Here is a 144,179-nt window from a genome sequence, read left to right on the forward strand (position 1 = left end):
AAAATAGATACTGGATTATGTTTGTAATCTGGTCTGTACCTGGGTATGATTCAGTTATGATTAGGACTTTGATTGGGCCACGTCATTAGAGCATTGAGCCCCCAACCCTTGGTGGGTGGGGACTCACAGATAAAAAGCATGGCAAAAGACAGAGTTGAGGGTCCTTGTTGTTGGAGTTTTGATGTTGGAGTTTGATGCTGAAGTCTTAAGCTGGAGCCCTGGGGAAAGAGACAGAGCCATTTCCCTGATAGTCTACAGCTGAACTTGTAGTGAGAGGTAAAGCCGAGAGAGCCTCATAGTCTACAGCTGACCTTGTAGCGAAAACAGAGGAGCTGAGCCCAGAGGAACCTTGCAGATGTTTGCAGTCATGTTGCTTCAACACATGAAAACAGACTTTGGTGAGGAAAGTAATTTATGCTTTACGGTCTGGTATCTGTAAGCTCCTACCACAAATAAATACCCTTTATTAAAACCATTTTCTAGTATTTTGCATCAGCACCCCTTTGGCTGACTAATACACCACCAAATAAATAAAATTGTATATGATACTCACTGATAAAAAGAGAAAAAAAACAAGTGAAGTTAAAAAACTTTTTTTTTAAACATCAAAATATATCCAACCTCAGTTATCCAACACTTTTTAGTGAAGGGAAAAACATGATTTGAAATTTACAGCAAATGTACAGCAAAGAAATTTTAAGTACACCAAATATACAGATTGAAAAAGTGAATTTCCTAGAAGATAAGCAAACTAGGAGAGAGAGAATTTTTGGCAACTGAATTTTATGTATGAGTTTTGTTCCAAAATATACGTTTTGCCCAAATTCAAAAATATTTTGCAAATGTATGTATGCCCATTTCTGACTTATAAAGATCACTGAGTAAATGTTTGGGGATTTTGTAGAGCCTTCAGTTTTAATATTTCACAACATCAAATCTCATAGTTCAGCATGAGTAAAACACCATATATCTCTTTTAAAATTGCTTTATTCTTTTAAAAGTTTCTTTTTCAGGTATTAAAAAAAAACAAGCAAACAAAAACATCTAAAAGACTGCTTGAAGTATATCCTATTGTTCATAAGAATATAAATTAGGAGAATTTGGAAAAAATCAATAAAACTGCATAAATATTCATATTTTGACCCAGCAATTTCACTTCTTGGAATTTATCTCTAACTATATATATATATACACACACACACACACAAGTTTGTTAATTGCAGATTTTTATATATGCTAAATATGAGGAACAACCTGAACATTCATTATAGTTGAATAAATTATGGTGCATTCTTCCAAAGGTATACTATGCAGCTGTATGAACAGAATGAGAGCTTTACAGTACACTGCTACATAAACAAAGAAAGTGTGAAAGAAAATCTATAATTTGCTACTTTTTATTTAAACAAGAAGGGGAAATAAGAAGATATACACATATTGTCTCATTTATGCAAAAATAAACACAGGCAGGATTGATGGAGTTTTACTGAGATTGGCTACTTTTAGGAGTTGTGTAGGATCAAGGGTAGGAAGAATAGAAGAGAGGGAGGATACTGGTACTTTTATGAGTATGCATTTTTGTATATACCTTGCTTTTAGGTCCATGATAATGTTTCACATCTATAATACTATAATAAAACAGACAAATGAGTAAATAGAATCAATGAAATAGGTAGGGAGGACACAAAATGGACATTCACTTTTAATCTCAAAACAGAATGTGTGAAGGCAGAAGTAGCTGAAAGCCTGGTAAATTCCTTGGCAGATTGGTGGAAGGACAAGCCTAATTGCAGAGGAAGGCAGAGCCCGTGTCATGCATGAATTAGAGTGTCATGTGCTAGTTGTGGAAGGCAAGGGTAAAGTAAGGAGCTAAAAGTAAGGGGATTATTTTAAATTTTTATTTAGAGCCATTAGGTATTTGTTGCATTATCTACCTATCATGATCAGAAAGTATAATTTCTAGAGAAATTAAATAAGGCATTCTTTGGACTCAGCCATCAGGTAGAGGAGAGGGTGTGGTGGAGGTCTTGTACTGCAATGGGGTGATCAACAGAAATTTGCAACCTTTCTTGGCTTCTCTCTCAGAAAGCTAGTAGACAGGCTGACAATCCATTCCACAGTTCCAAATCATTTATTGGAGGAACCTAGGGTATTTGTTTGGAACACCTTGCCTTTGCATATCATCTATCCCATGGAAAGCAAGAGGTCTCCAAAACTGAAACAGAATGAATCTAAGAATAAAGGATCAGAACACAGCAATGGTTTTACTATAGTAAAGCAAAAGGGGGGAAAAGAACAAGAAAACTCTAAAAGTGGTATCCCTGTATTTTTGTTCTAAATTCTGGCACTGTTTGTATTTTAATGATATTCCAGACATATATAATAATGATATAACAACTTGAATACTGGGTAGTTTTATGAAGATGTGATTTCTAAAAAAAAAATCATCCCTTTCCTAAAGATTTGTAGATATAGAAGATTCAGAACTTTAACAACAACAACACATGTGCTATTGATCCAGGAAATATTGCCCTTGAAAAAGCCATGGTTCCTAATTAGCACCTATAACAGAATGGTGAGAATGGGAAGCTCTGTGTCAATTCTTTAAAAAGACAAGGATTTTCTCTAATTTAATGGCAGGATATAGGGACTTTAAGAATTGGGGAAATGAAGAGAGAGAGAGAACAGTATAACATTTTTAAAAAGCAGTGTATTCTGAAAAAAGGAAAGTGATGTAGGATATATGCATACTGAGATACAAGAGGGGGTTGAATGCCCAGAACTAAGACATGACATTTATGTAACACTTTACCATTGGCAAAGTTCCTTTACATCCTTTTATATTCACAAAGGAATGAGGTTGATATTAATACACTGAATTAACAAAATAGGGATTACAGAAGCTGAATGGCTTATTCAAGGTCACAGAATGTGTAAATTGCAGGACTAGGCATTGTGCCATGCTCATGATTCAAAGCCTTATATGTTTTTGACAATAATTATAATTATGCTAGATAATTGTGCTGTAGATTATGATTTGGAAGTATTAACAGACAGTATCTTACTTGACCTTCACTTACACTAACACAGAGAATTCACTGTAGAGGGAAGTTAACAACAGTTGGATTCACAGGTCAAAAATCTCCAATAAATTTCTACCTAAGCTAATAAAATGGAGTCTGGATCTATAAGGAAAGACATGATCTAAGATTAAAGGACTGAAAAAAATTGCTCTGGACCGTAGTAGAACACATATATTTTGGAGACCCTAGAAATGGCCCTAGAAATGGTCTTGTACCTAGAAATGGCTGTTTTTGCCACAGGATAACATTCTTAATTTCCTTTCTTTAAAAAAAAAAAAAAACTTGATCAGAATATTGTTGTTTTAAGTACAAAAACTGATGAGATGGAATCACTGTATAAGTTTCGCTTTATATATATATAAAGCAGTGGCAAATATTTTGCCACCATATCTTCCTTCAATTGCTATCTATTGTCAGAACCTTAAGATTTTAGTCTTTCTAGGATTGCTTCACTAGCAAAGAACGAGTATGGACTGTGCATGAATTCAAACTTATCTAATTCTTTATCTAAGTTTGCCTAGTTTCTGGAAAGCCAATTAAGTGATATAGGCTCTACAGGCTTTGAATATTCAGGAAAGATGCAGACTGAATGTGTATTCAAAATTACATCCAGACAGAAGGTGGACAATATGTTAATTCAAGCTTACCTGGAATGTGGGCAATATGCTAATAACTCAAACCTACCTGGTATCCAAAAAACCCCTAATACTCTAAGAAACTAACAAAGAAAGTCATTTTTGTATAAAAGCCCACTTGGAACCCTGTTCCTACATTCTCTGTATAAAAGAAATCTAGAAATCCTACTTAGGACTCGTTTTTTTTGGACAGAAGTCTGCTGGGCCTGGCCAGCTGTTAATAAATCTTCCTTCTCAGAGATGTCTCATATCCTGGCCTTCAATACTGCAATCACCCAACTTCTTTCTGCTACAACATCTCTGGGGGCTCATCCAGGATCACTGCAAAGGTCTGAGATGGCAACTGTGGATCGAACCTCTCAGTTGCCTATGAGAAGGCCAGAAGGGCCCAGGTGATCCACAGCCCAGGGCAGTCCTGGGCTCCTTTAGTCCAGAAAGAGGTTGTGGACTCCACCAGAGCACTCCCAGAAGAAACCAGAGGCACTGGAGGGTTTGAAAGATACTCTGAGAATGAAGCAAGGAGCTCCACACACCAGATGGGTAAGACCCTGGGGGCATAGTGCAGGAAAAACATAATTCTGAAAAATTAGGGGGGAGCCTGATCAGCTCTCGAGAAGACCTTAGTACTCCTGAGGAGAAAGGAAGAAGGCATCTGCTCTAGGTCCAAGAAAGAAAAGGAAGGAGGGTGGTTGTGTGAGTGTGATTATGGGGACTGAGTGATATGCAGAGATACACTTCTGCAGAACGAGTGCAGAGTCCTGATCCACCATTCCATGGTGACCTCATATGGTCAAGGATGGTCTGGGGGGAGTCCCTGCAAAGGGACCCTCTTCCAAGTCGGGGGTTTATACTAACCCACTAAGACTAAGAGGCACCATAAGTCCCCACCAGGGGCGCAGCCAGAGATGAAGTGAAAGGCTGAGTGAGTGTGGTGCCACACCAACACAGGGTGGAAACATAGGGAGCACACAAAGTAGGACCCAATTAGGTTGTATGCTGATAAACCTTCCTTAAGCATTCCATGGAGATGTATATGGTAGAAAGTTCCAGCCAGGAAAGCTTAGAATGCTTTGTGAATTAGAATGGCTGACTTTTGGTGTGGGCTGGCCCCAGGAGGGCATCTTTGACCACTGGATCATCCATAAAGTCCATGATGCGGTAACCAGAAAACCACGGCACCCTGACCAGTTCCCATACATTGATGCCTGGCAAGACACTGTGAACCAAAGTCCACCCTGGTTAAGGAAATGTTTGACTAAAGAAGCCAAGATTTGCCTGATACAAAAGCCCAGAGGTACTATCCAAGGAACCAGGTCAAACAAGTGCCTTGCAAAGGGTCAAGAGATAGTGAGCCCCAAATCTAGTTCCAACCCACCCATTGTAGAAGGGTGAGATGAAAATGACCTCATGCTGCCTCATGCAGTTGTTCCTACCACACCAGTACTGAGGAATGGGGATGAGCAGCCTTCCCCAAGTAGCATAGCCTTGCCATTTCCAGAACCCCACCTGCTGGTGCTCCCCCCAAGCAAGCAGTGTGACCTCACCGTTCCCATAGCCGCACCCACCAGCGTTCTCCCCAAGCAGCGTGACCTCATGGTTCCTAGAGCTGCACCTACTGGTGCGTCCTGAGCCATGCATCCTCACTGTTCCCACAGTCACACCTGCTGCTGCCTTCTCCAAGCAACACAGTTCTGTCTTTCCCACAGTCATTTTCTCCAAGCAATGCAGCCTCTTCAACCCCTCAACCAGCCTCTTCAACCCCTCAACTGCTGTCTCCATCAATCTTGGCCCCCAGCAGCATACTGCTGTACTCCCAGGCACAAGTGCTGACCATCCGTCAGGAAGGAGCCCCCGAAAAATGGCTACTCAGACCACAGGGAGTCCCAGGAACAAGTGCAGCAGGGAGAAGGGCCACCCTACAGCTACCTCTTCATGAAGTCTGAGCTCCAAATTATTATGATACTGATGGCCAGATCCAAGGAGGAAACCAAACGTTCATGTACCAACCCTTCACTACCACTGACCTCTTTAACTGGAAAAGTCACACCACACCATACTCTTTAACTGGAAAAGTCACACCCCACCATGCTGTCCACGACGGACCTCTTCCAGTCCATCATACAAACCCACAAACTCATTTGGGCTGACTACAAACAATTCCTCATGACCTTACTTAACTTCGAGGAGAGAACACAAGTCACACAAGGGACTCTAGCCTGGCTTAAAGAGCACCCACCAGAGGGAACCCTGGACAGAGACCAATATGCCCACACACAGTTCCCAGATGAGGACCCCCAGTGGGATCCCAATGACATGACCAGGCTGAACCAGCTAAAAACTTTCCATAGGGTTTTAGTCAAAGGATTCAGAACTGGGAGTCAAAAGACAGTAAGCATGGCAAAGACCACCCAAGTCCTACAGACTCTCAATGAAAGTCCTGCTCAGTTCTATGAGTGACTGTGCAAGATGTTTCATGTATACACGCCCTTTAACCTGGACACTCCCAAAAGCCAAACAATGGTCAGTGCAGCATCCATTGCCCAATCACAGGCTGATATCTGAAGAAAGCCAGAGAAGTTAGACAGGTTCACTGGTATGAACACTTCCCAGCTCATGGAGGTAGCCACCAAGGTTTACGGCAACTGTGATATAGCAAACAGGAGAGAGGAAAACCAGAAAATAAAAAAAGAAAGCAGACCTCACAGCAGCAATAGTGAAAAGAAGCAACCCTGTGTTAATAAACTGAGATGCCCCTGCCCCAAGGAGGGGGTCCTACCCCTAGGGTGAAGCCAGTGTGTGTAATGCAAGGAGGAAGGGCCCTAGAAGCAGGAGTGCCCCAACAGGCCACTTGACCCCATCACCTCCAAGAAGGCAGCCAAAACATTAGCCAGGAGAGCAAATGGGGCATTGCAAACTAAACCCTGGTTTCACAAAAATTCAGAAGGAAAACCTGCAAATCAGCTCACTGGACTTGAGGGAATAGAGGGCTCTGATGAGGACTATTAAGACAGATCAGGCTCCTATTCTGTTGGCCCCATGGACCCTATGGTTGGAGTCCAAATTGGGGGCCACACCATACATATGATGGTCAACATGGGGCTCAACACTCTGTAATGATCAGGCCAGTCAGGCCATTAGCAAAAAGACCAGTCACTATCATAGGGGCAATTGGTAAAAGCACCCAGTGGTCCTTTCTCCAAGCCAGGACCTGTAGCATTGGGGTGGAGAATTCCTGTATCTCCTGGAAAGCCCAGTCCCCCTCCTAGCTTGGTGCCTGCTCTTTAAACTACAAACTCAGATTACCTTTGATGCAATGCAATCTACGTTAACACTGGGACCACCAAAGCCTCCAAGAGTAGCAATTATCCTCTCTCTGCAGGAAGAATGGAGCCTGTTCTGCCTCAGCAAAGCCAGCCAGTCTATGGCTGCACAGTTCCCCTTTGAAGATGTGCCTGGAGTATGGGCAGAGGGCAACCCAAAAGGAATGGCACATGACGTCCCTCCAATTATTGTTGAAATAAAGCCAATAGTCAGCCCAGTGAGCATAAAGCAATATCCACTTCCACATGAAGTACAAGAAAGAATCTGGTTACATATTCAGAGATTGCTTAATGAAGGCATACAGAGCCATGTCAGTCTCCATGGACTACCCCACTCTTCCCAGTTAAAAAGGCCAATGGGGATTATCACCCAGTCCAGGACTTGTGAGCAGTTAACTCAGCAGTAGTGACCCTACACCCACAGTCCCCAAGCCTTACACTCTCCTCAGCTTGATATCCTCATCAGCAGTCTACTTTTCATGCCTGGATCTCAAAGACACATTCTCCTGCATTTGAATAGCACCCCAGAGTCAAATGATCTTTGCCTTTACATGGGACATTCCAAGCTCCAGTGAAAAGCAACAGCTAAGCTGGACATGGATCCCTCAGAGATTTAAAAATGTGTCCACTGTTTTTGGACAAGTGCTGACCAGTAATTTCAAGTCCTTTAAACAAGAAAGTCATAATTGTTTTCTCTGCCAATATGTAGATGACCTCATCCTTGGAAGTCCCACCTACCAAGACTGTGCCAGTGGAACCCATGCCCTCTTAAAATATCTGCAACAAAAGGATTATTATGTGTCTAAAAATAAAGCCCAAATCTGCCTACCTCAGGTCAAGTATCTAGGTTATAAAATAGCGCAGGGACTCTGTGAATTAGGACCTGAAAGAAAAGAAGCAATCTGTAGCCTCCCTGAGCCCAGCACTCGCCAAAAGTTGTGAGAATTCCTCGGAGTCACTGGATTCTGCTGCATTTAGATCCCCAATTTTGGAGTCCTCATGCGCCCTTTGTATGAAGTTACAAAGTGGGGAGATTGTGAACTCTTGCTCTGGGAAAGCCCACAGAAAGATGCTTCACCACTCTCAAGTGGGCCCTGTTGGAAGCACTGAGACTCGGGCTTCCAGATCTCCGTAAACCATTCTACATTTACATCCATAATCATCAGAGCATCACAGTAGGAGTACTCACTCAGTACTTATTCAAAGAAATGGGCACTGAAGCCCAGGGATGGCCCTCATGCCAGCAAGCTGTAGCCACTGCAGCAGTGCTAACACTAGAAATCATGAAATTACTCTTGGACAACCTAACAGCCACCTGGTTAAATGTCAGACCCTATTCTGTGAAAATCAATCAGTCCAATTGGAACTCATAAAAACCCTGGATCCTGCTTCCATGCTACCTGTTGAGCCAGGGGTTCCAACCGATAACTGCCTGGAAATATTGCAAAAAGTGTATTCCAGCCAGCTGGACCTCCAAGACCAGCCACTGCCAAAATCCAACATGGAGTTCTTTATGGATGGAAGTGGCTTTGTTCAGTGCAGTGACAGTGAGTGGGATACGCTGCAGTAACTTCTGAAACCACAGTGGAGGCCCAGTGCCTCCCAGGTAACACATCAGCACAAAAAGCTGAACTCATTGCCCTCACCTGAGCCCTACTACTTGTGGCTGGAGCCAAGATTAACATATACACAAACTCCAAATATTCTTTCCTTACCTTGCACTTGCATGGAGCCTTATACAAACAAAAAGAACTCATTAACTCAGGAGGAAAGAACATTAAATAGGGCACACAGATTCTGGAACTAATAGAAGCAGTGTGGGAGTCCACCAAAGTGGCCATGGTGTACTGCAAGAGACACCAAACAAGCCACAGCCCCATCGGTCAAGGAAATTGGAGGGCAGACGCTGAAGCAAAAAGAGTTGGACGGGAAGGATCCCTATATGAAAACCTGGCTGCTGTCTTCATTCCCTAACTTCTTATTTATCAGAAACTCTAGTATCCACTGCCTGCTCTCATCCACCAGCCTCTGAATCACTGGGAGCTGCAATATACTCAAGCTGAGAGAGAGTGGATAGTCTCTGAGAACAGGACACAAGGAGCAAACAGGTGGTGGATAATGCCTGATCACAGAATAGTTGTGCCTCAAATATTAGCCACAACCATAGTTCAGGACTACCACGAAAACACACACTTGGGAAAAACCCACCTTAAAAAAGTGTTAGAAAGATTTTTCTATATCCCAAGTCTAGCCACTATCACCCATGCTCTATGCCAGTGGTGTGTGACATGTGCAAAGAATAGCCCTCACCAGGGACCCACAGGAGCCCTAGGAGTCCAATGAATGGACAATATATCTCTTGAAGATCTAGTAGTTGATTTCACCAAAATGCCATGATCCAGACGATAAAAATACCCCCGAGTCCTCGTTTTCACCTTTTCTGGCTGGGTGGAAACCTTCGCCACTTGGACTGAAAAGGCTGAAGAAGTGGCCAAAGTTCTGCTCAGGGAAATAATTCCTCGATATGGGCTACCCCTTTCAATTGGCTCTGACAATAGACCTGCTTTGTTTCCGAAATCACTCAAAAGATTGCCAAAGCACTGCTCATCCGATGGAAACTGTACACCACTTACCACACTCAAAGCTCAGGTAAAGTAGAGTGAATGAACCATACAATAAAGATTTATATTGCCAAGATTTGCTAAGAAACTGGGCTAACATGGGGGCAAGTGCTCTCACATGCCCTCTTCCAAGTTCGAGCAAGCCCAAGCTGAAAGCTAAGCCTAATCCCTTATGAAATGCTCTTTGGGAGGCGCCCCCCCCCAATCCAAAATATAGAAGGGAACCTCAGAGAAAGAGGAAATTTATCAATAACTTAGCAAATGATCAGCTTAGGAAAAATCCTACAAAACCTGCATTACTGGGCCCAAGAAAGGGCCCCCTTTAGCTTAAGCAGCTCCATACACCCATACAAGCCAGGAGATGCAGTCTTAGTCAAAGATTGGAAATCAGCTCCACTAACCCCTCAATGGTGAGGACCCTATATTGTCATTTTATCTACCTCCACTGCACTTAAAGTAGCTGAAATCACCCTGTGGATACACATAGCAGGGTCAAATGAGCTGCCCCAGAGTCCTGGGCCAGTATTCCAGACAGCCACAACTCAAACAAACACCTTGTGAAAGAACAAGATGCTGAGCCCTGCTCCAGTCACACCCTGGAAGCTGACAGGTCCACACACAGCCGAAGGTTGAGGGTGGAATACCGAGTTCTGCTCCAATCACACCCCAGAAGCTTATTGGTCTATGCATAGCCAAGGAGTTGGAATCCAGTTTAATCCCAATTACAATGTCCCTTCGGTTATTTTCCCTACTCCTAGCCCTGACCCTCCCCTGGTCCCAAGTCGGCACCAAAGAATGTGAGCCAAGAAGTGCAAATGGGGGCCCATGTCAATTCTACTTTAATATGTCATAGCCATTGCACCTGCAAGGGTCATATAACCACCTGCCAGTTTCAGGGAATCTCCTGTAGTGTCTGTAGTGTATCTGACCAAAAAACCTGCTTTGACCCCAAGCCCCCAACAGTCTCCTGTCAATGGGAAATAAGATTGTCTAATCAAGACAGGGAACTACTTAACTCCACCCCAGTCACTAGCCAGAACCAACGAGTATCCCTCCTATTTGATGCATGTCAAGTCATAAACTCCGGGACACCATGGAACACTGATTATGGAAGGCTCAGCTAGGAGCAGGAATATACACATAACAATAAGTATTTGTGCAGTCTAGAAATGAAAAATGCAGCCCAAGGTGGGGGGGGGGGGGGTACTGGTGCAAATACCTAAGTGTATACTACTGCCCCTATTGCTCTTGTGTCACCTGGGCCACCTGGGACACTGATACAACTAGACAAACAGCCATCCTCATCAAAGAAACATCCCCAACTAACTTCTCCATGTAGTCAAAGTAACCTTCTAAACCTCACCATCCTAAACCCTTAATCCTGGCAGACCCAGGGAGTCCAAATGGGCCTTCACATTGATGGTAAAGGAATAGACCCAGAGTCTATATCTGGGTTGGGTATCTGGAACACCCACTCACAAGTAAAGCCCACTCTGTGTTCCACTCCTTCTATGAAGAAATGTAGAAACCCTTTTCCATTCCACAAGTAAAAGAAAATCTCTTTATAAACCTAGCTGAGGTAGTAGAGGCAGCCTTAAATGTCTGCTCATGCTATGTATGCAGAGGTTCTAATATGGGATACCAATGGCCCTGGGAAACTAAACAATTCAATTATAGTCAACCATATAATGAAACTGGCCTCCTGGCCATCCCCCAGGATGATATGCAGCCCCTGCAAATTTCTGTCATAGGAAAATATTGCACTTTGAGGGTATTCCTAAACTCCTCTATATCTTTTGGAAACCTAACATGTATAAACAGGGGGAAGATTCCAAAAGCACACCACCAATGCAATGGAGCCTTGGGGAACATGGAATGAATCTAGCCTCATTCTGGCAAATCGTACTTTCCCCAAATTAATCACAGCGTGGAACTCCACCACAAAGGCCCCCTTTACTGCCCCAAATATTCTGTACTGGATTTGTGGGAAAGTCACATTCCAAGGACTTCTCCAAAATTGGTGTGGTACTTGTATGCTCAGTACAATAAAACCCTCCTTTTTCCTCATTTCCTTAGCAGAAGGGAAAGAGCTAAGCCAACCAATGTATCAAAACAGAAGAGAAAAAAGGGTTGTCATTACCTGGGGAGATGAAGAATGGCCCCCTGAGCATGTAATCCAGTACAATGGGCCAGCAACTTGGACGGAAGATGGTATCTGGGGTTATCCAACACCTATCTATATGCTGAACTGAATCATCCACTTATAAGCTGTGGTAGAAATAATAGCTAATGAAACCACTCATGCTCTAACCTTACTTGCCCAACAGCAAACCAAATTCAGAAACACTATCTATCAAAACATCTTGCCCTAGACTATCTCCTGGCAGCTGAAGGGGGAATTTGCAGAAAGTTCCATCTCTCTAATTGCTGCCTTGAACTAGACAGCACTGGAAAGGTTACGAAGCAAATTACAAATGAAATGGTAAAAACTGCTCATGTTCCAGTGCAAACCTGGAATGGTTGGAATTTAAGTAATCCCTTTGGAAATTGGCAGTCAGTAGCAGAAAATTTCAAACTTCTAGTGGGAGTAATTGCCTTCCTTGCAGGAGGAAGCACCAATCTCCCTTACCTCTTCCCTGTCATCATAAGCAGGATACACACCCAAATAAATAGTATAGTAAAAACACAAGCAGCTGCCCATCCTATAGCTCTATATTTTTACCAGTCAGTTCAGAGAGATCTGACAATAGTGACACTAAAGCTTAACTACCTTAAGCAGACATCAAAGGGGGGATATAATATGGCCTGTGCATGAATTCAAACTTATCTAATTCTATATCCAAGTAAGCCTAGTTTCCAGAAAGCCAGTTAAGTGATATAGGCTCTATAGGTCTTGAATATTCAGGAAGGATTCAGACTGAATATGTATTCAACTTATGTCCAGACAGAATGTGGGTGATACGTTAATTCAAAGCTACCTGGAATCCAAACAAACCCCTAAAACTCTAAGAAACTAACAAAGAAAGTCCTTTTTACATAAAAGCACCACTTGACCCCCTGCTCCTACATCCTCTGTATAAAAGGGACCTAGAAATCCTATTCAGGGTTCGGTTATTTTGGACAGAAGTCTGCCGGGCCTGGCTGGTGGTTAATAAATCTTCCTTCTCAGGGATTTCTCACATCCTGGCCTTCAATACCATAATCACCTGACTTTTCTCTGCTACAACAGAACCACTTCATTTAAGAGCATACCCTTCTCTTAGTGGTCCCAATTCAGTGACAGATGAAGGAAGCAATATAAAAGCCCAGCTCTTTTGGCCCAACAAGGGGCAACTCTGAGAATGACAGGGTTCACTGTGACACTCACTCAGCTATTGTCAGGCCTGCACTGCAGCTCACTGTCTCCCTTGGCTCAATCCTAATTCCATCTCCTCCCTTCCATAGGTGTTAATCCCCAGGACACTCCTTAATAAATATCCAGTACTAAACTCTGTCTCAGAGTTTGCCTCCTGTAAAGCCTAACCAGTGATAAGTGGTACCAGGAATGGGATGGGAAACCAAAAGAGGAATGCGTTTTTAGAGCTCAGTGACTATGAGTACCTCATCTCTGTGGTAGAAGGAGCACTGTTAGCCCGGTGGCACCAGGAAGCAGTCTAACTTAAAAACTTTCACTTGGGGTGAATTGTGATGTATTCTGGTGGAAGGAAATGCACTAACTGGTATGAACACATCAGGCACAGAATCCATGAAGACAGAGAATTGCATTTGGCCTTTCCCACCCCAAAGCAGTAAATTCCTTTAGAATCATACAAAAAATGTAAGCTTAAAGAAATCATATCCTGTTTGCTAAGTCAAAATGCACACCCAAAAGTCTCAGGCTTTATAGTCCAGGCAAGCACTTGGCTGAATAGGTTAGGATGCATTGTGCCAGACTCGTTGAAATGGAAACTTATGTATCCATCAGAGGAGTTCTTACCTGTGTTGACAGGTAAATAATTAGAGTTTGTAGTAGGCTTACATATTTTCAGTCATGACACTTTTTTGTTTTCCTCTGGGTGACTTACCAACAGAACTGACTGCAGCTTCTCTTGTATAAGCAGTAGGTTTAAGAAATTAAAGTGTTGTTAAAAGAGTTCATTGTTACATTACACCGATAACAAATGTTTTCAACTCATTGGTCACACACAACTGGAACTGGCTGTCTGAATTGCAGTTCTGAAAAGGAGTGTAAGGTCTCAGAGGAAAAAAGCTCCATGATTGAAGAAAGATGTCTTTCAGAGGCACATGGAACCCACAAATGGGATCATGCAAATAAAGAATCTGTCGTTCTTCACACAGGGTGAATAAATGGAAATTGAAAGCTTTTTGTAAGGCACGGGGGAAGGAATTTCTCATTGTCAACTGCAAAGATGATTCATTGATTACTTCTTTGTTTTCAGCAAATGGATTTAATTTCAAAATATTTATCAACACTCTAATCATTTTCTGAGGAAGAACAGAAAAAATATGGAGGTGTGTTCGCAATTTGACCAGTAGATGCCAGTATTACAAAGCCAATTCATCTGTGGCTCTCACATGAAGTAGTTGTTCAATGATGCTTCTATAATAAATTGAGGCAGGTATCTGACGAAAATCATTGTAGCCATAAAATGAAATATAGCACATGTATGAGGCAATAGTACAATTTTCAGCAATAAAATTTTATGATTTTTCAGGCTTTAGTGTGAATTTTTATAAATCAAAATTTAAGGATGATTTATTTATGTAAGGCAGCTTAAAATCTGAAGGAAATTCATCTAACTGAAACAAAATATGCTATTTCTCTTGACTCTATGGAGGTGTACTGTACAGGCTTTGCTTATGTAACTTAAAACCTAATTCTGTTGAGCAACTATTCAAATGTTTACAAAGTAATGGTAATAATTTTGTGTCATTTTATTAAAAGACTAACTATGAATATAAGGGGTTAGCAAGAGGCTTTCAGGTATTGTAGATACAGAGTGACCCAGGAGAAAACTGCTCCCTGATGCATTCGAGTCCATTTCTAGAACATAAGAAGTCAGGACTCTTATTCCTCTGTCCAGTGGCTTCTATTATTATAAATAAATGATTATGCCTGACTATTCAAGGTCCTTGGAAAGCTTGTTCCTGCTCATGTTTCCTGATTCATCTTCTGCTATTGTCCTGCATGCACTCCATGCCTAAAGATTTAGGGAATTATTTTCTCCGCCATAAACACATTGCCTTCTTTGTGCCTCTGTCTTTATTTATCATATGCCTCTCCTTTGACCGGTAATGCCTTGCTCTCTTCTCTGTGGATTATCCCTACTCATGCATCAAATGTTCCTCCTCAGTCTTCACCCCTCTCTGAAAACTCTCCCTGACACCCCAGGGGATGGTTCAAGTGCCCTTCCGCTGTGTTCCCAGACAATCCTTTACGTGAGTCTATTGAGTGCTCAGTCAACCCAGGTGTCATTGATTGTTCACTTCTCTGGCTGCCCCATGAGACTATGGTCCCTAGAGGCAGTGGTTATTCAATCCGTCATCATTATCAATTAACAAACATTTCACAGTGCGCTCTGTATGCAATATGTGAGGTACCAGGGGTCCATTGGTGACCAAACTTCAGACTGTGTCCATGAGTACCTCACAGTCTAATGGGAAAGATCAAGTAACTAAGACACAATTTCATTATAGAATGAGAAGTGCAGAAAGTGGAAATGGATTGGTCAGATATAATTATGCATTAGCAGTCATACCTGTGAAGAGTTATTGCTGGAATTCCTTGTATAAGGACGGTTTCTAGAAATATTCCTACCTTCCACTGTGTGAATTCATACATCACCATGAAGTGTATGTGCAAGGACAGAGATTGTGATTGTGAAATGAAGGTGTCCTGTGATGCTTCACCCCAGAAGTCTGTGTACAGAAGAGGTGAAATGATGTTTAGAATGTACCAAGCCAGAGACCTGTCTGAAAAATTATTCCAAACCTTATAAAAGACACTTGAGAAGTTTTCCCAAATTTGACAATAATCTCCAAAATTTACATGGCATTGTCAAAAAATGATTGTGTAACTGAAAATAACTTTTTATGAAAACATTGAACTTCAAACAAGCATGAAAGTGGAAAGAATAAATTATCTTAATACTCTCATTATAGAAAATGCTATTGCTAAATCAGTGTCATATGAAGAGGATATCAAAGAGCATGGAGTCAAAAATTATAGAAGAAAAGTATAATAGAGTATTTCAGGCAGTTAATTAATAAAAGTAGCATGCCTTTTTCTGGAGTTTGTGTTTTTTTCTATTGTGTTAGCTTTTTAAAAAATGTGTAATTGCAGTAATTTACTTTTCTCTAAATAAATGTTCCCTTCCATATTTAATATTGTATTTATAATTTTGTATTATTTTTGAAAGGGACCCCACAAATTATATAATCTTCAGGCCCCACAAGTCCTGCATTATTCCTTGTTCATAAATCAGAAATAATCTATTTCATTTGAATTTTCTTTGGGACTCTTTAGATATCCATCTTTTTCTGTCACTTATTTCCTGACTGACTGGAATTATTCTAGTAATGCCTATTATATGCAAAACATTAGGCAGAATTAAGAGGACTTTCTAAGTGGAAAATCTTTTCTTCACATGAAGTCAGTGGTGAGCAATTAATAAATGAGTATTTTAAAAGACTACAAAAAGAACACATATTTTTAAGTTTACAGTAAAATCACAACCAAAGCCAATCCCGTTTAGGGGTTAGGCGCAGAGGCATGAGCCCTCTGGGGTTCCCGCTGGTCTTTGTGACTGGCTCAGTGCTGTCATCTGGGGTGTCATGTATTCACCACAGCTACCAGTGAATGTTTACCATCATTTCTGGAAGAAGGGGTTCATGAAAAAACGGAGAGATCCCAAGGAAAGGAGCTTTGTTTATTTTACTACATGAAAAAACAAGATATGGTTTCCTCTTGCTGATAGTTACTGAAGAATTTTACTCAGAAAACAAACACTAAGGACAAAACAGAATGAGTCAGCAGGCTCAGATAACACAGGGACTTCAGTGTAACTGTTTGAAGTTCTGTCCAAGTTTCTAATTCATATTTATTTTCAAGTCCTCCAATCTTCCCATATCCTTTAACCTTGGGTTTAAACATCTCCTGGAAAAAAAGATTTTTCCATCCTGGGGTAATTTTTCTAGGCCAGTGATAACCACCCTGGGCAATTTTTTCCTCCTCCCCTACTGGCCTTTTGTAAGCTAAAGCCAGGAATGCTGCTAAACTTTCTACAATGCACAGGACAGTCCCCTGCAAGAAAGACTTATCTGGCCAAAAATGTCAATAGCTCCGAGGCTGAGAAATTCTGATCTGGTACATAGCAAACAAACAAGAGTTGAAATTTTTCAGCAGAGATGAGGAAATGAATGTCTAGGTCAATTTAATGTGACAAATTAGAATCAAGTTTTCAAATGATGCTTTAATCATCACTCTGCAAGATGCTGGCTCTTCCCCCTTTCTTTCAATGTTGTGTTCAAGCAAAACATTCATGTGTGTCATATTCTTAAGCTATGGTTTATGCACACACACACAAGTAAACATATAAATTTCTTGTTTAAAAAATACACTATCTTCTTTAATAGCCTGGAGTCTACTTATTTCTCTTTCTCTTAAGAAATTTGCACATTTCTTTATCTTACATAAATAACTGTGATTGACTATTAACTATCACTCTTTGGGAAGTTCATATCAGTACAGCTGTTGGACAAATGCTAATTTGCAGTAAGATGTACACTGATATGAAATTGCCACTTGGGACTTGAGGGTCAATAATTGTGACTGAACACAGATAGCATCTAGGGATAAAGCAACAGAGGAGAAATGAGCTCTGGGAGGATGAGTGTTACAAATTAAATTTAAAAGTTGTTGGCCAAACAAGAATGAGAACAGGCATGGGAAAACCTAGTGAGGAAAAAAAAAAACCCAAGAGATTCTACATTTAAAACAAGAAAATAGAGAGAATGCTGTTGGTCCAGGGCTCTAGATGGCTACAGGAAGAGGCTGTCTTTTTATTACTACTACTATGCTTAGCTACAATATTTTTCCTGTCATTTCTCTCGCCAGGGAAAGCACTCAGAACTGGCCGTAACAGGCAGCTACGGTCTGACATGTGTGGCGTAGAGAAAAGCCATGACCACACTATGTTTTAGATGTAAGTAATGGTTGTAATTGAACTAGCATTATTTTGCCAATTTAGGAGGAGTAGCACACCCTATTGTACTCAAAATTTATTTTTATTTCGTAAGAAAAATACGTGTTTGGAAATTTGTGTGCTGGGACAAAATGAAAGGGTATATACATGCGGATTACCTTTCAAAACTCTGCTTTATTACCAAAATTTCCCTGAAAGTAAAAATTTTAATGTTCAAAATGAATACATACGATTGATTTGATCTTAAAAGCCATATATGAATACATTAAATTACATTTTAGATTCATAAATCTAATTAAAGTTGCAGTAGCCACCCCCCCAAAAAACAAATCAAGGCATATTTAAATGTAATGTAGTGTAGAGAGGAAGACAGATGCAAATTTAGATTAATTAAAATGGGTTCTTTGCAATAGTCCTTTTTACACATTTCAGGTATGCAAACACTTTTATATCACCTTTATTAATTTGGACACCAATCAAACTATATCATTTGGTTATCATTTTAAAATACAAAAAAAAACCTTGAATTCTTTTCTTTTTAAGATTTATTTATTTATTTTTATTTCTCTCCCCTTCCTACCTCCCCCCCACCGCCCCAGTAGTCTGTTCTCTGTGTCTATCTGCTGCATATTCTTCTTTGTCTGCTTCTGTTGTTGTCAGCAGGGATCTGTGTTTCTTTTTGTTGCATCATCTTGTTGTGTCAGCTCTCCATGTGTGAGATGCCATTCTTGGGCAGGCTGCACTTTCTTTTGTGCTGGGTGGATCTCCTTACGGGGCGCACCACGCTCCTTGAGCGTGGGGCTCCCCTACGCGGGGGACACCCCTGTGTGGCAGGGTACTCCTTGCGCGCATCAGCATTGTGCATGGGCCAGCTCCACACGGGTCAAGGAGGCCTGGGGTTTGAACCGTGGACCCCACATGTGGTAGACGGATGCCCTAACCACTGGGCCAAGTCCAATTCCTTGAATTCTTCTTAATTTCACCTTTAGGTGAGCTTTATCATTGAAAGGGAAGATGGCTTCCTTTTACACAGTGGTGCTTGATCTTTGCAGGCTGATATGATCTTTAGTTCTTGCAATCTTATAATTAGAGAGAATCACTTTCCTTATAGCTCCAGAAATATCGAAGAAAAGGATCTCATTTACCCAGCTTGGTCACATGCTCACCTAAGAAAGAATAATTACAGCTAGTTGAATGATATGCTCTGATCAGTCACACCTGAGTCATCCTAAAAGGAGCCTCTCCAAAATAGTACCAGAGAATTGCCTAATACAATCAGTGATCTATTATTTGAGTTACAAGAGGAATTTATTTATTATTTTACAGGGAATATTTTTATTGTTGGAGATAGTCTTGGTTAGGTTTAGTTAGGGCAAACATTTTTTTTCGCACTTTCCCTACTGTCTCATTTAATCTTCCTCCATTTTTCTACTTTTGCAAACATTAACTTTCCTTCAAAATGAAACTTTTCCCTTTCCCCCTCCAATTTCCTCAAACTGTAGAAACACAAGCAAGCTTTTTATCTGAAATATAAATACATATTCTTCACAGTACTTTATATAAAGATGCTCAGAAGATATTTTGAATAAATGGACCAATTAAGGAGGAAAGAAAATGTGCTCTTATAAGAAGTTGAAGAAAGGTGCAACATTAGTTCATGTGACCATATTCGTATAAACAGTGTACCTGAGAAATATCTAATTTGCAGTCATTGAAAATTTGGTTAAATACTCACAAGCTTAGAAACTTGGTTACATAAAAGAAGGAGGTGGCATTGTCCATTTCATATGCCAACCACTAAATTAATGGTGATTAATATAAATGTAAAATTGCTATATATTTCTGATTTTCTCAAAGGTATTTGGTGATAGTTGGATGGAGGTAGATGTGAATCTAAGAAGTATGACATCAAAATAATGGCTTGGGGAAATTTGTATAGCCATCTACTTTGAAGGCTTAACTCAAATTAAGATGGGAATTTTTTTCTAGCATATATATCATAAGAGTAGTATGTGGGGGTATGCCGTACACATAAATGAAAGATTGCATAGGAAAACAAATGAAATAAAGTAGCCAAATTTATGTAAATTAGCTATTAATTTACAATACCCACCAATAATTAAGAGCTAGAATGTAATGTAACACTCATGTCCTTAGTTGCTGCTACTCCTAACAACCAGATTTACAGGTTACCTTTTATTCCTGAATTTTATTCTCCATGAAGCAGACTTCCATGTGATAAGGTAATAAGGTCTGTTACAAAACTTAATCAACTCTCAAACTGCTTAATATGTAGCATAGATATTTTTTCTTGAGAGAAAAATTTATCAAGTGTGAATGAAAGAAGACCAAGAATGTATGCAGTATTAGATTTGGCCAAATCTAATAGCTGGTTTTGTGTTTAAAGAGACTGGAGATTATATATAACGAACCTCAATAACTCACTCTTTCCACTCTTTCCACTTTGCTAAGGGAATGTTTTTTTGAATTAATTCATTCAACTTATTTATTAGTTGTCATCACTTTCACATAAGGTAAATTAGTATATACCACACCAAAATAATTATAGGACTTAATTAGCCTATGTTGATTGAGGGAATAAGGAAGGAGTGATAGACGTATAGCTTTACAGACAGGGTCTTTAAGTCACAATGGCAAAAAGTGGGCAAAAATAAATCTACTTTCCCTAAATAAAACCACTGACAACCAATTGGGACAATTCATTAATTATGCTATGCAATCTTAAAGAGAGGTAGATTCTGAATGTTTTGTATGTTTTGTCCTATGTTGGACACTGAAAAAATAGGGTCATTTTGTACTTAGGATTTAAGAGTCCATTGCTTTCCAGAAGCCAATGGGGCCTCCTCAGAAAAGGCAGACTTCGTTTTTTTTAAATATATATTTTGGTTAAAAAATATATACTTAACCTTATGTATACCATTTAAAATTGGCTCCTGTCACAACTGTCCCTCTCAGAGTTTGTTTCCGAATAGTTCTTGATTACATATGCAGCAGTTTGGTGAGGAGGGCCATGTTTGTTCTCTCTTCCCTAATAGAAAAGTCATTAATGGCTAAGGTGGCCCTTTGGTTAAGAATGTTAAAAGAGTATATCATTGTCCTCAGAAGTTCAATGGTTAGGAGGTATAGACGCAATGGCTGCATTTAATGAGTACTTTATTTTCTGGGATCCATGTTCTTTCTTGACACATGTGAAAGGGTCTGAAAATCACTTTGAGAACTGTCAGATATATTTCAGGTGCCCTTGGTATGGGAAACTCCTGAACTGGTTATGGTAATTAATAAAGGCTTGTTATATTAGGCTGGTGAAGAGTATTTTTGACCCAAATTCACTCTTCCACAGCCTCTTTGAAAATTAATGTGTGTCTGTTTGTAGGGCATGGATATTTTGCACTTGAACTTCAAAGTCAGCTTATAACCTTCTCAGGAATATAATAACTATCTGATAAAATGTGAAAAGAAGCTTTCAATGCACTCAAACTGAGTTTGTTCCCAAGGAATAATGAAGTAATGCCAAAGGTCTTTGTATAATGTAAGATACATCTGGTGTTGTGTGTCAATAAATTTCTATAATTATTATAAGTATTATAATTACTACTACTAAGCCATGCTAATTTATTATATATTTATTAGACATTTATATGTAAGCAGTTTTCTACAGTTTACTGGCATTTTTGCATCAATTAGCTCACTTGATACTCCTAAGAGTCTCATGAGATCAAAGCTATTACAATGGTACGACTAAAGCTACAGAGGATCCAATAGTTAATTATCTTGTCTGGGGTCACAAAGCTATTAAGTTACAGAGTACACACTGGAATCTAGTTTTTACAACTCCAGTTTCAGGATCTTTTCTGCTATAACATGGATAGTTTTCCACCCTAATCACTTATAGGACTGTGAGCTGAGGAAAAATCCTATTGAAAATGAAGAATAAGTTGGAGTCATATCAAGTACAACAACTCCCACCAGCTCCTCCCATTTCCTCACTTTCTCAGTAGAAGCAACAGCCCAAGTAGACCCTCAGTAGTCAGAAGGAATTAGTAAATTGGAAAAGGAGAGCATTTGAAGAGAAGGGCTGAAAACAAACTAAAGTCTTGCATGTTTATTAGATGCTATAAAATGAAAATTTAATGAATAAGAAAACCTAAAATACAAGACAAAAGTATGACCACTTTGGTGTCTCCTTATTCTGGCCACTGTAGTTAAAGACTGCTCTTGCCAAGGCTGCTGCTTCACTCAGACCAAAGGCAAAGGAATACTATTTTTTTTTTTATTTTTAAAAAAGATATTTATTTTTGCAAAATTCAATAAATATTTGTATAAAATTTTAAAAGTATTAATGAAAAAATTCTCTTTTGAAAGGTACTTTGACTACCTTAGGATGCTTAAATTTTTCCTTCAATGAGGGCTAGCAATATTTTAATAATACATGGAAATATTTTGGGTTTTGGTATTTATTTTAATATTTCATAAATCATTCATTTCTCTGTTATTAAATTATCTCTCTGTGAATCTTCCACTCCCAATGCTCAGCAAATAAATCATAAAAGTCTTGTTAATATGTAAAATCTTCTGTATTTTAAAATATATTACAGGAAATAGATCTTCAATCATATGTACAATCTGAAGGCATTTTGATATCATTAGTTCATGGAGGTTTCCATGTTGACCCAACAGGGAGTATATTAACAAAATGAAAAACGTCCACACACTCAGGTCCCTTTTGCCAGTTCTACATTCTGTTTCCCTTAGTTGTACGCTAGTGTGGTTATTAAGAGCAAATTATAGTCTTTATATCTCACTCAACTCTACCACTTACAAACTTGCGTGGTTTTGGGCAACCTACTCTTCTCTGTGCCTCAGTTTTTTTCTCCATAATTATAGGACCTTTTTCATTGGGCCATTATGAGGATTAACTAAAATAAAATTATATAATACATGTAGGACAGTGTCCGGCACTGAGTACATAACAAGTGTCTATTATTATAGTTATTGTTATTGTTATTAAGATGGAGAAAACAAGAAGTATGGAAAAGCTGAAGGTACCTGTTCGTACTAGATGTCTGGCAAAAGTATGTGGATTTAAATCCGTATCATAAAAGTTAATGAAACAATTAGGACATAGAGACAGAAGAGAGGTTTGCTGAACTTTTTCTTTTAAACTTCTTAAGGTTATAGAAAAAAACATCCCTGAACCATGTATCTAAGAGCCTGATTTATTGCAAGCCATTTATACTTTAAAAAAAAAGTTTAAATTTTTTAAGATCCTTAATTTCTGTAAGATGATCTCTCTGGGTATTACATTTCCTATTAAATTGACTTTATTTTGGAAAATTAATTGTAATTAACTGACTGTACCAACACGAAATTAGCAAAGCAAGATTACAGCACTGCACTGAAGTGTTCCTTTCCAGTATGTTCATTCATCTGCTCAATGCCCAGCTTAATGTTTCAGTGCCCACAAAGGCCCAGCATGTAAAAATCTTAGTACAACTATTCCCTAAATGAGAGTAAATTACTTACTAACCTTGAACTAGATTGTTTTAATTGAGAATACACTGATTAATTTATCCTTTTACTTGTTTTTCTCTATGGTTTCTGAAGAAGTTTTTTACCAGGAAAGCAAATAATTTTCATTTGTTAAATAATAGTTATGCTGATGTCCTCTATATACCACTTTATCTTTTCCTTGGAGACACGTTCATGTTAAAATATAATCTAGAGGAGCAGATGTACTTCAGTGGTTGATCACCTGCTTTCTGTGTATGAGGTCCCAGATACAATCCTGGGTACCTCCTTAAAATATAATTTTTCCGATGCTACCAAGGAAAGGAACAATGTTGATATTATTTTTATAAAAGCAGTGGAAAGAGATAAAGAGTTTAGCCAGAAATACAAACCAAGTTCATTAATGAATATCAGATTTCTGTGTATGTGTGTGTTTTAAGAAAAAAAATTCTAACTATGTAGTATTTTTAATCATGTAATATTTACATTTGGAGATGGATGATTTAGGTCATGCTAGGAATCAGGAGAAGGGGAAATTATGGCCACAAGCTGGATGGTCCCCACACATGCAAGATTCAAGTAATATAAACTGTGAGTTAAAATTAGTAATTTAGAGTTTAAAAGACTATTACATCCATATAAACCTATATTTAAAATCACTAAACCACATTTCCAAATATGCGATGAATTATATTTGATAACTTTTCACCTTCATCAGAAATAGCTTAAGATAAAGTTTTTTTTGACATATTCAATAGAAAACTTAAGCACAAAAATTGAATTATAATTGAGAAACCCCAGCAATAAACTATAATTGGCTGCCAATATTTCTTGCTTTCTTTTTGCATATTGAGATGTCCCTCAGTTTTTCTTCAAAGGCTTTAGATTTTCTTTTAATATGTACAAGAACAAAAATTACTGGCAGAGGACACATGTCTTCATTTGCCAGGGCTGCTATAACAAATATTATAGACCAGTTGGTTTAAACAACAAGATTTTATTGGTTCACAGTTTTAGAGACTATAAGTCCAAAATCAAGGTTTTGGTAAGATTATGCTTTCTCAGAAGGTGGTAGTGTCCTGGTGTTGGCTTGCTGGTAATCCATAACCCAATCTCTGCCAAACCCAATCTCTGCCACTGTCATATGGTCATTGGACATCTGTCCCTACTGTGTCCAAATTTACTTAAAAGGACTCTAAATCATATTGGATTAAGGCCTTACCCTGGTTCAGTTTGGCCTCATGTTTACCAATGACATCTTCAAAGATTTTATTTACAAATGAATTCACATCCATAGGACTAGAGGTTAGGACTTTGAGCATGTCTTTGTGGGGGATCATAATTCAGTCCATAACAACACAAACGAAGCTTAAGCTTTAGCTTGTCTCTTAGACAATGGCTTTTGTTGGGCATGGATTAGTAGCTTTGATTCAACTACCCTTTTGCGTGGGAATATGATTATACAGTTTCAGAGATGGGAATAATTGGTTCCTATTCTTAAAGACCAGTATTTAAAACAACTTGGTTATTGTGCAATTAAATTCCCAGATTTTCTGAAGAAACTTCTGGAATGTAAAGTTTTCACTTGAGAGTGACTTCTCTGGCCAGGGCTGATCATTCAATGAAGTATACACTGTTCAAATCATCATACCTTAGTTCCAAATCAGTGCCTATGCTGTCAGGGGTCAGCAGCCTTCTTATTCAAACCCTGTAGAACTGGGCAGGGTCTTGTTGGTGAATTAGTCAAGGTTCCCCAGAGGAAAAGGAATAACAGGAGACAGGAGATAAAGAAGTTTTTTATAGGAATCAACTCATTTGACTGTGGGGATTGGCTAGTCTAAATTCTGGCAGGCAGGTTGAAAACTGGAACTCCAATGAATGTTTTGATGAATTCCATAGAAGATGGCTGGCTCCTGTAGAGATAGGAATCATTCTTTCTGATTGCTGAAATCATCAGCTCTCCCTCTACAGCCTCCAACTAATTGGATGAGTAGACTCTGGATACAATCAGCCATAGATGCATAATAATTAAATCCACGAAGTACTGTTATGGAAACAATCAGGCCAATGCTTGCTTGACCAAACAATTGGACACCATAACCTAGCTAAGTTGACATAAGAAATTCAATTGTCACATATAGGCATTAGAATCAAACACACTAGATGTACATCTATGTTTATTCTCTTGGAAGAAATAACTGTGCTCCCTTGGGTGATTAATTTCCACATCTTGAAAATGATGCTGATAATACTTACCTCCTAGAGTCAATATGAGTTTTGAATGAACTATAGAATATCTATATACTCTATATGCAAAGTGAGGAATTTCCTATTTTATCAAGTTGAAAAGGAGACTCTAGATATGAGGGCAAAAATTATACCCACATTCTGAAGTAAGATACTATGCCCATTCATTGATGATAAAGCACAAAACTGCATCTTTTATTTTATTTATTTTTTTAAAGATTTATTTTATTTATTTCTCCCCACCCCGACCCGCCACCCCAGTTGTCTGTTCTCTGTGTCCATTTGCTGCATGTTCTTCTTTGTCTGCTTCTGTTGTCAGCGGCACAGAATCTGTGTTTCTTTTTGTTGTGTCATCTTGCTGCATCAGCTCTCCGTGTGTGCAGCGCCTTTCTTGGGCAGGCTGCACTTTCTTTTGCACTGGGCGGCTCTCCTTACGGGGCGCACTCCTTGTGCGTGGGGCTCCCCTACAAGGGGGCACCCCTGCATAACACAGCACTCCTTGTGTGCATCAGCACTGCACGTGGCCCAGCTCCACACGGGTCAAGGAGGCCCGGGGTTTGAACCGCAGACCTCCCATGTGGTAGACAGATGCCCTATCCACTGGGCCAAGTCTGCTTTCCACAACTGCATCTTTTAACACATTTATCAACTTGATTCTAAATATAAGAGATTATGGGCAATTAATAAGGGAGAGGAACTGAGGGCTCTGTACACTCTGGAAAAACTACTGGACTGCTGTACACTCCCTACTTCTCCCCCAAAGAACTTTGCCTTCACCTCAAACCAAGTGGTTGGAGCTTCAATGAAACTACTGCAGCTAGGATGTGTAACTACAAGGGTGAGAGTCTGGCATCTTACCAATATCAGCTTCTTCCTCCTCAGACTTGATAAGCTACAAAAATGAAAGGTTCTGTGGGCTGAAGACCAGAGAGAAAAGTGATAGAATCTTCTTAGGGAAAATTGACGAGTGCTCCCTGGGTGTAGGTTGCTTTCTCATGCCTTTCTATGGCTGACCAACCTTCTACCTTTCTGCTTTCACTTTCTGGACAAATTCGTCTCATACTTAGGGGATTAGAATGTCCTCTTCTGCTGTGTACTTTCTCTGCAGCTGCCTTCCCACTCCTCTGGCAGAATTTCTCGTTCCCTTCTTCATGTTCCACAGGTTTTACTCATAAATTCATACTGTAGAACAGCCATGTGACATTTTAATAGCATATTTAAGTAACTATCTCCTCACAAGAACATGCACACTTTATTTCATTGAGCAAGGTTCATCATATAGGATTCTTAAGACATGCTGAAAAATAAATGAATGGAATTCTGGAAATAAATATAATTTAGAAGATTATTTGAGGTCAGTAAGAAATTCTGGATGAGACATGTCCAAGAAAGTTTTGTTGCTTACTGTTGGGGGTTGAAATATGTACCCACAAAAGGCATGCTTATATCTTCATCTGTGTTCCTGAACCCATTTGTAAATAGAATCTTAGAACATGATAATGCAAGTCAGGTTCTGGGCTCATTTGTGAATAAGATCTTCAGATATCCTATTTAGGTGTGACCAAACTGAGTCAGGGTGGGCCTTAACCATGTGACTGGAGTCCTTATAAACAGGGGACTAGATAAAGGATTAGTCAGTAGAAGCCATAAGCCAGAAGCCAGAAATAGCCACTGGAGGATACTGAGGACATCTCTATCTGACAGAGAACTCTCACCACCAGAACAAAATGGACCAGGAGAATGTAAGCCCTGCCAATATCGAGATGTCAGACTTCTAGCCCTCAAAACCGTGACAGCAAATTTTTGTTGTTTAAGCCAACCCATTATTTGGTATCTGTCATAGGAGATCTGGCAAAGTAAGATGTTTCATGTCCTCCTCTAGACGCAACCAGTTGTATGAGTAGGCTAAAAAGAAGTCCTAAGGAAGAGAACATCTTGAACACAATTCCCAGGGAACCAGTGTGTTTTCGTTTAGTTCCAGCATAGTCTGTATCAGCAATCTTCCTTGACCTTTTCACAAATCAATGCAAAGTAACAACATATCTACTGTGCCTCTGTCTTAGTCCCCCAAAGGGGTGTTGATGCAAAGTATTAGAAATCTGTTGACTTTCATAAAGCATATTTAATTGGAGTAGAAGCTTACAGTTACAAGGCAGTAAAGAGTCCAACTCAAAGTTGCTTTCTCACCAAAGTCAGTTGCCACGTATTGTATTGAAGCAAGATGGTTGCTGATCTCTGTTAGGATGCAGCCTTCCTCTCTGGCTTCCTCTCTCCTGGCATAGGGCTCGTTTCTTGCTGGGCTTTCTCTATCAGTCTCTACTCTCTTCCCAAGTTTAGCTGTAAGCTATCAGGTAAACGCCTCATCTCTCCCAGGGTCTTAGCTTTTCGAGCCTTCTCCTTTTGTCACAGGCAGGATAAAAATGACAAAGTTTTTTCCTCTTCCACATATCTTCTTAAGTGACTGTCTGTTTATATTGGGCTACCAAGGGGATGGAGACATATGCTGTGTCTTACGCCCAACTGACATGGTCCAATGAAAGAAAGCCCTCAAAGCAACCTTAACAAGTAATCTAATCAAGGGTCCCTCAACTGAATTCAATATAATCAAAGGGTATTTCACCAAGAGGAATAGATTAGTTTATAAACATAATCTTTCTCATTTTTGGATTCACAAAAATAATCTCAAACTGTTACAAACTCCAGTTTACTAATGATCAGTTATACATCACAAGTGCCAAAATAGGCCTTATGCTTTAGTCCTATTGAAAAAAAAAAGTTTCCTCATACTATAGAATATGAACTACATTGGCCTTTGCCCCAAGTTAATCTAAAAATGTAGAAATATAGAAAGTCAATAATATCAACAACATACATAATCACAGCTTCTTGTGAGTAGAAGAATCCTTGGCCCAATTCCTAACCAGATTTTAAAAGTATGATATCTGTCAGTGGTTCTTCAAGCATGAATTTATACCTATGTCCAATCCCTGCATGAAATGAAAAATAAGAACATGAAAGACCCTCATGGATTCCACCCTGAAATAGAATTGAATCAGGCCAGGAAAATCTGAGACCACTGGAAGAGTTTCAGTAAACAGCCCAAGATTAGCTATCTCCTCCTCTCTATATAAATTAAATGAAAATTTGTCTTTAGTGGGAAGAAGAGAAAAGAGCAATATTACCCTGGGGACAAATTAAACTTCTATATGAGGCTCGGTTTCCATCTATTTTGGTTGCAAATGATATAGAGACAGGAACCTTGAGAGCAGAGGTTAAGGCTACAATTTGTTAGACTTCCGTGACTGAAGAGTGATTGCTGGCTTTGGGCCCAGCTTCATGTTACCAGGACTTGACCTGAAAGAAAGAGGGAAGCTAAAATGGGTCTCCCACAAATAGCAAGGTGTCTATCAGTGGAACTGTTTAATGCTATTAACTTGGCATTGAGGCCTACTATTGCACCCATACTTAACTTGCTTCCTACTACCCTACAACATGGATCTTCCACACACTTCAGAAATGTTTTCTCATGATCCTACCGAAAACTGGAAAGATATTACCACATATACCATTGAGGACTCTTTATGCTACAAGTCACAGAAGAGTCCAACTCAATTTAGCAATAACCAGTGAGCAACTTATTGATTAAATAATTGAAATACTTGAAAAGAATGCTGGCTTCAAGCATTGCTAAAATTACAGTCACAGATTATGTCATCAAATTTTAGTTTATCTTTTGGCTCCCCTTTCACTTTGCTGAATTTACTATCAAGCAGGTTCATGATAACTACCAGCGCTTCTGGGGTTTCATCCTTCCATATTTAAATTCAGCAGAAAGAACAATTCTTTTTCCCAACATTCTAACAAAATTCTGGAAAGAACTAATTAGTCAGGATTAGGACTCTGTGGTACTCCTCTAACCCAATTTTATGCACTACTTCATCTTCCAGTGGGGTTTCTACCAAATCCTTGGCTTGGGGTGGGATAAAAGTCACATAAGACACACTGGCTAAAGGTAGCAAACAGGTTAGTTTCCTAAGAGAGACTAGGGTCTTCATACTGGAAGAAGTCATATATGCAGTGGGGGTAGAAAATAAACAAGCTAACTCAAGCGTTCACAAACAAATACTTTAAGACATCCCATTCTGCATTTAAATCTGTCATTCCATTCTCCAGAATGTCCTCCTCCTTCTTTTTAGAAAAACTGGCCTTGAAATTTTCTTTCCTTTTTAAATACTTTGGGTCATTTTTATTTATTCTTCTGAAAGCCCAGAACATTTATTCTTTATCATTTATTTGTGTTCATCATACACTATAATTGAATGATCTCTTGCCACCCTTCCACCACCCTCTGTGATCAACCCCTAACTATAAACAGCTTGTGTGTGCTGCAAGGTTTTTCTAAAGTCCATTGAGGAAGATGGAAAATCATTCACCTTAGAAACAATATAATGCAGAGTGTGAGTTTTCCAGGGTTGCCTAGCAAAATTTAACGAATGTACCATGTAACTAAGGTACAAAATTAAATTTCCAATTTGAATTTCCAGACCCATCCTAATCCTTTACTCCTCCCTAACTCCTGCTGCCTATACCATGAGAAGGAGCACTGTGCATTGCATATATGCAATCTCAGTAATTATTAGTATGATGAATGCATGTACTCTCTAATACTCCCAAAGAGAGGAGGTCAAGCTTTATTCCTCTTAAATAATTCTTAGACTTATGCAATTTTTTGAATTTTAGTTGATCTCACATTCTTTTGTGAACTTGGAAAGTAAACAATTTATACACTGGAACATGACAAATGCTTATTCTCCTTACCATTTCTCTGATGGTTACTTTCACTTCAAATTTAAAAGCATCTGAATCTGTGTTTTATGAATCTAACACAGCTCTACTTTGTTTTAGTTTGTCTTTAAAGGAATTCCTATAATCAGTCTATAAGTCAAATTGTTGAGAACAGATTCATTTGACTTCCAAGGCAGAAATGAGATAAAAAAATGATCAAATTCTTTATGGTTTCAGAAATGATGAAGTATGTAGTATTTGGACATGGAAATAGGAAGATTTCCAAAACCCACTCTCTTGCTCTATCACAGAATTAACCAGTTATTTAAATACTTTTGCTTTGAAACTTGTCTCTGTGGTATCCTTAGGGATGGAAAGTGAATTCTGAAATTTGACTGGCTTGAATCCAATATTCAGTGGAAAGAAGAGAAGATGAAATATTGAGCTGTGCTTATCTGCTATGGAATCAGATTAGAATTCTGAAGCATCAGGGCATGATGTGAAAACCATTTGCTATGTAATACTAAACCTCTCTAGAAAGTTTTTACCATTGAGATCTATCTTCTGATATAATTATAAATAGGGGTTCTCAATTTTGTTTCTACAGTTAAACATGGATATATTCTCATATATGCAGTATTTGAATAATTCACAGTATAGTGCTGTACACCACGATTTTTCCTCCCACTTTAAAAAAAAAGCACATTTGATTTAAAGTGAGATTGATTAACTATGAAAACAATCATGAATTCATTTTGCTTTTAAAGGGCAAAATACTTGGAAGCTGCAGTGAATTTTTAATAATTGGTCACAATTTATTGGTCATACTTGATTTCTTACTTTTGATGAAAACTGACCTTCTATTTTAGAGAGACTTCCTTGTCAATTATGCCCTAGAAATTATTTGTAAATAAAGATTGTGGTTATATTTCATCATGCTAACCTGAATCTCATCTAAAGTATTTCTCTGTAAACCTTGATTTAACTGTGCAAGCAAGCATAAGCCAAGATCCCATGGCCAATTCTGAAAAGCATAGTGAAAATTTTTACCTGGTATCTGGGAAGTATGATACCAGGTCATCTTTGAGGGGAGATTCTTTCTCTTTCTAAGTGTATGTTTATCTCTATAGAGATGAGTGAACTCCACCCAAGTATTATGCAGTAATGCAACAACTACTTATCAATACTCCATTAGCTTTAACTTGCATATTATCAGAAAGGCCACTTTTAAATTCATCTCTTTGAATTTTAATAGATGTACTCAATTCCTGGTAGCAATGTTCTCTACAGGCATTTAAAGAAATAATGGTTGTTGGGATTATTTCATTTTACAACACCACTTTAACATTAATTTTTCATTTTACCAGGACACCCAAAATATGCATATTATATCAACCTAGATTGCTCTTCCTGAGAGAGAAAGCATTGAAGGGCCCTAGGCAGAACAATTAAGAGAACGAAGTTAGATGAAAAACAAATTCACATGGGAAATGGAAGGTTTTTATCAATTGGCTAATCTTTGAAAAGATATTAGCATATTAACTAGTAGTTCTGCTCCTTCTGTATGTAGGGCTCTCTGCTGTTCCCTCTCTGAGGAATACTAGAGAAATATAACATATCTCTTATCCTTGGGAGTTTATTCTTTATTTTATGAATCAAAACATTTAAAATGTAAAGAAAAATGCAAAAAACACTTTAATGTTAATATCATATGAATCCTAAGTTCAAATGTAGTAAGGGTGAAATGTTGTATAGAAAGAAAAAGAAAGAGGCTTTTTGGAAGAGTTCAATTCTGAAATCATTTAAAGAGGAGTAGCTGTATATGTAAGAAAAAATAAGAAAACATTATGCTAAATATCTAAATAAATAAACCAGCATCATACAAAAGCTTGTGGAACAAAGGGCTATAGTTGTTTAGGAGTTAATATGATCTGAAATTATCTGAAAGAAAAAGTCATGATGTAGATATCAGTGGAGGAATCCCTTACCAATGGATCTGACATGCCCACCCACCAAAGCAGTGGTTCTCAAACTCTAGTGTGTCTGAACATGACCTTAAGCACACTTTTTTTTTTGAGGTATCAGGGACCAGGGATTGCACCTGGCACCTCATCTGTTGGACGCCAATGCTCAGCTACTGAGTTACTTTGGCTCCCCTGCATTGGTTTTTACACTTGTTTTTGTTTTTGTTTTTTCGCTTTTTTTTTTTTTAGGAGGCACCAGGGACCAAACTGAAAACCTCAGGAAAGCGGGTACTCAACTGCTTGAGCCACATTTGCTCCCCTTAGGTGCTTTTAAAATCCAGGTTCCTGGGCTTCATCCATAGAGATTCAGATATAAAGGATCCTGGAATCTCCATGTTTGTAAGTATCCTGTTTATCTTAATGCAAGTGATCCATGGGCTAACGATAGACAAATAGCATGCTAGAAGGAATTCCCTGAGTTGAGATGCTGAAAGTGTTACCTATTTAATCTCATTTATGATTTTTTTCCATAGCTAGATTAAGAACACATTAAGAGCAGGCATTACATGTCCTAAATCCTTTACATTTCTCAGAGAGACTGGCAGAGAGCTGGGTAGAGTAGACTTCTAATCAACATGCACAGTGGATGATGGCGGCATCAGCACTATCATTAGTCATGCGGCAATCAGCCATGTTCTAAATATCTCAAGAGGTCAGGACCCGTAATTCTTTCTAACAGTGCAAAAAAATCTGTTTACACAGTGGCGGGTCTTTTACCCTTTAGTCATAGAATAAGTCTTCTAGGTTGAAAATGCCTAGAAGATCATCCTGTATCCCAGGCTCATGGAGCCCAGAGTCAAAAGGCACCTCATAAAGACCGCAGCCACCCACGACCATGGGAAGATTGCTTTTTCATGCTGACCTTGTAGTAAAATTACAATTTTCAGCAGACTGGTCAGCTACTTCTGGGTTATAACGTGCTGTTCATCTTCCAATCTCTTGGCCCAATTCAGAAAGATATAAATAGTTCAAATTTTCTAGGAAGTGGAGTAACTGAAACTGTGTGTGTATGTGGTCATATGGTTTGTGGTGGCATTATACAGTGTTTATAAAGGGTTGATTTTTGTTTGTGATCATATTAGACCTTAAAATTTGTCATTGAGAAAAAACAAACCGCAGTGAATTGTTTTGTGATTCAGTTATACTCCATCAGAGCAGATCTATGTTAGCTTGAAAGGCAATGGAGAAAGAATCATAGGTCCCTGGTTTTTATTTTTTTAAAGATTTATTTTATTTATTTATTTTATTTATTTATTCCTACCCCCCTCTCCTCCCCCATTGTTTGTGCTCACTGTCTGCTCTCTGTGTGTGCTCATCTTCTTTTTAGGAGACACCAGGGACCAAACCCAGGACATCCCATGTGGGAGGGAGGTGCCCAGTGGCTTGAGCCACCTCTTTTCCCAAGACCCTGGTTTAAATCTTTGTTTTGGTAACTAGTTCTTGTGTGTATATGGGTAAATCATTTTAAGTTATTCTTTTTCAAATATAAATAAAATAGAAAGGATTCTTATTTGCCTTAAAGAGTTGTTATGAAACTGTAATACAGCAACACCTTACTAAAATGTTTGTATTTTTAGAATAGGAATTTAGAGAAGATAATAACTAGAAATAAATCAAAGGTAATTTTAAAGATATAGCAGTCATATCAACTTCTGGTATATAATATTGGCTTGTCAAGAATGTAGGAATAGTTCACTAGACACATGTTGAATTGGGAATGAATGACCTAATGTATGTAGTTAAATGTAATTAAAAATGTTAAGTGATTGTGTAAGTGTCTCAACAAATGGAAAGAACACATTCGAAATAGTCACTATTTCAGATCAGCCAAAGACTAGATCCTAGAGTACCAGGTTTATAATATAGGATATTCAGAGTGAAAAAAATTGTGGACAAATGTAGGAAGGGGTCAGAAAGGTTTGTTTGGCTTTCGGTGGGGAGGAAATTTGTTATAGAAAAGCTAGAGGTGGTGAGATCAGTCAATATAGGTGCCTGAATTACAGGAAATGAAGAGGGTAAGTCTTTAAGACCTCCTGCCAGGCAGTCAGTGAGTCTTGGACCTATTATTGCCAAGCACCCTTTTGGGTGCTAGAGCTATAATGTTAGACAAAGAGGTAGAGAAGACAGATATTTAAGTAATATACATATATACTCATACTTTATATTGTAGTGAGTTCTAAGGAATGACTGGGATAAACCAGGGGTTGCTGACAAAGACAAGGATACCATGAAGAGGAAGCACTTTTAGCGAATTCAGCCTAAAAGTCTTGAATTTGAAGCCCTTTCAGGATATAAAGATGAAAGTGTTTGCTAGGCTGTTGAGTGTGCATGCAGCGTGGAGGAACAATTAATAGGTAAGATAGAGATGCATAGAACAACTGCATAAAGAAACCTGGTGTGGATGTGTGGAGACAGTGATAATTAAAAGATGAGGGGGAAAAAAGGTGAAAATAACATGGATATTTAAACCATGATTGAAGTGGCAAATATTTAGTTTATGAGACTTTCCCATTCCAAGTCTACAGTATAAAGCTTTGTACATTGATGAAAAATGGATTGTGGTGCTTCTATGAAATTGTGGGATTCAATACCCTGTAAAACTTTTTACCTGGAAAAAATAACAGAATGGGCATCTCTATACTTAGAGTTGAGAGAGAATTTACAACAGGATGTCTTATTTAATTGAATTCAGAAGAGTGTTACTGTAAAACAAGTCATATACCAACGCATCTAGAAACAAAAAATCAGCAATTCACAGGGGTCGCATAACTTGTTTGTTTGTTTTTTCAAAACTTCTGATAATAAGAATTTATGACAAAAGTTCTTTTAGGAGAATCATCTGGTTGTCAAAGGGAATTTATTATTTCTACAAGTTATTTTCATTGGACAAAGATCAATCTCCAGTAATATCCAGAGCTATGAAAGCTTTGTTTAACTTTTACATTCATAGTAAACTAAGTTTTTCTCATGAGCACAGGTAAGTGAGTGAATTACAATGCAGTTTTCCTTTACAATGACATTTAAAATATCATGTTTTTGGTATATATTCGCTCTCTACAAAACACAATTAATTCATATCAACATCTCAGAGCCATTCATTTTAAACCAAACCTTCAGAATTTTTTATGAATACAGACTATTAGTGTATAGTCTTGTTCTCTTAAAACATCAGAGCAAGAAGGAATATTGTATATTCTGGATAAGTAACATCTATCAGTACCAAATAACATTCCTCAAATTGAGTTCTATCAACAGTGCCTACTCATAAAGGTCCAAGTCAAGCCATAGAAAACACAGCCAATGAAAATATTCTCTTGTTCTTAATATGAAGGTAAAATATTATTCTTTACAAACTTTCTAAAAAGGAAACAGAAAACAAAACATGAATGAAAGGTGGCAAGACTATTTCTCTCCAGTCTGTAGATAAGATCCCAAACAAAATTAAGCCATGATAGGTTGAGTGTTCAGAGAAACAAGGATTACTTCACATTAACACTTTTCTGAGTTTTTTTAAGTTGTTTTCTGACATTTCACTTTATAAGCAAAATTCTCAGCTCTTTGTTATTTTTTCAGAAGTCTATAAGTTTTGCGGAAAAAGTAATTCAGGAAACTAGAACTGACATTAGCTATACAACCACAAAAGAGGTGATACCAACATTTATTTTCTTCATATATGACACTAAAGAAGTACAGATGTAAGTTAACGTAATCAAAATATCAATCTGAAGGTTAGCTTACCAGCGGGGACCGAATTGGAGTGCTGAGGTTCCAATTGACTGGAATCACCAGAGAATTCAGTCAAACAGGTTAAAGTATAATCTGAGCTGGAAACATGCTTATGTCTGAAGCCTTCAGGAGAAAGATCATCCAGTTCAAATTTTACAGTTGACATTGCAAATATCAAAAAGAACTATATAATCAAATTTCACTCTATTGAAGTTTTATAAAACATAGGAAAATTTTTAAAAAAATCACTGTATTGTAATCAGGAACAACTCCAGACGTTCCGGTAATTACTTTCATTTAAGAAATCCAAACAAAATGAAATATGCAGAGCTGACTCTCCAAGAATTTTCTGTATTCATGCCTTTCCCAGACAATTAACTTCAATAGGGGTATGGATTTTTAGAGTTGTTTGTCTTGAAGATATTTTGCTGCCTTTAAATGATAGCACTAACCTCATCTCGAAGAGGCTGCAGTGGAAATTAAAATGGGCTAAGTGAAGACATAGGCAAGGCTGCAGAGAGATGCTTTCAGTAAGTTGGTAAGTTCTCATTCACATTTCTGTATACACGAGATCAGCAGGGCAGGGCTAAGAACTGTCAGGGAACGCAACTTTATTCCACTGGGCAGCTCATCAGAGGAAAGTTTTACTTTGGAAAGAAGTTAGGTCTCAAATGATATTTCCTGGGTGAGGGTTATCAGATTGCAATCATGTTGCTTTTTAAAAGATGATTGTGATTATGGAGACTAAAAGATGGTTTTAAAAGAAAATTATGATTAAATACAGTGCCCAACCAGAGGAAACACAGACGATTTGATTTCATGATATGCGCAAGTGATCAAACTGAAGGAAAAAATGATAAACAGGTAAGGATTGAGTGGGCTGCAATTGTTATATTTGGGAGGGAAAACATTCTTTCCCTCTGAGTAGCTGGGCAGAGGGCTGCTTTGGTCACCTCAGAAAATTTAATTTAGGATTTTACCCTTATTCATTTTCTGTCCTTTAATCCATGAATCTACTGATGAGTTCTAGGAGGTACCCTTCAATACTTGTCAAATAGTAAGTCAGCAAAAGCCATCTTTCAGTTTAGGTAAACAAAGAAGATGAGATGAGGTTCACAGTAGTTAGTTCTTTGATAATGACCTTTAAAAAAACATCTTTTTTAGAGAAGTTGTGTATTTACAGAACAATCATACATAAAATACAGGATTTCCATGTCATGTACCACTCTATTATTAGCACCTTGCATTGGTGTGGTACATTTCTGACATTTGAAGAAAACACATTTTTATAATTATACTACTAATTGAAGTCCATGGTTTCACTTAGGTCCCACTCTAGTGTATTTCTATGGATATTTAAAATTTTTATTCTATTACCATATATTCAACTTAACATTTCCCCTTTTAACCACATTCAGGTATATATTTCAGTGCTATTAATTACCTACAATCCCCATTACGTCCAAAAAAAAAAAAAATCACCCATCAACACCATCCATTACCAAAACATTTTTATGGTTCCAAGTAGGAATTCTGCATATTTTAAGCCTTAATTCCCAATTCCTATCCCCATCCCATCCCCTGGTAAATTGTATTTTAGATTCTGACTCTATGAATTTGCTTATTGTAATTATTTCTTATTAGAGATCATACTATAGTTGTTCTTTATGTCTGGCTCATTTCACTCAGTATGATATCTTCAAGGTTCATCAATGCTGTTGCATGTATCAGAACTTCATTCTTTTTTATGGCTGCATAATATTCCATTGTATGCATGTATCACATTTTCTTTATCCATTCATCAGTTGACAGACAGTTGGGTTGCTTCCATCCTTTGTTGGTTGTGTGAATAATGCCACTATGTCTATAGCTTCTCTCTCCTCCTCCTTTATTTCCTTGCAATTTATTTATGGAAGAAACTGGAATATTGCTCCATCAAGTTTTCCTCAATCTGGATTTTTCTGATTACATCTTTTGTTCTTTTAATATGACAGCTTTACTATTGTCCACTATATTTTCTATAAACTACCAATCAGATATGAGGAAGGACGGATAATTTGGTAAAATATCCACTTCCTTGGATGTGCAACTTCACCTTTTGTTAAGTTTGGGAAATACTCTGTCACTTTGTCCTTGAATATTCCTTCTTCCCCTTTCTCTCCTTTTTCTCCTTCTGGGATTTCCATAATAAGTACATGGGTCATCAACTCTAGTCATTCTCTTTGGTTCCTTTTTAACATTTCTATCTTTTTACTAAGATTCTCATATAACTCATTCATTGTTTTCCTGAAATCTTTTAATTCTTTCCTGTACTGTCCTCCATCTACTTGAGAATTTTTACGAGAATGTTCTAAAAAGGCTTTGTTTGGTATGTCCATGTTCTGGTCTTTTTCATTGATGTTTTCTGGATTTTCCTCCTCTTCCATTGTATGGGCCATCATTTCCTATTACTTTGTCTTGTGCTCTTTTGTTGCACACTGTATATTTTCATATTTTAAAAAGTAAACTCAGAGATTTATACCCTGAGATGTCTGTTTCATGATTTGTTTTTTTTTTAAGGAGGTACCAGAGATTGAACCCAGGACCGAGTACATGGGAAGCAGGCACTCAAGCACTTGAGTTACATCTACTTCCCACTTTACTTTTTAACAAGCTGGTGATAAGACAGAGATTTTCTTGAGCCACAGTCTTCCTATCAGGAAGGTCCTCCCAAGGGGAATGCAGTGTTTTCTGGGACTGTGTGTTGTCCTGGGCTTATGTTTGCTTGTTGGTTTGGGGTTCTTCTCTTTACAGGAGTTTGAGTACTTTCATCTCCCTGGTATGTATGGCAGGAAGCCTTTGCCTCAGGCTTCCACCTTTATAGTTTTGTTCACTCTTTCCCTTAGTTCAAGTTGCTTTTACTGAAGGGCAAATTTTGGGAGCAGGGTATGCCAAGAAGGAGTTTCTCAAACCAGTTGTTTTTAGCTGAAGGAGGGCTAGGGACCGATGGAGGCGGTGCACTGGTGCTCCACAGTGCCCTGGGAAGGGGAATCAGGATCAGGAAGGGTGCCAGGATCTTCTTCCAAGGGTCTCAAAGCTGAGCTTTCTTGACCTAGCCAGCAATGCAGTCCTTGAACTTGTCCCCTGTAGCCCAGATGCAGCAGAGTTAAATCTCTTCTGCTATGCCTTTGTCTAGGGCAGTTTGGGACAACGGCTGTCCTTAGACAGGCCCTGAGTCATCTGAAGTTGCTAATCAAAAGCTGTGATTAGTGATTGGCTGTGCCCACCCTGGTCTTGGGGAAGAGGATTTTTATGTCCCTTTCTGTCACCACTGAGCTGGGAGATGGACGCTGGAAATGCTGCAGGGAGAGAGCAGTTTATCAGTCTTTACCATAATTTGCCTGCTTTTTCCTCCCACTCTTTCCTGGATGCTGTATAGTGTTCTACTGGCCTCCATAGTTGTTTTAGACAGTTCCTATCTGTTCAATAGTTATTCTGGTGGAAGCACTGAATCTTGGAGTTTCCTACTTTGCCATCTTCCCATAATCCTGATGATTATCTTTTGAAATCAGTTATTCATTCATTAACTTATTTATTCATTCAAATGAACATTTATTGAGACTGTATTGGTTTTTATTTCAAGTTTTATTTTTTATTTATTTCTCTCCCCTCCCTGCCCCCTGTTGTCTCCTCTCTTATGTCCATTTGCTGTGTTCTTCTGTGTCTGCTTGTTTCTTGGTGGCACCAGGAATTTGTGTCTCTTTTTGTTGCATCATCTTGCTGCATCAGCTTCCATGTGTGCGGTGCCACTCCTGGGCAGGCACTTTTTTTTGCATGGGTCAGCTCTCCTTGCAGGGCACACTCCTTGCACATGGGGTTCCCCTATGTTGGGGACACCCCTGTATGGCATGGCACTCCCTGTACATGGAAGCACTGCATGTGGGCCAGCTCACCACATGGGCCAGGAGGCCCTTGGTTCAAACCCTGGACCTCCTGTATTGTAGGTGGATGCTAGATCAGTTGAGTGGCATCTGCTTCCCTGTACTGGGTATTAAGTTAGGTATTGGCATATCTAGGTGGGCTCATGGGAAAGAATATAGCCTGGGTCTGTTCTCACTGGGAAAGACAACTGTGATTGATTAGGGATTTTACCATAAACATGGTATCAATTATGGAGGCAGATATGCTACACATGTGGAATGGCATATTTAAAGCAAATATTATTTTCTCTGCTGAGTATTCTTTTAGAAAGTAAAATATAAGAAGCTTGCAAATCAATTGAACTAATAAATAAACAATGTTTTTGTTTTTTTTTTTAATTTTTTTATTTTTTATTGACTTTGTAATAATATTACATTAAAAATATATATGTGAGGTCCCATTCAACCCCACCCCCCCACCCCCCCTCTCTCCCCCCCCAACAACACTCGTTCCCATCATCATGACACATCCATTGGATTTGGTAAGTACATCTTTGGGCACCTCTGCACCTCATATACATTGGTTCACATCATGGCCCATACTCTCCTCTATTCCATCATGTAGGCCCTGTGAGGATTTACAATGTCCGGTGATTACCTCTGAAGCACCATCCAGGGCAGCTCCATGTCCCGAAGACGCCTCCACCTCTCATCTCTTCCTGCCTTTCCCCATACCCTTTGTCCATTATGTCCACTTTTCCCAATCCAATGCCACCTCTTCTATGTGGACACTGGATTGGTTGTGTCCATTGCACCTTTATGTCAAGAGGAGGCTCAGATTCCACCTGGATGCTGGATGCAATCCTCCCATTTTCAGTTGTAATCACTCTAGGCTCCATGGTGTGGTGGTTGTCCTTCTTCACCTCCATCTTAGCTGAGTGTGGTAAGTCCAATAAATCAGAATGTAGGTGCTGGAGTCTGTTGAGGCTCAGGATCTGGCTATCACATTGTCAGTCCAGAGATTCAAATCCCCTAAATATATCTTAAACCCCAACATTAACTGCACCTCCAGCACATTAGCATGAAAGTCTTATGAAGGGAGATCCCATCTGAGTCCAGATTCATCACACATAAACACCATTTCCAAAGAGGGGCCATCTGCCCTGGTAGTTAACCCCATCGGCCATGACCATAACTCCCATGGGTCTCTTTAGCCCTCAAAGGAACCAATATCTGGGGGTTGTATCTGCTTTATCTGTCTCTCTGACTCTGCTCAGTTGTGCATGAGGGCAAACCTTCTGCCAGCCTCCAGACTCTTTTTTAGAAACTCGTAGCCATATAAACTCATTTCTCCTTTCCATTTCCCCCTTACTTTAGGTCAAACAGCATTTTAAAGTCATGGTATTTTATGTAGACATGGATATTCTGCTGATCCGCATTGAACCTTCCGTATAAGGTCATTTTCCAGTTGCATCATCAGTTGGTAGTTGATAGTGGTCCCTCGTTGCCAGGGAGGCTCATCCCCGGGTGTCATGTCCCACGCTGGGGGGAAGGCATTGCATTTACATGCTGAGTTTGGCTTCGAGACTGGCCACATTTGAGTAACATGAAGGCTGACAGAAGGAAATTCCCAGGCACAAAGTTGCTCTAGGCCTTGTTATTATTTTGGGTTTATCAGCTCACAAGCATAGTCATTAGTATCAGGGGCTCACTGTTGAACCCTCACTCCCTCCCGGTCCCCACCACTGTACCTGGGAGACTGTCGCTGCTCCCCTAGGGACCACGACAGAGCACCACTGGCCAGGAACCCAGTACCCCCCCTACTGTGGTTTTTAATTAAACAATGTTTTAATCCTACTCTGATGTCTTTATAAATTATAACTTAGGCATGAAAATGATTGTCATCTCAGCAACAAGAAAGAAAACATTGCAGCATGCATGCATGGTTTATCACCCTTCCAGAACAGTCATGCACAATCCTTGACTAAAAAGGCTGGTAATTACATAGTACTTTGGTAATTACCAAATCCCACTGGTAATTACATAGTACTTTGCTTTGATAAGAAGGTGAAAGCCGAATCAAAATTGTAAATGATATCTAGCAAAATAATGTCACTTCTTCAAGTAAAAAGTAAAGAATTCAGTGCATATTCTGAATCTCTGACACAACTCCTTCACAGTCTGATACTCTGATATAAATTTTTACTTGTCTCCTACCATGTATGGATTCTTAGATTCTGATTTCTAGAAAAGACATAAATTGGTCAGTAATGGGGAAATGTGTTGAGGAAAAATGATTTGACGGACAAAGGAAAATGAAAGGGGAATGAAAGCAGGTAAAAATGTACAAATACAATTTAAGAAATAGAGTGGGTTCTAGAATAATGAATGGCAGATTTCATAATTAGCAAATTAAATATTGTTTTGATAGATGGTGGGATCCACTTTCTGAGAGGGGGTCCACATAGGATGATTTGAGAGTACCTCAAGGTTTCCCTACTTACCATTTGCTACCATCTATAGTGCTGCTAAATTTCCCAAAATCTTTAAGTACTCTCTCTCTCAAGTAACCATTATAGAAATGTGCTTGAAACGGCAATGTGATTTGGCAAGGGAACTGCATCATTCAATAAATGATTTTTAGCAAGTAACTCAGAAGATGAGATCTGTGGTCAGAGGATAACAGATCTTTTAAGCAGTAGGTCTTAATAACCCCATGCAATTACTTAATATCTCCTCCCTGTTCTTTTCACAGCCTACCACGATACTGCACCAGATATAGGCCCTTAGATCCATAAATTGGGAGCTGCTATTCTATAGAATATAAGGATTACACTTTTTTCTGATCTATGTACTGTAAATGAGCAAACCCTCTCACCAAACTTACCTCATTTTCATTTTCCCCTAATAACCTAGGGAAAATCATCCTCTGAATCCTCTAGAAGTCTTAATAATAAATATCACTTAGCCAGGCAAGAGTAAAAACTTATATGATCCAAATATCATTTCTGAAATCATTAAGACACTTCTCCAATCAGAGGGGAAAACGAACAATTAAACTAACAAAACAGAAGAATTACAACAAATGGTGAGAAAAAAATTCTAATAAGATATTTATACCTAGCCAATTGTTGAAAATACTCTGAAACTTAATTAGAAGATTTCATGAATGCAAGAGATATAAATTTTTAAAATTTCAGATTATTCTAACAGAATTTAGGTTGATATAAGAACACTATCCGTTAAGAAATGAGACAAATTAATTAAAAAGAAACAATAGAAAGGATAATAAAAGTGTCAAGCATAAAACAAAATATATGTAAAAATGTGTTAAATTACCATGTTAAATAGGAACTCAGAATTCCTCTACTCCCACTTTTCCCCTCCCTTTCACCTCTACATAGACACATTAAAAATCTGGTTATATACTGTTTATAGGAAATAATCCTAAAACAAAATGTCATAGAAATATTGGGAAAATGGAGAAAGAAATATCCCACTGAACAGCAAAGAAACACACTAAAATATAGAGCTGGTGTTCCTAAAACAGAATCCAGGTAGAAATATTATTTGTGATAAAGAGATTGTTTCATAGTCAAAAGCAGCATAATTTACCACAAAACGATATAATAGTTAATAAAATATATGTAGCCATAATAAGATGAGTACCTCAAGGTACTCCCAGATCAATTTGATCGAGGACCAACACAATGACAGCAATTATCTATTTGGATCCCTCCCAAAGTTTACTCCATGGGGAGTTAACTCCTTTTCACTTCAAGTTTGTGTCAAATGACCTTTTCAGCATTTCCTCAGGATGTCAGCTCCCTGTGGCTTGGTGTTTATTCAAGTTGGAAAGTGGAGGGACAGCCTAGGGTGATTGCAGCACAGAGAGAAAGAGCAAGCAAGAGGCAGCTGGGTAGCAAAAAAGATAATTAAAATTGTTCACTATAAGCAGGTTGAACTTATTGATAAGTACACACACTAATTTAATTGAGGGAAATAGATTATTGTGTTTTAGTAAGAAAGAAAGAGATTATTTTTAAAGTGCAAAATAAGAAGAAATAACCGAAGAACTAAAATCATTTATATTTAGAGCTCTTGAATTAAAATGTAGCAGAGGGAGACTTGGTCAAGAGAGAAAATAAAGAAAACATCATGACCTTTACCCCAATAAAAGTCACTTTATAAAATCTATCATGACTTTGAGTGGAATATAAATTTAAAGGGCCAGTTGATTATGATTTTTTATTAAGTGTTCACCATTAATAAAGGGAAGGAAAATGTCAATATTTCATTTTAAATCAGTATTAAAGTATAAAATGTCACAGCATTTTGTTATGAGGGAAGTGTTTCAATAGAAATAAAGACTGGGAAAGAACATTAGCAAAGAACAATAAAAATTTCCTAGTACCAGAAGCCTATTGCTTTCTTAGTTCAGTATGGCACTGCATTTTATCACACAAGAAAGGTCAGTTTGGAACATGATTCAATTTCATTCCCTCTAGGTGGTTCTTGGCCATGCAACTGGAAAGAAGTACTGCACCTAACCATTTGCCAGCATTATGTATACTCAAAAAGAATTACAATATTTAAAAAAAAAACAACTTTAAATCAGTTGCAATGCAAGTACTAAATCATATCACAGTCAATTTAAAGAAATACCATTTGTCTTGGGGCAAAGTCCTGTCCGCAATTGACCTCTGAAACTTACAAAACAATTCATCTACTTCTAATACCCAGATGGACAGACAAAGCATAAACATTTTCACTACAATAAGGAGAATTTGGAAGGGAAACCTGAGTCATGGTTGCTCTGCAGTTCAGTAGACCTGCAGGGAATACTCTCTTTAATTTCAAAGTCTGAGAATCATCTTAAGAAGATGATTTCTTCTTCATGGGGCCATATGGGGACCCACTTTTTCCACTGGTTTGCACAACAGCCATCTTCTTGGTTCTACCTTCATCAAGAATCTGGGTGTTTACCAAGCTCTAGACCTCACCCTCCAAGAGTGTTGGGGTGATTGCTACACCTTACCCAATCTTTGGGTTAGAGTCTTATCCCCCCCGCCCAGTACACTGAAAATGACATTCCACTAACTTTTGGCAAAGAGGTTCAACCCTCTCAGAGCAATAAGTTGACCAGCTGCCCTTCCCTAATCTTTGGGGGACAGGTATACCCTTCTCAGAACTGTGGGGTGCTGAATTTAACTGCCCTAATCCTTGGGGAATGTGCTCTACTCTCTCTGTACCCTGGGGCAGCAAAACTCTCTCAGAACATCAGACAAGAACATCCACCCTCTTCAACTGCTGAGGCAAACTTACCCTCTCTGTACACATGGATGGGGTTCCTCTCTTGGCCCAAGGTGATGTGCTATTTCCAGATCTCAGCTTCCATAGTTTTCCTCTTAAAGCTGTTTCTCCTCCAATCTCTCCTTTCCATGTTCTTTTTATTCTAGGCTGACAGTGGTTTTGTTCATACAGCTCTCTCAAAAACCTTGTTGGTTTAGCATGCAGGAAGCAGGGGTCCAAACTATCAAACAGTAAACTTTCCACAAGTCTTTCCTAGATAATGCATCTTCAATCTTGATTTACCAGTTCCAAGTTTAGTTAAGTCCCCCAATGGGGCACTTTCATCTGGGAGCTTGATTTTCAGTAGCTTGGAATTTCCAGAATCAGTTTGTTTCCTTTGTGCCCAACAGTTCAGTCCTCAGCATATCTCTCTTGTCTAGCATTTTGCTATAAGCTGCAAGCAGAAGCCAAGCTGCATTCTTCAGGTTTACTTTGGAAATTTCTTCAGCTAAATTGCCAGGCTCACCATTTTCAAATTCTGCCTTCCATAAAACACCAGGAGTTAATCTTGCTAAATTCTCTGCAACTTTAAAACATGGATCACCTTTTCTTCAGTTTCCCATAATAGTTTCATCATTTACTTCAAAGGTATCATAAAAAAGTCTCTTTAGCATCCATTTTGCTATCAACAGTCTCTTCAAAGCACTGTAGGTCTTTTCTCCCAAGCATCTCATAATTCCTCCAAAAAAAATACCCCTTAGCTGTTTGTAAAACAGTTCCAGCATTTTGGTAATTGCAAAAGCTCTTCACCACTCCTTAGTACCAAATTCTATATTAGTCAGCCAAAAAGGTGCTGATGCAAAATACCAGAAATTGTTTGATTTTTATAAATGGTATTTATTTGGGTTAGGAGCTTACAGATACCAGGCCATAAAACATAAGTTACTTCCCTCACTAAAGTCTATTTTCATGTGTTGCAGCAAAATGGCTGCTGTTGTCTGAGGTCCAGCTTCCTGGGTTTCTCCCTTCCACAGGCTTCTTTTTCCTGGGCTCAGGATTCCTCTCTTTCTGGGGCTTGCTTCTGTTTCCTCTGTGAGTTTACTTCCCAGGACTCTATCTTAAGGCTTTGGCATCAAACTCCAACATCAAAACCAACATCAAAAGACCTACAACTCTGTCCTTTGTCAAGTCTTTTATCTGTGAGTCAACACCCTATTGGCACAAGAGGTTTACCTACTTAGTTAAACAAGTAATCCTCTGAATCCAATATAATCTAATATGTCCAGAGGAAAAGATCAGTTTACAAACATAATCCAATATTTCTTTTTGGAATTCATCAATAATATCAAATTACTACAGGTCACTTAATACAATCAAAGGCTCCCACAACCACAGGAATGGACTAGTTTAAGAACAAGATCTTTTCTGAGACTTACAAAAAAACTTCAAACTGTCACAACTAGCTAGTGCTTTTAGTATCTTATTGAATAGAAGTGCTGATAGGTGACCTTCTTACTTTGTTCTTGATCTCAGGGAAAAAAATCCAGTCTCTTATCATTATGTATGATGGTTAGATAAAGGATTTTTGTTAGTTGTTCTTTATCAACTAAGGATGTTCTCTTCTAGTCCCAATATAATGAATGGTTTTTTTTGTTTGTTTCTCTCATAAATGTGTCAAATGGTTTTTCTGCATCAATTGATTTTACCATATGGTTTTTCTTCTTCATTCTGTAGATGTGATAGACTGCATTAATTGATTTTCAATGATTGAACCAGACTTGCATGCTTGGAATAACACCACTTGGTTGTGGAATATAATTCTTTTGATACACTATTAGATTCAATTTGATAATATTTTGAGGATTTTTGTATATATTTCGTGAAAGATATTTGTTTGTAGTTTTCTTTTCTTGTAATGTCTTTCTCCAATTTTGGTAGTAGGGTAATGGTGGCTTCATAGAATGAGTTAGAAAGCATTCTCTCTGATACAGTTTTCTGAAAGAGATTGTGGATATTAAATCATTGGAAGATTGAGGTTTTAATTATTGATCCCATTTCTTTAATAGAGATAAACCTATGGAAATTATATGTTTCTTTTTGTGTGAGTTTTGGTAATTTGAGTCTTTCAAGAATTTGTTCTTTTCATCTGAGTTACCAAATTTGTGGGCACACAATTATTCATTTTATTCCTTTGTTAGTCATTTGATGTGTTTGGAATCAGTTGTCTTGGCCAATACTACATTTCACATATTAGCTATTTGTGTAGTCTTTTTTCCTGTTGTTTAATCTGGCTAGGGATTTGCCAATTTTATTCATTTTTCAAAGAAGTATTTGATTTCTCTATTATTTTCTTGTTTTAAACTCTATCGATTTCTGCTTAGTTTTTTCTGTTTATTTATTTTAGATTTACTTTGCTTTTGTTTTTTAGCTTCCTAAAATACTTTAGCCTCCTGAGATTTTAGATCTTTCTTCTTCTAATATAAACAAGTAATGCTATAAATATCCATTTAAGTATTCTTTTCACTGCTTATCATATATTTTAAGTTATATTTTCATTTATAATGCATTCAAAATAGTTTTGAAAATATCCTTGAGAATTCTTTGGCCTATGTTATTTATAAATATGTTGGATTTTGTTGTTAAAATTTTTAAATTTTCCAGCAATTTTAATTTTCCAGTTATTGATTTCAAGTTTAATTTATTATTGCATATAATCTATTATTTGCATGAATTTCATTTAAAAAAATATTGTGTGTTTTATGGCTCTGAATGGAGTCTATTTCAGGGATTATTTCATGTGAACCTGAGAATAATGTGTATTCTGCTGTTGGATGAAGCATTCTTTAAATATCAGACCAATTTGATTGACGGTGCCATTCAGGTCACCTATATCCTTACTGATTTGCTGCCTGATTAATCTATCAATTACTGAGAGATGGGTATTGTAAGTCTCCAATTATATTAATGAATTTGTTGTTTTTTTTTTTCATGCAGTTCTATGTTTGCACCACATATTTTGTGCTCTGTGTAGTGTATATATTTTTGTATTATATCTTCTTGGAGAATTGATCCCTTAATTATTATGTTGTGCCCCACTGATTTTCCTTGTTCTGAAGTTCTTTGTCCAAAATTAGTATAGTCATCCAGCTTTCTTTCAATTATTATTAACATCTTAAGTATTTTCTATCTCTTTACTTTTAACCTATTTTTTTTTTTTTTTTGAGGTACCAGGGTCGGGGATTAAACCCTGGACCTCATATGTGGGAAGCCAGTGCTCAACCACTGAGCTACACCAGCTCCCCTGAATTGTTTTCTTCATTTGCTTGCTTGTTTGTTTTGTTTTTGTTTTTAGAAAGTACTGAGGATCAAACCCAGGACCTTGTGTGTGGGAAGCAGTCACTCAACCACTTGAGCTACATCCACTCCACTTAACCAATGTTTTTATTGTAGAAGTGTGCATCTAATAGATAACATATAACATATATGTAATCAACTCTTACAATGTCCCTTTTATTGGTATATTATAGCCATTCATATTTGAAGTGGCTTTTAATATAGTTGATTTAATGTCTACCAAGTTTGTAACTGGTTTCCATTCATTGTTCTTGTCTTTATTTCCTCCCTATTTTCTGCCTCCTCTGGTTTTAATGGAGTATTTTATATGATCCCAATTGATCTTCTCTCAGCATCTTTTTTTAAATTTTTAAAAATAACTTTTAAAATTATAACAATTCTTTTAAAATTTTTTACAAGTTGACCAAGAATTTCCTCAGTTTTTGTTTGTCTTATGAAGCCTATTTCTCCTTAACCTTGAAGGATACTTTTGCTGCATATAGGATTCTAGGTCTGTGTTTTATTTCCCCAACACTTCAAATATTTGTCTACTCTATTTCTGCTGGCACGATTTCTGACAAGAAAGATCCTGTGATTCTTATCCTTGTTTCTGTTTAGATAAACTCCCCAATTTAATGGCCTTATTTCAAGATTATATAATTCAGTTTGGTTTTCTGCAAATCAAATATGATATGCCTAAGTGTAAATTTTTTCCCCCTTTATTCTGCTTTGTGTTCTCTGAGATTTTTGTGTCTCCTGTTTGTTTGCCATCAGTTTTGCAAAATTCTTGGCCATTATTACTTCAAATATTTCTTTGGCTGTGTTTTCTTTCTTCTTCTTCTTCTGGTATTCTGACTATGCATATGCTGTACCTCTTGAAGTCATCTCACAGTTCCTGGGTGTTCTATTTTTTTTTTCTTTCCTTTTTTTATTCTTTGCATACCAATTATGTAATATTCTATTGACATATTTCCAAGCTCAACAATTCTTTCCTCAGCTTTTTCCAGACTACTGATGAGCCCATTAAAGGAATTCTTTATTTCAGTTCAGTGATTTTTTTTCTAGCAACTCCTTTTGATCCTTAGAGCATCCCCTCTGCTAAATATCCAAGTCTATCACTCTCAAGTTCTGCCTTTCATCCAATATCAGATCTCAATTTCACCAAGTTCTCTGCCACTTTAATAGAACAAGGATCACCTTTCTTCCAGTTTCAAATAAAATGTTCATTATTTCCTTTTAAGGCCTCTTCAGAAATGCTTTCAGCATCCATTGCCTTATTAGAAGTACACATGGCATCCATATTTCAACCAATAGCCTCTTCAAAGCTATCTAAGCCTTTTTTTAATCAAACACTTTACAATTCTTCCAGCCTCTACCCATTACCCAATTTCAAAGCCATTTCCACATTTCTGGTATTTGCAATAGCAGCTCTCCACTCTCTTGGTGCCAAAATCTGTTTTAGTTTTCTAAACTCTTTAAGCAAATACCATGAAATGGGTTGGGTTAAACAATAGGAATTTAATTGCTCATGATTTTGAGGCCAGGAAAATGTCCAAAACAAGATACCATCAAGGTAATGCTCTCTCTCTGAAGGTTGTGGCATTCTGGGGCTGACAGCTAGTGATCCTTGGTTCTTCTGTTACATGGCAAGGTATGTGGCAGCATCCCTTAATTGCTTTCTTATTCTCTGGATTCTGTATCAGTTTCTTACTTCCTATGGCTTTCTCTTTCACTGTCTTAATTTCATTTTACTTATAAGGACACCAGTATTGCGATTAAGATCCATTCTTACTGAGGTGGGTCACACCTTTACTGAAGTTGTCTCATCAAAAAGTTCTCTGTACAATGGGTTTACACTTAGAGGAATGGATTACATTTAAGAACATAATGTTGGGGGGTACATAGAACTTCAACTCACCACAGTCTGATAAATGCAAAACTTGTGCCATGTCTGAGCCTGTTTCTTCACTTTGATTCTTCAAACCATTTTTTTCTTGTCTTTTAGCATGCCTTTTAAATTTTTTTGAAAGTTAGACATGTATCTGGTAACATGAACTGAGGTAAATAAACCTTTGGCATGAGGTTTTTATGTTAGTCTGTTTAGGAGTTGGTCTGTCTTTTTAATGTTTGCTCTAGCTTTATGTGCCCAAGGATTCAATTTTCTCTATTGCCCTTTTTCCCCTTTTTAACATTTTGTTGTCTTTATATTTCCCTAAGAATTCCTTCTTAAATGGAGTCTGCACAATTTGGCACTCAGTTGTACTTCAATATTATTTTACTCTAGCCCTGTTAATATGGTAGTAAACTGTAGCAGAGGGGAATAATTCTTGGGTCCTATGATTAACTTTCAGCTTATAGTGGCCTATGCCTTCATTCATTTTTAGAGAAGGAGAGTATGCTCTCACAGGATAACCAATATTTTCTTATTTTATACAATAAAGCAAGGAAACATATTTTCATGATTTATAGATACATTTTCTCTCCTAAAATTTAGCCAAAACAAAATAGTAAACATTGGGAAAATAAGTCTATGATTTAACTTCAGTTTTCTGAAATTAGTTGATTTGTCTCACCTTCTAGAATGAGTTGCTGAAAAAGAAAAACAAAGTAACCTCTAACCTAATCTGGAGGCTTTTAGTGTCTAATGGCCAGAAAAAAAAAATCAGTGATAAGATTAAAATGGAAATCTTTTGCTTTGTATCCAACTTTAGCTTTGTTGAATTTTATTTTACCTTATCAAGGCTCTTGTTCCTAAATTTATTGATCAGTCTTTTTAGTGAACATAAGATATTTTCCAGTAACTGTTTTGTGCAATACCACACACATACACACACATACACATAAATATCAGGCAAGCTTACATATTGAATCATAATCACTCTAACTTCTATCATCAGCCAAATTGGTCGCACATCCAAATACATTTTATTCAGCTCCAACAATTGCTTATAGAGGATAAAGTTTTATTCTCTTATTATATTTATAATCCACATAGATGATGCATATACCTTGCCCAGGTATTTTCCTCCTGAGTTTCTCAAATGAGCTTCCAAAAATTAACCTATGGGAATTAATCCCACCTACCAGTGCATATTTAAAGATTCCATTTACTGTTGGAAATAATCAACTTAACCAAGTTTCATTAGAAATAATGTACATGCTATTTATTTGACTGCATTAGCTGCACATTCCATAGGGATGATAGCCACAAAAATAATTTTTGTCAGACAATGTCTGCATTTATTAAATTACATGACTGTTATTGTAAACCAAGGTACACTCTTCTGCAGGAAAGATGGCTATATGACTGTTCTTAAAAATGAACATTAGTGTCAAACAATCAAGGACCTATAAGAATGTTCCAGGATGATATCATGATTGTATTTTGTAAAAATATAAAGTCTTCATAAAATGAATTTTCAAGGACAAAACGAAATACGAGCAGATGGAATGGAACAAAGTAACCAAGGCCACTTGTAGAGCAGACTTTCATTTCAGTGTTTTAAAAAGCCTTACGATTCTGACTTAGCCCTGGGACTCATAGAGTTTAGTATAAATGTACCTCTTAAACTCCCTTCATTCAAGAAATTACCCATTATTTTTAAATTAAGAACTTACATTGCATATCTCAGTAGAGTTACTAAGACAGATGGAAGTATATTAAATATATTAGGGAGAAAACCCGCAGAGCCTTGATTTGACTGTAATGGAGTGAAGAAGCACTACAGTGAAACTACAGACTGGGTTTAATGGAGATCTTAAACTAACCCATTTGTCACGATATAAAATAATGGCTTGCAGCAGAGATAGCTTCATTTGCCTGGCATCTGATTCAAAATGATTAGAAAGGCAGAACAATATACTGGAAGAAGTGTTAAATCTGAAACAATATGGATCTGGAGTCAAATCCTGTCTTTGGGCATTTAGTACCTACGTGCATTTTGTAAATATATTTGACATCTCTCAGTCTGTTCCTCATGTGTTAAAATTGGAATAATGACACCCCACTTAACACGGTTGTTTTGAAGAGTAAATGAGATAATGCATTCAAAGTTGCTGGCATAGTGCCTGACTCATGACCACCTATTCATTCAACACTTATTTACTGAGATTCTGCAATATACCAGCTGTTGATCTAGGTATTGCTTATCAAAAACAAAGATGGTAGGTTATTTAGGTTTATATTCTGGTGGAAAAAATAGAATAAAGCAGATAAATTTGTAATGTGACATAAGGAGTGGCAAACATTATAAAGAATAAAATTCAGCAGATAAGGAAATAATATGTGAAAGAAATATTACATTCTTTGTGGGAGGCCAAGGAAGGACTCCCAAGCACTGTTGTCTTCACAGAGGCTGGGAGAAAATGAGGATGTGTGCTTTGTGGAAATCTGGGGGAAGAGATTCCCGGCCAAAGGGAACAGTATGTATGAAACCCATGAACAGGGGTTGTACTGCTTATATTTGAAGACAGTAAATTCAGAAAGGTTCTAATATGTCTCTAGAATACAAACTAGGGAATTATATAAAACACTGCAAGTGCACTATACAGTTAAGAGCAAGGTCTCTGGGGTCAGAATACATGGGCACATGCCCTGTGTCTACCTTTAACAATTCACTTAACATCTGGGCTTAGGTTTCTTTATTTGTAAATCGAGAACAACACTTTCGTAGGTTCTCATAGGGTTGTGAGAATGATGTGTTAATAAATATTAAGCAGCCAGCAAATAATAAAAACCAAAGAAATCATATGTTCTTAATTAACTAAAAATATAGAATAGAATCCCTTGCTCTGTTTTTCTTTTTAAAAACCAAACTCTATTTTTGAGGAAGATAGTTCAATAAACATTCTCAGATTTATCATTTTGAAATACATCTTATTTATGTGAAACTTGAGAGTGTTTCTATTCTGGAAAGACGTCTTTCATATTCTTTTGGATTGTTTTTAGGTTTCTTTTGGATAGAGTTTGGATGTGGTTTCTTTCCAAAGCTCTAAAACATCTTATATGAGCTTAGCTATCTCATGAGCGTCAGTGAGCTATACAAACAATCATTTCAAAGACTGATGAATCATAAAATTCAAGGAAGAATTTTAAAATTCAAGAACAAATGTTTTTGGTATTTTTTTTGAAAACTTTTGACAGCTGGGTTAACTATTTTATCTACTCTAAACATGACTGGAATTCAGCATTCTAATAAAATGCAGATAACAGTGTGTATCATAATGTCTTTTGTATTTTGATTAGGAATTTACTGCTTTCTTTCCCATGCATTTTCCTACCTAATCTTGACAACAACCCAGTGAAATTGGTATTATTTTCCTCATTTGAAGATACAAAAACTCATATTTATAGAGATTTATAAAGATTCTAAGATCACTGAGTGTGAAAGGTTAAATATTGAACTTATTCTTAGTGGTCTTAAATCCAGTATCCATTCCCTATGCCAAAATATCTGCTATATTATCTTAGTCTTGAGTACTGCAAATATACCCTAAACCTCACACTAATGTTTTCAGCTCATGGTGAGTATCTATTGTATTTACTAGTCTTTCAATACACAATCAGGCTTATGTTGTACAACTCTTTGGATATAATACTCATTGTCATTTCCAATTAGATATAAACTTCTGCTAGAAGAATTGAAGATACATGGTTAATTCTTTAAGCAGTCTTAGCATACAGATTAGGTATGGGTATATAGTAGTTGTCTGGAAAATCTTTGATAAACAAATGAAATAACTGCACTTGAAAGATTACAGGATTTAGAGCTACATAAATCTGATCTCTGCCATTCCCTAGCTCTACGACCCTAAGCATTTAAGAGATGAAGAGATTAATAATCTCTTTCTACCAGGTCATTATGTGGATTAAAAAAGTAAATCACTTACTCTGGTCCCTGTCACACTGAGGCCATTCAGCAGATGGAAACCTCTGGGTTCCATTATCTCTCACATTTTTAAGAGTAAATTTAACAAATACCACATATTATCTATTGCAACAAAAATAAGCTTATTTTTAATTGAGTATTTCAAAGACCCATTATTGTTCTTGATATGCATTTCAAGTTATTTGATTCTGAGAAAGAAGATATGCTCTTCACCCTTAGTGGCAGATTTTGCTATTATCCTTCATTCATTTGTAATTCAAAATTCAAAATTGAATTCTTCCTTCATTAAAATAATCTTTACAAGGATTTTTCATGAGTCTCATAAATTGAAAAATATAAAGGATACTGGAAATTCGTGAGAATATCTTCATAGGTATGCCATCTAATTATCATAGTCCTGTATTATATGGTGAAGATGGTATCTGGAAATTTTCAAAATTTTTATATGAAACTTTGGAAATCACCTATGGCAGCCATGAGAATGTATGCTCTATATCTGCAAGTATAGGGACAGTAACTGACTAAGAACCTCAGCTCTTATGCTCTGAAATCCATTGCAGGGTTTATGTCAAGGTCACACTTCTCACAGGCTGCTCCAAGCCAAAGATGGTACCATCAGGCTAAAAAGACAGGCTCATTTCTGGGAGACATGGGACTTCTGGAAGTCTCACACCACATTCAACCTTTTTCAGACTCCATGGCAATCTTAGAAATTTCAATCCAACCTTCCCTCCCTCTTTCCATCACACGGGGCTGGATTTTCATCATAATTTGGTGGTTCTCCCAGCCTTTCCTGGCCCCTTCCTCATATTCTCTCAAACAGACATATCCCTAATAAAATTCTTGCCCATTTAATCTTGTTTACCCACTGCTTCTTGAAGCACCTGGACAAACACATCATTGTATTGTTTAACTAACAAATAAATAGAAAAAGCAACTACATGTTAGAGGATATAAAATGTAGGGCATATGAGAAAAATGGAAACTATTTAGCTAGGAGACAAAGTTTATAATTTGTTCTCTAGCTGTAAGCCATGTCAAAGGGATCTTTCCAAAAAGCAAACCTGAACATATTTTAGAAGACATATAAATGTATCAGGGCTTTTAGATAAACATAGTTTAAGCATAAATTATGGAATTTGAATTCAGAAAGGCTTTGTTTGAATAATAGTCCCACTGCTTATGGACTTGTGCATGTGAAATTAGGTAAGATATTTAAACCTTTTATGTCTGATGTCCACTGTTTATAAAATAAGTATGATAATAACTACCCGAGCACTGATCACCCAGTAAAAATGTTCCTGCAGTAGTACACTTGCTTAATCAATCTATTTAGCCCCTTCTGCTTTGTTCCTTTGTAATGATATTTAATAGCCTCCTTAAATACCAATTCTTCATCTCCTGTTTTGATATCTGTACTCTTGGACTTAATACTTTTCTTATTCTGTAAGCCATGATTTGAACTTATCTCATATATTTGATATGCTTCAGTGATCTAAGTAGAAAAATTTTAAATCTCCCTTTCCCTTCCTGGTACCCAGACCTGATCCAAATGAATGGCCTTTTGTCCAGGTTTTCCACAGCACTACACAGCGGGAAGAAAGAAGAGGGGAACGCGAGGTGAGAAGAGAGTCACCGCTGGCATCTGACATTTGAAAGGATTCAATGTAGGACATACATTCTGTAAAGTTTTAGAAAGCTCGTAAAATCAAGGGAAATATACATTGTATCGTTCAGTCTTGCATACACACCTGTATTTCTTGAAGGCATTGTGAGCCCAGGGCATGTTTTTATAAATCTTTCTGCTTTCACCTCACAAATGATGTCACCGACTCCCTTATTTCCCGAAAAAGTGATTTGATTGCTCTTAGATCTTGTGTTTAATTCTTCTACACATTAACTTTCTTAAACGTTTAGATTGGATCTTACAAAAGTCCAGGAATTTATTTAGAATTCTCACATAAACTTCTGGATGTTTCAAACTACTGTCTTCATTGAGACTCTGTAAAATATCTAACCACAAATCTTAATACAAATATATCTCTAGTTACATAAAGGAATATTTTTAACTCACAGAGGGGATTGAATTGTGCAGGTTGCTTCTCTTACATGTAAGACAGAAGTGAGTTTGTGGATTTAGTCTCCCCTCATGCAGAAACTTAGCACCACTTTAAGTACTATTGCTTTCATCTCCTAACTAGAATTTTTATCTCTATTCTTTATCTTCATTAATCTGTCAGTCAACTTTCCAATTAAATAATTTATCTTTGAAGCTGGGCAAATTTTCACTTTTAGATGATTTAAAAATATTTTAAACAACATTTCAAGGAAGACAATAAAAATCGTCCATATTACCACTTACTATTTTGACACATTTGATTTCAGAGAAATTTGTTCAGATTTATACTTGTGAAAAAATTCATAGTAATATTTAATAAAATATTTTTCATCAGAAATAATAGCACATTATAGATAAAATTGAAGACCTCCTTTGAATTTCACTAACTCATTCTCATTCCCATACACAGCCCTTTACAGGGGAAACGTAGTAGAAGGAGGTTATCCAAACTCCTGACCTGAGTAAGTCACAGGAGCCACACACAGTTTTATGTAGCACACTATGATCTCATAATCCTAAATCCAATGTAGATTCTAAAAACACATTGTATTTTCATACTCCAGAGCATACTCTATCTGAACAAGTCTACCATCCTTGTTTGCTCATAAAAATTTGGTTGAATTCAAGGCCCTTTTAAAAATATTACAGTATCTGAGAAGCCTTCCTTGATCATCAGGCAGAAATGATTCTCATTCTCATCATGCTCACCCTAGGATTACGATTCAATAATAGAACTTGTCACAGTGCTCTGGGGTTACCAATTTTTGTATGGCCTCCCCTGATGATCTGTGAAGGCCTTGAGAGCAGAGGCTGTTTCAAATTCTGTTTGTAGCTCTTGAACCCAGCATGATACCGGTCCTTAGCTGGGAGTCAATAAATATTCTTTTGGATGAGGAAACGGTGGTAATGGGTATGGAGGGAAGGGAGTGAGGGAAGAAAGAGGGTCTGACTTGGTATGTAATTAACTCCATTTTATAAAATAGTTTATATGAAATCATGTCTACAATGGGGAACAACAAAGTCAGAATATGCTAACAGGTGGCACCTATTTAAAGAATTCAATGGCTTTCCTGGTATAGTGCATTTGTCCAAGAAATTAGATTAATTTTTCAGCACTAGGAAAATGTTCTGCTTGACTGAGTGAAAAAATGATTTTACAGAATATTTTAGAATAAATATAAACGTCAAATGAAATGAATATGCAACTCTTAAAATTTAAATTTGCCCTCAAGGTAAGAAAAAATAATGAGGGAATTTTGTCCTTTTGCAAACAATTTTCTGGTTGAAAACTACAAAATTATGCTTTAAAAGCTGAATGAAATCACCCAAACAGGTTTTTGTTTGCTTGTTTTGTTTCACGTGGCTCCTTCCAGATATTTTGCGACGGTTTGCTCGGTCGGTAGAGGTGGGGTCTGGCTGCGGACCAGGGGTTGGTCCAGCTCAGGACGAGGGATCGGTTCCGCTTGGGACAAGGGGTCGGTCTCACAGGGGTTGCGCGGTTCGGCTGATGGGGTCGCCCGGAGAAGCAGGCGACGAACTGGGGACAAGGGAGGCCAGGCCCTTGTCGGGGGCTCTCAGGACTGGAGGGCACACGGCAGAAGAACTACCGCGGAGACAAGGTAAACACGCAAGTCCACTTTATTGAGGGAGAGGCAACAGTTTTATAGGGGCTGGGGAAGGCTGATTGGTTGAAGCCATGCCCTGTTCTGATTGGTTGCCGGCGAAAGGTCAGTGGGAGGTACTGGACGGGGGAGGGGTGGTGATTAGGGATTGGCTGTCGCTGTTGCTGGGGGAAGGGGCAGGGTTTAGGGATTGGTGGCTGCTGTTGCTGGGGTGGAGGGCAGACTGGAGTTTCCCGCCCACGCCTGGCTGTTGCTGCTGTCGGGGGAAGGGAAAAGGGCAGACTGGATTTTTCCGCCCACACCTGGCTGTTGCTGCTGTCAGGGGAGGGGAAAAGGGCAGACTGGAATTTTCCGCCCTGCACCTGCGCAGGGAGAAAGAAGAAGAAGGGTGCCGCCCCACAGGCATCGTGTGGCGCCATCCGGGAGGAGGGGCGGCCGCGGAAGCATGACTGCCGAGAAGGGGAGACCCGAGGGCACTCTGCGCCCATGCCGAGCTCCCTTCAGGGGTGGCGGTGAGTCCGACCAGCCACCCTATTATGGGGCAGCGGCTTGGCCTACCGCGGCTGCTCCCCCGCCAGGCCAGCAAACCACAGTTCAGCCCGAGGGGTGACCGCAGTATTTCAGTTTCTGAACTCCAAAACAGAGTTATATGAGGTATTTGGAAAAATTATTCAGTGCTTAATTTATATTTAGAAGTTAATCTAGCAGATTTGAAAGTAGTAATATATTTGGTACTATTTTAATTTGGAAATAGGAGTGTAAATTTTGCAATTAATAGTAATTATTTCCAATAGTATGTAAAATATATTTGCATAGATAAGATTCTATATCAACATAGCCAGACCTTAGCACATTAGTTATTTTCAAATGACAGAGGTTTTAGATAAAAAATGTACCCCAAAATAGAATTGTTCAATGGCTCTTAGTTAGCAATATTAATGAGAACTTGTATCTATTGAATTGGAAGAAGGGAAAGTAACAGGATGTATTAACTAGGTTTCCCATGAGTCAACTTAGAAAGCCTAATGTTTATTTCCTTCTCATGTGTGTCTATGTGTCATTCAGAAATGCAGCCCCATTTCCAGAAATAACTGGCTCCTTTAGAAGTAATGACAGAAAAATCATATAATCATCATGAAAGTCTCATCAAAGTGACTTAAAGAATTTACAAGGAGAAATCTCCAAATAAAGAAAAAATATTTTATGTCCCAAATGTTTGCTTCCAGCTTAATAAAAATCCAGTTTATGAACTAAACCACATTGAGTTGAGTGATGGGAAAAACATGTTATCAGTTTTGTGTTGTTTACATTTGATAATTAATCATTCAAAAAGCAGAACAGAAAAATATACGTAGAAGGTTTGTATATGCCTAAATTTTAAACTCATTAGTGGTACATGAAATTAATTTGTGTCATGCTAGTTTGTTTTAAAAATCCAGAATAGGATAGATGTTTTGCAACACAGAGACTACCAAGCAAAGATTAATAGTTGTGATGGTAGGGGATTAGGGGAAGGACAGCGCAGATAATTGTTCAGGTATGAGCATTGAAAAATGAGTAACATGAAGACCAGCTATGACCAATATACTCCATTTGAAGTTGCTTTTCCAGTTCATTGATTAAAGTCAGAGCCTATATTTTTACTGGTATTGTTCAACACCTTAATAAAATGTGAATTCATTAAACCTTTTAATGTCTGGAACTGTCTGTACTGAGATGTCCTAGCTTAATTGCCAAAACTTGACCCGCGGCAACCTCCTACCCTCTACCTGGAAGGGGATAAATTAGAACAAATTAAAATAGAAAATTTCTGTTTATCAAATGACACATTTAAGGGAGTGAAAAAGGTAAGATACAGAGTGGGTGAGGATAAGGCAACACACATACAGGTATAAAGACACAAATCCAGACTGCTGGTCTTGCGCGGGGCGGGTGCGGGCTGGGCGGCTCGCGGCGGGGCGGCCTCGCGGCCTTCCTCGGCCTGTAGCCCAGGGAGGCGGGGGACCAGCGGGGTGACGCCGCCCCGCCTCGCCGCGGGATGCGCTCCGTCGCCTGCCACCTACTGGCCGCCCTCTGGGCCAGTGCCTCACCCAGCGTCAAGGACATCAAGAAGATCCCGGACGGTGTGGGCATCGAGGTGGATGACGACCGCCTCAACAAGGTGAGTTAAACGGGAAAACGTGGAAGACGGAATTGCCAGGGCTTTGGCAAGCTGGCCAGTGGGCTGCCAGTGGGGCGGCCGCCGTGTCCATGGCCCTGGGCGCTGCCCCTCCTGCTGCCAGCTCAGCCCCAGTTGAAGCAGAGAAGACAGACATAAAAAAAAAAGAAGGAGGAATCAGAAGAGTCGGATGATGATAAGGGATTTGGCTTGTTGGATTAAATTTCTGCTCACTTGCCAAAAAAAAAAAGCCACAAAATCCAGAATACATAAGGTCCTCATAAAGATCAACTAGAAAGAGACAAAAACTTAGTAGAAAAATGGACAAAACTGATCAAATACTACAAGACAGAAGTATTAATAGCATGAAGTCTTACTATTTTATAAGTATTAATAATTTGAAAACTTGACTAACTTCATTGAACATCAAATCAAATCAATGAAAACCAAGTTAAAATGTAATACTGAGGTACACCACATGACTGGATAGAATAAAAGACAGAAAATACTAAGTGTTGACTGCGGTCACCCCTCCGGCTGAAGTGTGGTTTGCTGGCCTGGCAGGGGAGCGGCCGCGGTAGGCCTAATTCCTAGCCGCTGCCCCATAATAGGGTGGCTGGTCGGACTCACCGCCACCCCTGAAGGGAGCTCGGCATGGGCGCAGAGTGCCCTCGGGTCTCCCCTTCTCGGCAGCCATGCTTCCGCGGCCGCCCCTCCCCCCGGGTGGCGCCACACAATGCCTTATGAGGCAACACCTTTCTTCTTTCTCCCTGCGCAGGCGCAAGGCGGAAAATTCCAGTCTGCCTCCCCCCCCCCCCCCCCCCCCACAGCAGCAACAGCCAGGCACAAGGCGGGAAACTCCAGTCTGCCCTCTACCCCAGCAACAGCAGCCACCAATCCCTAAACCCTGCCACTTCTCCTGGCAACAGCAACAGCCAATCCCTAATCACCAACCCTCCCCCTTCCAGTACCTCCCACTGACCTTTCGCTGGCAACCAATCAGAACAGGGCGTGGCTTCGACCAATCAGCCTTCCCCAGCCCCTATAAAACTGTTGCCTCTCCCTCAATAAAGTTGGACTTGCGTGTTTACCTTGTCTCCGCTGTAGTTCTTCTGCCGTGCGCCCTCCAGTCCTGAGAGCCCCCGACAAGGGCCTGGCCTCCCTTGTCCCCAGTTCGTCGCCTGCTTCTCCGGGCGACCCCCTCGTCGCCGGCTTCGCCGGGCGACCCCATCAGCCGAACCGCACAACCCCTGTGAGACCGACCCCTCATCTGCTGCCGGACCGACCCCTCGTCCCAAGCGGGACCGACCCCTCGTCCGCAGCCAGACCCCACCTCTACCGACCGAGCAAGCCGTCGCAGTTGACAAAGATGAGAAGCAATTAGAGAACTCATGCATGGCTGGTATGGGGGTATATTGGTCCAATCACTTTAGAAACTCTTTAGTAATATACACTACAATAGCACCTACATTCTCCAAGACTCATCAGTCACACGCACAGGCATATACCTAGCAGAAATGTATTTGATCATAAACTAAAACATTTGCAGGAATGTTAATAAAGGCATTATCTGTAATAGCCCCAAACCAGACACTACCCAAATACTTGAAAAGGCTTCTAAAATGATACTTACCTCCTATTCCACAGTACAACAGAAACTAATGGTTTCATTCACCTCAGAGAGATTAAAAGAATTCAAATCCTATGGTGATCACACAAAAAAATCTTTTGTTGATTGACTACTACTTTTACAAATGGTTGTTTTTGAATCTGAAAGTAGCATTTATCAACAAGGTACATGAAAATGCTCATCACTTTTTTTTCTTTAAGAATTTGGTTGAAGGGCCTTTCAAAAATACCCACTAAGTCCCTCAAACAAGAAAAAAAAACATAACTTGTTAGCACTCTGGTAATTTATGATTCCAATCAATTTCATTTTTTTTCCTATTCCAAGTCTTCATTTTTATTGGTCCTGTCCAAATGCCTTCATATGTCTAGATAACTTTGAATGGCTATTGTGATGCATGCTAGAGAGTTGTCTTACTTGTGATGAAAGCTCTTGAAATGCTGAAATAATCCAGTATGTTGGTCAGCTAAAAGAATTAGATAAGCCACATCTGTAACTATTTCCACGGTCATCCTTGCTTTTAAAGGACTTGCATATGTGCTGTCTTATAAATTTTTGTCTCCCCTGAACCTTCAAGGTACTCAGCAGGTATTGGTTGATGATGCCCTGAACTGCATAAAGTCTTTGAAATACTAAGTGTTGACAAAGACTTAATGGAAAGAGAATTAAAGAGCTTTTACTAAGAAGTTCCCACCTCATTACTGGGGCAAGTGTAGCAAATGATACTTCCTAAATTGCATAAATGTATTCAATTTAAAATAGCATGTTGGTATAAAAATGGATTATGGATTTCAAATGTCTTTTAGCATACATACTGACACATTGTGCTATGTACTTGCTGTCTTTCCTGTCTTGACATCACATGCTGTACAGATACCGCCATTAAAGCATTTTCATAGTGAAGAAAAAAGTCTTAGCATGAGCGCATATGCCGCCATCTGTGTCCCACCGCCTGTCCCACCACCAAGAGGGAGATGGAGTATTTGTATCTGTAACTATATCCATAATCTATATCTATAACCTATATCTATATTTACATCTACTTCTACATCTATACAATCTATCTAGAGAATGGTAGAATGGTTCATCTATCCCACAGATTTTAAAAACTATAAATAAGGAAATTCCTAACTGTGTTTCTCAGGGTACCATTTTTTTTAAGAAGTTAAAAATATGCAGATAAATTTGGAAAATAAGCTCCTCCAAGACATTTACAATGCCCATCAGGATGTTAAAATATCTGATAGATTTTGCAGGAAAGAATCAGATTAACTTTAATTCATTATTTATCCAATCTTTATGCATTTGAGAATAGATCCACTCCCCCCCCCCCTTTTTTTTTTAGTTGAGCGGTTACTAGCATTTTGAGGAACTCAATGCACCACAGAACACTGCATGGAAAAAGCTGATTCATTAAACCAGGTTGTCACCAATATTACAACAAATAACAAGCAGGACATTACATAATAAATTGTCATTTCCTTATAATTGTTTTCAAAAGTTCAGAATGTTTAACGTTAATATAAGTTATCAAAGTAACATCTATCATCCATGGAATGTAGTTGCTAGGATGAAAATGTAATTATTCCGAGGATCAGTCTATGACCTTTCTTGTGGAAAAATTCAATAAAATAAAAATTTCTGCATGTTTACAATGCTCTTATTAAATTCTGTGGATACAAATATAATGGCATTACTAAGTCTTATATTACATAGTCCCAAATGGAATTCAAACTTTCCCCCTTTGGTTTTTCCCCATCTATTATCTTCCTTAATATTTTATGTTCCATGTTGCTTTTGACATAATTTTTCCATAATATATTTTTATCCTTTTTTTCTCCTAAAATTATAGTATATGACTTGTTTGAACTTCAGAAAGACTCCAAGCCAAGGAGGAAGCTGAATTTGCATTTATTTCCCATGAATACCTCTTGTTCCAATGTTTTTCTTTTCATATTGTCCATTAAGAAAAAAAAAATCACTATAATTAGTTATATATTTTTCTTACCTCCCTCTTCTTTCCATATGGTTTCCATGTTTTGCTTGTTATTGTAGCTTATATTTTAGTTTTAACATCAGATGGATTTATGTTTATTTTGGAAATCTCAATCACATTTCTCACAAAACTAAGTGATCAATTTAGCATGTGATGACAATCACACTTCAAAGACAGAAGATTCTTTTAGAATTGGAGTTTCTTGTTCTAAAGGATCTTGAAAGGCACTAAAAATATATTCCAGCAAACAAAAAACAAAAGTGTAAACAACTTCAGTAAAACAACTTTATTAAAAACCTAACTAATTATTTGATCCCCCAATGGATTTTTAAATGTCTAAAAAAGAGTATCAAAATTTTGACAGAAATGAAATTTAATAAAACGTCATTCCTATTTTTAGAACTAATGTATATAGGTGACTGTGAAAGTAGGTATAATGAATAACTATGTTTACTAAATAACCAGCCTTCTGATGTGAACATGTGTTAGCTCAACTGCTTTTGATTGCAGGTAATAAAAATCTCAATGCTTTTAGTGCTTGAAGGTTAAAAAAGAAACTAAAAAGGCAGAGGTAGGTTGGGTTCACCAGTTGTGGTGAGTTCACTAGTTGTCGTGGGTTCGGTATTATCAGGTTTTGCCCTTGCTTTGTGCTTCTCTCAACCTGTTTTCTCTCTTGACATCGCTAGCAGCCTCCTACTCCAAGGCAATGGCTTCCTTATGAAGATCAGGAGAAGACTCTCTTCTCTCAACTAGCAAAGAAAATTAAAATCCTCGGTTTGCTGAGACAACAGGAATTAAAGCACACGGCTGTTACTCAGTGGCAAATAGGCAAAATGATTCCCATAATGTCCTCTCTTGGGAACAGGGTGCTTGTGAAATCAGTGAGGAAAGTGTTTATAGCATTCCTTTGTTCTTTCATTCATCTGCTCATTTAATTCACACAAGATATATTTTTAGATTCTGTTATGTACCTAACACTATTACAGACACTGGGGATAGGGCAGTAAACAAAACACATATATTTATAGAGCTTACATTTTGCTGGAGGAGCCAGACATTAAAGAAGTATCAAGTAGAGCCAATGGCTATGAAGATAAATCAAGCAGAGACAAGACATAGTGTTACATGACTATCTTTTTGACAGTGCAATCATGGAGAGCCTTTCTGAGGAGAGCGCAGTGTGCAGACCCTGAGGGAAAGCATCCCAGGTGATAAAAATGACCTGAGACAAGAATGAGCTTGTCCTGGTTTTAGCATCAGCAGGCCCAGTGTGGCTGTCACACAGCACAGGATAGGAAGAGGGGCAAGTAATGAGGCCAGGAAGGAAGTCAGGAGTCAAGGCAGAGTTTGGTGGAATGCTTTCTGGGAACATTTGAACAGAGTGCAATACAATCTGCTTGATATTTTAAATACCTTGCCCTGACTGCTCTTTGGAAAACTGAACATAAAGAATGAAGAGTGGAAATTGAGAGGCTGTTTAGGGAAACATTTGCAGTCTTCCAGGCTGATGATGGTGGCCTAGACCAGAGTGTCATTGGTGAACACAGTGAGAATTAATAGAAATCAAGATATACGCTTGAAGGTACAGTAGGACCAAGAGATTCTGAGAATATCATACAGTAAATATACGTCGATGAAGAGATTACCACCTCTTGCTATTTCACCTTTTAGAAGACTACAGAGCAGAGAAATGAAATGTCTCTTTTCTCTATTACATTGTTTAACTCTAAAGTTCCGTCTTGGGAGGTACTCAATAAATGCTGATTTCCAAAATATGTCCTTGTTCTTTAGATAGTAAAATCATTTATAGTATGCAATCCAACTGACATAAATCCAATCTCTGTTTCACTTATCAGCTCTATAAATTTGGGCAGATTTCATATCTTCTGTGCCTCAATTCTCTCATTTATAGAGGCAGGATACTAATATGTACCTCAATGGATTATCTTTAGTATTAGGTTAGACCTAATACTTAATTAGGTGAATCACTCAGCAAGTGAATGTGAATCACTCAGCAAGTACCTGACACATATACGTATCAGCCACTCAACAGGTATAAATTAATTGTCTTCTATTTTCTGAATAATTATTTTTAGGCTTTCGATGTCATGAAGAATTTTACTCTGCTAGCAACAGGAGTCACTGCCAAGGAGTTTATGTACAATTTGTGTGTATGTGTGTGGGGGGGAAGGTGCTCTTAACAACATGCCCAGTAGTCCAACTATTTTCCTGGCAACTGACAGAGGCTCTTGGAGTAAGACGTGACTATGCCATGGAGATAAAGAAAAAAATCTTCATGTGCTGGGAATTTCTCCATTCTAGGCATAGATAATTTTTCTTTGGCAGGAGGCCTGAATGTTTACTGGCTTTTGCTTTCTATTCTCTGAAAATGAAAAAAAAAATTTTTTTCCCAGGAAAATTTTAGTTCCCAGAGCTATCCATCAAGAATAGTTGGAGGAGACAAACCTTATTATTATTTAACTAGGCATTCCGTGACCTTCAACGATCTATGAATAAAATCACAATTCTCTTTAAAAGATGCACAGTTTATTCAAACTCATGCATGATGATATATGTGCATCTAAAAATACATCGACAGTTGTGTTATTTATGATAGCAGAATCTATTAGTTATGGTCCTTGTATTTATGAAGTGCAACCAAAAGACTCCAAATGTAATTATTGTGTGGGTATAATAGAAGCATAGATTAGTTTAGATGGAGTGCCTACATTCTAGTGGAAGTTCATGCAAACATGGGAGTTAACTATATTTCACTCTAATAACTTCAGTTTACCTGTTCATTCAGTACCTACTTCATCAATTTTTTAAAATAATCTGGTAAAAGTCTACTAATACCTCCTTTTTCCAGACTCTATATTCCCCCTTGCCTTTTAATTCCCTCTGATTTGGAGTTCCACAGCAATGTCTTAATTGTTCCTCTTTCCTTTTCTCTCTCCAGAAACTCTTAACCAGGACTGATCTTCCTGGTTTACAACTCTGATTATATCATTTCTCTGCCCAGAGGTTTTCAGTGGCTTCATATTGTCCAACAAATAATCAAACCTTTTTGGTCTGATATAAAAATACTTGGGGTTGTGCCTTTAGCCTTTCTTTCCACTCCTGTATTTGACTCATTTTTGGAATGCTACAGCTCTAATCACCAAAGTTTCCCTGATTCCAACATGAGTAAGTGGATTCTTTTTTCTGTGAGCTCTACTGCTCTTTGTACTCTGGTTGCTCATCTCATTGTACCATGTACAATAAATTAGTGGGGTACTCTGAAAGTAGTATCTGCTCTTTCTGAAATCTTTAAGGCCCTTAGGTTGTTTCCTGCCCCTCTTGGATAGTCTTCCTCTTTGTTGGAGTAGGGGGGTGGTGGCACAAAAACTGCTCCTTTCTGTGGGAGACACACACTTTAGTTGGATCTTTTGGTTATGCAAAAGTAAGCCAACATCCTGTTCTGGAGGGTGACTTGTCACAAGGGCCAAGTTGGGCATGATGATAAAAGACTTTGTAACTATTATTGGCTAAGACTTGATGCTGGAGATGTTGAGGATGGGGATGATAGGCATGGTGATGACTGTAAGGCTCAGGTATCTACAGGAAATGTATCCTCTGAGTCTGGAAATGCACTCAGGGGCATCCATATTAGAAGAAGGGAAAGAGCCCGTGCACCTTATCAGGAGATTGTGGTGGACAAGATAGAAGATCCAGAGAGGCCATTAACTTCAGGAGGAACATGTAAGATGGATTCCAATCTTACATCTACTTTTTCTGTAATGTAGTAGATTCATTTATGCATTTAACAGCTATTTCTCACATATCTATTATATGCCAGACACTCTTCTAAATGCTGGGGTTACAGACAGGAGCAGATTTGCTGGGAAGCAAATGGTACTAAAGATTCACAGTCCCTCATTTATATGGGTCTTTGGTAAGCGGCCTTAGTAATAGCTATCTTTTATTTATAAAATTTGTAAAATAAGATAGTTTAACCACAATAACTTAAAATTATTTTCTCTTTTTACTTCTACTTCTTCTCTATTTTATTTCCTATCTTTGCTGATAGTTTTGGAGTGGTGGCAGACATTTTGGGGATCTAGATTAAAGGGAAGTTGAATTGGGAAGGAACAATTAGTTTGGTGTTAATGGAATATATTTTGTAGTTAGTAGTAATTTCCATGTAGAGTTAAGTTATAGTTATTTAACTAGACATCTGAAGATAGGATTGGCATCCAGTAATACTCAGACCACAATATTTATGGCAATGAATGATAATAACCCTCCACTTAGGTGGCACAGTTATTGATTTAAGCATTCATCAGTCAGGACATTAAAAAGGTTGGGATCCAAGTCAGATTGTAGAAGAAACTGGTTGAAAAGGGCAATGTAGTAGAGTGAAATTGGGAGTTTGACCTGAAAAAGTATCTCTGATTTTGGGTGTTCAGTTTAGAGATGACTTTAACAATAGGACACCCACAACTGCCTGGGCGATAATTTGTTACAGCTGACAGGTGATCTCATTTATTGCAGATTAAAGTGTTAACATATTTTGACACAAATACTATTTAGTTTGGCAACATATACTGTCCTTTGATGCCAGATTTTGATAGATTGTACTTATATGACAAATGTCTGGGGGATACAGTATATACTACAAATATATTTCTTAGACCTTGTAACTTCTTTTGTATGATAAATATTGCTAATTTTAATTGGTGTTCTTCTTTTTAAAGTTAAATTGATATGTTTACTCTGACACCTTTATATTCTATAGCCATAGGCTTGATTTCTAATGTCCAAAAGCATCTCTTGACTAAACAGGAACATTAGTCATATGCCCCTCTCTTTCAGTTCATACTCAGGACTGAACATTGGTGTGTAGTTCATTTCCTTCTTTAATTGAAATTCAAGAAAGTTAAATTGAAAATAACAAAGAGATGAGCTTCCTATAAACTATCCACTCTAGGGCTTGACTGGAGCATATGTGCTACAGGATCACAAGGCAATCATCTCAAATTTGGGAACAGAATTTTAAGAAACATTGTAATGCCAGAATCTGCAACTGCTTATTTTGTTGCATTCTCTCACTAGTGCTATATGATACAAAGGAAAATATTTCTTACCACAGACTGCCAAATAGCAGCTTAATTCCACCCTGCCCCATTCAAATAAATTTGAGGATGATAAATTCACTGCTTTTGGGACAAGGAGATGGCACGTAACCTCTACAGGGTTTCTCCCTTCAACACTCCACAATTTTACTTTATAAGTGGTTTTCTGTGTTCTCTTGTTTGTAAGCTTAAAATTCAGCCATAAATGTTTATAGCTAAACTCTCTTTCCCCATAAAGCCTCTTTCCCATATACCTCAGCAAATTTACTCTTCCTGAAGACCTTGTTTTGAAAGAAATAGCGTTGATATTTGGCACTTTTCTCAGTGACGTTCTCATACCTTCAACTAGGTGAGTATATCAATCTCCAGAAGATCTCAGAACTTCTTAGACATTCATAAACTCATCAAACAGGACATCTCTTTCCTTTAACATTCAGAAAGAATCAAAGTAAACAGTCTTAATTCTCTTAGATACATGGGAAAAATCCAGAGATGAAAGCCCATACAAACACAAATCATGGAGAAAATTAAACCCAAAACTAATGCAGCTCAGAGTGTTAAACTGGAACTATGGTTATTATTTTATGGTACTCACTAAAAATTGGAAATTCAGCATCAAATTCACTCGGTTAGTATCCAAACTATAAGAAATGTCAGAACAGGTAATATAAATTAGTAAATGTCATCAGGAACAAAATATCAACAGCAAATTCAAGGCAATATTCTATAGATAGAAAATTTGGAGCAGGTATCAACAATGTGAAGCTGTTTAGTTTCTAGGTCCTTCACCTGTACCAACATTGTATTTGATGACCTTTCAAATTTAATGCTGGATGTTCTTTAGCTGGCTACTCGGTGACTTTACTCTGATATTCCAACTCTCTTTTTGGTTCTTCCTTCCTCCACTTCGTCCACAGTGTATAAGGCCCAGTTTCTATAGTATATCCCTTATTTCATAGTGCTCCTAGGGTTCTCCTTCCTTGATTGAGCCCTGGCTGACAGACCTGCCCATATTCTTCTGGGTGGCTGGAAAAACACTAGCCTGTCTTTATACCACAATCAATTGGGCCAGGAAGGAAGAATTTTCAGATGAGGAACAACATCCATAGACTGGTCTTTTGAGAAAATATTATGTGGGCCAATCAGATAACTCTGCATTTTAGAACTAGTCCACTGAGCGATGGTGTCGGTTAGTAGTGGTTTTAAAGCAGGAATGACTTTATATAGAATGAGGTCAGGGTTAGTCATTGTGGAAGACTTTCAAGCTGAGGGACCAGATGAAAGATCTGTTGGGAGAGAGAGGAGAATCAAAAAAAAAGATCTACAGATCTGTTTTACTTTTGAGATATAGACAACCTGGCCTGTGTACCTGATGGTTTTTCAGTTGTCAAAAATACTAGTTGTATGTTACTTTTTCTATTTCAATTCTGGGAAACTTCTGCAAGTACTTGAAATAAATGCCCTCACTTTTAGGTAAATATGATTTTGTTTCTCCTTGAAACAAAATATTCGGTTAGAAAGAAACAAGCGTTTAACTTATACAGACAGATACGTAAGCAGACATGTGAAAATTGTATATCTTTGGATAAGACCCTGTTATTTTAATTATTCCCCTTTTGTATAGAGTTCAAGGACCAGAAAATAAACATATTTATTCTAATAATTACTAAGAAATGATAAAGTTTGAAGTCTACAGTGATAATACCTTATTATGCCACAAGATGGTGGTTTTGTTTCAAAAATAAAATTATTTCCTGTAAGACTGATATTCTTCTATGTGCCAGGCTATGTGCTGGACCCTTAAAAAAGGACATTCTCCCTGTCCTTTAGGACCTCTAAATATTGCTGGGGAGACAAACATGCAAACAGATCATTATGAAACAATGCTGTGACATTAGTGACAGTGAAGTGCACAGAACAATGTGGGGACGATATGGTACTCTGTCTTCCACAAAAGACAAGGCTATGCTTTTCTCCAATAAGAAATACAAGGATTACCGGAACACCTGTGATAATAAACCTGAGACAGGCAAAGAAGCACATTCTCCTCTAACAATGTACATAATGCCTATTATCTATAACTATCTATAACTCACTTGTATATACCTTCAACCCTCTTTTTTTCCCTTTTTCTTTTCCCTATTCCCCCGGCAAAGCTATAATCCAAGTTAAATCCAAATCTCTTTAATATAACCTGTACCTTTGCAGATAAACATGAATTGTTAAAACTGCTAACTGAACTCACTTTAAATTTATAACTTCTAATATCCAGTGGGCTGTTAATGGTGCCCAATGCCATACAATAAACCCCCAATCGATTCACTTTCCTGTCATCAGAGATGACTATTTCAGACTGTCTCTTCTCTTACTAAACCTCCACAAACTCCTCACTGATTCCCTTTTCCAGCTGATGATCTTGGTCCTTACTGATTTGAGAAAACCGAGGGAACTAGAAAAGAATTTCTATAATCTTCGTGCATTACATTGGAGCCCCCAGCCCCAAATCTCCTTTCTCCAAATCCGATTTTGCTCCCATAGAAATTATGCTAAACTTTCATTATCTGACCTAGTCTATATTTTGCCTGTTTCTTTTATTAGTCTAACAAAGACCAGGTCTCATGAGCATCCCACAGGGGTGCCTGAAAGGGCTGGGCAGCTGACATGTATCTGCTTTATACCCATGTTTCCATATAATAGTTCTTTTGAATAAAAGATTCAATAGCTACAGAGTTTGAAAACCATTCATTGAATACATAATAGATTTTTTAAAAAGTATGCCTATATTTCTCAAGAATTTTTAATTTTTTTGGAAAACATTTTGACACTTAAAGAAAAATTGCAAGGACCATACAAAGAACTTACTTTTTTCTGACTTGTTAGTAAATTGAGAACATGATGCCTCATTAACCCCAAACAGACTTTTCTTATACAATCACAAAACACTACAATCAGGGAATTAACATTGTGCCATTATCATTCTAGCCTTAGACATCATTCAAATGCTGACATTGTCCCCAATATATCCTTTAGAACCCAAGAATACATTTCAGACTCACACACTATACTTCATCGTGATGTTTATTCAGTCTTCCTCAAGTTAGAACAATCTCATAGTCTTTTCTTAACTTTCATGATTGTGATGGTTAAATTCATGTGTCACCTGTTGGTTCTGTTTCCCTGGAGAACCCAGACTAATACAGATGACCTTGAGACTTTTGAAGGTTACAGGCAAATTATTTTGTGGAATGTTCTTCATCGTGGTTAGTCTGATGCTTCCTTGTTGAGTAGATTCATGTTATGCATCTTTGGCTGGATATCGCAGAAGTGAAACTGCTTTTCTCACCTATTCTATCAAGTGCACATGATTTCAATGTGTCTCATAATTAATGATATTTACTTTGATATCTTGATTTAGGTGATAACTTTCAGGCATCTCTCATCAAAAAATATTAATTTTTATTTTTATAAAATTTATAATTATGTAGGGAAGCATTTTGAAACAGTTAAAACATTCACATTATTGATGTATTTATTTTCCTTATTCAGTGCTACATGGGAGGTCCCAGGTTCTGTTTGGTTCTTCCTAAAATAAAATAAAAATAAAAGAACAACAAATGAAAAATCCAACTCAAGGCAGGTAATGTGACTCAGTGGTTGAGCACTGCCTTCCCACATATGTGGTTCAAGGCTTTAATCCCAGGCCCAGTTACTTAAAAAAAAAGATTATACTAGAGGTAGCAGTTGAACATTCTTTATGAATTCAGAAAATAAATATTGGATTATGTGTGTAAGCTTGTCTCTTCCTCTGGTCGTATTAGATTGTTTTAACTTTAGAGGTTTCACTTTTGCTTGATTAAATTGTGCCTAGGACTTTGATTGAGCCATGTCAGTAGGAATTGAAAACCTCAGGGCAGAGGAGGGAGTTTGGAATTTTGGATTCTGGAACTCTGGGATGCAAATACACAGAGAAGCAGATACATGAATGCTTTAATAGACAGGGCAGAGACCCCAGGAAGAAAGAGGGGCCATTTGCCTTATAGGTTATAGCTGGTCTTGTGGAGAGTTCCAAGCAGTTGAACCCAGAGAGAAATGAGCCCCAGGAGAGAGATGAGACTTATCCCAGCCTACAGCTGAGGTTGGAAGAAGCTTGGACCACAGAGCCTTAAGAAGAAGGGGAAGCCTGAACCCTTGCAGATATTGACAGCCGTCTTGCTTCTACACATGGCAAAAGACTTTGGTGAGGGAAATAACTTATGCTTTATGGTCTGGTAACTGTCAGTCTCTACCCCAAATAAATATCCTATATAAAAGCCAACAGATTTCTGATATTTTGCATTAGCACCCCTTTGGCTGACTAATACATTAGATAATATGTTTTCTTCAAAGTGCTAGGAAGAGGGAAAGTTGGAGTAGGATGAAGTCAACTTCGTTTTGATGCTTAAGAATATGGGTGCCAGGAGGTTATCAGAGGGGTTGCCCTTATGCACACCTGAGCAGAGTCCCAGAGACAGATAAAGTAGATACAACCCCAGGTATTGGTTCTGCTGAGGGCTACAGAGACCCACAGGTTCTATGGTCATGGCAGATGGAGTTCAGTGCCATCTCAGTTGGCCCTACTTTGGAGTTTGTGTTTCTGTGCGATGGAGCTGGACTTAGATATGATCTTTGTCCACAAATCTCTCCTTTTAATTTTACTGGAACTGTAGTTGGTGCTGGGGTTTAATGTATACCCAGGGGACCTGAATCTCTGGACTGACCATGTGATAGCCAGGCCCTGAGCCTCAACAGACCTGCAACTCCTACACTCTGGTTTATTGGACTTAACCCACTCATCTAACATAGAGGTGAAGAAGGTCAACCACCACAACAGGGAGCCAAGAGTGCCTGCAACTGAAAGCAGGAGAATTGCATCCAGCATCCATGTGGAATCTAAGCCCCCTCTTGATATAGATGTGGAGTGGACACAGCAATTCTAAGGTCCACAGGATGGAGGAATAGAGTATGGATTAGAGTGGACTTACTGATATTCTATTAATGAACTATTGTGATTAGTAATTGAAGAAAATGTGGCATTGGTGTGGAGAAAAGTGGCCATGGTGGCTGCTGGGGGTAGGGAGTGGGAGGAAGAGATGAGATGTGGGGGCGTTTTTGCGACTTGGAGTTGTCCTGAGTGGTGCTGCAGGGACAGTTACTGGACATTGTATGTCCTCCCATGGCCCACTGGGTGGAATGTGGGAGAGTGTGAGCTATGATGTGGACCATTGACCATGAGGTGCAGTGGTGCTCAGAGATGTATTCACCAAATGCAACGAATGTCTCGTGATGATGGAGGAGATTGTTTTTATGGGGGGAGGAGTGGAGTGAGGGAGTTGGGGGGTATATGAGGATCTCATATTTTTTGAATGTAATATTAAAAAAATAAATAAAGACAAATAAAAGCTTCATACTAGGTAGATCCAGAAGATAATTAGTAAATAAAACATTTAATTAAAAAAAAAGAATATGGGAGAATATATCTTTAGGGTGAGCAAGTATTTTTCAAATCCATCTTTGGCATTTTTATAGCCAAATGTTCTATAGAGGTATTCAAAACTCAGACCCATTTAGAAATTATTTCTTTCACGTAGCTAGATCTAGCAAAAGGAACAGATGGAAAGAATTTGTTTCATATTTCCTGTCATTAATTGTACAATTAACTCCGTCTTTGATAATGTATTATAAAACATTTTATTCCTGTCCCAAAATTCATAATCAGCAATTTATAATAAATCTGTTTAACTTTATAAAGTCTGAAGTTAAGAATTCCTTCAGATATTGTTACATAGTGATGCCAGAGTATGCCAAGCCTACCTTATTCTTTGATCCAATATGCTGGTGCCATGCCTTTACGAATCCACCTAAATTGGATTCCTTCAAGAATTCTATCTAAACAGTCAGTAGGTTCTACTTACCAGTATCTTGTTACTTACCAGTAGATTAAAGCTTCAGGATACAGATAGAACAGCCAAGGTCTATGCCTGTAAGAAGTGCATAGTTCAGAGGTATGGTTAAAAGAGCAAAGAGTAATTGTACGTTGTGCTATGAGACAATGATTTATCTAGAGTTCTGAGAGATTTGGGACTGGTTATTTTAGATGGTTCATATAAAGTGAGTAGAATGCTTTAACCCAGACTACAGGGTAAGACAGGCATTCCATACAAAGGAATAGCAGTTATAAAGCAGAGATAAAAGCTATGACATAACTAAGGAAGTCCACCTTGATCAAATAGCAGAAGTGTGGAGTAGCATGTGAGAGAATGGGGAAGGATGAGAAGCTGAAGCTGAAGGCAGTGGTCATAAGTGAATTCAGTTTTATCCTGTTGGTCATGGGACACTAAAGGATTTTATGTATATGAATGACAACGTAAGATACGTAGATCAGCAAGACTATTTGAAATAATTGTTTAGAAACTATAGTCACTGTAATCATAAAGATATATCCTTCAGTTCCAATGCTTAATTTGATTTGCCTGCATGTTTCATGTCTTATCTCCAGTTTAGGGGCTGCTAATAAAAGTCTGCAACAAATCATGGTTAGAAGGAAACTTCCTGTACTTGAAGAAAAAAAAAAACATCTATGAAAACTTACTTAGAGCTAATATCATACTTAATGACGAAATACTGAGTCTTTTTCTTTTAAGATCTAGAACAAGGCAAGAATGCCTCACCATTTCTATTCAACATTTCAGTGGATATCTTAGCTGGTGAAGTCAATTGAGAAAAATAAAAGCCACACATATTAAAAAGGAAGGAAGAAAATCATTTTGGTTTGCAGATGGCATGATCTGCTATGTAGAAAATCCTAGGGAATTAAAAAAAGAAAAGAGCTTCTAGAACTAGCAACTAAGTTTAATAAGATTACAGGATACCAAAGTTAATGGTTTATGGATATAATAATAGAAATAATTAGATATACCATTGTCCATGAATTAGAAGACTCAATACTGTTAAGATATAAATTATTTTCAAATTGATTATAGACTCAACTCAATCTCAATCAAAATTTCAGCATATAGAAGGTGTGTAATATATATTCATTAAGTAAATGAAAACCAAGTTCCCCTATATTAAAAAATATCTTACTGTTATCCTGCTCACATTCACCTCTAGTAGGAAAAATGAGCTGTGTGTGAATGGGAAGTGATGATATTGAGTGAAGCAGGGAGTAAAGAGAATTAATAGAGCTTGAGTTCTGTTGAGTTTGATGTGGGACATATTTTCAAATGGCAGGTGGCTTTGCCATTTGCAGCCTAAAAGAAAAAAAATTTCTACAGTTTTACCTCTTCAAACTTTCAAATCAACACTGTACCCTTTTACAGTCACTCTCAACATTATTTCTCCTGTGAAATAATTAAAATTGCAGAATCTAAAAGCATTTGAGCCATAATAGTTGTTAGCAATAGTAAGACAGAAATAAAGCATTTTGTATTAAAACCTCGAATCCCAACTAACCTGTAAAGGGTAAGCAATGACTGAACCTTGGGAGAAGTTTATTGATTTACATACTCAAAGTTATACCTAATTATTTCATAAATAATCAGACACAAATACACAAGCAGTCTTCTCCTAATGCCTAAAATAAAGTTGTTGAATTGACTAAACTAAAATGAACAAATGTCTCCATTCTTATTTTATTTAGCAAGCTTTTCATACTTTGTAATCTATTGTGCCTATCTCCTTCAATCTGATACTTTTGGTGTGTAGTAGTTTATTGCAAATAGTTTTGCTGATGACTGGGAAATTCTGCACGTACCTAACAGGATATCCTAATTATTGCTGATTTTAGCCCAGCAATGGCTCTCACTGAGGCTATACTGCCATCTCTTCCAGAAGGGGAATGTACATATTCCTAAATTGCATTTATACTGTTAAATTAAGATTTCCATATACATTTTCTCCCCTCTGATGAGCTAAAAAGTCTTTCAGAATTACGGGCTTCTTCACATGTGGAAATAAAAGCAAAAGGAGGAATTTACCCTTGTTTGCAAGATTCGATGATTCTAATGGAGAAGAAAAGTTTTTACCTGATAGATGAGAAAAAATTGCTGAAAGAACATTCAAAATCATGAGTGGTCGAACAAGGAAAGACTATACAGAAAGCAGCAGAATTTGGAATGAGAGCTCCAGTAGAAGCAGAGAGTTACAGCCAGGATCCAGAGAAGAGATGTAAGCTCTAGATTCCTAAAACTATTGGGGCCAAGGCATTGGGGAGGTGTGGGGAGGAGGGGGATGCAAGCTATTTCTTTTATACACTAATCACCACTCCATTCACCTGGAGGAATTGAGGGTTTCCAGTCAACTCTCATTCCAGCTTAATGGTTCAGATGTTTGATTTTTATCCTTTGTTGTGTTGGTAATTAAGAGAGCTAATCAAATACTCCAGGATAAAATTAGTGGCCCCATCAGCAAACATATACAGAACAAGTACATGTGATATAAAAACAATTTCCTCTAAATCCTGCAAGAAGGGACAAGAATATTAGAATATTTCACAATGATAAAACATTAGCTCTCTGAAATTTCCATGCTACCATAGATTTAATAAAGCTATTAGTTTTATTAAAATAGTGGGTGATTGTTTATAATGATTGTATTGATGAGCTTTTCTCAAATAGTTGCTTTAAATTTCACAATGCTTATTCTTATCTCATTGGATAAGTGAGGAAATGGAGACCTTGAGAAATGAAGTGGCTTGTCTATGGTTATACAGGCAGAAAGTGTGAAAGACAGATTCAAAAAGCTTCTTTTAGTTCATTTATACTAAAAATAATACTCATTTCTCACTACCTGATCTTAATTTTCCCTGCCATTTCCTTGATGGTATGTGATCTAGACTTTTCCATAAATGTTGCTCTGATTTTTCTTTGAATATCAGGGTATCCCTTGATATTGAGAAGAAATAATTTGTGAGAAACTCATGCATTTTAAATTCCCCCCAAATCATTAAAATTCATAAAAATTTCCTCAAAAGTCCATAAAATCTAACTGAAAAAATGAAACCCTAAGACATACAAAGAGAAGTACTGCACATAGAAAACAAAAGTTTAGTGTATATGGAGGATATGAACTATGCGAGGCTTATTCTCCACCAGCTTCATTTGGTGTATTATTTAAATTCACGAAACAGCAAAATTGAAAGCAAGAATATGCTGCAGAATTTTTGGGGGCTCCTAAATAGTTAAAGCTGCAAATATTATTTTGGGACTAAAAGAACTTCTGCACCCATAACATCACTCTTTTTAAGAATAAGCTTGTTACTTGGCAATACTCAGCCACTTGTCCCTTTACCATCTAAAAGCAAATATAATTGTCTTTTGCATAGTTTAAGCAACCATAGAAGAATGAGTAATCCAACAACTTAAGATGAATTCCCTCTACAACTACAACTTCATTGTGATGTGATGTGGTTCATGTTTTGACAACTGCTACTTTTTAAGGCAGTTCATCCAATCTGGAATATTCTCAGTAAAAGAAAGCTCTTCTTACATTGAGATGAAATCCAAGCTCTCTAGAATCTATGCTTTGAAATTCTTAAATCAAATCTCCTTCCGGTTTGTGTTACCATTTTTTCTTAATTCTGTTTTCTAATTCATCTAACCATAGCAAACAACAAAAACAAATATGCCAACATTGAACACCAATGTTATTTTATTATTATTATTACAAAATTGTAGCTAGTCTTTTGGTTGAGTAAAGGGAAAGCATTTTTTAAAAAGTGCTGAATCATTCCACAGATTCAAGGGATCAATGAAACAAATGAAACTTTAGAAGATTAGAAACCAGAGAAGCTCCAGGGACCATGTGCTGGATAATTTTGAAATAGACTGGAGGCTTAACTCTTCTGGATTGGGTCTTGGCTTTCAATGCCTTCTGTACAATACTCTTCATAAAACTCTTAATAGAAAGAACATTAAAGTAGATTGGATCATGCATCCCAACAAAAGACATGATCAAGTTTTAATCCTGATTCTTATGAGTGTAAACAAATTGCAAACAGAGTCTTTTGAAAATGTCATTTTAAGGTGTGGCAGATTGGATCAGGGTGGGTCTTAATTCATACTACTGGTGATAGAGGGGAAACTGAGATGCAGTCAGTTAGTAGAAACCAGAGGAAGCCAGAAGACTGAGAAGCTACAAGTCAGAGAAAGCTACAGGATGAGGCCAGAGGCTAGAAGTTAGGAAAAACCAGCTGTTTCAGTGCGCTAAAAGCTGTTGGAAGCAATATATGAGAAATGGGTTGGATTTTACAATGGGAATTTATTACGTTAAAAGCTTACATTTCTGAGGCCACGGAAGTGTCCAAATCAAGGCACTATCAAGAGTGCCTTTTCCCTGAACTGCAGCTATAGGTGATCAGTCCCACTTAAATCTAGACTCAATAAATGGAATGAGAGAAAATGCCTGGACTATTCACCTCACCCTCATCTTCTGTGTTTGCCTTTGCGAACAGTTCCAGTAACACTTCCTTTCCATTGCTACTAGTTCAGCTCGTTCTGTTTTTCTCCAAGAAGCTTGAACTAGGGTCATTGAATCCCAAGAACCTGGTGTAAATGCTCTATAGGCTTCAAAACAAGATTAGAAAAAAACATCAGAATTATGAAATTACAAATCCAAATGGAATCAACTATATTGGAAAAAGGCATGCCTAGTAGCTCATAAAGCAAACATTAGCTTATCTCTCTGATCTAGTCATTATTTTTTCATTCATTTTCTAATTGAGGCAAAATTTATATATAATACTTACTTCTTAAGATCAGTTTTATAATCAGTTTGAGGTGGTATGATCACCACCTCAATAAGAGATAGAACATTGCCCTTTTTAGTCATCCCAATACGACCCCTTTCTAGTCACTACCATCATAGATTGTTTCTGCCTGCGTGTACTATGTACTTTATGAAAATTTAATCTCACACTATTTTTTGTGTGATGCATGTATGTTTGCCTTCCTTCATTTATTGTTTATGTTGTTTCATCTATCAATAGTCTATTCTTTTCTTTTGCTGTTGGGTTGTGTGGTAATTTGAGACCATATGTACCCCAGAAAATCATGTTCTTGAAACTGGTCAATTCTTGTGTGTGTGAATTTATTGTACATGGGACTGTTTGATTATATTACTTCAGAAAGGTGTGACCCAGGATGAGTCTTAATCCTCTTAATGGAGTCCTTTATAGATGGATGAATACAGAGAGAGGAGGGCCTTTGAGATTAAGAGGGACCCCCAGAAATTGAGCAGCCAGAAGCTGAAAGCAGTGGAATGCAGAAGCAGAGAGAGAGCCACAAAGCAGGAAACTGTGGGCAATGGATCCTGGGGGAGGAAGTAGAGCCCAAGCAGATGCCTCCACGTGTCTTGCTATATAAGAGAGGATTCCAGGATCGCCAACAGCCATCTTGAGGGAGAAAAATCAATCACCTAATGAAACCTTGATTTTGACAATTTTCTTGGCATTGAAATTGTAAGTTTTTAAACAAAAAATTCCCATTGTAAAAGGCAACCCATTTCTGAAGTATTGCTTTGGCAACCTTCAGCAAACTAAAACAGGTAGCATTCCATTGTATGAATATATCACCATTATTTTTAATCCAGTTTCTTATTGATGGACATTTGGGTTGTTTCCAGTTTTGTTTTATTTTATTTGCTATTATGTTGTTATAAATGTTTTGTACAAATCCTTTTGGAAACATAAGTTTTTATTTTCCTTGGGAAAATACCTAGAAATATAATTTCTATTATAGAAATATAATTGGACCATAGGATGGATTTAAGTTTAACTTTATAAGAAATTGCTAAGTAGTTTAAAGGTTCCTGAAGTACTTTTAGTAGTTTACCTTTCAATCAGCAAAATATGAGAATATGGGTTTCTTCATCATTTCATCAACATTTAGTGTTTTCGGTCTCTTATTTTAGCCACTCTGTTAGGTGTGAAAGTGTCTCATTGCATTGTGTTTTGCTCTGAAATGAATATTTACCATTTCCAAGAGAATTGAAAGCAAAAACTTCTCATAGCTAATGTACTTGAATACTTTAGAAGGTAGATTATATAGTGATCTCAGGAAGTATTCTAATTTCCCTTCAATTCTTATAGATTATGACTCACAAATAAACAGGCTTTATTTGTTTATTTGTTTTTATGAAGTAGAACATATGTTTAAAAAGATAGTGCAATATTCCAAAAACTATATTTGCTTTATCATTTAGCATATTCAACCAGAATTTAATCTAAGAATGTAAAAAGAGCTGTAGCTTGTACTTTTACTAAATGTACCTAACAGGCCAACACATGCATACTAGGGGTCACTTCATAGTATTTATTCATCTTTCTTAACCACTAACTAATAGGTTTGCATTGGCATATGCAGGATTCACCTTTGTGGACTGAAGTGTTTATTAGAAATAAACTAAGTGATTCTTCTGTAAAATTATCCCTGGAACATGTAAAGGATTTTTTTTTTTTCATTTTGCTGTTCCACAAAGTCTATGAAAATAATTCTAACAATTCAATGTGCAACTTATGGCTTAAAATCAACACCAAAGTGGATACATTTAAATAGTCTCTCTTACTTAGCCTGCTAACTCATAGAATTTTTGATTAACTCTGGAAGGAATCAATAATCTGCAAAATAAGGTATGTTTGGCTATGAATAAACAATAACAACAGCAAAGCAAGAATGAAATATGATTATCCATTCCAGATGTTCAGTAGCTTTTTGGGCCTCCTATTTCACTAGAATTTGGGCTGTTTTTTCAACAGCAATTTTCATATATGAACATATAAAGAAATTATATGTTTTATTGCCCTTAGAAAATGTGTAGTCTTTAGAAAAAGAGCAGGCACCTACAAATGGCACACAATTGTGAGAGTGCATTTGTTGCATGTACTTATATTTAAAAACATAGCTACTAATACTTGAGCAAATAAATGTGAGTTATGAGAGGAGGTCAAGAGTAAAGACAGGGAAAATGAAAAAAATTAAAACAATTTAGAAAAGCTTATAAAGAAAGATAGGCCTTAAAGTGGTATGGAATACAAAACAACTGCAATTTTTTGCAGAAGGAATAAAGGAACTATACTTGGATATTTATACCACAGATCCCTCAGACTCAGCAATTTAATACCGGATCTTTGCTTCTTTACATTTTCCTCCTACTGCAGACCTGATTTTAGAGCCATATTCCTCAATCCAGGAAACAGCGCCACAGCCCAAACTGTATCTAAATTGGAGATCACACTCATCTTTTGACTCTCCATGCCACTCTTTTGCAGAATTGTATCATCTTCTAAATATCTTTTCATCCTCTTCACTTGTCCCTACCAATGAGCCCCAACAGACCATCTTTATCTTTTCCTTCTACCTGGACTTTGCACTGAATCTCCCCATCTTTCAGTTCATCTTCTGAACTGTAAACATTGTTTGTAAAAATAAAATACAATCAGTGAAATCTAATTGTTTATAATCTGTCTTAGGAAGCAGACTTGGCCCAGTGGTTGGGGCATCCGTCTACCACATGGGAGGTCTGCGGTTCAAACCCCGGGCCTCCTTGACCCGTGTGGAGCTGGTCCATGCGCAGTGCTGATGCGCGTAAGGCATGCCCTGCCACGCAGGGGTGTCCCCGCGTAGGGGAGCCTCATGCGCAAGGCCTGCGCCCCATAAGGAGAGCCGCCCAGTGCAAAACAAAGTTTAGCCTGCCCAAGAATGGCGCAGCTCACACGGAGAGCTGACGCAGCAAGATGACACAACAAAAGAAACACAGATTCCTGTGCCGCTGGCAACAACAGAAGTGGACAAAAAGAACATGCAGCAAATGGACACAGAAAACAGACAGCTGGGGGAGCGGGGGCGGGGGGGAAGGGGAAAGAAATAAATAAAAAATTAAAAATTAAAAAATCTTAAAAAAAAAAAATAAAAAAATAAAATCTGTCTTAACTTCTTCAGTTATATGCATCTTACTTAGGATGGATTCAGTTTAAAATCTCCGTTTATTATTAAAAAATGTTTATGGTTAGCTTTTGTCTATACATTAAGCGTTGTTTCTTTCTAACTCCCAATTCATATCCTGGGACTCATGCTATATTGAGTAACTTTCGCTTCCCTTTCTCATAACTCACTGGCTTTGCACACACTGTTTAACTTGCCGAAACTGTCTTCAAATTTCACACACATCTTCTCTCGCCTCCTACTTCTTTACCTGACTATGTTGCTCCCTGTTATCCTTCAACACACAGCTCAATGTCACATCTAAGGAGTCTTCTGTCTTCTTTCTTTATTATTACACTAACTGGGAACTATATTGTACTGTTCCATTCAATGTTAATTCATACTTATTAAAGCATAACTTGAATATATAAAATTAATATTTTCTGGGCATGCAGTTTAAAGAGTTTTTACAAATGTAAAGTCTTATAATAAACATCACAATCAAGAGATAGAAAATTGTCATCACTCTCATGCCCCTGTCAATCACCTCTCCATACTCAGCCTTTGGCATTCACTGAGCTGATTTCTGTCCTTATACTTTTACCTGTTCTAGAATTTCTGATAAATAGTATCTACTATGTGATGACTTTTTTTTCTCTTAGAATAATGTCTTCAAGAATTATCCATGGTTTTCCTTGCGTTGGTAGTGTATTCCTTTTTTACCACTGTATAGTATTTCGTTGTGCTATGGACAACAATCAGTTTACAAATTCACCGACTGCTGGGCATTTTTGTTGTTTACATTTATAGGCTATTACAAATAAAGTCACTACATATATCCATGTTGAAGTCATTAAGTGGACATACATTTCAATTTCAATTTCTCTCAGGAATGACTTGTTTTTAGTGTGAAATACAGCACTTATTTATTTTTCCAGAAATATTTAATAATTTTAAATGTTATTGTAAATGGTATTTATTTTTAAATTTTCTACTGTACACTGATTAAACATAAACAATTAAGCTTTATATATTACTTTTTGTCCTATAATTTAGATGGATTCACTTATTAGACCTAATTCCTTCTATATAGTTATTGAGATCATAATCATACATTGTAGTCAGTTGGAATGAAAACTTCATTTACTTTTTCTTAGTGAGAAATTCCAGTATAATGTTAAATGGAACAGGTAAGAGTGAACATCCTTGTTTTGTTTCATATCTTAGGAAGAAAGCACTCACCATAAAGTTCAAAGTTATCTGTGGCTTTGATATATGCCCTATAAGGTTAAATATGTTCCCTTCTAATCTTAATTTGCTGAGAATTATTATTATAAATGGTAATTGAAGTTTGTCAATGGTTTATTCACGTAATGATCATGTTTTTTTTCCCTCTTTTATTCTGTTAATATGATGAATTGCACTGATTAAATTTTAATTGGAATACCAAATTTAAGTCTGTGGACAAAACTCATTTACTCAAAATGCATTATTCTTTTACATATTGCTAGATTCTATTTGCTAACCTTTTGTTAGTACTGTTTTTTGCATATATTAGTGATGGATATCAGACTTTTTAATATATCACTTTTTAATATATCTTGATCTGGTTTTATGATTAGTATAAGGCTAGCATCATAAAAGTGAGTTTGGAAATGATGTGTCTTTCACAGTTTTCTGAGAGCTTTTGTACAGAGTATAAAATGGCTGACAGATTTCATCACCGAAGCCATCTGGGCTTGAAATGTTCTTTGTAGAAAGGTTTTAAATAAAACATATGATTATAAAGATTTCATATTTCTTCTAGCATCAATTTTTAAATTTGTATCTTTCCAGGAATTTTTTAGTTCATCTAAGTTGCCAAATTTATTGGTATCAACTTGTCATAATGTATTTCTTTTAAATGTAGGAAGCCTTGTGGTCATTTTGATGGCTGTATTATTTTTTCAATTTCATATTGGTTCTTTTGCTTTCTCAATTATTTTTTTGATCAATCCAGCTAAATTTTTCAGTTTTGTTGCTCTTTTCAGAATAACTGTGTTGGATTTTAATGATTTTTAAGTATTGCTTTCTATTTCCTATTTTATGCATTTTGTTCCTGTCATTCTTAAATGTTTATTTCTACTTACTTTGGGTTTAATTTGTTCTTGCTTTTTCCTGCCAGCTTTTCAGCTAATAGAAGCTTATATAATTGATGTCGGGTTTGTTTTTTTTTACTTAATATAAACATTTAAAGCTATAAATTTTCCTGTAAGAATAGCTTTAACCATGGACCATAATTTTGATTCATTCTTTCATTTCTATTTAGTTCATAATATTTTATAATTTCCTTTTGTTTTTTTTTCTTTGTCCCATGGGCTATTTATACATGCACTGTTAGATACATAATGTCTGAAAGTAGTTGTTTTAGTATACTATATTATTTACCATTTTTTTTAAAGTGGGAAGTAAATCTAGTCCCAGCCCCAATTATTCCATCATCATCTGACACAAAAATTCATTCATTAAAAAAAATGTATATATATATATATTTATTAAAGAAGCTGTGAGCTTACAAAACAATCATGCATAATGTGCAGAATTCCCATACATACCCCTCCACCAGCACCTTACATTGTTGTAGAACATTTGTTACAGATTATGAAAGAACATTTTTAGGTTATTTTCACTAACCATGGTCCATATTCACAGGTGAATTCTACCAAATATTCTGGAAAGAACTAATAGCAATCCTGTTTAAACCTTAGCCAATTTTAGAATGTTGTAATTACTCCAAAAGGAAAAATTCCTTACTCCATAATACACCCCTATTGTTGGCCCTTTGTATTGAAAAAAACTTCTTGCCATTGCTGAAAAATATTACAATATAACTGCTGAATATCATCCATAAATTACATTTGTTGTGATTTTCCAGTGTATCACCATACTCTTAGCACTTTGTAAAAGAAGAGCATTCTTATATTTATACTATAACCACAGTCTACATCCACCATCAAACTCACTGTATTATACATTCCCTGGATTAATCTCTAGTTTCCTTTCACTTGATGTTTACTTCCACAATCACATTTATAAATCATCAGTGTTAGCTATACTCATTATAATGTGTTACTCTCAACTTCATTTCCATACTTTCACAACCTTATTGATAATGCTACATATGTTAACGTCATCTACCATTCTTAACCTTCTCTGTCCTACTAACCTATACTTTAGAGTTTATCTCCATGAGTTTACTCACCATTTTTAGTTCATATTAGTAAAACCATACAACATTTTTCCTTTTGTGTCTGGCTTATTTCCCTAATATATGTGTGTGTATATATATAATATTATATATATTATATATAAAGATAATAACCTAATATCCTCTAGGTTATTCCATGGTGTCATATGCATACTGATTTCATTTCTTCTTACAGCTGAATAGTATTCCATTACGTATATATACCACATTTTGTTTATCCATTCACCAGTTGTTGGACACTTGGGGTGTTTTCATTTTTGACAGTTGTGAATAATGCTGCTATGAACATTGGTATGCTTATGTCAGTTCACATTCTTGCTTTCAGTTCTGGATATACTCCTAGTAGAGGGATTGCTGGATCATATGGCAGTTCTTTTTTTTTTTTCTCTCCCCTTCCCTACCCCCACCCTGGTTGTACATTCCCTGTGTCTACCTGCCATGTCCTCTCCGTCCGCCTCTGTCACTGTCAGCGGCAGGGGAACCTGTGTCTCCTTTTCTGTTGCGTCATCTTGCTGTGTCAGCTCTCCGTGTGTGCGGCACCACTCCTGGGCAGGCTGCACTTTCCTCCACACTGGGCGGCTCTCCCCATGGGGCACACTCCCTGCGCGCGTGGGGTTCCCCTATGCGGGGACACCCCTGAGTGGCAGGGCACTCCCTGCGCACATCAGCACTGCGCATGGGCCAGCTGCACATGGGTCAAGGAGGCCGGGGTTTGAACCGCAGACCTCCCATGTGGTAGACGGACACCCTAACCACAGGGCCAAGTCCACCGCCCTATATGGCAGTGCTATATTCAGCTGCCTGCAGTACGACCAAACTGTATTCCACAGAGGCTGCACCATTCTACATTCCCATCAACACTGAAGGATTGTTTCTGTTTCTCCACATGCTTTCCAGCACTCGTTTTCTCTTTTTAATAATGGCCATTCTGTAAGGTGTGAAAATGTATCTCATTGTAGTTTAGATCTGCATTTTCCTAATAGCTAGTGATATTAAGCATTTGTTTCATGTACTTTTTGGCCATTTAAATTTCTTCTTTGGAGAAATGTCAATTAAAGTTTTTTTCCCCATTTTTAAATTGGATTACTTGCTTGCTCTTTTATTGTTGAGTTGCATGTTCTCTTTGTGTATAATGGAAATCAAAGCCTTATCAGATACGTGGTTACCAAATATTTTCTCCCAATGAGCAGGCTGCCTTTACTCCTTCTTGACAAAGTCCTTTAAAGTGTTTAAGTTGGAAGAATTCCCATTTATCCATTTTTTGTTTTGTGGCTCATACTTTCATGTAAGATTTAAGACTCCAACACCTACCACCAGATATTGAAGATGTTTTCCTACATTTTCTTCTAGAAGTTTTATGGTTCTAGCTTTTATATTTAGGTCTTTGACCCATTTTGAGTTAATTTTTGTATAAGGTTTGAGATTGGGGTCATCTTTCTTTCTTTTGGATATGGGTATGCAGTTCTCCAGCATCATTTGTTGATTAGACTGTTCTGTCCAAGTTTAGACAGGCTTGCCTAAAATCCCTTGATCATCTATCAGAAAGTCTGTTTCTAAATCATCAGTTCAGTTCTATTGGTCTATATGTCTATCTTTATACCAGTACCATGCTGTTTTACATAGCTATGTAACATGATTTAAAGTTTAGAAGCGAGTGTTCTCCAGCTTTGTTCTTCCATTTTAATATGTTTCTGTTTGGGGCACTTTACCCTTCCAAATAAATTTGATAATTGGGTTTTCTAGTTCTTTAAAAAAGGCTGTTGGACCACACTCAGCTAAGATGGAGGTGAAGAAGGACAACCACCACACCATGGAGCCTAGAGTGATTACAACTGAAAATGGGAGGATTGCATCCAGCATCCAGGTGGAATCTGAGCCTCCTCTTGACATAAAGGTGCAATGGACACAACCAATCCAGTGTCCACATAGAAGAGGTGGCATTGGATTGGGAAAAGTGGACATAATGGACAAAGGGTATGGGGAAAGGCAGGAAGAGATGAGAGGTGGAGGCGTCTTCGGGACATGGAGCTGCCCTGGATGGTGCTTCAGAGGTAATCACCGGACATTGTAAATCCTCACAGGGCCTACATGATGGAATAGAGGAGAGTATGGGCCATGATGTGAACCAATGTATATGAGGTGCAGAGGTGCCCAAAGATGTACTTACCAAATCCAATGGATGTGTCATGATGATGGGAACGAGTGTTGTTGGGGGGGGGGAGAGGGGGGGTGGGGGGGTGGGGTTGAATGGGACCTCACATATATATTTTTAATGTAATATTATTACAAAGTCAATAAAAAATAAAAAAAATAAAAAAAAAAAAGGCTGTTGGAACTTTTATCAGGATTGCATTAAATCTGTATATCAATGTGTGTAGAATTGGCATCTTAACAATATTTAGTTTTTCAATCCATTAACAGGGACTGTTTTTCCATTTATTTAGGTCTTCTTTGTGATTTCTTTTAGCATTGTAGTTTTCTGAATGCAAGTGCTTTACATCATTGGCTAAGTTTATTCCTAAATATTTGATTCTTTTAGTTGCTATTGTAAGCGAAATTTTGTCCTGACTTCTTCCTCTGATTGCTCATTATTAGTGTATAGAAACATTATGATTTTTGCATATTAACCTTGTATCCTACCACTCTGCTTGCTCTTTTTTTTTTTATCTCCAATAGCTGTGCTGTAGAATTTTCAGGATTTTCTAGGTATTTTCCTTCTTTGATTTTCATCTGATTTTTCCTCTATGACTTAATATGTTGTATTACACTGATTAATGTTCTTGTGTTGAACCACACTTGCATGCCTGGTATAAAACCCAATTGATCATGATGAGTAATTATTTTAATGTATTTTTGGATTCAATTAGCAAGTATTTTGTTGAGGATTTTTGCATCTGTATTCATCAGGGACATGGGTCTGTAATTTCCTTTTCTTTTTTTTTTCAATAGCTTTATCTGGCTTTAGTAGTAGGGAGACATTGGCTTATTGAAATGAGTTTGGTAGTATTCCATCCTGTTCAATTTTTTGGAAGAGTTTGTGTAAGATTAGTATTAAATCTCCTTTGAAAATTTGATAGAATTCACCTGCGAAGCCATTTGGTCTGGGGCTTTTCATTTTGGGAAGTTGTTTGATGACTGTTTCAATCTCTTAATGGTGATTAGTTAATTGAGATCTTTTATTTTTTCTAGAGTCAGTGTAGGTTGTTCATATGTTCCTGAGAATTTTTCCTTTTCACTTATATTATCTAGCTTTTCTAGTGCTCAGTTGTTAATAGTATCCTCTTATGATTTCTTTAGTTTCTTTGGGATGTGTATAGTTTTTATTTCTGATTTTATTTATTTGCATCCCTTGTTTTTTCTTTGCCAGTCTAAGTAAGGTTTATCAGTCTTGTTAATCTTGAAGAACCAACTTTTGGTTTTGCTAATTCTCTCTATTGCTTTTTGTTTTCAATTTCACTTATTTCTGCTCTAATCTTAATTTTTTCATTTCTTCTGCTTACTTCTGTGCATAGTGTATTGTTCTTTTTCTAATTCCTTGAGCTGTGTAGTTCATTGATTTTTAGCTCTTCTTTTTTAACATAAATATTGTGGGCTATACATTTCCTTTTCAGTACTGTGTTAATTGCATCCCATGTTTCTGATATGTTGTATTCTTATTTCCGTTTGTCTTGAAATATTTATTGATTTCTCTTGCAATTTCTTCTTTGACTTCCTGATTAGGGGTACATATATTTATTATTGTTATTACTTCCTGGTGAATTGCCACTTTTATTAATACATTGTGTTCTTCCTTGTCTCTAATAACAGTTTTTCTTTTAAAATTTATTTGATTTGAAATAAGTATATCTACTCCTGTTTATTAATATTATTTTTTGGTTACTGCATGCATGGAATATCTTTTTCCACCCTTTCACTTTCAATCTATTTGAATCCTTGGGTCTAAGGTGAGTTGATTGTAATAGCATATAGATGACCAATATTTTCTTATCCATTTCCTCAGTCTGTATCTTCTGTTGGGGAGTTTAGTCCAATAACTTTCAATATTATTACTGTAAAGGCAGCTCTTATTCATCCATTTTGACCTTTGGGTTTTATCCGTTATAATTTATTTTCACCACTCTTTTAAATAATCTTCATTTCTAGACTCTCTTCTAAGTCTCTCTCTTCTTTTCTTTTCAGGCTGTAGCATTCCCTTTAATATTTCCTGCAAAGCCAGTTTCTTGATTATAAACTCTCTCAGTTTCTGTTTATTTGTGAATATTCTAAAGTAGTTCTCATTTTTGAAATATAATCTTGCCAGATATAAGATTCTTGCCTGGCAGTTTTTCTCTTGCAGTATCCTAAATATATCATTCCACTGCCTCTTGCCTCCTTGGTTTCTGTTGAGAAATCACCTCTTAATCTTATTGGGCATCCCTATATGTAACAGTCACTTTTCTCTCCCTGCTCTCAATAGTCTCTATTTTTGTCATTTGACATTCTAATTAGTACATGTCTCAGACTAGATCTATTTAGATTTATTCAGACGAGAATATGTTGTTGTTCTCAGACATGGATATCTATGTCCTTCAATAAGGTTTGGCTAATTTCTTCAGTTATTTCTCAAATATTCCTTCTGCCTCTTTTACCTTCTCTTTTCCTTCTCAGACACCCATGGAATGTATGTTTGCATGTCTTTTGCCTTCATTTACTTTCCTGAAACCCTGTCCAATGTTTTCCAATCTTTTCTTTACTGTTCTCTTATATGTTTGCTTTCAGAGACCCTTTCTTCAAGCTTACTGATCCTTTCTTCAACCACTTAAAATCTGCTGTTACATGTCTCCAGTGTATTTTTAATTTCATTTATTTTGCCTACATTCTTATAAGTTATGGTATTTTTCCATTTATGCTTTCAAATCCTTAATTCTCACCCATTGTCTTCTTAATATCCTTAATCTCTTTAGTCAACTCATTGAATTTATTAAGATTTCTTTGAACATTTATGATTATTTGTTTCAACTCCTTTTTGTCATTTGGAAGTTTAGATTGTTGCTTTGACTGGGCCATATCTTCTGTTTCTTGGAATGGATTGAAATTTTTTGTTGGTGTCTCAGAATCTGATATACTTGATGTATTTATTTTGGGTTCAGTTTCTCTTATTACTTTAGGATTCTCTATTTGATTGACTTTGTGCTACAGCCCCTCTTTGATACTTGGTTCATCTTAATTTGGAACTTTATAGTGGCTTGTGTTTAGCCACAACAAAAGCTAATGAGCTTTTTCAGCTCATTGTCATTTGTTTCTTCTTTCTCTCTTGCTGGTTACAGAGTAGGAGCCAGGGATTTGGTTTATACTATAAGCTGTGGTGGCTGAAGCTGCCCTTTGCTCCAGGAATTGAAGAACCTTCTCCCATCTTTCTTCCCTGCCAAGGGTAGGAAGAGAGCTGCAGCCATGCGCAGTAATTCAAGCAATGCAAGCCAATATCATCTGTAGTTGCCCAGAAAGACTGATGAAGTTCCATGCCCCTTCCTCCCCTGCCTGGGGCAGTGATTGGACTGCAGGTGTGGGCAGCAAACTAAGCCATGCTGGTAAAAACTGATCACAGTTGTCCAGATAGACTGTCAAAGCACTGGCTCCCCTCCTCCCTTCCCAGGGGTGGCTGGAGCCACAGGTGTGTGCAACAGTCTTGTTCATTCAGGTCAAAAGTGACTGCTGTTGCTTATTGAGGCTGAGGGAACACTGTCCCTCATCCTGCTATTTCAGTTTCCAACAGTCTAGTCCATGTGGGCTAAAAGTGGCTGCAGTTGCCTGGAGAAGCTGAGGAAACACCACTTCACTTTCTGTCCTATTGTGGGCAGGGATATAGCCACAGGTTTGCTCTACTATCTAATCCATGCAGGTCTAAAACACCTGCAGTGGCCCAGATATTCTAAGGGAGTACTATTTCTTCTCCTCCCTGGCAGGGGTGAGATGGAGCCATAGATTTGTCCAACAGTTTAATCTGTGTAGGTCAAAAGCAACTGCAGCTGCCCAGAGAGGCTGGGGACCCTCCCCTTTTCCTGTGGTGGTGGGTAGTGTAGCCACATAGGTGCCCAACAATCTAGTTCATGCAGACCAAAAGCAACTACAGTAGCATGTAGAGACTGGTGTAGGTTCCCCACCTTCATCTCTGCCAGAGGCAGGACTGGAGCCTAAGCTAGGGCAGCAATCCAATCTGGGTATAAAGAAGATGGTCTCTAAATCACTGTGATTTTCAGTCAATCCTGCTTTCCCTCATGCTGGTGGCCAGTTAATATGGAGGCTTCTGGCCTCTTTCTGACTTGGACAGGTTCAAACTTTAGCTATTCTTAAGATAGCAGTCAGATTTACTAATCAGTAGCTGAACTTGGTGCTCAACTGTCTTATCCTCCCTGTTTTTTTCTTTTTTGAAAATGGAGCTACCAATTCTAGTTAGGGAATAGCTCCTGAGGAATCTTGCCTGCCAGCAGGGGATGTGCACCAGCTACTGCAGTGTGGAGTGTTTTACTCACGAATCATTGAAGATGGCAGTCTCCTCCTTCCATTCTTCCAAGGATGTTGTGGGATGCTTTTCTGATCACATCAGTCCCCCAAACATGTGCTTTAGATAGCTCTAGCTGATTACTAACTGCACTGTAGGACAAGCTGACTCTTGAAGCTTCTTACTCTGCCACCATCTTGCCCCCCCCCTCCACTTACATCTTTTTTATTCCTTTCCAATATTTGGAATACTTGCCAGATTTTTATGGATGCCCTGTCCCTACTCACCAAGAAAAAAGTCAGAAATCATTTTCCCAGTCTCCTTTGCAACTTGGAAAAACAAAGCCAAAAGAATGTAGGTCCACCAATCTGAGACATTAATGCAAAAAGCTCAATTCAGAATAAAGCTCTGTGAAGAAGTTGTAGTAAGGACCTCATGTTTTTCTAGTGAGATTGGTGGCTAAAAAATTAGCTGCTGTGGCATAGCCAAGGTTTTGATATCTGGTGCTCAGTTTCAGCAATGTAATTTTAGTGATTTCTCTAATTGGATAGCCTCTGAAGCTAACTTTTGCCCCTTCATAGTCCCCAAGAGTCTGTGATATACCTAATATCCTTTAATAAATCACTTTTGCACCTGAACTACTTGAAGTGGCTTCTATTAGAAACTTGACAGTCGAAGTGTGATTGCCTGTTCTAAATAACTTGAAAGTTTGTAGTTGGTTTTTAAGCATTTGTATACAATAGTTTCCCTGTACTTCAAGAAAGACTAAAACATTGTTAGATACTCAGTGGATATTGAAAAACTATTAATGGAATGATGTATATGCATGCTATTAGAATATGAGATCTATGTTGAGATTTTTTTTTATTATAAAATTTTTTCTTACTAGGTGATCATAATCTGTAGTACAAAAAGTGCCTTTGCTAAAGCATTTTTTTTCTTCCTCATCTCTTCTATTTTATCTTTATTCTATTGTTCTTCAGATAATTAAGAAAATTGTCTGGCATAATAGGAGAGTCTGTGGAGCACTATCTTTGACAGTCCATTTCAAAGTGCTGCCATGGAAATTTCTGTGAATTAATTCAATTTAGTACCCTATTTGTCTGTTTTTGTTTTTGCTTTTGTTTTCTCCAAGAAAGAAAGAACAAAACAACTATCCCAGACATGTGATTCCAAAGCCTGTTTGGAATCAACTCCATAAGGATGCTTGTGAAACTTGGGGCTGGCCGAACAATCCCTGGCTCAAGATTTTTACTTTTTTTTTTGTACTGGGGCTGGGAGTTGAACTCCAGACTTCGTATGTGGGAAGCTGGCATTCAGCCACTGAGCCACATCAACTCCCCTGAGTTGGTTTTTTCATTTGTTTTCTTATTTGTTTTTTTCATTTGGGAAGCACCAGGGACTGAACCCAGAACCTCCCATGTGGGAAGCAGGTGCTCAAATGTTTGAGCCACATCTACCCCTTTTACATTTTAATACTTCACATGAGAAAATTATTTAAGATTGGTTTGCCTGACTGTATAAATCTTTAAGCCCAACACACTCAATCCATAGAATTACACATTATTTTCTGGGGGAAGATGGTGACATTATTGTACAACAAATACAGAGTAGTAGGCACTTAAGTAGAAAATAACTTGTCATTTATCTTGTCCATTTACAACCCACTCTCTCTTATCCTGTGCCTCAGAAGTGTGATCTTTATGAGCTACAACATTTGGAATGCTTTTGTTTTACAAAATGGGAGGTTCCAGCATGAGATCAGAGGATGTAGGAAACAAAAGTTAGAGGTAATTATTCCATCAGCTTCCTCCTTCCTGTTACCTGGTAGGGAGAGAATGGGTTCCTCTACACAATGCCAACTTCATGGTACTTGGCCCTCCCTTGTTACTTTTCCTTAACCTCACCCAACACCTTTACAAATAGTCCTTCCTAAATTCGTTTAGACATACATTTTGTGTGTCTTCTATTTTTACTTCTAAGACTCTGACTGACACAGTAAGTGAACCAGGAGTGGTTCCAGCAAACAAATCTTCAAAATGGGAATGTGGGATTGTGTGGCTCATTTGATGAATGCATGGATATCTTTTTTTGTGAGGAAGAAATGAGAAAATGGCAATCTATGGCTTTTAGTGCCATCAATTACTCAAATTAACATTTATTGTAGTATCAAAAGGTAGAAGTTAAGACCAGCTTCTTGGGTGTTTAAACAGTGCCTTCAAAAAGCTTATATACTCAGATGAGGAACCTGTGCTTGGAGGTTCAAGGCTCTACAGTCATTGTCTTGAAATTCTTAATACATTTATCTCTGAATTTGTGTTACAATAGTGGAGTCAAGTGTTAGGCACTCAGAACCCCAGTTCGCATTGAGTCCTGTCTCTTGCAGCTGTTTCATCTTTCTGGGATAGGTGCTTGGCCACTAGTTCCCCTGTCCCTGTTTAAGGACCGCTGACACACACTCGCCCTCTCCAATAAGGACCAAGGCCCTGCCAGGGGGAGGATTATGGTCAGGTGTCCTGTGCCACAGAGTAGGGCACCTGTGGGCATCTGCACTCACCCTACGAGTATCCCTGTGCCAGGACTAGTGCAATATTTAATAGCCAAATAACAAAAACAAAAACCAACCAAATAAATATTACAGGTTGAGAGTGACCACAAAAAAAGGAAAAACTTTTTTTTTTTAGAGTTTTCTGAATAAGGACTGGTAGTTTTATTTCGCACTGGGACCCACAAACTGTGTAGCAGAATCTTAATGTAATGTCATTAGCGGGCGAGTTTCTTGAGAAATGATGCACCTTTGTCACTTAGTTACTATTGTAACAATTATGATTAAAAACAATTTCAGAATTTTAGCATGTGTTGTGGCTTCTGACAAAACTGAAGAATATATACAAAGAATAAAAACTTTGAAAATCCAACTATGGGCACAAGAGTAAATGTAAAGGGTTTCTCTAATAATTTTTTTAGCTTGCCTAGTCTCCAATAGCAGGTATGATTGAAGCACAATCCCAAGGTCTTCACATACATGTGTAAGGTTGCAACAGCAATTAAGTGCTCAGCATGCTACATCTGTTATATTAAAGCAGAGGCAGGCAGACTATTGCCCGAATATGTCTCACCACCTGTTTTTCTAAATAGTCTTATTTGACAACATCCATGCCATTTATATTGTCTATGGCTGAAGGCAAAACTGAGTTGTTGTGATAGATACTATATGACCTGCAAAATTTAAAATATTTACTATCTGGCCATTAACAGAAAAATTTTGCTATCCTATGATATGTCGGATGAAAATATTTGGGTAGAACATGTAAGACTACAATTTTTGAATCTTCAAAGCCCCATGAAACTTCTTTACTAACAAAGGCATACCCTGACCATGTCCTCTAGGTTCATAACAACAGCTAGACACCAGCATAACTCAGACCAGAAACACAGGGTCTGGACCTAGAGTACATATCCTATAAAACAAAAGTGTTGGGTATTTTGAATAGAAGGATATAAAAAAATGTGGACAATCACAGTTTTTTTAAGGCTAAATGTATCACCTGAGATTTAATGTGGTGCTTAAAATTGTGAAATAACAATAAGATTATCACTTCAAGCCCCATTATCCAGAAGGAACTGGCTAGACAGAACTTTGTGATAGCCTGCTCAAGGCTCAGATACAGAATCTGGTAGGTAAACATTCAGTGAGATTAGGTTATGACCTACATGATGGGGACAAGATATGTAGATTTCCCTATAGCTGCAATAACATGTTCATAGTTCAAGGAGTAAGTTTAGGAATGCCTCCTGTCATGGTTATACCTAACAGTATTTAGGGAAATTTGATTTCTACCACCAAAACGATGGGTTCAGTGAGTTTGAAGTCTTAGTGCCCAAGGGAGTCCTGCTTGCATCAGGAGATAGGGTCATGGTCACAGAGACTCCTCATGTCTGTCAACAAAGAGGCAGAGGCAGTGCTTACTCTACTGGTCCAAGAGATCACACTCTGATACCAGAGGAGACATTGGGTTTCTGCTAGACAGTGGGGACTAGGAGGACTCTGTCTGCAACCCAGTGGATTCACTAGAATGTTTTTTCATTAGTTCTTTGTTCAATAACACAATTCAAGGGAAAAGTTGTGGCAATCAAATCAGGACAGGGCCACCAAGGATCTGAATAATACATAAATTAAGGTTTGTTTTACCTCCTTGGCAATGAACTGTGACAATCCAAGTTACTAGCAATATTTAAGGATAACAAGGAATGAGTAGTAAATGGAGGAAGTTATTGAATAAATTTATATTTTGATAGGCTACTAAAATGAGAAACATCCTATATGTTTTATGGTAATATTTTTATAATATTTTCCCCTGGTACCTTTTATAAAGGGTAGTTTTAGATTTCAAGTGAGAATCTAACTTAACCAACATCACTCTTTTTTTTTTTTTTTTTTTTTTTAATTTTTTTATTTTTTATTGACTTTGTAATAATATTACATTAAAAATATATATGTGAGGTCCCATTCAACCCCACCCCCCCCACCCCCCCTCTCCCCCCCCCCAACAACACTCGTTCCCATCATCATGACACATCCATTGGATTTGGTAAGTACATCTTTGGGCATCTCTGCACCTCATATACATTGGTTCACATCATGTCCCATACTCTCCTCTATTCCATCATGTAGGCCCTGTGAGGATTTACAATGTCCGGTGATTACCTCTGAAGCACCATCCAGGGCAGCTCCACAACATCACTCTTGATGATTCAGTAGCTGATGGGATTGGGTGCATTCTTGTGTTGGCAATGTCAGATTTTCATCAAGATAAAAGATAATCATCTGTATCCTGATGAATTCTTCATTCAGTTCACCTTTGTGGAATGCATTCTTTGTGATCCCTCACCATCTGGAACCCACTGGATTTGGCAAGTGGGGAGATCTAGCAGGAGATTGGAAAGAGGAAAAGTTCAGATGATGTATTTATTCCCACAGCTTTCTCCCTGCGGTGCCAGGGTTCCCTTAAGGTGATCCTCTCTTGCAATTGCAGTTCTCATTGGCTACAGGTGGGCGTTCCTTTCTCTTGATCTTTCAAACATGGTTGTGGTAACAATGTCCTACGTTATTCTTGGTGCTTCCTCAGCCTTGTTGTGTTCTTACATCTATCCATGTGTCTGTTAACTTTCCCTTTGCTATACTCTCTAATCATCTATTTTGAGGCTGCCATCTGTTTCCTGCAGGACCATGATTGATACAACATCCAAATAAGATAGCATTGATGTTTAAGTAATATCAGAATATTTTGCCTTCTGTCACCTCCGTTAGTCACGCTGACAAACTGTTCTCTATACTGATCTCTATCATTCATATCTGTCCTTCTTTCTCTCTGCCTTCTCTGTAACCCTGACTTTGCCTTGCCTACATGGCTCTGAACCTATATTATTAAATGATTCTAGAAGTTAGATAATGTTACAAACTTTCAGCTCTGTCCGAACCCCTTGCACATGTGTTTTGCCCCAGGCATTGCTCAAATATAGTCTGTGGACCCGGCTTTGCATTTGCTTTCCCAATTCTATCCATGGCATCCTATAATTTACAATTTCAGTGCTTATAGCATTTCTTATATTACTGAATAAATGTAAAACATGTGAGGGCATTGGCTTTTTAAAAATATTATTCCTATTAGTTAAAATATCAATGGGTAAAATACTTACAGACTATAAAATTATGTAACTTAAATTTTCCAGAAAAGAATTCCTCATTTGCTTCCGCATCTTCCCACCACACATTACAAGGCTGATGTAATAAAAGAACAGGATATTTTAATTAATGAGTCTGGCTAAATATTTTGAGGCTTTTGTTCTCTCGTACATACAAAGTGATTTGGAATATTATCTTAGATAATATTTCAAGAGAGCCTAGTACTGTTGCTAGCAAAATAAATTACACTATTATTATTATTATTAAAGCCGAATTACTACATCATTTAGCTTTTAAAAATCATGAGCCTATTTCTTAAATAAGTTGTCATTTTGTGGTGTCCACATTCCCTTAACTTATATATAAATAAATCCCTTGAAACAGCCTCTTCATGGTATTGTAGTCCTATAGACAGAAAGACTGACAATTGATGGAGCACGCAAGATGCACATAGGTAGCTTTTGCTTTATGGCATTTATTTCTGGTTTTAATTTGATTGTCTTAAGTTAGTTGTTTCCTTATTGAGTTAAAAATAATATTTAAGGGGTAGCAGATATAGCCTAAGTGACTGAGTATCCGGTTTCCATGTATGAGGTCCCATGTTCATTCCCCAGTACCTCCTAAAAACAAACAAACTAAGAAAACAACTCTCACTGGGGAGCATATGTAGCTCAGTGGTTGAGTGCCTGCTTGCCTGGTACAAGGTCTTGGGTCCAATCCCAGTACTTCCTGAAAAAAAAAAAATTATATTTAAGGTATGTTCTTATAGAAAATTGTGAATGAACTATATGGTGAAATACATTTTCATCTCTGTGTATTTATACAAATAGGTATTATTTTCTGCTCTTATGAAAGTACTAAAACAATGGTAATAATAATCCCCATATAAGTGAATTATCTGCTACCTATACCTGGTGTATAATATTATATATGTTATACATATTACCTCCTCCAATCACTACAAGAAGTTAATGAAGGAAATTTTACTACCCACATTCTATATACCATGAGGAAATTATACAGTGACTATGTTAAGTATACCTGTCAAATGTGTGTAAAGTAAGCTTGTCCGTCTATTTCCAGAAAACATTTAATTTTTCTTTCATTAAGCTGAATTTCAGGGCTTCTAGATTTTTGGTACCACTCTAAATATGGATGATATTGATTAATTCACCTTTCTTTGAAAGGAGACTTTATCCATCCTGCTTAAAATCCCAGCCTTTTTTCCCCTCTGCAAACTTTAAAGACCACAGGCGTTTTTATTTAAGTTCATGTAACCAAGTACCAACCTGTCTGGCCATTCCTCCCTTTCTTCTTTTTGTATTCAACATAGGTAGTGGATTCTGGCTGCACTGCTGTTCTTACTGTGTGATATTCATTGAACTGAAAGCTGCCATTTGGAAAAGTGAGAGTTTCTTCTTTTATCAATATTTTATGTCATGTGTGTATAGTCTACATATTGAGTACATCTAAATTGAGTGTTACTTCTAACATTCTTGGTTACAAAATAGAATAAAACAGAATTAATTTGTGATTCTCTTTGATTTCTTCACTAACTCTTTAGCAAGTAAGGAGGAGAAACTACAATCTCAGTCTATCTGATATAACAAGTCAAGATTATTATGTTCTACTTTGTCAATTTAGAACTTTTCATTTCCTTCTGTTATCTTGAATTATGAAATGACATTTACTTTTTTAACTTCCATTCTACCTTCCATTATAGTCCAGTTTTCTTTTCATGTTTTTCAGTGTTTTATGTAGAGAAACAATTTTCAAGAAGCCCAATTGCCATTGGATATATTTATTGTGATCATTAGAAATATTAAGGAATATGTTTGTGTGATACTTTAGAGTAGACAAGACAAATACGCAACCATCTCATGTGATCTTTAGTATATATGTCTAGACCTATTCAATACATTTTATTTGTTAGGTTATCTGGGAATCAAAGAGGTTACCAAAAAAAAGCAATTGAAATACAGTAAGATTAGCACAGTTAACACTGAGTCTTAGGTCAGCACAGAAGATATTATCATATTCCACTTAGGGTGGGGATCAGGAAGAATTCCTGAAAGTTACAATGGAACAGGCCTGGAAGTGGTATGGATCTTTTCTTCTCACAAAAGCTAAAGCACATTGCTATACTTAACTACCAGAGAGTCTGGAAGATATATTCTAGCTGTGTGCCAAAAAAAGGAAGGATTGCTATGGTGGATAGTTCGGGTTTCTATTATATCCTGACCCTTCCTCTTAAGTACCCCCATGAGGTAACCACTGTAAGTTTCATTGGCACCCTCTGGTCTTTTTGTGATATATTTATGCACTCATATGTATGTCTTGAGAGATGCCTAGAAGTTCAACTGCTGGATTATTTGGTATATGCATTTATTTTAATGTAATTTTAATTGAATTCCAAAAAGGATTGATAATGCTACAATAATTGAACATTGAAAGGACTTTTTATCCACATTCTTGACAACACTCTATATTCTCAAATTTAAAAATTTTGCTAACCTTATATATGAGAAATTAATCTCATTGTCAGATATCTCTTGTCACTAGCTGAATAATAGGTTTCTTAATTTTTGGAACTCTTTTACACATATTCAGACTTAAAGCTAGTAATTTATGTTTCAAATATTTTTCCTTTCACCCTTTTTAAAATTTTTATAGCGTGCTGTACTGAGATTTGTGTTTCACACTGTGTGGGTTAATATATTGATTATTTCTTTTGTGAATTGTGGGTTTTGTGTTTTCATAGGAGGTAGTTTCAAAATTCAGTTAATATGATATATATGGGAAGCAGACTTGGCCCAATGGATAGGGCACTCGCCTACAATATTGGAGGTCCACGGTTCAAACCCCGGGCCTCCTTGACCCATGTGGAGCTGGCCATGTGCTGTGCTGATGTGCTGTGCCACGCAGGGGTGTCCGGCACTTAGAGGAACCTCATGTACAAGGAGTGCGCCCCATAAAGACAGCCGCCCAGCACAAAAGAAAGTGTAGCCTGACCAAGAATGGCACCGCACACACAGAGAGCTGACACAACAAGATGACACAACAAAAAGAAACACAGATTCCCAGTGCCGCTGGTAAGGATAGAAGCCGTCACAGAAGAATACACAGTGAATGGACACAGAGAGCAGACACCTGGGGGGGGGGTGGGGAGAAGGGGAGAGAAATAAATTAAAAAATATATATATATGCTATATATATTAATATTTCTATTTATATATTCAATTCTTTAAGAATTTATGACATAAGGTATGGGTCCATGCTATTTCTTTCTATGCAGAATTAGCCTAACCATTTTTAATAGAACTTCGTCTTTGCATACTGTGACAGATTTTTATGGAATATTTCTGTTGTGGAGGAAATTGGAAATATTTTAAGATAAAGTTTAAATTCATTGACCAAAAAATGATGGCCAGAGTCCATTCAAACTCAATGCAATTAATTCATCTTTTGGATTAATTCAAGTTTTGATACTTAACTTTGAGGAAAAACATGCAAATAATATAAAATCAAACCAAGAACAGGGATATATTTGAAACTTAATAGTATAGAAAACTTAAAACATAGGTAATTGGAGGCAATTATATAATAACCTACACATTCCTATCATCCAGTTTCAATGATTATCAATTTATGGACAATTTTACTTTTTATTCCCTATACATTTTCCTTTTCTCTTACCCCAATTACATTGAAGCAAAACTGAGACAGTATATGATTTTGATCATGAAAATTGCAGTGTTTATGGTGGATTTAAATCTGGGTCCTCCAATTTTTGTCATTCCTCTTCAGTAGTTGTACTCTCCCCGTGAGCCTGTGACCATTTTACCAATAGAATACAGCAGAAGTTACATTTGCTGGTTTCTAGACTCAGGCCATAAGAAATTTACAACATCACTAGCTTTCTCTTAAAACACTTTCTTTTGGACTTAAGGCACCAAGTCTTGAGAAAACCCAGACCGTATAAATTCATCATGTATAGGAGTTCTAGCCCTAGCCCTAGTCAGGTTCTAATTATCAGTCAGCATCAATACCCAGGCAGGTAAAGCTTCACAACAAAGCCAGCCTCAACCACCATCCTTCACACAACTGTCTAAAAGACCTTGAACAAGAACTGCTTAGTTGAGACCAGTCAGCCTCCAGGACCCTAAGGGATAAAATCATGTTTATAGATCAAGTCACTAATATTTGGAGTGATTTTATTACCTTCAATTAAACTCTTTAAATATGTTTTAAAAAGATAACTAAAAAATATATTAGTACTTAAAAGTTTGGTGCTATCATAATAATGACATAAAACATGTGGCATTCATTGGTTTTGGGACTAGGTGGCAGGTGGATATCAGAAGAGCCTCAAAAAGAATAAGAAAGCATAACAGCCTTTTTCAAGAAAAGTGATATTGAGAGCATAAATCATCTTGAGGAATTTGACAGTAAGGACTTAAAGGAAAGGGAGGAAAATGTTAGAAAGTTGGAAGAAATTGGACTCTTTTTATTTAATCACAGAACTTCAGAAATTCTGTCCCATGGAGTAATGTGGGAAAAAGGAATATTCTTAATTGATTTGATAATCTAGTTAAAGAGATCTCCAGTCAGAATGACTTAAAGTGCCATCTGGCTCTCTCTTGCTATGTATGATAAAATGTGTGAGAAAAAAGATGAACCAAAGAATGAGTTCTTAAATAAAATAAAGTCAGTGTTTTCATGCTTCAAAATTTAAATTATTTCTCATTTTCAACATCTCTTGAGAGCTGAAGGGTTTCAGATCAAAGATTAAACCCAATATAAGACTATTATAACTTTTTTAGACATCTGAAAAATTTCAGACAATTATTCCTAGGACCATTTAGACAAAAAAGGATCCTCTAAACAGGCACCTAAAACATCTTCACCAACAAAATAACTGCAGCAATAAACAATGAATTATTTGTTTTAGTATTTTACTCCCAGTACAATCTACCAAGGATTAGTTTTGATAGTCACCAAGCCTTTCTCCATAAGGAAAAGAATCAGAGGAAGCCCTGTGTATCAAATGAAAGTAGAGTAGAACATTATTAAAACAATAAAAATAGTTTCTGCAGCCTTGGCCAAAATTCCTTGTTGCTGCCTAGAAACTCAGCCATGAAGAGAAGAGGCACAGAGATGTGGCAAATGATCCCAGCAACATACACAGATCATATCATAAGATGGCAGCAAAAGAGCAGGAGCATAGGCAACTGGGAGCTTAGATACAGGCTGCTTATATTCCAATTTCTCTCTCACAGTGGATCAAAACTCAGTGTGTGGATATTTGGTTTCCAAAAGTTTAGTATAAACATTTTAGTAGAACTGGAAGTAGTAATATATTGTATCTTAAAAATAAATCACATAAAAAAGATGTCCTTGTTGTCGGCAATAAGAACATAGGGATGCAAATTGGAGTAAGTCATGGTTACCCACCCAAAGGAGCTTATAGTTTAGTGGGTGGGAAAGAGATACATCAGTAATTACTTTTATTTTTTTTAAATGTTTTTCTCTTTATTTTTTTAATGTTACATAAAAAAAATATGAGGTCCCCATATGCCCCCCACCCCCCTCACCACACTCCTCCGCCCATAACAACAACCTCCTCCATCATCATGAGACATTCCTTGCATTTGGTGAATACATCTCTGAGCACTGCTGCACCTCATGGTTAATGGTCCACACCATAGCCCACACTCTCCCACAGTCCACCCAGTGGGCCATGGGAGGACATATAGTGTATGGTAACAGGAATTACTTTTAAAGCAGAAGTAAGCACAAGGTTTTCTGAGGTACAGAGAGAGAACATGCAAATAAGTCCAGGTGTAGTGGTCATTTTTCTAGAGGAAGAGATGTTTGAACTAAGAATCAAAGTAGAAAAAGGAAGCGGCCAGGAAACAAAAAGTGTAGAAGTGTTTTCCTGGCAAACAAATGGCATGCCTAAAAGTCATGAAGGGAACAAATAGATAATTCATTTAGATAATACTGAAGTTATTGATTATGAAACAGAAACATTGTAAGCAATAAACAAGGAATTAATATTTCTTAAGCACAAAGGAGATAGATATAAACATATATTAATTTTTTAAACTTCCCCATTCCTAGCTGCGTAAATTCCTGTTTTCCACGCTTTACAGAAGAGGAATTCGATGATGAGAAAAGTTAATTTATGTGCGAAAGACCATATAACTATGATTCAGGAAAACAGAGTATTTGAAGTGCCTTAATGACTTCAAAAGCTGTACTCTTCATTGGCCATTGGTGTCTTAATAGTTAAACATTGCTAAACCATCTTTTAAACAAGATGTTTCTGAATGTCAAGCTCTTTCATATATCTACTCAATATTTCTGTGGCCAATTATGTATGCCCACTATACAACCTTAGTTTTTATTTCTGAACATGTTGGTCAAGGTTTGAAAATAATATATATGGTTAATGTATGTCAAATGAAGCATAGTCCATATGTTCATCTATTTTGATTTGGGCTAATTCATGTCGGTGTTCTCTTCCATTATCATAAATAACCATAGCTGAACATTGATCCCAACAGTACATTTTTGGAATGTACTGTACAGTCATTTAAAAATTTATTTTAAGTAGTTCATACTTCACTCAGAGCACGTTCTTTATGTCATATAAAGTGATTTGATATAAAATAATTGGTACACAAGTTACAAATTCTCCTATATGCATAGATGACATCATTAATCTCTTCCAATACTCGTGGCTGTAAGGTTTACCATAGTTTCATAATCCTTTTCAACACAATGCTCCAGGCAGCACACATACACACACACACATGATCAGAGTCTATAATGATCTTTCATCCTAGACTTACAGTCTTGAAGATATCATTGAGCCCTAGAAAACCCTTATTTTATTAATCTGTTTTGGAGTTTCTGGTTGCAAAATAATTACTCAGTGACTGTTTAATGAAGAATAATCTTATTAACTCAACCAGCATAAGCATATGGAATAATTCTTCATTGTTTAGAAGTGACAGGGTGTATACAAAATTTTTCATGCCTCTGCTAGTCACAATGGGAATATAAGAATAGTTACAGTATGCCTTCTTTTCTTGAGGGGAAGAACTCATGCAGACACAGAGCAGCCATTCTAACCCTTTCCCCATCCCTACATTATTTGGTATTAACTGGATTCACCATGACATTATCTCAGAGTATATCATTGTATGTTGGGAATTCTTTGACCTCAGTCACTCAGATGCAATAGTACTTAATCAGTATTTGTGAAATTATTTAGTGCCTGACTTCTGCCAGATTTAATTCAGTAAAGTTAGGTACTATTTCTTCTTCATCATTGCATTCCCACTGTTTAGCAAAGTAATTGGCTTGCAGTAGGATCACAGGAAAAATAAAATCCCATAATACCCAAATAAATGAATGAATTTCTTAGTGCTTCCCCCCATAACACGTCTAGCCATTGTTCATAGTAGCAATGCAGATGGATTGCTTAGGATCAATTTGTGTCAACTTCCTTTATTTCTTTTAAAGCTACCTTATGCAAATTTTATATACCATCTATATCCACATCCCTCAATTTTCCCTTCCTCAATATCTGTGCCTTTCTCTACTATAATATTTTTAATTATTTTCAAAATATTTGGAAAGCACATTATATTAAACAACCAGAATCCAGAAAAAAATAATTCAGAAGCGTTTCTTCAGTTTTCTCACAAGAAGGGTTACAACATTGGAAGTTTTCTGTAATATCTGTAAATGAAAGCTGCAAGTTTAATGAATGAACTTCATAGCATAGCATCTCTTTCCATTTCCTAAAGGATTTTTGAACTATAGTCAGAGTCACCCAAGACTGCTAGAACAGCAAAGTGTTCTCATCTCTCTTTCTTAAATGGAAAAAGAAATCTGTTGAATGGAACTGTGGTGAATCCCAATGAATTCATCATTGTTTATTGAGAATAAAAGACTATATTGAGATTCTGCAGCATAAATATCATGGATACTGCACAATCATTCCAAAACACAATCACTCACAAATTTGAAAGTGTCAATAGCAGCACTATAAAGCAAGACTAGTTGGGTGGGAACGATATAAAGCTTTCTGCTTTACACACAGATTTCTTCATCTAGATGGGGAGGTGAGACTTCTATGTCTGTCAAATTACTAAGTGCTGAGACCAGCTAGCAGAGGGTTTGCATGAAGGGAAGGCAATGCAGAACTGAAGAAATGAAAGGACAGAAAGAAAGACACAAGAGAGAAATTAAAGATGGGACCAGGGGACTCAACAGCTTCTGGATCTGAGAGCCTTGACCCCAGTTTCCACATCGTATTTATTAGAAATTACAAAGCAGTAGCTATCTATGTTTACTTTCAAGGAAAGCTGCAGCACCTGCAATGCTAGGGAGCAGGCCATACAAAGTTCGTGCTGACCAGACAGCATTCCATCTAGTTCAAGGTTGGAGTTCCTAAGCCCACACTTCTTATCTGCGTTATGGAAACGTTTCTACTTCAAACCAGGTTCTCACATTCAAATTCAAGCTATTTTCCCACAACTAAGTTTGTCAGTTGATGGCGGCGGACTTGGCCCAGTGGTTAGGGCGTCCATCTACCACATGGGAGGTCCGCGGTTCAAACCCCGGGCCCCCTTGACCCATGTGGAGCTGGCCCATGCACAGTGCTGATGCGCGCAAGGAGTGCGGTGCCACACAGGGGTGTCCCTGCTTAGGGGAGCCCCACGCGCAAGGAGTGCGCCCTGTAAGGAGAGTTGCCCAGCGTGAAAGAAAGTGCAGCCCGCCCAGGAATGGCATCGCACACATGGAGAGCTGACACAGCAAGATGACGCAACAAAAAGAGACACAGATTCCCATGCCGCTCACAACAACAGAAGCGGACAAAGAAGATGCAGCAAATAAACACAGAGAGCAGACAACTGGGGTGAGGGAGGAAGGGGAGAGAAATAAATAAATAAATAAATAAATAAATAAATAAATAAATAAATAAATAAAAACAAAAAAATAAAGTTTGTCAATTGAGAATGTATTACCTCTGTGGTTCATATCTGTATTTCTTTGCCCTGATTTTATTATTAGATTGGACCCTGCAAACGTAACTCCTTTGCACATTGGGTGGAAAAGTTTTGTCAAAAGAGGGCACTGGAGGGGGTTGCAAAACCATAGTGAAAGAAAGAGGCTCCTTTTCTTAGTTCTGTTTGGTTGTTTGACGTGACTGTCAACAGATTTGTATTGCAGAAAGCTGCTTAGTGCTCACCTTAAATGTCTTCATAGGTCAGCTCTGCTTATCTTGAACTTTCTAGCAAGTTTCTTCATCATCCAGCAGGCCTTTCCTAGGGACCAGTTGCAGCCTACCCACACCTTTAGTAGTCTCTCAGACAACTGGCTAACCCACCCACACTATGCAGCAGAGTAGTGACCTGTTTTGTCTGTAAAATAACTTTTTTAACCTTTAAAATTTGACTTGAAAGCAAAAATACTTCATCAAATAAAACTTAGAGCAATAAAAATTTATAGGACCAATGAAGGAGGTACCATGCTTTGAAGCATTTACAATGTTTTATTTACAAAGGCACAGAATTTATTGGGCACCTACTAAGTGCACAATGCTTGTACAAATCTAGGGATTAAGTTAAAGAAGAAAGAAACATGGCCTCTGATTTCCGGAAAGGTAGAGAGAGACGTCCATTCATGCTACCAATCATTAATGAGTAACTATTTGTGCTATGTACTATTCAGTAGAAAGAGAGAATTCTTGTCTTTAATACTCTAACTTAATAATAAACAACAAGAAAGAGAGCTGTTAAATAAATGACAAACACGGTATGCATTTCCAGAAAGTATCACGTGGGCAGGGTGGCTATTTGTTTCGTGTTTTGCAACAGAGCCAATTCACTGAACCTAACCTCATTGATTTTTCTAGTAGTAGAAGACAAGTTCATGTTAAATAAAAGAAATTTGATAAAATTGATTAGATAGATGAAAGAATGAAAACATTTTCTTCCTGAATCCTACCTGGAATATTCCACAATCTATTGAGTACCTAGCTGCCTTAAATAATTCAAAAAGTATTGAACATTTCACAAAGTTCTTTCATGAACCAAATTCTGAATTTCCAATCTGAAATATATATGCTTACTTTTGCCTTTATTTATTCTTTTAAGAGTAAATGCTTGGTATTCATCAACCATACATCTGAGGCCTTAGGGAATTTCCATAATCACAAATGCAGAAATAGCTGCAGTCTTAAGAATTCTTTTTGCAGTACAATTCTACCAAAACTCACATCTGATGCCATATGCTTAGACTGCAAGTTAGCTATCTTCAAACTTTCACCTACATTTTATTTCTTAACTTTGTGAGCAATTTTCACATTGTCTTTAGAACTCACATCAAAACCACTTAAGTTTTTCTTTTATTTTTGTATATACCATATGACAGATTGTCCAAATGATAGGTCAACCATGAATTTGGCAATTTAATAATGATTTCATCTAAAATTTCTATTTTTTGATTATGAAGAAAGGATTTCCTATATCAATTTTCTTTACTTTTACCTTCTAATCTAGTTTGTGTGACTTGAATTTAATTTTGTCCTTCTTCCATGGCCATTATGTTTTTTACAAAGAATACATTTTTGTAACCATTTATGCAATGATGAATGGAGAAAGGCTGAGTAGAAAACACTATCAAATTGGGAATCTTTGTTTAGCCTTGATCACAAGCTGAGTGATTCATATTACTCAAGGCTGTACTTCAGTAAATCACTAATGTTTTAAAAATATAGATTTCCAGGAGTGCAAGTGTACTAACTGCCATGAAAATCAAGTTGATGAATTCCATGGGTACATAGAAATTTTTTTCAAATTAGATTATAAGTCCCTTAAGTTAAGATTTAGATATTTAGACCACAACTACAAAAATAGTGTAATTTTTTAGAAGTAGCAGTAGAGTAGAAGGCAGATAAAAAGTAGATAACTTTTCGAACTCAAAGACTGTGTAGATAAATCTCTCTGGGTCTCAGTTTTCTCATGGGTAGAATGGGTGTAATAGGTTGTATTTTTATTTCTGATTCTGCATATTTCCCAATGCTTAGTATGCTACTTATAAAATGGAAAAAGTAACCAAAATAGAATATATATTGGGTTTGTGGTAATGTATTGAGGTACACAAAATGATCAAAGATACTTCTTATTGTCATTGGCATTCATTTGTGAAAAGGTGAGTTAGGGTATGGGATGCAGCCTGTTGCTCAGGATCAGAATGATGTCTCTATCTCCTGGGAATCAAGTTTAAGACATTGGTTCCCTCAGTGTCTTTTTAATCCACTCATGTAACTAATTTGACTCAGGTAAGACAGACAGCAATTAGTATTTCTTGAAAATGTTAGTATCTATTCAAGCTTTTTTAGAAAACTTAATCTTCTGAATTGTAATTATGTCCATTGAATAATTCCTTTATTTTTTTTAACAAACATGTTTCATAAATGTTATATGCTAGGCACTGTTCTAGACATGTAAGTTTTCAAAATCTAGTGGGAAACACAGCTATTAATATAGACAGCTATTAATATAGACAGAATGCAAAAGATTTATTGCTAGAGTACTTTCATGAATTTCTGTGTTGTGGGGTAAATATGAGATGGGTATAAATTCTGGCCAGAAATAAAGAATATCATTATCAGAAAGGGTTTCAAACAGGAATGGGAGTTTGAACTGAGTTAAAAATGAGAAGAATTTTGCCAGAAAGTTAAAGCAGAGAGAAGGTGGACATTTCAGGTAAAGCAAACAACACAAACATCTTAATTTTTATAAAGGTTTGTTTACCTATCAACTCTGTACACCAAATTCCAGGTTCTTTAAAACAGGGAACATTTCTATTTTCCTAGCATAATGAGAGGTCCATGGTTCCTGCTCTTTAGCTTGTTATTCAATGAATGTATGAGGGAATTGATGATGTGACTGGACTGTGCGTTGTATGAAATAGAAACTAAAAGATTGGGCTAGGAGAATATTTGGTCCTATTTGTGATAGGATTTTAATGACAACATAATCAACTTAGTTATTTTTCTTTCAATGTCAAAAACGTCAAGGCTGTAATCAGAGCTGTGCTTTCCAGTGCTGTTGAAGGTTTCAAAGTTTAAAAGACATTTACTCAAACTTCAACACAAGATCAAATATTCATAATGAAGTGAATGAGATTTCTTTATGGAAATTTGTAGAATAACTTCTTAAATTATTTTGGTCAGGAGCAATTATTAGGTTCTTTAGTAAATACAGTAGACTCCAACAGGTAAAAGATAATAAGGACTATAGAGCTCCTCTCTACAACCTTGCTACCAATTTACAACAGAATCAAGTCTCAGATTAAATTCTGCCCACACAAGCAAATATTTATTAAAAAGTTGGCACAAATAAGTTGTATTGATTCTGTAAGCTTGATGAGTTCTTAGCAGCTTTCTTGAGGTTTCATCCCCCACATTCCATGAAAGTTTCAGTAGACAAATGCAACCATATTCTAACAGCAGGATTCAGTATACCAACTAATTAAGTCAGGCACCCAAGTAGATTCTGAATCAGAAACCAAAAAAATGGACTCTTTAGGAACCAAGCCTAGAACACTATTCATAAGAGAATAGGCTATGAGCTTCCAGATTTGTATACTGTATTGATGTAAGGTTGGGGATGAGTGTACACTATTAATAAACTTATATAGATATATAAACTCATATGGAGAAGGCCCTGGGAACCTCAGAGACAAGCAAACACCCATGCCCCACTTCCTTTTTAAATCTCTCTGGGGTTTCTTTTCGAAATCTTTTGAAATTTGAAATCCCCACCAAATGTGGTTGACCCAGGAAGCCAAATCAAACCTATAGTTAGTTATGCTTAACACAATATAAAATAAACCTGCCTGCCCTACCTGTCCTATACCCATTCTTATAAAATGGGCAAATCTGCCATAGGATTTGAGTCAATAGGAGTCAAGCTACCTTCCTTTTATGTCTATAAAAATTGCTTGCCATTCCTAGAAGCTCATAGTAATCAGCTTCCTTGCTGCAAGAAAACTGTTCGGTGTTCCAAATAAAATGCCGTTATCTGCAAATTTAACTCTGATTTGTCTTTTGACATGATTTATAGACAAACCAGATATTTTAAGGTATCATATATAACATTCATTGGGCTCATTAAGAAAGTGCAGATAAAGTCAGGCTATTTGCTTATAGTAACTTCTTCTAGAATGCAGAATAATTCTTAATAACTCCCACCCAATTCCTCAATACCCTATCTCAGGGTTCATTTTTGCCTAAGATAACTGACCATTTCCAGGATCTAAGACAGAAATTAGAACTAACATCATAGAAACACCCACATACATTTCTATGCTGAGATATATGAAATTCAAATAAGAAGCTTAAAGCAGTGATTAATATAGAGAAATTTCTTGTCCTCATAAAGCTTTATTTGTATCAGGTAACACAAAATAAGTGTTATATTGTGACACTTGCTATAATTGAGAGTAGTACCACCAGCTATATGTAGATAATTCTATTTCTAGATTATGAGAAATTACTCATATTTTTAAAAATTTGTCCCATTGTTAGAACATATTTCTAAGCTTTGTCTTAGGAAATATAGCTATTGGAGGATCAAAACTTTTGCTAGGGAAGGGAATGAGGAGGGAGACAGTTGCCAACATTTGAGACTGAGATGGAGCTTTCTGGATGAAGGGAATTTTTACAGGAATCATGGGATTCAAAAGAAGAAAGTTTCCAAAAACAATGTCCCTCAAGCCAAGTTTGACATATGTGATAATCTCAATGCTATCCCCTTGGGCATAATGGAATTAAAATAATTCACAGATGAGTACTAAAAAGAAAACAATAATACCCTGAAATACTGACCAAAAAAAATTGGTTATAGGAAGAAATTGTGATTACAGGGGATCCAGAATAAAGCAGAGAAATATAAACTGAGGAAGCCTGGAAGGATAAAAAGAATAGATGTTTTCATACTGATGATAATTTATTGTAATCTTTTCTTCTCCCATCATTGACTCTTGTTTCTATCCTGTCTTTTCTTCTCAGTGTTTATTTGTTTAATTTTAAGAAGTAAAATGGACTCTTCAAAAGATTGAATTCACCAGCTAAGAAAAAGTTAATGGCCATATTGTCGATCCAACACCTTTGGATTAGCTTGGGGCCTTGGTTAAAAATCAGTCAGTCATATATGTGTGGGACTTTTTATGGACATTCTAGTCTGTTCCATTGATCTATATCTGTCTTGAAAAATGCAGCTTTGTAGAAAGTCTTAATACTCAGGTGGGGTAAGTCCTCAAGCACAACTATCACAAAGGGAGCTATTTTGGTCTTGAAATATTTACTCTTTATAGTCTTATAATTTCATAGCAGATACTCATATTTTTTAGAAGACCATTGTATTAGTCAGGATTCTCCAGAGAAACAACTATATATATGAAGAGATTTATTATAAAGTATTGGCTCATGCAACAATGGGGACTGACAAATCCACTTTCTGTAGGGAAGGCTGCAAATAAGAAACTCAAATAAAGATGGTACTGAAGGTGAATCCCAATTCCCCTGGGGAAGCTGGGTGACTGAATTTGAGGCAAAAATTCTTCCTCTGAATTTTAAATTCACAATTCTGACTTTTAAGACTCCCAACAGATTGGATTAAGAATCTCCCCACATTGCTGAGGACAATCTCTTTTGATGCTTCCAGATGCAAACAGATGTAGATGCAATGAGCTGATTATAGATGCAAATCCATGTATGGAATACCTTCACTGTAACAATCATGTAAATACTTGCTTGATCAAAACCTAGCCAAAGTTGACAAATGAAACTCATCATTGCAGCCCTAGTCTATATATCCACAAATCCAAGGCATGTTTATCAGCTGAACTCGTTAATAGAAGAGGTATGTTTTGCCAAACAATTCTAGGGATAGGAACCATGTATATGGTTCTGCTAAAAACTGTAACAAATACCATAAGGTGGTCAGATTGCCATATTTAGAAGATTTGATTAAGTCTTTTCACCTTAGACATCCCTAGTGTAAGAAAGAGGAATTATAGCAGACCTGATGCTGACATTTTCTTTTCCATGTCTTTAACTAACACATCAATTTAAAATGTTATAATGATATATAAAATAATTAAAACATTAAAAAAATCTAAAAATGTCTAGGAATATCCCTGTTTCTTGGAGAAGTTTATAGGTCACACAAATAAAGATCAGTTGTTTTGGTATGGTTTGGGAAATCCTGTGGAAGATCCAAGAGTTGGATCTTTAAGGAAAACCAGTGTTTAGAGAAGTGGAAAAAACCCAGGAAGGACATATATGGGAATGAGAAATAAATGTGCAAATGTTTGTCCTATCTGGACCTTTCCAAGAAGATTTCAAATAACCAAAAATATTTAGAGAAAGCAGTTTTTAGAAAAATTATTTTCTTCAGGGCTTCAAATGATATTTCTAACACAATCCTGGAAAATTTCCATTTAGGATGGCTCAGATGTCAACAATCTGAGATCATTGCTGAGGACGTGATGAACATTTTGAAATGAGCAAGTGACCTGAGCTGGGACAGTGAGTGATATACATGGGATTTTCACTAGCTGTATATAGAGAGAAACTCTATTTCTGAAAATGTAGGTAGTAAGAACTACATAATCTTCAAAATGCCAGGCAACATTGTGAGGAAGGCAGTCCTGAGAAAAGTCTTCATATATAAAGATAAAACTAAACTCAAGGTGAAAATGAGAAAAAATACCCAAGTTTTTTTGCGTTTTAAATACTTTACTCAAACCATTACAGTGTGAAAGGTGTGAAAACTAATAACGAGGAGGTGCAAACCTTTCATTTTTATTTTGGAGGACTGTAGGAAAAAAAGAGAGTTTCAAAGTGTTATTTGCTTGCATATAGCATTTTCGTTATATACAACACCCTGATTTCAAAACTAATCTTTGTGCTGTGAAATTGATAAAATCTGTGTAAAATGTACTGTAATAATTTTCTAAACTGGCTTATAAAATCTAATTATTTATCATGGATTCAATACAGTAAGTTGTTGGTTACTGCATATGTAAGTTGTCGTTGCAATAAGAAAAGCATGATGTGTCTTCATCTAGGAGATCACAAGTGATTATATCTGACCAAAAGTCTGAGATTTTGTGATTTGAAAATTTCTTTATTTTTTAAGAGTCTACATGTTTTATATAGTTCTTAATAAATTCAAAATTAGAAATATCTAATTAAAATTAGTTCTTTCAATTTTGTCATCTTAATCAGGTTAATTAAATGCCAGGCAAATGTAAAATTTGACAGAATCTTCAAAGAGTTTTGTCACTATAAGGACCTACTTTTTGTCATGGCTATTACATTTTGTTACTAAATAATGTTACTAAATAATGTTACTAAATAATAACAATTCATAGAGTTTAGAAAAAAGTCCCTCTGGGAAGGAGGTGGAAGGGATGTCAACATCATCATTATCATTACCATCACCATCTAACATTTATTGCTTGCTTTCCATGTTCCAGGCATTTTGCTAAGTGGTCCACAGATTATTTCATCTGATATGCACAAGAACCTCTGTAGAAAGTAAGTATTGTTGCTGTAGTTTGAACCCAGGAAGTCAAATTCTGGAGACTGCAGGGGAGGGGAGTTCTTATCTATTATGCCAAAGTCTTCAGTGAAAGCAGAGATTTATTGTGCTGATCAGCTGAATATGTAGTAGTTCTTTTCAGGATTAATATTTTTCAGCTGTTTTGAGTATACACAGAATTCTCATATCCTCTTCACATTTAAACTTTATTATAATTCTATGAGCAACCTGTGAGGATTTGTATCTTGTAGATATAAAAGTGTGAGAGATCTAGTGATTTATCTAAGTGTCCCAAGCTAGTAAGTTAAATTGTAGGATTGGGACTCAAACCCATCTTCTAATTATAAAACCCACATATAACACTTGCTTTGAATTTTGCTATCAGGTGCTCAAATGGTTAACATTCAAATCTTGGCTTAGGGTGAAAGCACAGAAGGTGTCATATAGAGTGAATAAACTCTAATTTCTCCTGCTGACATATCAAGTCAGTGGATGGCATTTGAATGGGGAGAAGATATCATATGCATTTCAGGTTCAAGGTTTGGGCTGGTATCTTGCAGAAAGTTTAAATTTCAGGATATGGTTTATAATAGAGGCAGTTTTGCCCCAGGGATCCTGCTCTCTTTGGGAACTACCAATCACACTGCCAAGCACCATCAGCAGCATAAACTTTAAAGCCATGTCTGTGTGATATGGCCTATGGAACAAACTCAAAATATTTTCCCTACTGGCTTGTTTTTGATGCCCCCAATTCTACTACTGGCAGACTATTCCTTTGATTTAAAAACCGTCTTTTATTTTTAAATGCAGATGTATATCAGGAGATGAATAAAATAAGGATACTTATTTTATTCTATCTTCTGATGTGTGAGCATCAAGCAAGGCTGGTGGCCATAATGAATACAGTAAGCCCGGGGTGGTAGACAGTATAGATTAATAGAATGGACAGACAGAAAAGCAGGTAGTTAGACAACAAGTAGGACTATCCACCAAATTTTATTGAATTCTAATTCTTCAGTCAAACTGTTTTGGATGTCACACCTCAGTAGGAAATTCTATGATTATAAAATAAATATTCCTTTTCTGGTGAATGGTTCTGAACTCAAGAACTGACAATTACATGCACTGATATTTACCATATAAACCAAAGTTCCTAGTTTAAACTATTTAGAGACTCTATAAAAGTGTTTATCTCTCTCTATAGAAACAATCCTTATGCATTGTGCATAAAATTTTGTGTATGTAGATATATTGCATTCAGTCCAATTAAATTTGCTTTCTGAAACGTGAATTCCCATAGGCATGATCCAGTCCCAATGAAGAAACTTGCTACCAAAATTATAATACTTATCCATTTGACTGTATGATTTTTATAGATTCATACAAGGTAGAAATATCTCCTTTAAAGCTAAATATAACTAACAAAATATTTATGTAGAATGCCATTTTTCAGTGTATTCAATGTTAGGTCCTTATACAGAATCATAAATCGGTAAGGCTAAATTTAAAAGATGACCTGATTCAATCTTATACCAGTCTGGAATAAATTACTGCCACCAATAATCAATTAAAACATTTCTTACTTTAAATTTACAGTCATTAAATGCAATTATGTATTCATTCATTCACTCATTCATTTGTTTATTAATTCAATGCTTATATCTGTTATGGGTCAAATACTGTCCTAGGTTCTACATAAGTGAACAAAGCAGACTGGTTTCAGTACTTGTGAAGCTTATTTTCTAGCATAGGAGTTAATACATTAACAATAAATGTAACAAATGTTTAAATTAAATGATATGTTAGAAGGTGATAAATATGGGAAAAAGAAAAAGAGCAAAGAAAAGGCTATGGGGCTGCCAATGTACATTTATCTTAATGTCAACTTATTTTGACATTCAGAAATGCACAGAGATATCATTGAACTATTTTCATGACAGTCATTTGTTTTAATAAGTAGAAAAACTGCATTGTAGTTTTTTAAAGGACCCACCATTTATAATGACGGGGTCCCTCTCAACTGGTTTCTAAGGAGTGGTTGGCTTATATGATTTGAGAATTCCCTACAATTCCTAAATTATAATTCATATGGGGCCATACATTTTTGATCTCCCATATATGCTTCATGGCACTGGGAAAAGAATAAGGTTATTTTGTGTCCTCATGAATATACAAGCTCCTGAAAATTGTCCTGTGACTTGAGCTTAGGGTAGTATTCTTCTACTTTTATTGTTTTTTTCCAAGCCGTTTCCTGTATTTGGTCCTCAGTAATTGCATTTCTCTTTGTCTGTGGTGCTCTTTCCCCAGATCAGCTTATGACTGACTCTTATTTTATTTTCTTCTTGTTTCCCTATTTACAGTTTGCCAGTCTCCCAATATGAGCAACTTGAGAGCCAGTTTCCTGTCAATCCCATTCACAGTTATCACCACAATTCCAGCACAGGCACAAAGTAGAAACTCAGTAAATGTTTGCCAAATGAATAATGAGTATTTAAGTGCTCAAGTTACTCCTTTCTCTTTAGTATTTTCATTGTAATGAAATGATCAGTCCTAAAATAGAATTAAACAAATTGACTCTTGATATAGGCAAAAAAATGCAACTGTGAATAATGCCATTACGAATATTGGTGTCAAAATATCTGTTTGAACCCCAGCTTTCAATACTTTTGGTTATATACCTAGTAGTGTGATTACTGGATCATAGGGTAGTTCTATACTTAGCTTTCTGAAGAACTGCGAAAATGTATGTAAGAGCAGATGCAATTTTCCTTTGCCAACTGCATCCTTCAAACACTTACTTTCCATTAAAAAAAAAAACAGCCATTCTAACTGAAGTGATATAGTATCTCATTGTGGTTTTGATTTGCATTTCCCTGATAGCTAATGACATTGAGATTCTCTTCATGTGCTTTGTGGACTTCATATATCTTCTTTGGAGAAACTTCTGTTCAAGTCTGTTGCCTATTTTTTAATTGGGTTGTTTGTCTTTTTGTTAAATTGAAGAATTTCTTTAATACTTTAATATTTATATTCTTTAATATACTGGATATATTCTTTATATTTTTATGTAAATATAAATATTTATAATATAAATATCTATATATTTAGCTTATAATACATATATTTATAATATTAATATATAATATATACTTATACTTTTTGCACATAATATATAATATATAATATAACATAATATAATATATTTATACAATAATACATATTTACATTATAAATATATTTATAATATATAATGTATTGTATATAATATATAATCTAATCTATATAATATATAATATAATATAAATTATAATAATATTTATGTTATACATATGTATTTATATTTATATATTACATATATCTATGATACAAATATAATGTATAATATGCAATATATATTATATAAGATATATAATATATAACTTATTATATGTTACATATAATAGATAATATGATATAATATATAATACAATATATAATATATAATATACAATACAATATAAATATATAAAAATATAAACATATATATTTATATTTTATATAAGTGTAAATATATTAAAATGTTATGTAAAAATAATATAATTTATATTCTTTAATTTACCAGATATTAAACCTTTATTGAATATGTGGTTTTCAAATATTTTCTTCCATTGTATACAATGTCTTTTTATTTTCAGGGTAAAGACCCATGAAGAACGTTTTTTTAAGATGAGGTATCTTTCATCTACTTTTTTTGTTGTTGTTCGTACCTTAGTGTAAAATTTAACAAACCATTGCCTAAGACAAGATCCTGAAGAAGCTTCCCTACATTTTACTCTAGAAGTTTGACAGTTAAAGGTCTTTGATATATTTTGAGTTGATTTTTTGTATATGATGTAAGGTACAGGTTCTTCTTTACTTTTCAAATGGAAATCCAACTTTCTTGCATCATTTGTTGAAGTGACTATTCTTTCCCAGTTGAGTGCCACCTTGTCAAAAATCAATTGACCATAAATGTGAGGATTGATTTCTGAGCTTTCAAATCTTTTCTATTGATTTATGTCTGTCCTTGTTCCAGCATCAGGCTTTTTCAATTATTGTGGCTTTGTAATGCCTGTTAAGATCAGGAAGTATGAGTCCTCTAATTTTCTTCTTCTTTTTCAAGAAGTCTTTAGCTATTCAGAGTCCATTAACCTTCCACATAAATTTGATGATTGGTTTTTCATTTCTGCAAAGAAGATTGGTGGAATTTTGGTTGGAATTGCATTTAATCTTTAAGTTGCTTTGAGTAGCATTGGCATCTTAATGATATTTAGTCTTCCAATCCATAAACATGGAATATCCTTCCACTTATTTAGGTCTTCTTTAGTTTCTTTTAGCAGTGCGTTGTGGTTTTCTGTGTATAAGTCATTTACATATTTCGTTAGACTTATTCTTAGATATTTGATTCTTTTAGTTGCTATTGTGGATGGAATTTTTTTCTTGATTTTTTTCTTCTAATTTCTTGTATTTAGAAACATTACTGATTTTTGCTTGTTAATCTTATACTCTACCACATCTCTAAAATCATTTATTAGCTCTAGGTACTTTGTTGTGGATTTTTCAGGATTTAATGTATATGGGATCGTGTCATCTGCAAATAGTGTACGTTTAATTTCTTTCAAAATTAGATGCCTTTTATTTTTCTTGCCTAATTGTGATGCTAAGTATTTCTGTTACAGTGTTGAATGACAATGATGGCAGTGAGCATCCTTGTCTTATTCCTGATCTTAGAGGGAAAACTTATAGTCTTCTACCATTCAGTACAGAGTTAGCTGTAAGCTTTTCACATATGCCATTTATCATGTTGAGGAAGTTTCCTTCTATTCCTACTGTTCTAAATGCTTTTATCAAGAAATGGTGCTGTATTTTGTCAAATGCATTTTCTGGAACATTTGAGATGATCATGTGGTTTATTTTCTTCATTCTGTTAATGTGGTACATTACATTAATGGATTTTTCAATGTTGAACCAACCTTGCATACCAGGGATAAATTCCACTTTTATATTTTGTGTGGTTTTTTTTTTTTTTTTTTTGGTATTCTGTTAGATTCAGTTTGCTAATATCTTGTTGAGGATTTTTCATCTACATTCATATGAGATATTGGTTTACAGTTTTCCTGTGGAATTTTATTTGTTTTTGGTATAAGGGTAATGCTGGCCTTGTAGAATGAATTAGGGAATGTTTCCTCCTCTTAAAATTCTTGGAAAAGTTTGAAAAGAATTGGAATTAAATATTCTTGGAATGTTTGGGAGAATTACCCTGTGAAGGTTTCTGGTCAAGGATTTTCTTTTTTGGGAGGTTTTTGATGACTGATCCAATCTTTTTACTAGTAATTGGTTTGTTGAGATTTTTTTTTTTTCTCTTGAAGCATTGTAGGTAGTTTGTGTGTTTCTAATAATTCATCCATTTCATCTAGGTTATCTAATTTATAGGTGTACCATTGTTCATAGTATCCTCTTATAGTCCTTTTAATTTAGCAGTATTGTTGAGAATACACATTTTATGATTACAATATGTTTGAATTTATTGAGACATGTTTTGTCAAACATGTGGCCTCTCTTTTAGAATGATCCATGTGCACTTGAGAAGAATGTGTATTCTGCTTTTGCTGTGTGCGGTGTTTTAAATATATCTATTTGTTTTAATGTGTCATTCAAACCCTGTACTTCCTTATTGATATTTTTATTATTATAGATATTCTATCAATTATTGAGAATAGAGTGTTAGTCCTAGTATTAATATAAAACTTTCATTTCTCTCTTCGGTTCTATCAGTATTTGCTTCATAGGTTTAGAGGCTCTGATGTTAGTTGCGTATATATTTATATAATCATTACATCTTGTTGAATTGTCCCCTTTATCGGTATATAATGATCATCTTTGTGCCTTGTAACTCTTTTTGACAAAGTCTATTTTATCCATTGTTAGTATAGCCATCCAGCTCTCTTTATTTACTACATGCATGGCAATTTTTTTCCCAATCCTTTCACCTTCAACCTACTTGTATATTTGAATTTAAGGTGAGTCTCTTGCAGACAGCCTATTATTGGGCTATGCTTTTCTGCACATTCTCCCTTTTGATTGGAGAGTTTAATACATTTACATTTAAAGTTACTGCTGATAATACAGGGCTTTCTTCTGCCATTTTTGTATTTAGCCTTTGTAAGTCTTAAATGTTTTTGTCCCTTACTTTCATTATTGACTACTTTTATATTTATTTATTTGTGTGTGTGTGGGTTGTGCCATATTGAGTGACTTATTTTTTTCTATTTGGATATATATTTTTTCATTATTTTCATTTATTTAGTTACCATGGGGCTAGAATTTTATATCATAAATGTATAATAATCATATTTGGTTTAGCACCTACTTAACTTCAATAGCATTCATATATACTTTTCCTATACTTGTCTGCCCCTACCATTTTTTGTACCTATTATCACTTTTACCTTTGTATATTGTATGTCCATAAACATAGATTTATCATTTTTTACCCATTTGAATTTTAACACCTGCAGGAAGTAAAAAGTGGAGTTACATGCCAAAGAATACAATCTAATTATTCTGGCATTTATAAGTACCCAAATGGCTACCTTTACCAGAGGTCTTTATTTGTTTATGCTACTTTGATACACTAATGTCCTTTCCTTTAGTCTGAAGAGCTAAATTTAGCATTGCTTGTAGGGCTGTTCAACTGGTGATGAACTCCCTCAGCTCTTGTTTATTTGAGAATATCTTAATGTCCACCTCATTTGTGTACAAGTCCTAATGGATATAAAATTCTCAGTTGGCATTTGGTTTCTTTCAGCACTTTAAGTATTGCATCCCACTGTCTTCTTAACTTTTTGGTTTGTGGTGTGAAATTAGTATTCAATCTAATTGGGACTCCCTTGTACAGAGCATTGCTTTTCTCTTGAAGCTTTCTGAACTCTCTCCTTGTCCTTTGCATTTAATATTGTAATCAGTATGTCATGGTGTATATTTTTCTTTATGTTCTCATGCTACGTGTTCTCTGAGTTTCTTTGATATGCATATCATATCTTTTCTTAAACTTGAGTTTTTTTTAAGATTTATTTATTTATTCATTTCTCTCCCCTCCCCCCCACCCCCACCCTGGTTGTCTGCTCTCTGTGTCTATTTGCTGCGTCTTCTTTGTCCGCTTCTGTTGTTGTCAGCGGCACAGGAATCTGTGTTTCTTTTTGTTGCGTCATCCTGTTGTGTCAGCTCACTGTGTGTGCGGCACCATTCCTGGGAAGGCTACACTTTCTTTCGCGCTGGGCGGCTCTCCCTACAGGGTTCAATCCTTGCACATGGGACTCCCCTACGTGGGGGACACCCCTGCGTGGCATGGCACTCCTTGTATGCATCAGCACTACACATGGGCCAGCTCCACACAGGTCAAGGAGGCCCCAGGGTTTGAACCACAGACCTCTCCTGTGGTAGATGGACGTCCTAACCACTGGGCCAAGTCCACTGCCAAATTTGAGTTTTTGATCATTATTTCTTTGACTATTCCTTTTCCTACTTTCTGTCTTTTTTCTCCTTCTGATATTCCCATAATGTGTATATTGGTGTACTTTTTTGTGTCCTTTAGTGCTCTTTGGCTATTTTTGTGTTTCATCATTCTTTTTTCTTTCTGTCCCTCATCCACACACATTTTAAATTTCTTGTATTCATGTTCATTAATTCATTCTTCTGCCAAATTCAATCTGCTTTTGAAACCTTTCTGGGCATTTTTCATTTCAGTTATTATGGTCCTTAACTCCAGTAGCTCAGTTTGGTTCCTATTTAAAATTTCTTTCTCTTTACTCATACACTCATATTGCTTATTCATTGGTTTCTGGATATCCTTTACTTCTTTCTCTGCACTTTCCTTCATCTTCTTGAGCATTTTTATGATCAATTTTTAAAGGTTTTGTTCAGCATATCTACATTCTTATCATCTTTGTTGGTGTTTTCCGTATTTTTATCCTCTTCCTTTCGATGAGTCATTATTTCATATTTCATTGTCTTGTACTTTTTTATTGCACACAGTACATTTTCGTATTTTAAAATGTTAGCTCTGGGATTTGTACTCAGAGAGGTCTGTTTCTTGGTTTCATAACCAGCTGGTGATAAGATAGACATTTTCTTGTGCTTCAGCCCTTCTGAAGAAAGGTCTACCCAAGGTGAATGCAATGTGCACGGTCTTCCCTCTCTTTTGGGGCCCTTCTTTTGTCCTCAGCTTTTACTTGTGAGTTGCTTTGGAGTTCTCTTGAGTATTAGCCTAACGGGTGCTGATGCAAAGTACCAGAACTCGGGTTGGCTTTCATAAAGGATATTTATTTGGGGTAGAAGCTTACAGTCACAAGGCCCTAAAGAGCTCAAGGTACAATGAGAAGTACTTTCTCACTCAAAGTCATTTGCCATGTGTTGAAGAAAGATGGCAGGTGATTTCTGCAAGGTTCAGCCTTCCTTCTTCCTCTTAAGGCTCCATGGTTGCAGCTTCTTCTGATCTCAACTGTAGGCTGGCATAAGGCTCATCTCTCTCCCAGGGCTCATTTCTTTCCAGGTTTAGCTGCTCTGTTCTCTTCACAAGGTTAGCTGTAAACTATCAGTCTCGTCTCTCTTCCCAGGGTCTCTGCTGTGTCTAATGAACTCTCTTCCTCTGTGTTCTTATTCTCTGTGTATCTACTTCCATGTTCTTGATTGAGGATCCATTTATATATATAGCCCTCCGAGGGGGTGGGGACTAAACCCTACATGCCATAATGAAGTGGTTGAATAAAAGTCCTAATCATAACATAAATTAATCAAAGACATCTCAGGTTAATCAAATATAATAATAAAAGGGTATCACACCCATTGGAACAGATCAGTTTACAAACATAATCTCTCTGAAATTCATAAATAATATCAAACTGCTATACCCTGTTTATGGAATTTGGTTGTCCTCTCTGTTTCCAAGGAGACAGACTTCCTCCTTCTCTCTGGTGTTTGAAGCTGGCAGGCCTTGAACTGTCAGTTATAATATTGCTCATTTTAAAAATAGTGTTTCTGATCTTTTGCGCTAAGTGTTGCAAGCTCTTTTTATATAAGGGAGATTAGCCTCTTATCTATAATGTATTTTGGAAATAGTTCCCAATTTTTCATACATCTTTGGTATTATCTATAGTGTTTCATCACCATGCAAAGTATTTTAATGTAATTTAAATTATTGAACACTTGTTTCATTAAATTTGAGTTTTGAGTCATAGCTCTTCAGGTTATAAAGAAATTAACTTATGTTTTCTTTTAGCAATGAGATGTTTCTTTTATAAAATTTTTTTAAAGCTTTGATTATATAAATGTTACATCAAAAATACTGGGGATTCCCACATACCCCAACCCTTCCTTCTCCCACATTTTCCCCCATTAACATCTTTCATTAAGCCCCAAATCACAGCTGAGTTGCAGCCAACTTCTACTCTCTAGTTCACTGGACTTAACCAGGACAACTAACAAAAGGATGATGATGGTCAACCCCCATTTCAAAAAGACAGTTCCATCTATCTGCCCCATGGGATCTAAGCCCCCTCTCAACTGGAAGCAGAGTGGACATCACCATCTCCAAATCCTCGAGCTTGAGGAACAAACAAACATAAAGTGGGGATGCAACTATGGACTAAAGTAGACTTGTTATTATTCTAGTAATGGAAGAACTTGTAACCTCGATATAAAGATAGTGGTCAGCAGATGTTCTGGGGGTAGGGAAAAGGAGGAATAGGTGTAACATGGGGCAGTTTGGGGACATTGGAATTGTTCTGCATGACTTTGCAATGACGGATTCAAGTCATAATATAGCTGCTTTTAAATTTTTATTTCTTTACTTTTTAGATCCCCTAATATATTTGGAATTTACTCTTGTATGTTATGCAAGTTATTTGTTCAGTTTATGTCTTTATCCAAATTGCCATCAGCTTGCTCTACCATAAGTTGTTAACAAGTCTATTTGTTCTCTCTGATTTGAGATGATTTTATGCTATAGATTTCCACAGGTACGTCAGTGTTTTTCCATATTTTATCTTTTGTTCTACTGGTCCATCTGTCTATTCATGTGTCAGGATTAAGAATAAAACATTCCTTATCAATTACTCAGTAATAATTAGAACTGTGAGCACTTTTGTTTATGTCAATCACCAAATAATGAAGAGAGGCTGTTGGAAACCCCAGGAAATGATATTTATAGAAACAGTTTTTCAAGTTAAATTAATTAGTGTCTCAGCCTTTTTCAATTACCATCTCTGTCTGTGGTGAGTATTTATTTTGAAGACACGGGAGGCTTGTGGATAGAGCCAGATGTTTCATGTAGTCGGAAACCAAATAGAAGGTAAGAGGAAGCATTTAAACGCTTAATATTTCTAGGTTAATCTCCTTTTTGTTATTTTTCTTCTCTGACCCAGTGAGAAGATTATTATTTCTACCTCTGATGATATTTGCTTTAATTTGTTCTTTGATGTTTGTTAACTTGGTTGAAGAATGGAATGGAAGTTTTATAGGACCTGCTTAAAAACTGTCAAATAGTGTTTCAGAAAGAAAAAAAAAAAGGATTTCAGAGATAAGATCTTCTTATATACATCTTTATTAATCAGTATGTGGTATGGAATTACATTATTTATGCAGTTATTTTTTCCTCAGACACAAACTTTCTGTTGAAATAGGGTTTTGTTTTTCTTAAGTTCCCATTAATTTATGATTTCCTACGATAATTTTAAAAATAGCAAAATATAATATTAGTCAACCAAAGGGGTGCCCAGCTTCTGATTTCAGCTGTTGGCTGGCATAGGGCGCATCTCTTGGAGCTTCCTTGACATAGGGATCGTTTCTTTTCAGGCTTTCTCAGTTGCTCAGCTGCTCAGCTGCAAACTATCAGGCAAATGGCTCATTTCTCCTCAGGGTTCCAGGATCAAAAATGTACAAAGTTCTCTCTTCTTGTGTCTTCTTGAGTTAGTGTCTATTTATATCAGCCTACCAAGGGGGTGGGAACTCACCCACAGTTATGCCCTACTGACATGGTGATATCAAAACCCTAATCTTAACATAATTTAATCAAAGATATCTCAGCTGAATCTAACACAATCAAAGGTATCACACCCAGAGGAATAGATTCGTTTACAAATATAATCTCTCTTTTGGGGATTCATAAGTAATCTCAAACTGCCACAGTATCCAATGGATTGCATCTTTCCTTTTCATTGTTTACATTTTATGTTATTATATTTAAAATAGTTGTTCCATAATTTTAGACCAAAGATAATACTGACAACATTTTACATATATTTGGTTCCCTATTATATTCTGCAATGAAGACTGTTTACCTGACTTTACCACTGTCTGCACTGGAATGTTGACTGTCATAAAATGTCCCGATATTCTTTAAAACAATGCCTCTAGCATTTCTTTTTTACAACTTTTCTGAAGACAACAAAAGGTCTGATTATTAATAATAGAAATTCTACTATGAACTAAGAATTACGCATATTCTCTTAGAATATTTACTTAGAAGAGGGTTTGAAAATTTCTTTCCTCTTTTCTTACCATTCCATAAGAAATGGGCACAAGTTTGCAACTGAGTAGTTTCTCAGCCTGCATCCTTCCCATGGAAAATCGGTGTCCAGTGGACTCTCTTCATTTTGAACTGTTAGTCCCTTTCAATCTAAGCTGATTTTCTTATAACAGTACAACTTTGTTGTGTTTTTATTAGTAATATCAAGGTCCTATTTGTATGAAGCAGGTACTTATATTGGTTTTAGTTAAGGAAATTGAGATTGGGAGATAATGATTTTTTTATCTTTGTTACAAATGCTGGGTGACTTTATCTAGTGCTTGCCTAACTATGCTATCTTCCATTATTTTTCATCTATAAATGCACCAATTTTCAGTCTCCATTTATTTATTTAATCATTCATTAGCAAGCAACCTTTGGGCACACAAATAGGCTAATTACTATATTAGTATCAGGGAATCAAAAATGAAATATACCCAGATATTGTACTCATCGAACTTGGAATCTACTAGAAAGACATGAATGAACACAATAAAGAATAATATATTAATACTCTACTATGAGAATGCAGGGAAGGTAGCAAATTTTTTTTCTCCCTTTTGGAGTTAGGATGTGGGAGTGAGGGATGGTCATAAAACTCTGCACTGAATACCTGTGAACTCCTTGAGAAAGAAGCCAAAATTTATTCATCATTAAATTACCTGTAGTATTTGGCACAGAAATTTGAATGGCTTTGTGGAAGTGAGAAAGGGAAAAAAAATAGATGAAATTATGAATCACAAAGCAGCATGGAAGAGGATGAGATTAACTATGGCAATTGCCGGCTTAGGTGGTGATACTTTTTTTCTGTATTGATCTATTTAATACAAAGGTCCACAACAGTTGTTAAGGCCAAAGGTAGAGAAGGGTATAAAACAAGCCTCCTATGTGCATGGTAAGCATTAACATTCATTCTAAGGAAGCTCTCAGCAAGCTGTAAATTCATAAATGAATTTCTAACATGTGTATTGAATTTACTCTGTAGAATTCAGCCATCTGGTAAACAAACTTTAAGTAACTGAGTCCTTGACCTACACAAGGCTAGAGCATGTCCTTTCAGATTAGTGACTTATGAGTGCCTATAATATATTTACTTGAAAGTCTTATCAATTTAAATTGTGCACTAAAATAACTATCATAGATATTCCACTTCAGTTAATTTCTTTGGGTCAGAGAACTTAAATAGTCTAAAAGTTAAGTATATTGTAGCCCTTTAACTGGAACAACCTTGGATAGATAAATATAAATGACTTTAGAAAGCACAGGTAAAGAAATAAAATATATATCTTTATCTATCTACCTGACAAGATAGTCTTTTGTTTTAGAAAATGACTGGATTAAAAAAATTGATAATATCTCCATCAGAAGCTTCAAATTCTTTATTATTATTACTCATTAGCATAAGGCAAGATTTTTAAATACCTATCTTCACAAGCATTCAACTTTTTTGAAACTTGATGTTAATTTTATTGAAGGCTGGCAACACTTTTCTTTTCCCCAATGCATTTTAAGTTATGCTTATTTAAGTGATTCTTCTTGTGCTCTCTAAATAACATGATACATGATGGATTTCAGTGTAAAATGATTCTTTGTAGGAACCTATACCAACAAAGCAAAGGCAAAATTTAAAGAAAAGACCTCCATCTAAAGGTCAGGCTTGCTGTTTCAAATTTAAGAATCTTGGGTTAGAAATGACATGGAGATCTATTATATGCCATACACTTATTGTATGGGAGCCTTAATTGCTTTATCTGATTTTGTCCTCACAATAAACATTTGAATTAGGCTTTAATAGTCCCTTTTCCCAGATGAAGAAGCCAGTTAAGAAGTGTAAAGGCCTTGCCCATTTTAATTGATAGAGCCAGAATTCAAATTCAGACCTGCCCTATTCCAAACCCCACATACTGTTCAATCCACTATGTAGTTTCTAAATATCATAGCTTGATTAAGTGGCTAGCCAGAGTCCAGCTGGGACATTTGTGGCACTGCTAGAGTAAACAGCTTTTAATCTTACGCTCAGGCAGTTAAGGCCTTTTGTCTTTCCAATCCTATTGTATATCCTTCTGTCTGGAATTGTTCCCTGGCTTGTTTTCTATTATTACAGAAAAAGTCTGGTGCCAATAAAAGAGTTATGAGATTTATGGTTTAGACAGACTTGGATCCAAGCACTAGCATTTACTAGCAGTGTTATCCTTGTAGGTGTATCCCAACTCTTTGAGTCATTCATCCTTTGCTCATAAAATAGAGATAATAATGGCATGTAACTCACTTGATTGGATTTTAGTGAGGATTAATTGAAACTGGGTGTGGAACATTGTCACTAAATAATCATGGCCCTTTTATTACTTTGTCAAAGACATCTTAATCCTCTTTAGGATTTCCATCCTTTCTTAAATAGTGCTAATTTTAGATTCCCTGAGTTTTAACAGCAGATATTAAAACTGGAGAAGTACACATTAGATGAGGTTGAGAAGTGATAGAATTGATTGAATGAAATGTAAGCATTTATTGCATTACATTATCAAGATGCTTGAATTTATCCTTTATATTAGCTACTGTTGTACATCTAGTACAAGTAGCATAGCTAATATAATTTTTTGATAAGAGTTAAATGCATGAAAGCAGGATGATTTGGAATTGTTAGACTCAGAGATGTCTGACTGGAAGTGTAGTTGGAAGTGGACCCTAAAGAATAAAAAATTGTAAGGAACTGACTGAAAAAGTTGTATGAAACCTTTGGATAGCCCTCATTGCCTGGCAAAAAGGTTTTGCATTTTATCTTGGAGAAAAGGAAAGCCATTGATGAAAGAGATATCTCACATCAGTATGTATTCCATCTTAAAGGCAAAAGCTTATTAAAGGACAGAGCAGTTAGAGAAATTTTTAGAGGAATTTTGGAGTAGTACAGAAATGCAGTGATAAGGGTCTGAACTCTTAAAACAAGGTACAGACATATTGACATATTTATTCATCAAGTATTCACTTAGTGGTTTATATGCAGTGGGCACTGTGCTATTATCTGGGATATATCAGGGGACAAGAGAAGAATGAGAAAAAATGTGACAGTTAATTGAATACAGCAAAAGAAGGAATAGGAGAGACTAAAATAATCTGAGAGGTTTCAGGTCAGTCTCCATAGATGGGAGAATACAGAAATTCTTTAAAAGGATGGGAGAAATTAGAAAGAACAAATTCTAGGGCAAAGGTGTAGTGTTTAGTCACATTTAGGACAAGAGCATGGTTTTTGATAGACATGCACCTCTTACATTTGGAGCTTGTGGAAATAGAAATTGAACAAGAAGCTGTGATTAAAATTTCACTTTTACAATTTGCTAGGTTGAGTAAAAAATGAAGTAGTATTAACAGAAGTAACTAAATAAAAATAAAATCTGAAGACCAGGCATGAATCCATTGAGAATGTCCTCATTTAGAGGAAGGGAGAAAGGGAATCTCTGCATGAATTTGAGAAACATCAGATGTGAAAGGCAGAAGGAATTGCAAAGAGCTGAAGCAATGACAAATGCTACCGAATGCTGGTTATAAATATGTGACTTGGATTTTGTAATTGTTTATGTATTGTTAAAATGGGTACAATGATATTAATATGTACCTGAAGAGGATGCTATGAGAATGTAAAGTGCTATGGAGTAGGAGTCCAACTTCACTTTTTATAAGTGGATATCCAGTTTTCCCAACACCATTTATTGGAATAACTATTCTTTCCCCAATTACTGTACTTGGTACCTGTAGCAGTTTGATATAGTTATGAATTCCAAAAATAAATATTAGATTATGTGTGTAATCTGTTCTGTACCTGAGTGTGATTAAATTATGATTAGGGCTTTGATTGGGCCATGTCAGTAGGGCATCAAGTCCCCACCTCTTAGTGGGTGGGGACTCACAGATAAAAGACATGGCAAAGGACAGAGTGGAGGGTTTTTGATGTTGGAATTTGATGCTGAAGCCTTCAGCTGGAGCCCTGGGAAGTAAGCTCACAGAGGAAAGAGAAGTCAGCCCCAGGAAGAGAGGAACCCTGAGCCCAGGAAGAAGCAAGCCCTGGGAAGAGAGGAACTCTGAAACTTGAAAGAAGCAAGACCCTGAAAGGGAGGAACCCAGGAAGCCTGAACCCTCGCAGACATTGGCAGCCATCTTGCTCCAACACATGAAAATAAACTTTGGTGAGGGAAGTAACTTATGCTCTTTGTCCTGGTATCTGTAATCTCCTACACCAAATAAATAGCCTTTATAAAAACCAACCAATTTCTGGTATTTTGCATTAGTACCCCTTTGGCTGACTAATAGAGTACCCTTGTCAAAAACCAGTTAGCCATTTATGTGTGGATTTAACTCTGAACACACAAATCTTTTCCATTCTTCTATATGTCTATCTTTATGCCAGTACCACAATGTTTTGAATATTTTGGCTTTATAGTTAGTTTTGAAAAGGGGAAGTTGGAGCTGGAGATTAGGTGCCATTGTTAATGGAATTGTTGTTTCTTAATTTCCATCTCAGAGTATTCTTTGATGATGTATAGAAACACAACTGACTTTTTTCATGTTAATCTTATAGATTGTATATTTGTTGTATTCATTTATTATTTGTAGTGGTTTTTTTATAGTTATTTGAGACATATAAAGTATATATAAATCTATATAAAGGATCATGTCAGATGCAAATAGTGATAGTTTTATTTCTTCCTTTCTAATTTGGATGCCTTTTATTTCTTTTTCTTACATAATTGCTCTAACAAGGACTTCCAGTACAAAATTGAATAGCAGTGCTGAAAGTGGGCATCCTTATTTTGTTTTGGACTGTTGAGTATAATGTCTTTCACCTTTGAGTATAATGTTAGCTATGGGTTTTCCATATACACCTTTTATCGTGGTGAAGAAGTAGATACTAGATACTATTCCAATATTTTATAGTGTTTTTTTTTATCTTGAAAGGGTGCTGTTTTGTGTCAAATGCCTTTTCTGCTTCAATTGAGATTATTATGTGTTTTAATTTTTCCTTCATTCTGTTAATGTGGTATATTACTTTGATTGAATTTCTTAAGTTGAACCATTCTTCATTTCTGAGATAAATCCTACTTGAATATAGTGTATGTTTCTTTTCATATTCTGTTGTATTAGGTTTGCTAGTATTTTATTGAGGATTTTTTTGCTTCTTTATTCATAAAAGAAACTGGTCTGTAGTTTTCTTTACTTGTGATGTCTATCTTGCTTTGGTATTATGGTATTGTTGGCTTCATGGAATGTGTTAGGAAGAATTTCCTTCTTTTCAATCTCTTGGGAAGATTCAAAGAGGATGATATTAATTTTTCTGTGAATGATTGGTGGAATTCGACAATGAAGCCAATTGGTCCTGGACTTTTTAGGTACACAGTGTGTTCAAGAACCTAAATATAAGATCTCAAACCATAAACTCCTAGGAAAACATTTAGGGGACCCTTAATAATATTGGATTTGGTAGTAATTTCTTAGATGTCACAACAAAGCAAAAACAACAAAAGAAAAAATAAAATGGATTTTATAAAAATTAAAAAAAAATTGTACATCAAAGGATTCTACCAAGAAAGTGAAAAGGCATCCTACAGAAAACAATTGCTAACATAAATATGGAACTGGCTTTAAATCTAGAATATGTAAAGAAGTGCTATAACTCAACAACACAAAGATAAATAATCCAATTAAAAATGGGCAAGTGACTTGAATAGACATTTGCCCAAAAAAGATATACAAATAGCCAATAAGCATATGAAAATATGCTCACTATCATTAGTGATTAGGGAAATGCAAATCAAAACCACAACAAGTTATCCTTTCACATCCACTAGGATTGTTATTATTTTAAAAAAACAACAACAACAGGAAATAGTAAGTGTTCAAGAGTATGTGGAGAAGGAGCATGTGTAGAAAAGTCACATCTGAGCCAACTCCATCACACTCAGGAACACAAACTCCAAAGATCCATCACCCATGTGGAATCTAAGCCCCCTCTCAATATAGAGGTGGAGTGAACATAACCACCCCAGGGTCCACAGGATGGAGGAATAGAGTATGGATTAGAATTAACTTGTTTATATTTACTATGGAACTATTGTGATGAGTAATGGAAGAAATTGTAGCATTGATGTGAAGAAAGTGGCCACAGTAGCGGCTGACAGTAGGGAGAGGGAAGAGGAGATATGATGTGGGGGCATTTTCAGGACTTGGAGTTGTCCTGAGTGGTACTGCAGGGACAGTTGCTGGACATTGCATGTTCTGCCATGGCCCACTGGGTGGACTGGGGGAAAGTGTAAACTGTAATGTAAACCATTATCCATGTGGTACAGCAGTGTCCAAAAATGTATTCACCAAATGCCATGAATGTTCCATGATGATGAAAGAGGTTGTTGATATGGGAGGAATGGGGTGAGGGGGTTGGAGAGTATATGGGTACCTCATATATTTTTAATGTAACATTTAAAAAAATAGAGGTGATTAAAAGTGATAAATAAAAATTTTGAAATGGAATAGCCTATGGGATTTAAAGTATTAAAACTTTTATATGTCACAAGAGTATAATGGGTATTTGCAAAAAATTCTTAAAATGAAAAAGTTTTACAAAATACCATAGCTACTTAAAACTTTTAAAATAGATTAAGTCAGTGAGGATATTATACAAGATTCAGGACTGAAAGGATGTAGTCCTCCATGAAGATTTCAAAGCCAAACTTCCTACCTCAACCTTAATTAAAAATACTTTATTGCTGAAAAAAAAATTGCATGGAGAAATAGAAAAACTTATACATTGCTGGCAGTGTTGTATGGTCCAGGCACTGTGGCAATCATTTTGGCAATTCCTCAGAAATTAGGAAGAAAAAATTACCATATGACCTGGCATCTCCCTTCTTGGTATATACCCCAAAATATTAAAAGCAGGGACTTTAACAAATATTTGTATACCAATGTTTATAGTAGCATTACTCACAATAACCAAAAAGTGAAAGCAACCCAAGTGTTCATCAACAGATGAATGGATAAACAAATTGGCATATACGCACGATGGGATTTTATTCATCCACAAAGAGGAATGGAGTTCTGGTGTATGGTACAACATGGGTGAACCTTGAAGAAAGCATATTGGGTGAAATAAGCCAGTCAGAAAAAGCCAAATGTTGTATAATATCATTTATATAACATACCTAGAAGAAGCAAATATCAGAGAGACAGATAGTAAATTATAGGTTACCAGGGGTGGGGAATGGAGTCGGAGGAAGAGGGTGTGTTGCTTAATGGGTGAAAATTTTCTGTTTGAAGAGAAGATAAAGTTGAGGTAATGAATATTGGTGAAGGTAGTATAAATTGTGGATACAATTAATACATAAATTGCACACTTGAAAGTGACTAAAATGGGAAAATTTGCGTTGTATAAATATTACTACAGTAAAAAGGGTTTTTTAAAAAACTATGAAAGGAACAGTGGAGTGGTGTGGATAAGAGTGTTGCTTCTCGAATCCAAAGGTCTGGAGGGTGTAATCCTGGCTTTGTCCCTCTTTGGCTGTGACATTTAAGCAAGTGATCATCTTTGGACTCCTTAGTTTCTTCTTATGGGTAGTGTTTTTGTTCTTTTGTTTGTTTGTTTTGTCAGGGATGCTTTAACCAACTGAATGACTTTAAACAATAGAAGTCCAAAATCAAGGTTCTAGTGTTAGAAGGGCCACACTTTCTTTGAAATATGTAGAGTTCTAAGGCCATTTGTGAGTGATACATGGCATAACTCAATCCCTGCCTTTGCCACACGATCATCTTCTCTCTCTCTTAATGACTGTATCCAAATTTCCTTTCCTTATAAGGACACTAGCCATACTGGATCAGGGTCTAGCCTAAACCAGTTTTGCATAATCTTAACTAATAACTACTTCTAGATCTTATTCCCAAATAGGATCACATTCATGGGTTTGGAGAATAGAACATGACCTTATCTTTTTGGGGTATACAAGTATATCTATAATAAGAGGATGATAAAAATAATATGCATCTTATAATTTTTTTTACTGAAGATTACATGAAATAATACATAAAACAGATTGTGTTAGCTCTTGCTGTTGTGATTGCTATACAGTGCTTAGCATATTATGTGCAACATATTAGATCTCAATACAGAGTTCCTATATATTTTCATTTAGAATAAAGAAAGAAAAACAGTGAAGTGTAACTGGAAAAAGAATATTTTTGTGGTAATTGTCTTCAAAGTTTTAGAGTAAAAGATAAAAATTGGTTACTTAAGGAAGCAAATAAAAGGAACAGATTAAGAACTTAATCAAGAATATTTACAAAATCCTACAATTAACACTTTACTTAATTGTGAGAAACTAGATACTTTCTCTTAATATTGAGATAAAGGTGAAGATGTATACTCTCACTGCTTCTCTTCACTCTCATCCTGAACAGAAGAAAAAAAAAACCTGTTTTTATTCAGATGAAATGATTGTCTTTGTAGAAATTCCCAAAGAATCAACAAAAACTGAATTAATAAACAAATATAGCAAGGAAACATAGTACAAGGATAATATATGAATATCAACTGCTTTCCTGTACACCAGCAATTAAAAAAATAGAATTTGAAAATTAAAAACATAATATGATACTTAGTTAGCCAAAGGACTGCTGATCCCAAGTGCCAGAAATGGTTTGGCTTTTATAATGGGGGTTTTATTTAGGGTAAATATGACAGTTCTGAGGCTATGAAATGTCCAAATCAAAGTACCATTAGAGATGCTTTCTCATCAAAGTCAGTTACTGGTGATCCTGGTGTCTTGCCATGTGGGGAAGATGGTGGGAGATGTCTACCATTGTCCCTGCTTTTCTCTTGAGAATATACCATCTCTTAGAGTTCAACAGTGGACAACCAGTTATAGGGCTGTCTCTTTCTAGGCCCCCTCTGCTCCACTTTCTTCCCAAGTTCTGCTGTGGGTTATCAGGCATATTGCTTATCTCTTCAGGCTTGAGCTGCTCCATGAGACCAACCTCTTGGGGGCTTCTTGCTTAAACTTTGGATGCTAGTGATCCTTGGGTCTGCTCTTGCAGAGCAGAGTCAAAAATGGTGGTTTCCTTTGTTTGTGTCTCCAGTAAGAGGCTGACGACCCTTCCTGAATTATGCCTTCCTACGTTAATCCAATCAAAATGGCCCCATACCCACAAGAATGGATTATTTCAAGAACATAATCTTTTTCTTTTGGGGATTCATAAAATAACTCCAAACTACCACACTCCACCCTCTGAATCCCAAAAATGTCAACATGTTTCTTTTTCATATGAAAAATAAATTCTTTACATCACAGTATCTCAAAAACATTAAATCATGTCAGTAGTGTTGCTAAGTACAAAATCTCCTAAAAATTAATTATAGGCATGCAGTTTATCTTGATACAACATTCACCTCTGGCTGTAGACCTGTAAAACTTAAAAAACAAGTTATTTGGTTCCAATATAAAAGGAGGGACTGTCACAGAATAAACATTTGCATTACCATAGGGAGGAATCAGAAGGAAAACAGGTGTCACCTGTTCCAAACAGCTCTGAAACCCTACAGGACAAACTCCATTAAATTTCAAAGTCTGAGAGTCATCTGTAGAAAGATGGTTTCCTTCCCTTGGGGCCACATTGGGGCCCACCCCTTTTAGGGTCTTACCTGTTGGCCATCTTCTCAGTTCCACCCTCATCAAGCATCTGGGTGGTGGCTGAACTCTAGATCTCACTCTCAAAGAACACTGGGTAATGGTGACATTTTCTTCAATCTCTGGGATGCAGTCCTAATCCCCTTATTACAGTGGGGTAATGGCAACATTCTCAGTAATCTCTGGCATACAGGCCCAAACAGAGCAGTGGGGTGGTGACCTAACGGTCCAACCACCAGGGAAAGTGCTTCAACCTCTCTCTAGCCTGGGGTAGAAGAACTCTCCCTGAACAACGTGCTTGAAGATCCACCCTCTTCAAACACTTAGGCAAACTCACCCTTTCCACACACATGGGTGGGGTCCTTCTCCTGGCCTGAGAAGATGTTCCCAAGTCCAGACCTCAGCTTCCATGGTTTTCCTCTTGAAATGGTTTTTCCTTCAATTCCCTCCTTTGTGTAACTTTTAATATAGGCTGAGAGTGGTTTCAGTCATAAAGACCTCACAAATAGCTGGTTGGTTCTGCATGCAGTTCATAGGAGTCCATGCCATCAGACAGTAAGAATTTCTACAAGTCCTTCCTGGATAACTACATTTCCAATCTTAACTTGCAGGGAAATGGCCACCTAGTTCTAAGTTTAGTTACATTGTCACATAGGCCACTATCCTCTAGGGGTTTGTCTTCTGGAAGCTCAGAATTTCCCAAATCATCAATTTCTGGTTTCTTTGTTCCTAGCAGTTCAGTTCTCAGCTTATCTCTTTTCTCTAGCATTTTACCATAAGTTGCAAGGACAATCCAGGCTGCATCATCCATATTTAGCCTGGAAATCTCATCAGCTAAATATCCAAGTTGATCACTTTCAAGTTCTGCCTTTTTTCCAATATCAAAACTCAATTTGCCAAGGTCTCTGCTACTTTAAAACAAAGATCACCTTTCCTTCAGTTTCTAACAATGTATTCATCATTTCTGTCTGTGGCCTTATCATAACTATCTTTAGCATTCATACTTTTACCAACAGTCTCTTCAAAGAAATCTAGGTCTTTTCTATCAAATTCCTCATAATATCTCAAAAAAAAAAATACCCCTTACCCATTTATATAGCTGTTCCAATATTTTTGTTAATTGCAAGTAGCAGTACCTCATTCTCCTGCTACCAATTTCTTAGTTTCCCAAAGGACTGCCAATGCAAAGTACAAGCAATGGACTGACTTTTTTAATGGGGATTTCATTTATGGTAAAAGCTTATAGTTCTGAGGCTGTTAAATGTCCAAATCAAAGCACTGTCATAGAGGCTTTCTCATCAACGTTAGCTACTGGTGATCCTGATATCTCACCATGTGGTGAAGATGGGGATTAATCGCTACTGAGGTTCCTATCTTTCACTCAAGAATCTTCTGTATTCCAGAGCTCATCTTTGGGCAACCAGACATAGAGATTATCTCTGGGTATCCTCTCTCAGTATTGGCTGCTTCATTTTCTTCCTGAGTTCAGTTGTGGGCTATCACTCATATTGTTTGCCTCTTCAGCCTTGAACTACTTATACATCTATATAAATGTATGCCTGAACTCTTTGGATTACCTACAAAATGCTGATGAAAGTAATCAAAGAAGATCTAAATAAATGGAGAGATATTTCATGTTTATGAACTGATAGACACAGTGTTGTTAATATGCCAGTTCTTTCCAACTTGATCTACGTGGGCAACATAACCATAAAAAAATCTCAACAAGCTCTTTTATACATATTAACAAGCTAAGTCTAAAATTACATGGACAGGCAAAAGACCTAGAATAGTCAACGCATTACTGAAGAAGAGTAGCATAGTTGGAGGACTAACTTTATTGGTTTTAAGTCTAGTTATAAAGCTACAATAATCAAGAGAGTATGATATTGGCATGATTATTTTGAAATAATAGACATATAGATCACGTGAACAAACTAGCTCAGAAATAGCCCCACACAACTATAGTCAATTGATCTTTGAAACTGAAGCAAAGGCAATTGAACGGAGATTCAATAGTCCTATTAACAAATGGTGCTGGAACAATTGGAAGACAGAGATCCTACAATTTTCACAAAATTTACATGAAAGTTAACCATGGTCCAAATGTAAAACCATAAAACTTCTAGAATAAAACAGAAGAACATCCACCTAACCTCGAGTTTGGTGATGAATTTTAGTTACAAGAGCAAAGTATATCTATGAATGAAAATATTAAGTTGGACTTTATTACAATTAAATACTTTTGCTCTGCCAAGAACTGTGTTAAGATAATGAACAAACACACAACAGACCTTTTTACTGCAGTTTGTGTTTATTGTTATCTGATATAGTTCTATGATGAAATTATTTTTCTTCCATGTTTAGGATCACTAGACACACTTTCAGGGAATTCTAAATCTCTCAATCTGCAGATATTCAAAGTTCTTCTTTGGAAATATAATTCTTTCTGGCTGCCTGATTTATCTGGGAGTAATCTGTGCAACACTACAGCGTTCTGTTCTCACTTTTGGCCTCTTTGTTCCAGATATCATATAATCTTTCTCATATGTTTGCCATGTACAGAAATAGGGAATGGAATTATATTACATCTATTTTTGTAGGGAAAATAGCTTTCAAATGGCTTTGTGTTGAAAAAGCATAGACTATTCATTTATCTGGAGATTTTAAGTAAATACTAACTGAATGTCTATTGTGGTCATGCATTCTATGTTCTGGTGACTGAACAGGAAACAAACAAAAAAATTCCTTCCCTCATGGTGATTACATTCTAGATGGCAAGAGAGACAATAGTTAAGGTAAATATGTAGCATGTGGGATAATGACAAGGGCTAACAACAACAACAAAAGTAAATAAAGAAAGGAAGGGGAGAACAGGTAATATCAAAGGGTAGCCGATGACAATTTAGGTAAGGTAGTGATGGAAGGCCTTTTATTTGAATAGGATTTGAATAGGAACATTTTAAATAAAGTGGGGGAGTGAGTCCTATAGACAGTGGTATACAAAGCTTTCCAGACAGAAGGAAAAGCAAGTGCAAAGACTCCCAGAGGGATATGAGACTAGTATATGGAAAGGACAAGGAGTGGCCAAGATGACTGGAATGAAGAGCACCTTTAATGAGGAAGAGTTAGATTACATAAAGTCTGAAGGTAGCCTGTGTCATCCTTATATTTCCCTCTAAGGGGTGAGCAGGAAACCATTAAAGGGCTTTGTGTAGAAGGAGAGCATAATCTAAATAATAATTTAAAATGATAACTCTAGATGTTCTGTTGGGATGTATTGTGGACTGGAGAGGGCCCTGAAGCAAGGAGATGAATCAGCAGGCTGTGATCATAATCCAGGTGTATTAGTTTGCCAAAGGCTGCCAAAGCAAAGTACCAGAAATGGGCTGACTTTTATAATGGGAATTCTATCAGGGGCATATTTTACAGTTCTGAGGCTATAAATGTCCAAATCAAGGCACCATCAGAGAAGCTTTCTCACCAGAGTAAGCTATTGGTGATTCTGGTGTCCTGTCATATATGAGGCAAGATGGACCTAATCTCTGTTGAGGGTCCTGCCTTCCCCTCTGGGCTTGCTATCTCCAGGAAGTCCAGCTCTGGGAGATCAGGCATATGGTTTGTCTCCTTCTGGGCCTCCTTTCTCAGGCTCAGCTGTTGTGTGTTCTTTCTGAACCCAGCTGTGGACCATCAGACATACAGCTGTCTCTTGAGCCTTGAGCTGCTCTGTGCTCATGCACCTCAAGGGCCTCTTTCAGTGTCTCTGTGCTCTGCTGATTCTTGGCTCTGGGACCTCTCTCAGCTTCTCCAGGCCGTCTCTATCTTCATGCAGTCCTCCTTCTCACATGGCAGGATCCAAACGGCAGCTACCTTTCTCTATGTCTATGTGTTCTCAGTGTGTTTGACCCAGAAGGAGGGTGTAGAACCAGCCTGTGTCATGCCTCACTGACATAGTCCAATCGAAAATGACTAATCAAGTTTCCTTATGCAATCAAAGGGTCTCATACCCACAGGAATGGATTAGTTAAAAACATAATTTGTTTGGGATTCACCAAATTCAAACTGTCATACCAGGTGAGAGATGATACTGGCTTAGATGTGGGTTCTGATAGTACATAGGTAGCAAGAAAAGGTCAAATTCTGGATATATTTCAATGGATCTGAATTTTTAATATATTTAAATGATAGAAACAACAAGATTTGTGGACAGATTAGATGTGAAAAAGAGAGGCATCAAGAATGAGTCCAAAATATTTGTTCTGAACAAAGAGCAGAATGGAATTGTCATTCACAAGATAAAAAAGAATTTCCTCTATCCGAAATGTCTCTTGTAAAGCATATGTCTAGAAAGGTTATCCCCACGGTATATGACCAGTTTATACTTCATGGGAAAGTTAACAATGTATGAAGAATAAGCTGACAAACATTTGAGAACAAGCAGGTAAAGGGGATAAATGCATTAAACAGGAATTTATTTTTAGCATTTTTATGTACAGTTGAAACTTGTGAGATTCAGATGAATATCTACTAAAGTCTTCTGTTCATATAAAAAGAGTTAACTCAGCATTTCTAGATATTTATTCCTCAGGATATTAATAAGTACTACACTTAGCCGCAGCAATGCAGAAGTGTGACTCAATAATTTAGAATCCTTGATTAAACTGCAGAAGTTCTCAAAACCTGAACATACTATTATGCCCTGCAAATCTCCAAGATGGGGGCATAATATGTGGCATTTCTCAAACATACCCCGTTACAGAACATTTTTTTAAAAAAATTGCGGTCACCCCTCGGGCTGAAGTGTGGTTTGCTGGCCTGGCAAGGGGCGGCGGCCACGGTAGGCCTATTCCAAACTGCTGCCCCCATAATAGGGTGGCTGGTCGGGCCCACCGCCACCCCTGAAGGAAGCTCGGCATGGGCGCAGAGTGCCCTCGGGTCTCCCCTTCTCGGCAGCCATGCTTCCGCGGCCGCCCCTCCTCCCAGATGGCGCCATGATGCCTTGTGGGGTGGCACCCTTCTTCTTCTTCTTTCTTCTTCTTTCTCCCTGCGCAGGCGCAGGGCGGAAAAATCCAGTCTGTCCTTTTCCCTCCCCCCGACAGCAGCAACAGCCAGGCGTGGGCGGGAAACTCAAGTCTGCCCTCTACCCCAGCAACAGCAGCCACCAATCACTAAGCCCTGCCACTTCCCCCAGCAACAGCAACAGCCAATCCCTAATCACTAACCCTCCCCCGTCCAGTTCCGCCCACTGACCTTTCTCCGGCAACCAATCAGAACAGGGCGTGGCTTCGACCAATCAGCCTTCCCCAGCCCCTATAAAACTGTTGCCTCTCCCTCAATAAACTTGGGCTTGCGTGTTTACCTTGTCTCTGCGGTAGTTCTTTTGCTGTGCACCCTCCAGTCCTGAGAGCCCCCGACAAGGGCCTGGCCTCCCTTGTCCCCAGTTCGTCGCCTGCTTCTCCGGGCGACCCCTTCGTCGCCTGCTTCTCCGGGCGACCCCTTCGTCGCCTGCTTCTCCGGGCGACCCCTTCGTCGCCGGCTTTGCCGGGCGACCCCGTCAGCCGAACCGCGCAACCCCTGTGAGACCGACCCCTCGTCCGCAGCCAGACCCCACCTCTACCGACCGAGCAAGCCGCCGCAAAAAATCTCTTTGTAAATGCCTTTAACAATAATGATCTGGTTGATTATTTAAAAAGATAGACATAAAGTACTTGGGGGAAAAAAACTGGCACAAAACCCAAAATGGGAATGGGCACTGTAGTTGATTGACAGATATATTATTTAAGAAGATTTATGGTGGCAAAAAATCTATCCAATTTACTTGTGTATTAAACAATTCATAATTAAAAGACTGAGATTACACAATGCTGGTATTTTCCTGTGAAATACAGAAATGTGTTTTCTTTAATCACAGGGGTTGTGGAGAGGAATATCTTTGTGAACTCTGGTGGTAAAAGAACAGAGTTCCTGGAGAGTCTTTGTTCTGAGGTTGAGGAAATAGAAATTGTATGGAGCTGCAGGCAATTCAAAGCACCACTCCAGCAGCTTCAACTAAAAGGCATTATTTTTCTCATAGGGCAAGAAGTCTGAATGGAAGTTATTAGTAACCATTCAGCTGTTCCATCATGATGTTCAAGACCCAGACTCTTTTCTTCCACTCCAACTTTGTTAATTTACCCAGGACTAAAATCTCTAACTTCTGATTTCTACATTTAATAATCTTCAGACCATAATTCACTCTCTCAAGCAGAGAGAGGGTCAGTTATTCATTTAATAGGTTTTAGGAAGTCATAAATCATTTTTGAACAAATAAAAGAAAAAGTATCAGTTTGTAATTTTAGCAAAACAAAGTATAGTCTTCCTTAGTGACTCAAAATATAATCAGTATGTTTGGAAAGGTAGAATTTGTTTTATAAAAGCCTTTTAAAAAAATCCTCAGGATTTAAGTTGGGAAATAAGTGAGCTTTGAAATCAGAAAGACCTGGTTTCAAGTTCTAAATCCTCCACGCATTAGCTGTATAATTTTCTTGGATTTATTTAATCCATCTGAGATGGTTTTTTCACGTTGAGTCTTTATTTACATTTCAAGGATAGTATGAGGGTTAGAGTTTTCACATGGAAGCTTTAGAACACATGGTCCCAGATATCTTACTTGCTATACCAAGTTAAATATCAAGACAGATGCTGCTGCTGATTATTTATTGACTGGTCACAGAAATAGCATGGCAGGTGTTTTTCTTTTCCCCCCCAAATGGCACAGTATATTACTTTTTCCACAGGTTCTTCCTAAACATTGCTAATTCTGCATCAAGATATGTAGGCTACATTCCCTCTCTTTGAAAGAGGGCAGAACCTTTTGACTGCTTCAACAAATGTAATGTACTGCAGTGGAAGTGATGTTGCATGGCTTCTACGGCTAAGTCATAAAAGAAGACAAAGTTTTTCCATGGCTCACTTTCTTTTCTGGGATACTTAGAAACTCAGTCACCAAGTTGTAAGAAAGCCCAGACCACCTGTTCAAGCCTAGACCCCAACTAACAGCCAGAATCAATTGCAAAGTATATGAGTGAATAAATATTCAGATAATTCCAATCCCCATGTTTAAAACAACCCCACCTGAGGTTGGATGTATCAGAAAGAAGCTGTTGTCACTGATCCATTCCAGAAATTCAGTTTCATAAACAAAATAGCATTGTCATTATTTTAAGCCACGGAGCTCTATAAAGCTTTATAACAACAATAACCTGGTCACGTATAAAATTAGTACTATTAATATCTCCCTCCTTTTCAAATGATGGCACTCACCACCAGAGGGATGATATTACTCATCAAAGTACTTAATAATGAAACAAAGGTGATCCCTCTCTGTCTTCATAGCACAAAAGCTTCTCTTTGTTCTAGTCTAATCATATGTTCCCTAAAGTCAGGAACTATATGTGCAAATATCGTGTTAAAATGTGATATTTTGTTTTGTTTTGGCTGACATGTGAACATCAGTATTTCATATCAGAAAGAGGTGAAATGGACCACCTCGGATGAATTGCAACCTTCTCAGAAGTATTCCAGCTAAAGTCAGTATCATTTAAAAAATAATAACTTAAGATTTGGTAGAAGCCAATTTCTTTTGCCATATTTCCATACTAAAGTAACAATTTTGTTTTAACGTATACCTTTGGTTAAATAAGATCAGTATTTCTTTCAACTGTAAGAAGAC

The 144,179-nt window shown here is 36.9% G+C and overlaps 1 long non-coding RNA gene across 1 annotated transcript; it reads left to right on the forward strand.

The window, feature by feature from the left end:
• Positions 1-60,403: 60,403 nt before the first annotated feature.
• On the forward strand, positions 60,404-117,709 carry LOC131280294 (uncharacterized). Its single transcript, XR_009187800.2, has 3 exons — positions 60,404-60,488; positions 115,161-115,221; positions 117,586-117,709. It is a non-coding gene; the product is annotated as an uncharacterized lncRNA (long non-coding RNA).
• The last annotated feature ends 26,470 nt before the right edge of the window (positions 117,710-144,179 follow it).

Source organism: Dasypus novemcinctus, chromosome 10 (assembly GCF_030445035.2).
Source record: "Dasypus novemcinctus isolate mDasNov1 chromosome 10, mDasNov1.1.hap2, whole genome shotgun sequence".
Taxonomy (NCBI): domain Eukaryota; kingdom Metazoa; phylum Chordata; class Mammalia; order Cingulata; family Dasypodidae; genus Dasypus; species Dasypus novemcinctus.